Here is a 142,348-nt window from a genome sequence, read left to right on the forward strand (position 1 = left end):
AATCTGTAATGTTTAAATTGAAATACAATAATACAGGTAAATATGATATAGGATCATAAAAAAGATGAGTATTATCAAGACATGAAAAATATTTACACCTCTAACCAAATTATTGTAGAAATTTGACTGAAGTTAAAGTAACCCTACAGTGAGTCGATGCTTTTCAGCCACTACTGGAAAAAAGCTAGGGTTTGCAAATTTCGGTCCACATATTATAAGGATTACAAGTCCCATGAGATTAACTTCTAAAAGTGTCCACTTCTGAAGATGTATTTTTTTAAGTTTCCCAAATCATATAAGCTCCATACTCTGTTTTCTACATCACTTGCAAGTTTCAGTTAAACCGTGTACAAACTATAAACATCCCTGCCAGCACCGTGAAGTCATGTTCCAGAGTATGCCAGCATCCTTGATCCACAAGAATCACCAAATCTTTGTAAGACATGAATATTTGTACCAATTGTCAACCTATACGTTAGATGTCATCCTATTTTATGAGAACCAGGGTCAGTTTTTTAGGAATTCCGCCTTAAAGATGAGATATTTCTATAGACTTACTGGTTATGGGGTGTGCATACTAGCCTCTGCAGTACTGTGCGGCTCACCCATGGAGATGTTTTTCATTAGTTAAGACAAAAACAGCTGACCTGATCCTTTGGCCCCCTCGTGTCTGATTCCTATTGGAGCCGTTACACATTCTGCCTGCTTTGTAATCCATCCCCACTTTGACCTCCCTTTGAAGAAGAAGGTTAGCAAAAATTAAGTTTCTCAGAAGGGATCAACACTGCTGTGTTATTTAAGCAGAGTGGCCTACATATGCTCTGATGTCCCCTGTCTGCAGAGGGCAGTGTTGCACGCAGGCGGTTCAGTGCAGGGGACCCAGACAGCTGCAGATCAGATGTCTCAGCTCTCTAAATTACTGACTGAAGACTTTGTTTTAATGACTCACAAAGCCCAGTTTTTCCCCCCCCCCCCCGTGCTTTTGTTTGTGACTCGTCTAACATTGTGTAAAATGGAGGGTTACAGAGAGCCTGTTTTGGTGCTCACATTTTGTTATTTCTGCCTTTGAAAGTCTCCCTAACACACTATTCCTTGTGTGTGTGAGAGGGTAAGTATGAGTGTTATCATCTGTGCTGTAATCTTAACATCTTAAGGCATTAGGATTTCTCAGCGTTATTATACAGTTGAGGCAGATTTTGGGCATGCGGGCAATTTACTGTCATCAATGCCGGATCAAAGGGTTTTCCCTTCTCAATACAATCTCAACAATGCTTTATTCTGCTCTCCTTATTCCTCCATCTTTCCCTCCTCAGACTTTCAACAGGGCAATTGCATGCTCTCTAATTTTTTCCAGATGTTGAGTACCTCCCATCCTCCTTTTCCCCGCTCCATTCCCTCCATTCTGGGAGCTCACAGGGTCGACCAAAAAGCCTAAAGGTTCTGCCACCCCTCCTTCATTCCCTGCCTGCGTCCTCCCTCCCCAGCCCATTCGCCATCCTGGTCTTCTCAACAGCTAAACATGACCTCAGCAGGTCAAGCGGGACAGACGGGAGCATTCCCAAAGCGGAGAGGCATGCAGTGAAAATGTATTTCCCACATTGCAAGATGTGCTCTTAGCCGAATGTGCACTCGGTTGTTTGAAAGCATGTTATTTTGGCTTTAATTTAGGAATATTTGTTTGTCACAAGTGTGCAACAAGCCCTCCTGTTTCTCTGCATCCCACTCGCTTTTTGTCCGGCCTGTGATGGGAACCAGCTGGGCAGCAGAAGAGAGGAGCAGTGGGAATGTGAAAGGTTGCAGCCATGGGGCCCAGGTGTTCCACTCATTTTTGTCATTTATACACTTTGAGCACACCGAAAATCTGTCCTCTTCATTTACAGACTGTTGCTGAGATCTGTATACAGTGTTTTGTTATACACGCACATTCTCTGCAGAGGGGATAGTTCATATCTCCATCATCCTCTAAGTGCAAAAACACAGTAATTCATCTAAACACACACACACACACACACACACACACACACACACACACACACACACACACACACACACACACACACGCTGTTTATGTGTGCGAGGAGCAGATCTCTGATTCCCAGCTCTTAATGGTCCCAGCAGCTGTTGCTCATGTGAAGTCTCCTCACACAAAATCCCCGCCTCCTCATCTTCTCTTTCTGCTCTTTGCTTGGCTCCTTCCTAGTGTTGCATTTCATATTAAACTTTAAAGGAACCAAAAGAATACACAATGGTTCATGCTAAGAAACATGTGGCTCTTATCTTCACAAGCAAGCAAAAATCCACAAATGAACCCAGACACATCAAATGTGTTATTTGTTTTTCTTTTGATTCCAGAGCTGGTGGAGCATTAATCTAAAGAGCTATTCATCTTAAACCAGTACAGTCCAGAATAACACTGATCACAAAGATAAGCTCCAGATCTGAGCGTATTTCATCCAGTGCCACATTACCAGGACGTGTCTCGTGCGTATTGCTAAGTCATGCCCTGAAGGAGAAAGTGAGACCTTCTGCATTGAGATACAACAAGATGCACATGTTTTCATTTGTGCAACATCCGGCAAATTTCAGGCTCTGTATGAGGATTGCTCTTCCAATTGCAGTGACTCCTGCTGTATTCTGTCTTTTTGTTCAAATATATATGCAAATACGTGAGTTAATAATTTCAGGGATATCTGCTCTTGTAGTGACTCACACACATACATGCACGCACACACACACAAACACTAATGCTAGTAAAGAATCAAGACGTCAACCCTTCTTCAGTGTTAAAAAAAAGTCTTGATTAGCCTGAAGTCACATAGTTGATGAGTGTGACTTCACACAGCTGTGTTTGACACCTTCAGAGAACGTCTTTCAAAGCTTCAGCGCTTTTATAAGGTGTTTATGTTATAACCACTGTTAACTTCAACTGTAACTTCAGATCATCGTCACTATTGTCATTTGACCCACAGAAGACCTGGAATAGAGACATTTTCATAGGTGTGCTCAGGTTTTTCTTACAGTCAGATAGACAGAGAACATGAGTGCAGGCACAAACCAGGCTGACAGGATCAGTGCTGTGCTTTCACTGAACTAGCTTTGATTACTTATAGAGACAGACAGCGAGGCAGCAGACAAGGAAAGAGAATGTCATGATAAAATGATGAGCGGCTTGGAAACGACAACTGAGCGCCGACTAACTGATAAGATACAGATGAGCAGGTGGGTGCATGGGGAGTCATGTGACTGGGAAAGAGAGAAAAGTCTGAGATCTGGAGGGAATTTCGAGAGATGAGGTTTCACTAATATAACAGACACCGAATGTCCAAATGAGTATAAATCTGTTTTATTAATCTACCAAGAAAAATGTTGACTGCTCTTGATCTTGATTGAGATCTTGTCTGCTGTTTGCATTTAAAAAATATGATATTTTGAACTTGATATAATGAGGAAGAAACAATAAAATAAACTGATATTGCTTCCAGACAGACATGAATTTACCACAGTTTCAGCAACATTTCTGCTTCAGCTCATTTAAACATGGATGGATGTGCGTGCATTTCCACACATAATCCTGTCAGGATCTCATTGCAGTTTGATTGGACATTTGGGACGTCCTGAAGGAAAAGAGAGGCGGTGAAAAGATGGACTGATGAAACAAGTCTGCAGCCTTTTTGTATGCAGGCACTGTGGCAGACAGCACAGTACGAAACCTTTTATTTACGCCTGTCTTTGTGCATTTGTATTCTGAAACACTTTTCACCCTCACCGTGCTGTCTCGGGCTCAGATTGGCCTGGCTTTCCTCCTCCTGTGACCCCCTCCTCTTTCTTTCTTCGCACTGTTTGTATTTTCTTCCCTCTCCTATCTCACTCTTTATCTCATTTACACACTGAGCCCTCCGGGGATAAATCCTTCACTCCCACTCTCCTCTGAATGTGGAAACTCGATACTTTCCCTCAAGTTTACTTCTCTCACTATGGTAAAAGCCTGTCTGTGCTGATGAAACTTTAGTGTATTCCTTTCAACTTTGAGACAGTCCAGGCGACTGCCATAAAACAACTGGACTGGTCCCACTGTTTCTGGGGCCAAACCATCTCTCAGTGTCTTTTTTTTTTGTTTTTTCAATGTGTGTGTTCCTCAGAGGAGGACATGGATATCGGGAGGAAGAGCAGGGATGCAGAAATTCATTGGAGAAAAGGCCAGACAGGAAATGACCTCCCAGGGTGAGTGGCTTCCCCAGGGGTTGTATTTTTCTCTGCCTTCCTCTCACTCATAAGACACCCACTCACTCACAGGGCTATAATGTCCGATGACGTCTACGAACAGATATGCATGAGAATGAGGCCGAACCGAGAGTGTTCTCAGTCTGCACGCTGCAGCAGTCATGCATTAGCTCACCACTGGAAACAACTGCATCACCTTTATGATCAGGTTGGTTGGGAAGGCATATTTTTATGTTTTCCTGCATGAATGAGATTTTAGGCTAACTTTGATCGACATCTGTAGTTACAGACTGTTGCAGGTGAGGTTCAATCCAGGTGATCAGAAAAACTGCAAAGTACTTCTGAAGTTCATCAACACTCAATAGGAGTGAATGATGATGACTTTTAGTAACTGTATAATACAAATTAACACCCATAAACATTCAAACTGTAATAATAGAATAGGACAGTATCAGTTTTTTAAGTAGTCTGCATTTTTTGAATACCTCTTGACAAATCTTAGAAAGCTTTTTTTTTTTAACATTCTTTTAGAGCTCAGTGAATCCCCTTCAAATTTTGTTATTTGAATAGATATGCCTTGGCCTTACATTTTTCATTCGTTACACATTCGCTACACAATTTCTGTTACATATATTTCTATTATATTTATTAGTGATTAATTGAATTTCTATCTTTTTCTAATGATTATGAAATTCCAATAATGCTCTCTGGCGCCCCCTCCCAGAGGAGGACGAGCACTGGTGGAAACAGATCCTTGAACGAGGAAACTTGATTTTTGTCACAGTTCACGCTTTCTTATCGCTTTATATCTATCTCTGTACTAATTATAATTAATTTTAACGTAAGGGGAGACATGAGATTATGCAGATGGATTTGAACTCATCTGTTTTCTGTGCAACACAGGGCCGAAAGTTCAGAAACACTACTTCTGTTTTTTTCTGTAGACTTTGTCAATGGATAAGCAATCTACCTGGTGGTTTCCATAAATGTGCAGATGTCTTGGCAGTGGCGCCGCATGCTTTCAGGCCGGTCCAGAACATAAACCTTCATGTACAGTGCAGAGAGAATTCCTCTGTCTGCAGAATTATGCTTCACTCTGCGTTTATTTTTCCCGTTTTTAACTCTGATTTGGCACCTCTCCGCGCCAGACTTAACACACGCTCCACGACCTGAATTCCTCATTTGTAAATGTGAACCATCTGTGATCCCTGCCGCCTCGTGCTGCAAGGAAGGGCGCGCTAATGAGAACTCAGAAGTTGAGATGGAGGCTGCACTGCAAATAATAGATCTATTATTTGCGCAAAGATCTGTCGATTGAATTCTACCACTAAAAATTAGCTTGCAATGGTTGCAGTCTACCTATCCGCAGATTTTTACTTGTGCAATCAATCAATCTTGTGCATTTTGTTAATTTTACATAGATGAAGTGTCACCTCACCCCAAGGATCCATTATTTGCGCAGCGCAATGGAAGACAGTTCAAAGTCCTGGACATATTTAGGTCACGTGAATCAGGGAGTCTGCAGTTTTATTCATCGTGGTTTTACAAAAGATGGATATTAAACGTGACTCCTGGTGTTGTTTTGCATGAACCTTGTAAAGACAGAGTTGTAGATTTCGGAGGCTCCCTGGAGTTTCTGAGTAAAGGAAACCCAACTGTCCAGATCCCAGACCCCTGGTGGCTGCGGGGGTGCGCGCAAAAACTCGGTCAAAGGGTTTCTCAGTTCCCTCCTCCCTCCTTCACTTGAGCTCGTGCGCGCGTGTGTTTGATTACCTGCGCGTACGCGCAGAATTCTGGATCTCGTGCGTCGGGAGCTGCTGCGCACATCTGGTTGTGGCAGGGTCGCAGGGTTGCGTGGGAGGGACTACTTCAGAGCGTGCGTGCGTGCGTGCGTGAGTGGGATCGCGCGCGCCTGCGTGCACGATCACACTCAGCGCCTGAACTCTGTAATTTGCAGCAGATGACCACTTGTGTGGATGTGGGCTTTACCGGGGAGGCGAGCGTTCCTCCAGAGCGCGGTGGACAGATTAACCCGCTCCGTGGAGGATGCCGCTCCGAGATGAAGCCGCGCGCCTGATCGCAGATCGCAGAACTTTCCCGAGAAACGAGTGAATTATGGAAGGATCAATCTCCGGCGTGACGCGGGAGCGCGGCGCCTGCACCTGAGGTACACGAAGCGACGCGCGCTGCGCCGGCCGCGCCGTGGGAATGGATACCAGCAATTTCCTGCTGGGAATATGCATCTTCCTCTTGCCGCTCAGTGGGTTTGCGTCTCCCTCAACGCCGGTGGACTTTTGTCCCGGGCGCTGCGAATGCCAGCACCCACAGCACCTCCTGTGCACCAACCGCGGGTTGCGCACAGTGCCGAAGCCCGGGGCGCGCGTTCCCGAGGACGTGCTCATCCTCAGCCTGGGGGGCAACTTCATCTCTAACATCTCAGCCTTCGACTTCGCACGGTACAGCAATCTCCTCAGATTAAATTTGCAGTTCAACCAAATAGGAGTCATTCATCCAAAAGCGTTTGAGAAGCTCTCAAAGTTGGAGGAGTTGTATTTGGGACATAATCTTTTAACAAGGATACCTGCAGGAACACTGCAGCCTTTGAAGAAATTGACAATTCTGTATGGAAATAACAATGGCATAAAGAAAATTACACCTGGGCTCTTCTCCAACTTGGATAATCTTGTTAAATTGCGTCTGGATGGTAATGAAATAGAAGTTCTGCAGGATTCGGTTTTCAGAAGTTTGACCAATTTACATTATCTTCATCTGGAATCGAACCAACTGCAGCACATCCACAGAAACACTTTTTCTAAACTAACCAACCTGCGCTTTTTAGATCTGTCCCAGAACAAGCAGTCAGCTGTGCGCAATGTGGTCACTTTCTCCCAACTCAAAGCTCTGACGACTCTGCTGCTCTCCGAGAATGAAATCCAGTACATCGGAAGCCACGTCTTCCAAAATCTGAAAAAGCTGTCCAAGCTTTCGCTGAGCAACAACAAAATCTCCCGTCTGGACAGCAGCGCTCTGAAGGGGCTGTCAAGTCTCAGAGAGCTTCTGATTGATGGCAACGAGCTGGAGGAAATCCCCGCTGGTCTCCTGGACCCTCTGGAGCGCATCGAGAAGCTGGACTTCAGCCACAACCAGATTTCCAACGTGGACTCTTTGGCCTTTTCTAGACTCAAACATCTAAAGGTCCTAAAGTTAAAGAATAACTTTCTCACCAGTCTGTCCGGTGACATTTTTGCGCTCAACAACGTGCTTTACGACTTGGATCTCCATGGCAATAACTGGACGTGCGACTGTCGCCTGGAGGAGCTGAAGAGATGGATGACTGCTGCACATTCTCAGGGCAAGTTGTTGACTGTATTCTTGCAATGTCATTACCCAGCAACTCTGAGGGGGAAATATTTGGACTATGTGAACAGCTCCCAGCTGCAGCCCTTTGGGAACTGGACTCACTTGTGTAGGAGTAGAGCTGGGCCTGAGGAAAGCAGGGGAGGGGGGGTGCTAGTAAAGGTAGAGGGCAAAGTGAGGGGAGAGGGGGGGGAAACAGCACATAGTGAAGACGGTCAACAAGAGAAAGAAGAGAGAAAGGTGGATGAAGTAGTCACAACTGAAGGGAACACGAACGGATTAGTGACAAGGAACGAGGGAGCAAGAAAGAAAACAAAAGGAAAGGAAGCGGTGGGAATCCAAGGAGACCAAGGGGGAGCAGAGGTGGCAGGGTCTTCTTCATTTTTTGGCAGAGTAAAACCACCAAAGGAGTCATCCAGTCAAAGGTCACGACCTGTTCCAAAGGCAGCTGGGAAACGCACTAAGGGGAGACGAAGGCCAAATGTTTTTTCCAAAACTGACCCGTCGGCCACCTCCGCACCAAGCAACGCAACGGACATCCGGCTAACCACCGCTCACCCGGCGCAGACAGCGGAAAAGTTTGAGCTTCTCAGGTCGGCCCAGAAAGACCCTCTTCCGGTCGTAACCGATCCTTGTGAGTTCAACCGTCATTTCATCACTAATGTGTCGGTGGACCAGGTGACGTCCGCCACTGCCACGGTTTACTGGACAACCAGGGATCACAGTCGCTACACACCTGGACCCGGGCCGGGCTTTGACGAAGTTCACTACCGGGTTCTGTTTGACAGGTTCGGCACTCCGGACCGCTTTCCTCGCTACGTGTACGCAGGTGGCGCGTCTCGATCCGTGGTCCTGCGGGAGCTCAGCTCGGACGTGACGTACATGGTGTGTGTGGAGGGAGTGGTCGGAGGATCCGTGTGCCAGGTCGCACCCCGGGACCACTGCGTGGGTCTGGTTACTCACCCCGGTGGGGTCAGCCCCGGAGTCACCCTGACCTCTGACCTCCAGGTCGTGACAGTGGCGACGCTGGCGGGGAACGCCGTGCTGCTGCTGGTCGTCGGCGGCGTCTGGCTGGGGAGGAGCGTGAGGAGGAGGCTGCAGAGGAGGAAGTCGGCCGTGCACGTGCGGCACATGTACTCCACCAGACGCCCGTTTCGTCCCGCCGTGCCCACGGCCTCCGTGTCCGCCGACTTCACCACCTACCAGAGCAGTCGACCGGCACGACTCGCGCCGCTGGAGGAAGGGGACCTCATAGAGTTCCCCTGCGATCGCTTCCTGGACAGCAGCACCGCTCGGAGAGACAACGACATGCAGAGATTCTCTGACTAGAACTGCACTAGACTCAAAACAAAACACTGTAAAATAGAAAACATGTGATTTTTGTTTCTTTGCTTTAGCTTTTAGAATGCCACATCATCTCAGTAGCCATGGTGCAGAGCCATCAGCGTGTCGTAGGTGTGTTTGACGTGTCAACAGTTGCAAATAGTATCATTTTTTAGGATTGAAGTGACCAAAGAACAGTCAGGTTCATTGGGGCCTTTTCAGACAGAAGAGGAAGTCCAATCCCTCTGACTTCCCCTTCCTGCTTTGTGCCTTTCCTCTTTCATTTCCTTGCACCTGTGAGTGTTTCTAAATGTGTGATTTGTTCCAAGTGCAGCTTTGTATGCATGGATGATGTGCCACTGATTTCAACTATGGTGCTAATTTTGAATTAACAGACATCATATTGTCTCATTATTGTACAGTATGTATTGATGGCTGCTGGTTGGCAGATTTTTTTTTATTATTATTGTACCACACATTTATCATGTTTTGTACTTTTATAAAAAAACAAAAACAAAAAAACTTTTCATTACACAAAGAAGTAAAATTCCCAACAATGTGACTTATTTGTCATTTGAGTGTTTATGGACACAACCTGTTTCTTCTAAGTAAGTTAGTTTCTTAGGTGAAGCACAGGAAGAGGCTCAGAGAGGGTGGGACTCAAACAACCCAGTGAACTGTAAAGTCATGATCACAAATGAACGGGCATCAGATACATGGATCATATACAGATTATATTATAGCCTGCTAGTATTGTAGTTCAAGTAGAACCCCGCTTGTGCAGGTTCTATCATTAAAAAGAGGATTCACAAATACATTCTGGGATTTACATTAATGCATTTTGTCTTCACACACACTAGTAGAGAATCAGAATGTCAAGATGTCAGACATTAAAAGTCATTTCATTGGCTTCTCAGTGTTTTGCACCACAGCAATGTTTGTTCCAGCTTTCTCCAGAACTCATTTCTTAAGTGTGTGACATTCCCCTTTAATGATATGAATCACTTCATGTTTAAAGCTTCGGAATGCCATTTTATATGTACAGATGATTGTATCCGCTTCTTCAAGAACAGGTCAGGTTTCCAGTTATAATGGCCGGCAGCCACTAACAAAACCGGTCACTAGGTGGCAGACTAGACCACAGTGTAAGTACAGGATTATGCTGAGGACCGTGATATGATTTCTTAAAGCGACCAGTTTCCTCCACCTTCAGAACCAAGTAACAGATTCAACGCCATGGAAACATACAGAAAGGTACCAGAATAAGTGGCTTTATTTAAGCGATATATTTCCAGCGATTGTCAGCATTTTTATAGTACAAAAGTGTTATTTAAATGTGAATTAATTGAAACTGACAGACATTTTATAGTTATCTTGACACTCAAGATACTTTTTTAAAAAATATTTCAAAACTGTTCATTTTAACAATGAACAGTGATGTTTAAAAGGTTTTCCAACACAGCTGTCAATTTTTACTTTTATCTATAATAGACTTGAAATTTTAAATCTTAAAAATAGACATTCCTGCTGCAGATTGATTTCTCCAAAAAGCTACTGTAAAGTTTTACAACAAGCTGCCTGTGCTTCAAAGAAAAGGTGCATCTGCTCATTTAGAAATACAATGTCGAGGCTTTATTTTTCCAAACTAGTGCAAGATAGAGAGCAAACCATCTACTATCCCCATGATGTGTTCAAGGTGAAGCCAGTAGGTTCGGTTGCAGACAAAAGTTTGACTGATGTAAACAGAAACAGGCATTTTCAGTGTGTCGAAGATTCAGTTGTGTCACCCTCACCTTTCTTTAAACAAAGCTTTCAGATGAGGTTATTTTTCTCTTTTAAACCAAAAAGAGACAACAGCATCTCTCAGGGTGTGTTTCTGATTCTCTCTCCAACCAGGGAATCTATGTGTTTGCAGTGGATTCTGATTTTCCCTGTCCTGCTCAGTATTTCATCTATAAACCGAAGGCTATTGTCCTGGGTGGGGGTCATGCTCTGTGTCGCCTGCAGCTGCTGAGGAAGTGGAGATGCTGTTGTGTTGGACAGTCTGCAGATGAGAGCCAGGGTCTGCAGGGGTGGGACTTCCTCCTGGGCTAACCCCTGCAGCTGGACACAGAGACAGCTGTCAATCAGTGTCTGCCAGGTGTGTTCATGAGGTTGTGTTTGCCAGCAGTTGCTTCATTTCTAAACTTGTTCTTTGTAACAGGTAAATGAAAACTCATTACAGTTCAGATTAAATGAAAATATCTCTTTTATTTTAACAAATGAATACTGTACATACAGGTAAAAAGACAACAATAGAAATATACCAATACAACACATGCCAATGTTGCATCCCTTTTTGTTCTCTGAAGTTTAAAATGCATCTGCTTTCATTTCAGCCACAAGGTGCAGTATTTCATTGACGTACTTTCATTAAAGGCCAGTTCCATCTGCAGCTCATCATCAACTTCAGCCTGCTTGGGGAGCAATATGGGCATGGTCTACTTCTTGTTTCCTGCTGGATTTGTGCAAGGCAAAATAGCCAATGCAAGAAGCATTGCATTCCATTGCATTCTAAATACCATCAACCTGTGGTTCATCAAAATAGTGTGGCAGAAGATGGGGTAAACTATTCCTTTAAACGGAGACTTAAGAGTGCAGTACTTTCCCCTCGTTGGCTCTCGTTGTGAGTAAAAGTGCATTGCTAATATTTGGAGGCTGCGACATTAAAAGCAGAGTTCATCTCTTACGTGCCGTTTAGCTCTGTAAGATGCGCTCCCAGGTCCCTGTTTGTGGCGAAGAGTGCTTTGTCATAGCAAGTAAACCTGTGATCGTAGGATATTCCCTGACGTGCACGTATAAGGTATAACGTGTGTGAATTATACCCAGAACGGTGGAGGATGATGATGGTGAATGCCAGACATCTGGAAAAGCAGGTGAGATTTCAGAACTGGGGTGCAGAGTCTCGGGGGTTTTACTCACTGGGGTACCCCTGCGCTTCTCTCTGCCGAGTGGTGACAGGACAGTCCTTGTGAGTGAGGAGAATCTGTTTCAGCTGCCCCACCTCTGACCTTAAAGAAGTCACCTCGTTCTGAGAACACAGAGAAACGCTCAGCATCCGTGATGCACACACACTGTGCAGTGGTGTGTGTGAGTGTAGAGTGAATCCCACCTGTAGCTGCAGATTTGTGTGCGTCAGCTCCTCGGCTTTCTTCTCCAGCGATGACACCCACAGCTTCCTCTTCTGCCGGCAGCGGGTGGCCGCCGCCCGGTTGCGCTCCAGAAACTTCTGCCGCCGTTCGTCGGGGTCCTGCTCCGCTGTCCTTCTGCGACGATTGCCCCCTATTGCCCCCACTCCTCCACCACCGCAGCTCGCCCCCGCCTGCACTGCATGCTGGGAGTGGGGTGGTTGGGATGGGTGCATTTGTTGTGCGACTGGAGACAACTGCACACACAAGAAGACACATTTTTAAATCAAAATGTTTGTTTCTGAATACACTGATTAAAAAAATAAAATAAATCAAGTTATCCTCTGCAGAGGGATTTCACCTGTGATGGAGCAGACAGTGGAGGTGCAGGTGATGACCCCTGGTGCAAATGTGCGGGTGGAGACTGGTGAGCGTGCGGGACATTCCCCGACTGGTGAAGCTGGTGGTTGTTGGGACTTCCCAGGTGCGGTGGTGGAGGAGCTTGGCATCGCTGGTGGTAGGTGAGGGGTGGAGCCGGAAGCTGTGCATGGTGAGGGTGGCTGTGATGGTGGTGGGGGTGGTGGTGATGTGGTTGCTGCTGTAAGGGTGGTGGTGGTGCCTGGTGCCGCTGCGACATCATCTCCATCATGTGACCCATTGGTGTTACGGGGTTGTTGATGTTGATCATCCCTGGGTGGTGCTGCTGGTAGTGGTGGCCCATCGTCTGCTTGGATCTCTGGGTGGAGACAGAAATGATAAAGTAAGAGAGGGGCTTTGTCTATTGGGCATAGCGCATGTTGTTGGATCGTGGGGGGATACTCCAGCAGCCTGATCAACCACATGCAGGCAGAGAGAGAACATGGAAGCTCTGCACAGAAAGGCGAGCAATCCCAGAATCAAACAGGAGATACATCTACGAGAGTACCAACCACTATAACACGGTGCGGAACCACTTTTCAGTATCATCGAAATATTGTAAAATCTCTGACTGAATGGTTAAATAAGCTACAGGAATCATCTTTGACTTTTACCACATTACAGCCTTGATCAGACACAAATGACAGTAACATTATTGAAATAATATAGATTTTTTTTTTCTGTGAGATTATTTAGTTGGATTGTTTCGAACTCACAAGGACAAAACTGTTAGTGTCATGTCTTTAAAAAATAAACCCAGTGGCCATTAGAGCTTCAGTGACTGACTCTCATGAAGACTTGTGAATTTCACCACCATCTATAAATCACATTGCTGCTGTGTGGGATTTCACAGACAATCAACTTCAACTCCCCAGAGAGCTCGAGGTCAAGTGATGCTGATAAAAGTTACATATTTCAGATAGTTTAGTTTCCCGGTGACATCCAGCCATGTGCTCTCTGTACTTCACGCTATTTCTTGAACAGTACTATTGTTTTCCTGTCTGCTCAGTCCCTCCGTATTATTTCTTTGCTAATGTAGTAGAAGTGTCAGTCTGTCATAATTGGCAATCATTTATCACACACATATTTAGTGGGTGTGCCCTATACTGGATACAGAAACACAGTCTAAGTTCATGCGGATCATCCCTGTCAGTTCAGGTCAAACACCTCGGAACAGTTATTCTCTACACACCCCTCAGGATGTACCAAAGATCACAGTGGGGCCCGAGGTTTAGCCTGCTTTAAGGTTGTCAAAGTTAAACCAATGCCATCTCAAATAAAACCATTAAAAGATAATTTCTTGAAACTGGAGCAGGCCTAGGAAATGTCTTTAGTCTGAATAGTCTTACTTTTACGTATGAAAGCAGGATTGTATTTGGCCATACAGATGATTGGAGAATCGGTCTACAGCCATTTATTTGTGGAAGTCTGGGAACCTCCAGAGACAGAGGTTTGGGAATTATTTCCCAATGTGGCAAAATTTAGAATGTTCAACAAACTGAATGTGAAATGTGTGACTTTCCTCCATTGTTACCATAACTCCTCGCCACTCACATCCACCAAGACAACTGTTGATAAGAGGGATACTGTGTTCCAATAAATGCTGCCGTCTGCAGCTTGATACCTTCACACTTTATCATTCCCATGTATCATCTGACTAAACAGACTGTATGAGCTAAATTAAACCTCATCTCACCTTTCTCCCACACTCAGCAGAGGAAAGAGAGAGAGGGAGAGGTCATGTTTGGAGCATGACATCACCCCCCACCTCCTCCTCCCTGGCAATTTTGCTATCTACCCCTGTTACACAATATTTCTTTAAGAGAAGAAGTTGATTTTTTTTCCCCCCCTTCTCTTCCTCGCTCTAGACCATTCAGCTCTGAAAAAAGAGGGAGCGCATTTAGCCTGTGCCAAGGATGAGGTCACTGAGCTGTCTGTGCCAGCTTTACCAGCCCGGCTGCCAGTCAAACACACACACGCACACACACACACACATTGAACAGGATGGGACACGAGTATTTCAGTTCTGTTTACTACATAGAAACACCCTGACACTGAGGCTGGCGATTACATCATGGGTCTCCTTGGCCTGGATGACACACCACTTTGATATTTCTGTCTTGAGGGATCAGTGAATGAAGACACAAAACTGTACATGAAACACTGATCCACTTGTTAAATGTTTACTTTTCCACTTGAGCTGAGTGCGGCGTTACTGTACGACAGAGGCATGTTAATACCCCCACCACGGCTTTAAAGAAGCAGAGCCCCGCTTTACACCTCGGACAGGCAAATGAAAAGCCTTTAAAAATTCCAGATTCCAAACGGGAAGATGTTTCTCTTTGCCTGAATGAGCGTGTGTCTGTCAATCTGATTTTTAGAGCGCTGACATTCGAGACACTTGATCACTCGGCCAACACACTCGCAGAGGATTGTTAATGAGCTAACTCAAGGTTTCAGGGTTAGGGTTGGGTAAGGGTTGACGTTAGTAGTGATGGTTAATGTGAGAGTGTAGAGAATGCATTATGTCACCCAGTATCCTCACAAAGATAGAAGTACGAGTGTGTGTGCGAGAGAGAGAGAGAGAAAGAGAGAGAGAGAGAGAGAGAGAGAGAGAGAGAGAGAGAGAGAGAGTGTGTAAGAAGAAGAGAGGTTGAGATTTGAACCTGGGACCTGAGTGGCTGTGCAATCTGAAACCACTTTTCATTTGCCACTCTATATACAAGCTCCGCTACAAGAAGTCATAACCTATATGTGTGTGTGAGAAAGGGAGCGCAAAGAGAGAGAGAGAGAGCGTGTGAGTGGACGCGGCGCGATTTCACAGTTTTCGCTTCGGAGCTGCTTTTGATAGCACCCATATGTTTAACTATTCATGCTACATGCGCCTGGAAAGAGAAAATGCAAAATTCAAGAGTTCGGAGATTCAGAGCATGTTGACACAAGGCAAATAAAAACAACCAAGAAAGCCAGGGAGAGCCTGGAGATCGTGACTTCCTGTGGTCGTGTGTGTGTGTGTGTGTGTGTGTGTGTGTGTGTGTGTGTGTGTGTGTGTGTGTGTGTGTGTGTGTGTGTGTGTGTGTGTGTGTGTGTGTGTGTGTGTGTTGGAGTTACACTCTGCTTCTTGTCTGTCTTGATCAGAAAGGAATAAGCCAAAGGCACAAGGTGAGGCAGGGTGTGTTTTCAATGTTACACAACTAATATGTCAACTTGCCAGAACTAGCAGCATTATTTAAAAGTAATATTCTTGGTAGGATTGGTAGGAAGTCTTTTACTTTATAATTAAAGAATGAAGTGTAGTGTCACAATACTTTATTGGTCTGTGGGGGAACATAGTGTGTCTTTCAAGGTGACAAAAGTAAAAGAAAGCATAACAATAAAGTAATATAATAGAAATAAACTTTCAGGTTCCTCTTGATCCAAGGACCTCTTGGTCCTGCCTTTATCTTTATGGTAAGAGTATTACAATAGATTTTTTTTTTTTTTTTCCATTTCAAAACCAAATGATGGGCTGCTCTTGCTTTGAAACAAAAGTTTCCAAGTTGAAAATATAAATTAAGTCACAACTCCAGAAAATTAAATCACTTTCGTCACTAAATATTGCATTTCTGAAGTTGGAGCCATTTTTGCTTGTCAGCAAATTCTGATTTTCTTCATCATGTCTCGCCGTTTTCCTCATTTCAGGAAGCACCAGCTGACAGGCTGTTATTCACATTCCATTGCCTCTGAATCCTTTGGGTTGCAGGATGTTGAAACCTATTCCAGCCAATAAGGGGTGAATGTAGGATACACCTGGAATAAACCACCAGCCCATCATAAGGTAAACTCAGAAACACACACACACACAGTTCACTCAGCTTAGAGTCACTTATTAGCTTCAAATTTCTGGACTTTGGGAAGAAAGCCATGCATGCACAGGGCCAATATTCTAACAATAACTCTATGTTTTAATGACTAAACTAAACTAAAGTAAACTAAAGTAAACTGAAATAAACTAAACTAAACTAAACTAAATGTTCTTTATAAATTGCCTCATGTTTGGGGAAAACCACTACTATTTTCTAGAGAGGAGTCAAATAAAAAAAAAACCTGTTAATGAGTCAGCTTCAGGTCTTGGTGAGTGAATCTTATTGGAGAAAGTGGGCTGTTTCTCTTAAAGCACTTCCTACTTCTAGTTTCACATTTACTGTATCAAAAAAGGCTGCTTCTATTACAAAATCAACTAAAAACTCACACATTTATAACCTAAGATACATTAACTATAAACAATAACTAATGATGCATTTCAAATTAAAGAAAAGAACAATGGGATTGATATCAGTTTTAAAGAAAGCACCTGTGTGGGGAAATGTGTGCAAACTCATATTGATTCACACAGGTGAAGTTTAACGTACGAATTCTACTGATCTGATCCACAGCAGTCCTCAACATGGAGCAGGAAGTGTTGTGTACTGGAGTTGGCACACCCATTACACAAGACATCTGCTTCCCTAGCTGAAGAATAAAAATATTGACACAAAAAATAACTCTGCTTGTGACAAAAAGAAAGCATTAGCACGTATGTACATGAAAACGCAACTTTAAAGAGTTCCTCACAAGGTCAGGTCCATCTGGAGTTTGACACTTTTCATTAATTCATCCCTCGAGAGTGAAGTGACTTTTTCTGTCAACCATGAATATTTCCAACCTTGACCACTTTGGCCATTATACCTGCGTCCATAAATCATGATGCATGCGTGTCTGAACGCGTGTGAGCCTGAAGCGTGGCGAAGGCCGGCCCCCCTCACTTACAGTCATGTGCTGAGCAGATGCCCCTTGCATGGCGGGGTCTGGCAGGGTGCCAGGTAGGGAGGCTGGCAGGGGCTGTCTGTGTCTGTTCCGCATGTGGAGGAGGCAGGACAGCGGCCCGGGAACCGGCCTGTGGTCAGCCAGACAGAAAGACAAAGACGGACAAAAAGAGGGTCACGAGCTGAGATTTCAATCATCCGGTTCAAACATTTACAACAGGGTGTTGACCGCAGGTGGAGGAGAGATGACGGTACAGGAGAAATCTGTGTGATGGATTACTTAAACAGTAGGTTTTACAGGTTTTCAGACATAAATGGCTTATGAGGGTTGTCATGCGCGTCAACATTTTAAATATAGACAGGAAAAAGGTCACAGCCGACACTGAAATCCAATATAAGAGTTTGAGCTGTAAAAATATTGCTCAGATAATTTTAGAGAAGTAAACAGAGTAGTGCTTCTTTCTGTTAAATGGATGTACTCGCTGGAATTATGTGCATGGTTTTGAAAAGCCATTAAAAAAATCTACAATTCACAGAATCTGACTGGATTCCACTCAGACTTCATAAATTCTATTGGATCGAGGATCTACAGAGGAAAATAGTCCCATAAAAGGTGTTCACAAAAAGGTGCCATGTTTATTGAGAGAAGATTAGGCTGTAGAACCAGACTGTGGCGCTCGACTTGTTAAATAACAGTAGCACCCAATTTAAATTCCTCCAAGCTCCACTGTTTTGGGACGGAGGGAGAAATCTCAAGAAGGCCGTGTCACAACACTGGCGTTCCTGCCTGACCCCCGCCGACACGGCCGCAAGTGAAGGAGAGACGCTTCCACTGGATGAGATTCACTCTCAAAATGTTATGAAAGCGGCGTAAACACGAGGTTTGAGGAGAAGTAACAACAGATAAACAAAAAGATGTGGAAATAAAGTGACAGCCTGCGAGGGAGGAGACCGGCTCAGGGATCACAGCAGGGGGGGATGCAGAGACCCGGGGTGCCATGTGCTGACCTAACCACCCTGGCTCGCCGCCAGTCGGACGGCGTGGGCCTGTGCTGAGGTCACTAGCCATGATGTCATCAGCGAACGGTCGGAGGGGGGGGGGGGGGCATGCGGCCCGCTACAGCGTACAACGAAACACACACAAAACCAAAACAGCGTTCCCTAACGTAACCACAACAGTTGGAACGGGCCAACAGCCAGATGCTCGGAGACCGGGTCGCTATGGAAACCGGTGGTAAACACCATGGAAAACAGTCAGACACTGGATCCGTGGTTCATTTAGTAACACTTAGTGGGTTTGAACTGACTAACACGGTGTCTAGATTTCGACTGGCATTGATTTATTGTGCTATAATCGACTGTCAGCTCTCCCTCCACCGTCCTGTCACGTCCTGTCTGGCCTGGACAGATGTTCGGAGCTTATTATGTCACGGACTTACTTCTGGTGCTTTGACTCATATAATCAAGTGCAGAGATGTAACAGAGGCTTTGTTTATCCACAGTATCTGTTGCAGGGAGGAGTAACTCATCCGTCACTTGATAGTTGGGAAGAAGGATTTTATATTTGTAAAACTTAGATAAGTCGATTATGAATGTTTCTATTTTTGCTTTTGACAAAAACCTGCCAAAAAATCTTAAAAAAACAGAGAGGGAACAATCCTTTTTGGGATTTCTATGAGGCATTCATGTAAGTTGTGGTCGCAGAACAGAAAAATCAAAGGGAATCTCTGCACAGAAATACCTCAGAATCCAGCTTGAACCACACAAACAAAAATCTATCTGTTCAGATTCACTCAGCTCTTCTTAGGCGGTGGGGTTTGCGGTGGTTTAATTGTATCTGTGGGTCAATCAGTAAATCTTAGGTACCAAGAGAGAATGAAAACACTGAAATAGTCTCTTTTTGAAATGTGTGTGCTTTTGACTGGTCTTTGTTTTTATGTTATTCTTTAATACTTTCTAAGAGTGTTTTAACTATTCAGAAAAAAAACATTAAAAAAAGAAATGTTAAAGGGTTGATACAAAAAATTTCAAGCTAATGTGCTAAAATACGCACACATAACATACAACTGAAATGTCAATCGATATTAATGATGTAAACAATACATACAATTCTACAATGAAATTTGGAGAGAAAACTAAAAAACTAAAGCAAAAATCCACTGAAAAGATTATAGTCATTAAATTGATTCAAATATCTGAACTTGATTAATTTCACTTATTTTTTTCTTTTTAACAAAATGTATTTAGAGGCAGTGAAAATATGAGAAAAACATGGGACTAAGAACATAAGATATAAGCAGTTTCTTTGTTGAATTAACTGTTTTAAAAAAAATAAATTTTAAAACATTTTAAAGAAGAACTTTGGTGTTTTTTTCTCTTTGTTTTTTAGAAATAATTTATAATATATTTACAGTTAGTTGCAAAAAATACATGTTAGTTGTAAATTTGTTTAACATTTTAAGATTAAGGATACTTTATCAATATTATATAATGTTAGCTAATGTTATCATTGTTTGTACAAATGTTTTTCATTTTTTTTTAAAATTGACGTAATAATTGCGTTGGGCATTAATCATTGACAATCGAATTGAAAGGATGAACTCCAAACGGTCCATCACAGGGCCAGAGAAAACACTCCCGCTCTGGGGGAGCATCCAGAGAGATCCTGGATTGAACCGTGGATATTTTGGTCCTGCGGTGAGCGTGCTACCCACCACACCGCTCTGGGTACACACAGAATGACGGATCCTGTTGAGTGAGGGTCTACCGAGTTTCACAAACTCATGGTGGAACTATCAGGAGAAGGAGCGGGAGCAGCTGGTGGGAGCTCGTGGGATGAAAGACAGGAACTCCTCTAATCTGTCTGCTGAACGCGCGATAACCAGGGAGCCATAGAAGCTGTCCAGGCCCTGAGAGACTCCCGTCTGAGTCTTCACAGACACAACAGAGACAGCAGTCGGGTCCCGTGGTGGGTAAAGTGAGTGGGCTTGAGTGGTGGTTATGCGGCGGTTGCTTGTTTCTTTTGATTTGATCCCTCTGTGAATTACCATTTCATTTTTTCCCCCTTCTTCCTCTCAGTTCATTATCATACTGATGAATTATGCAGAGAAATGCCAACAGTATGAGGTATAACACATCCAGAGGAAAGATGAGCGAAAACGAAAAAAAAAAAAAAAAGAATAAGAACATGAAAATGTTGAAAGAACGGACTGATTAGGTGAGATATCGGTGTGTGGGTTACACTACATGTACTCACCCTGAGTGTGTGAGGGCAGAGGGAGCCTGAGTGATGACTGATCCGGGCTGGGAGGAGGACAGCGCTTGCTGGGCGGCCAGGCTGCAGCTTGGGGCCATCATGGGGCCGTGGGTCTGCGGATGACGCAAGGCATGGGTGTGCGGATGGTGCAGGGAGGGCTGCGGCTGCGGGTGCTGAGGCTGAGGCTGAGGCTGAGGCTGGTGCTGGAGCTGGAGCTGGGCTTTGAGCTGGTTCATGCACGATGACCCATTATGAGAAAGCGTCTGTGGGGGGAGACGTGAGAGTAACAAACAGCTGGGACCACTTTGAACTTGCGAGGCAGTAACTTTGCTTTATAGGGACGCATGTGTGTGTGTGTATGCGTGTGTGTGTGTGTGTGTGTGTGTGGCTGTGTGTGTATGTGTTTAGGTGTTTGATGACTGGCTGTTTAATTTACAGGCCTGAATGTGATCGCCTGGTGTGTCTTTCCTGCAGCAGGTCAGATATCTGCAGCTGTCTAATTGGGGCCGGCTGCTTTCATCTGCCTCACAAACAAGTGTCACTCAGAACACAAACCTGACAGACCTCACCGGAAAACCTCAGCTCTCAGACACAAATCTGCATTGTATCGCATTTACACGTGTCTACTCCTAAAAAGTACTTGTATTCGAGTATTTATTTTGGTAACGGCTTCTTGTTTTGAATCATCTCACAAATGTCTGTTCCGGCTTCTCCTTCAGTTCCTAAAACCAGCGTGTTATTGCTTTCACCTCTTTAGATGATGATTCAGATTTGCAGGACAAGAATTTAAGACGTTGATCAAAACAGTTATCCATTCTGAAGCTTCAGAAGTTCAGAAATGTAAAAGTGATTGAGTTAGATCAATATTGAGAAGGAAACATATAGATAAACAAAAAGTTTTTTTAAAAAAACATCTGTTCTAAAGTTATACACCACTGAGTTTTGAACCATTGACACCATATTTAATGATATACACCATGCATTTAACTTAAAAACAGGTTATATTATGTCTGTTTTGAATATGCAAACAATGAATCCATGAAGTCCTTTTCCAAAATAGAGGAATATATAACTGTTCTTCTCAGATATTTTCTTTATTTAGAGGTATTTAAACATATAACACAGGACATATGTATATTTTGGCCTCTGATGCAACAAAATCGATATTCTACAACAAGAAAGAAACAGAAGAAATGTGATTCTGTTCGTTCTAAAACATGTACCTGTTTGTTTTCTTCTTCTTGTGCTTGGAGGAACTCTTCCTCTATCTCCTTAAACAGTCCAACCTCATCACAGTTCTGCAAAAACCTCGTTGGTGTAGGAGTCTGGTCTAAAAGCACAACATTCACACAGATATGGACACAGAGGAGAGGAGATAAGTTAAAAGAATAGCACAAACTCATTGTACTGTTTTCCCACAACCCTCTGCGGCGGCGCTTTCTCAGTCCAGGTAGTGATGCAGAGAGAGGAAACAAGTTTTCTCTCAGCCTTGTTCTGGGTGCCTGATAAACATCAGTCTGCCTCTGGGAGCCGTCTAAACATGTGAGGGGGGTCAAAGGTCAGCCGTGCCTTTTGTTTTGACATGAGATTTCCTGCAGGAGGCGTGACAGGCTGCAGGACCAGGGGGTGCAGAGGAAAGCCTCCTCTGGGCTTAGATCCCATACACATCCAGGCAGACAGCTGTTTCCAGGGTAACAGACATCATGCCAGGGTATTTTGACCGCGACCCCACGCAGCCATTGGACCGCCCTGCTCCAATCAAGACACTTCACTTTGTGAAATCCTGATCATGTGCTGAGCCCTTCAGGTGTCTGTGTTTTTAAAAGATCTTGTCGTGATGTGCATATTCTCAACTTTTTCATTGTTCTGCTCACAAAGCTGCAGAACTTTTGCTTTCAAACTCCAAAGTTCCCTAATTTCATTTGCGTGTTGCACAGAAAACACAATATGAACTCAGGAAAAGCTGCGTACTTCATATAAAAACATCATGTTTTTGCTTTATTATGTACATGCATGCATTGTTTTAATATATGTATATATTCTTATATATGCATTTTTTTCTGTTTAGTGAATTTCAGGTGATATTCCAACTCTGTAAAGCACTTTGGTCAGCCAAGTTTGTTTTTTAAATGTGTTTTATAAATGAACTTTGACTTGACAAATGAATATTGTGAAATTAAAAAAAAAAGCATTCATAAAAGACGTTGCATGCTACACTTCTTATTTTTCGCACCAAAGAAAATCAGAGATGTGAGAATATTTAGAAATATAAATTATCTTGAAAACTATTGCCTCCACAGAACTTTTTCTTGTGGAGTGGATTAGGTCCCAAAAAAATGAGGGAATAACAACAACTTCAAAATTGTTTAAAAGACAGCCAATTGCCAAGTTAAGTTTTTTTATTTACAATTACAATTTATTTATGCGTTTTCTTTACAGCCATGGTGTGGAGTTATGTGTAAGTGATTGTTTTCTTGAAATGCAATTTAAATAAATTCACATTATAACTGAATTGAATCTATTGGAAGAATTTTTAGAAAACTAAAATTGCATTTTTTTTTTTCCTTTTTTATTCTTATTACAATAACCATTAATAATTACAAACTGGATTGATCATTATGTTTGATGCACTTCAGTATATATTGCATTTCCAGTACTTAAATGACACAAAGATCCAAAACTGATGCTCAAAGTCACTGTTCCACTAATTTAATGAACATTTTCAACTTGATTATCTACATTTAAGGGTAAAGATGCTTTCTGTTTACCTCTTCGCACCCTGTCTCCACATTCTGAATCAAAGTGGGTCTTCTGCGATGCTGATTATCTGTGTGTTTGGTCTAATCTGATGGAGTACGTTGTGCAGGCTGCAACGTGAGCGGCTTTATTTCACCGTCCAGACTATCTGAGGGAAGGAAGCCTGTATCCAGGTTATCTGATTTCATACTGAATAACATATCGTCATCATTTTTTCATCAAGCGCTGATCCTGAAAAGGGGTCACCACACACGTGTGCCAGACAGCGGCTGAACTGAGTGACATATAGCAAGTCTAAGTAGTGAGAAAAAAAAAAGAAAAAAGAGAGCCGTGTAGTCATGGGGGGAGATCATAAGGGAAGGCTGCTAATTAAAAGTAAAAGTGTTCACCGAGTGCAAAGGCAGAGGCGGTTGAGGTGATTCCAGCCGGTCTCACCTGTGAAAGCTGTGTCCGTCTTTATGGAGGAGAACTTGAGGGTCATTTCATGCTTGTGTCTGTGGATGATCAGATGCTCCTCTGACTGGAAATGCTGCAGTACACCGGCAGGGTGAGAAAAGCATGAAGAATGCGTGCAGTTCCTTCATTGACTCACCACAACAGTTTGTCTCATGAATTTGAAAAATTAACTTGTAAAAATGAAGATATCCAATGTTTACCTTTCAAGCAATTATTATTGTTATTATGACTACTCTGAGCTCGAGGATACTTTCCATCCTTAAGTACTGAAAGCAGGAACCAACCTGAGAGCAGCCCGGGGCGCCGCACACATAAGGCCTGTCCTGTTTGTCATTCATGTCATACACAAGCCTGCACAAACACAAGAAGGGAGAGCAACATATCAACATCCAGCCTCGTCACACACCGTCTCGCTCCGATCACGGCTCGGATGAGTTCATTCAGAATGCAGCCTGCAGTTCTCCACTTTATCTCTGGATTTACAAAGAGACAGTGCTCTCAGATAAGTCGCGCACTGTGCGACTGTTTATCGGGCCTTTATTGTGGACGCTGCGTGTAATGAGATAGTTGCCACAGATGATGGATGCTTCACCCTGAGACACAACATTGTCTTGAGGAAAATGATCCCTTTGGTGCCAGCGGGAAAGCAACAGTCTTAGTCTATGAGCACATTGCCGTACGCTGCAGGTATTCATTTTCATTAGGACAAATACTGTAATACACACAATCTGTTCCTGCTTTTTTTTCAGCCTTTCATTATTCCTCATTAATGACATGTATAAGCAGCAGAAGAGCATCAAAGTCTTAAAGAAGCCCGATCTGTACTTTTCACCATTATTATGGAGAAAATTACTAAGTGTGGTGTAATTGTATCTGCCTACAATTAGGCTTTCATTAGAGCATCGGAAGATAATACAAATGTGGTGAAAGGATTAATGCTCACCAAGCAATCATTGGATAAAAGTATCAGAGCAAATTCTGCATTGATCACAGTGAGAAACGGGCATGTAGCACTAACCCCCATTTGACCCATTCAGCTAATCTTTAGGGTGTATCAAGCCTCTGATGTGTGTGTGTGTGTGTGTGTGTGTGTGTGTGGGGGGGGGGTAATTATGACTTATTTGAAGTGCTAGCCCTTCATTTTCCTTTGAAAGCCAAGGGGAAACCATTGAACTCCCTGACCTCAGGCATTCCTCTAAGATGTGTGTCTCCAAGCAAGTTTCAGAGAAAGAAAGGCCCACAGGTCAACGGGGTGACCCTTCTCGCCCCGTATGTGCTCGTCACTTGAGAAAAGGAAGTAGACTCGATCGAGAAAGACATTCAGCATCGCAGTATCGTGGGTGGAAGATGACACTTATGAGCAGTATATTCACAGGTACACACTGCCTCTGAAACTTTGAGTTTGCGTGAGCAGGGAGGGCGAGCAGAGTGGGACCTGATGTTATGGGAAAGAGTGAGAACTAAAGAGAGGAGTCAGGAAAGAGAGGGCAAAAGTACATGCTTCCATAAGAAATGGAAAGAGTGGGGGGGGGCAGGGTGATGGAGAGGGGAATGGAAAGGGCAAGTGGCAGAGAGAGAGAGCGAGAGAGAGAGAGAGCGAGAGAGAGAGAGAGAGAAGGACACAATGAATGGAAGAGAGAAGGAATGAGGGTGGGAGCCAGGAGAGGGAGGGCTGTACTTCAGGCTGACTCCTGACAGGTTTGAACCTGCCTCAGCCCCCATTTTCCAACCCCTGGCAAGAAGAGGTGACTTCATAGGTGTGTGTGTGTGTGTGTGTGTGTGTGTGTGTGTGTGTGTGTGTGTGTGTGTGTGTGTGTGTGTGTGTGTGTGTGTGTGTGTGTGTGTGTGTGTGTGTTTGTTACAAAATGAAACCGGTAAGCCGGTGTCCACACATCTCCAATCACATCTGGATAAACAGACAGATATCAACACAGAACATTTATGTCTTATCAGTGAAAAAAACAGAAGGCTTCACACTTTAATGCATCATCGGGGTTCAGGTTACAGCCTGTATGGCCTTTGTGATTGTATCAATACTTGAGATATTTAATAGACTTATTGTTAATTTAATTCCCAGCTGTTTGTTTAATTGTCAGACAGTTTAACCTCTCTGTTTTCCGAGTATAAGATTAGCAGACTCAGCACATTTCCAGCAAAACCTTCTGTCACTCAGTGGTTACATCAATGCGTAATGACGTCACCTCTAATGCACAAATCCAACAACAGACCAGGCAACATGTTGTCATTTTTAAGACGGATTATTGTCTTTGGATCAGATAAGTTATACGTTTTCCCGCCCTCTTTCTCTTTTATTGCTCTACATCGATCAGCACAGGAGCGGGAATGAATGAGATCTTACTCGTCCAACTTTTTATCAGCACTTGTGCTTGTGAACCATTTTCAATATACACCCGCAAGAACTGCGAAATCTCTGTTATACGGAGTTTCTTAAAGTTCTTAGAATATTTCGGATGGATGAATCATGACAGCAGCATCAGATCGCGGAGACATGGAGCTCAGCACAAAATCAAACCATGTTCCAGAAACATGTGTTTCATTTTCTGTCCCTTTTCCGTAAAACAACCTGTCGGAGTCATAAACAAGCCCCGCACAGCTGTATGGAGAGTGCTGTCACACCCCCCTAAATAGACAGGAGCGCTCAGTCCGTCCGCCCGGTGATGAGACTTCACCGGGACACCGAGCCAGAAAAAGTTTCCAGCACCGTTACACACACACAGAAAATACGACAAAAAAAAAGTTAAGACACAAGCTTACAAGTAATTTCGGCACCCTGAACGCGGCGACGGCAAAAGGGAGCCGGGCTGAAAGTTTTGTGAATGAGAGCAAACGCGGAGGCTTACCTACAAGTGTAGCGGGACGAGCGGCGCTCCGCGGAGGAACCACGTTGGACTGGAGCGAGATTACAATACGTTCTATTTACAGAAGCATTACATCACCCCGCCGGTGACGTCACGTGGGATTCCTGAACTTCTAAATCATTGCGGTCCCGTACGGAGGGAGAGGGCTGAGGGGGGCGGGGCTACGGCACCGGCCGGTAGGGGGACGGGACCGGGACTGGACTGGACGGGACGGGACGGGACGGGACGGAGCAGAAAGGCATGGTGATGGTGGATCCGGACTGACAGACGAAACCAAAGCAGACACACACACACACACACACCAGCAGCAACGTGACGAGACACGGGGCAGACGGGGTGGGCGGACGACACCCACTTTTTTTTTTTTTTTCATTGACGGCTCCAAACGGAACGTTCCGGTGGATGTAACGAATTCACTCATCAAAAAAAAAAAAAAAAAAAAAAGTTCCAACCGCAAGTTTCTGCTGTCATATTTATTCGAAAAACGTCCGAGTGGTTAGGGCACTGTTTTTCTCTGAACAGTAAAGTTGCAAAAAAGTTGCTCGGAACTATAAATGCACGTGGGGGAGAGAAAGTAGGTCGCATTTTATTATTTGTCCCACTGATTACATATACGAAAAGTGAACCTTGAAACGGAAATACTGTCATAGGAAGGACTTGTCCCATATGTAGTATTTATAATGAAAGGATATTAGCGGGGTTATCATAATGTCAACAGCAGCAACAACAACAATGGTATATTTTTGCAAGTGGCACTTAGAATATATTAGATTTGTTTGTTTACAAAACCAATACAACATACTACTGGGAATAATCCAGGTAACATTATTATTATTATTATTATTATTATTAGCTTGCAATTTTAATACATAACTATATTATTTCTATCGTACTTCAACTATAACCATTTCAAGAGCTTTATATCAAGAAACATAAACAGCTACCAAAGTACGAATGTAATTATGGGAGTAAAAACCAGGGAAGACAAAAAACAATAAAATGTTATTAAAAACATAAACCAATCAACCAGATTTCTCCAAATTTTCCCAAAATATTTATTTGCTGCATGAAAACTGAAATCTTCATGCTTTGTTCTCTGGAAAAAGAAAATGGGTTTGATCCAGATAAATAACAGGTCTTGGTGGTTTATAGTATATCAGAGGATCAGTAATGCATTCTGGGCCTCAGTCATCCAGAATTTTTTAACCATCAATGCTGCTTTGAAGTCTGTTTTATGAGAACAAAATCCTGAGAACTGAACTGATGTGGATGAGTTTTGTCAGGACTGAAAGAGCTGCCATCAAATGAATACTTTTTTTTTTAGACCAGAAATCACAAAACCATACTTGTTTAATCCCTTTGGGCTTTTCATTGAATGAGAAAACTTGAAAAATTGAACAGTGGGCCTAATAAGAATATCCAACGCAATGGTTGCTTCAGTTGCTCAAATATTGTTCATATTTGTAGTTCTCATGTTCCAGTCTGACACACACACACACACACACACACACACACACACACACACACACACACACACACACACACACACACACACACAGAGTGTACACTTAAGCATACACAAAGAGAACATGCACATACTACACGAAGAAGATGGAGTTCAATAACAGACTCGTCTCGCTTTAACGCATCGGCAAATTCACTACTTCATCATTCCAGCATAGAGTCCTGCAAATATTAGATGAACATTTGTTATAAAGCTCAATTTGGTCAGCATCATAGACTGACGAGAAGTACAAAAATACACAACACGATGACAGACATTGCGTAGCATTACTGTAATCCACAGATTCTTGTGGCCTCGACGTGCAACGCAATGTGAAAAGTGATGATCAAAGTAAGGATCCCTCTTACAGTAGTTACAGTTATATGCGTGTATCATTACTTCTTAGATGTTAAAAGAATCCAGATTCCAGACTAATGTAATTTTATCTTTTCAAATTATCCAGAGTAATGCTGCCTCAAAAGACAAAAATGTCACTGTCTTTAACATGAACTAAGCCACAGAGTAATACCTCTGCCATGTTTGGTCAGGTTTTCCGGTGCTCCAGCTGGTCTGGAGCTGAACTTGGAGCCATGGTTTTGTTGTGGTTGAAGTGTGAACATGGACCAAGCCCCTCTTAGTCATCATCCACCAATGGCCGAAAGTATGCAAATTCTAGGAGGCATGGCAACATGTGGAAACAGGAAGTTGTGATGATGTCATCCTGTTTTGAGCTCTTCTCTCGTGTGGATGTGAATCACTGCGCTGTTTTAAGAGAAGATAAGGGATGTTTTACAGCGCATGTACGTGCCCGAGATGAGTGCACAGTCACACTGAGAAGTGTATGACGGCAGCCAGGAAGTCTCTGGCTGGTGCCCTCGAGGAGAGACAATGCCACGAAGATTACAACTACCTCCATAACTCAGGGGCTCTACTAGCCATTACCATCTGGCATTTTCACCTCGGCGCGACTTTTAACAGCCAGTCTGGGAGTTTTAGAGAGCTGTCTCCTAAGAGCCTGATGTCACACTGTCTTTCAAAATATGGTGTTTCTGGTCAAAGGTTGAGCAAACCTACTGACCTCAATCTCCACATCGTACTCACTTTGATTGCGAAACACATCCGCTCACATGACATGATGAGGTCATGTCAACATACTCGTTTGAATTTAATTAAGAAAACAAATAATATTGACAACACATTTTTTAAAATTGATTTCAGTTTATAAATATAATGTTACAGTTTAAAGCATGTCAACACGCAGCGATATTTTCACATGCAGATTAGTTTAGGTTCATACAAGGGTTGTGTGTGTGTTGCCACCTTGTTCAGATGAAAATGCTGTCTTTGCAATGTATGTATGGGTTAAGATAATACTTCAGGGTTCAGGTGAGGGTTGGTTGAACAGAGGGTTTTGCATAAGAGCTCGGAAGACATCTTCAACCTTTCTGAATTTGAGAGCTACGGTACTTCACATGTGGAGAGTAATATGAAATCCTTCTTGGAAAATTACAGTTCTGTGTGGTTTTGCTGACCTGTTTTTGAAATGTAGGCTATTAATTAGTTCACTCTGGCCTACAAGGTGACGACAGGCCACCCCTGGGTTAAGGAGTGCATTAAATCTGACTATTCATTCATCTTCAATGCCCAGTTCATCCAAGTGACTGAGCCAAAGCAGAGCAACAATCTCTTTTTGCTCACCCCAGTGCCAGGGGTCAATTTACATTGATTAAATAAATGTCATTAGACTGGGGAGAACATGCAAACTGCACATTCCTCCATGAGTGTTCTGTGAGATCAGAGAATACAAACCACGGCCATGTCTGTGTTAATTTGTTTAGTTTGAGCTGCATAACGAGTGCAAACTGTGATCGCATGTTTATCATCACACCTGTTTAGAGAAGCTGCTATTCATAAAATTAAAATCCCATTGTGTGCCACCCACCAACCTCCATTAGGATGAGCTCATACACCGCGGACTCTTCCAGGTCCTTTTCTTGTCTCGCTTAATTTTCGCAACACATGCTAGCACTTCTCATCTGTGTAATGCTGCTGGGGAGCTGCGTCATGATCGCAGTTCTGATACACCATGTGTGTGTAATGGGTGTGTTTATGTGTGTTTCTTCATGTTTTTGGTGTAAGAGAGAACATCTGTGTCGAGCTGATGAAGTCACTGAACCTCCATAGTGTACATGTGTGAACGGCCCACGATGTCATGAGGTTTGCTCGAGAGTATTTTCTCATGATAGTTGTTGCAGCAGCAAATCATTCAGTGTTTTGTGTGTTATGTACGGTATTTTGACTCACGTGGATGGAAAGCTGTTGGAAAAAGAAAAAGTGCGCTCCCAGGGTCTTAAGTCTGTTTGCTGAAGTCTCTGGCCGGTGGTTTATGACAGACCATTTTAACGCTCGATTAACAGGTCCAACACAGGCCAGCCGGCCCTGGTTAGCCAACCTCAGTGATTTAAGGACATTCTCCTCTCTCTGGGAGCCTCAGACATACACATAGCGACATAGTTCTCCCTTCACCACTGAGCCATTATTGGCTAACATTAATCAATGCATTTTATAGACGTAATAGATTCTGTGGTCAGTGGTTTATGAAGGATTTCTTTCAATTATATATTGGTGCACAGCTTTGTCTCGAGTCTAATTTAAAGCCATAGCAAGCTGAGGTGCTGATTTAAAACAATAAACTGCTTTTCGCAACCATGTGGCAGCTGCCTAACCCCCTCCCCGAAAAAATTTGGAGGACTTCATTTTAAAGATGAAATCGTGATTAAAAAAATGAAATGAGTCAAACTTATAACTGTTAAGAATTTCATTAAAAGACAATTTCGGAGCTCTTATGATGTGGAACATTACCACCTACTGTAAGACAAAGCCTGTGAAGCATGAAAGTCAGGGGGATGTAATGTAGGTCAAACTCTGTGAGAGTGCCCATCCTTCCACACTTTGAAAATTCCTTATCTCTACAGAGCCATTACATTGCAACAATGTAATCTACACTGAGAAAACTAAATCACAGTATTTTGTTTCCATATGCATATGAAAGAAAAACATGATCATGTAAGGCAGGGACATTCAAAGAGTGGGAATATGATTCCGTTTAAAAAATTCCCATGATGCACATTAACTGACACTATTCAGGATTTTTTTCAAATAAAATATATAATTGTTAATGGCTATTTTGATCTATATAAGAAAAGGTGAGTCATGTCATGCTGCTTATGTGCTATTGGTTATCTGGTAAGTTCTTATATATCATCTGCAACTATCATTAATGTTACACTTATGGGTTTGTACCAAGTCTTATTTTAGAGAATGTGTTAGTCTTCATTGCAGTTTAAATGAAATGTAGCTCGTAAATTCTGTTTCCATAAAATACTTACTAGTTTTACTACCCGCATATTTGCATTTCTGATTTTTGCATTCTTTTACACTTAAAGGAAAATTTTAGTAAGAGGTAACCTGCAGAACCAGGCTCAGATGTGACGACTTTCTTCAGAACCAGACCTAAAGGTGGAGAATTTCTGCAGAACCAGGCTCAGATGTGGAGACTTTCTTCAGAACCAGACTTAGGTGGAGACTTTCTCCAGAACTAGATTTAAAGGCGAAGAATTTCTGCAGAACCAGGCTCAGATGTGGAGACTTTCTTCAGAACCAGACTTAGGTGGAGACTTTCTCCAGAACTAGATTTAAAGGCGAAGAATTTCTGCAGAACCAGGCTCAGATGTGGTGAAGTTCTGCAAAACTGCACTCAGGGGTTAGACTTTCTCTAGAACCGGACTTAAAGGTGGAGCCTTTCTGCAGAACCAGGCTCGGATATGGAGAATTTCTGCAGAACCAGACTGGGGCAGAGACATTTTGCAGAAGCAGGCAAAAGAGGTCAAGATTTTCTGCAGAACCAGTTTCAGACACGGACATTTTCTGCAGAACCAGACTTAGGTGAAGACTTTCTCCAGAACCAGACTTAAAGGTGAAAATTTTCTGCAGAACCAGACTCAGAGTTGGAGAAATACAATCTTTATAAAATGTATTATTTTTTTTAACATAAGGACTTTGCACAACATTCTATTTCATTTTTAATCTGAAACGTAATAACACTTGTGCTATAATGCTTCATGTTACAGAGGAGAGCAGCGGATCAAAGAGCCTCTTCCCGGTGGGTGTCCAGCCCTGAAGCCCCCCCCCGGTTCGGTCCCGGTGGGTTCGGATCCCAACAGGTGGGCAGGTCGTGACGTGGGCCGCCCCCCTCGCTTCCCCTCCCCCTCCCCCCTCCGTCACGCCTGCCTCCCAGCTGCGTCCGCCGCTGTCCTGTCTGGCCGCCCCCGGTGTCTGCTCCGCGCTCTGCCCCTGCTCCCACCCCGGACCCGAAGCCTCTCGCCTCCTCGTCCACCGCCCCGGCTCCCGGACCTCCCTGCCCCGGTTCTTTCCTCCCCCCTCCTCCGCATCCCCTCTCTCCCGGTGAATGCACCAGCGCCGCCAACATGACGGGCATCGCCGCCGCTTCTTTCTTCTCCAATTCCTGCAGGTTCGGCGGCTGCGGTCTCCAGTTCGAGACTCTGGCCGAGCTCATCGTCCACATCGAGGACAATCACATCGGTGAGTGTGGCCGGAGGGGGAGTCGGGGCTAGGCGGCTAGCTGACGGTAGCTAACCCCCCCCCCCCCCCCCTCCCTCCTCCTCTAGCTAGCTAGCTAACAGCGGGTCGGCTCGGCGGTGCGTTCCGCTATTCCTGCCACAGCTGCCCCGGCGTGCGGCTCATCCCGCCGCTAAAACCGGGATTATCACGAGTCGACGCCTCTCTTCTTGGCGTTTCGAGCCCGCCCCGTCTTGGTTTGCATGACAGTCGCCTCTGCAGCCGCCCGAGGGCCGCGCAGGTCTCCTAGGTGTTACTAGCATCCCGGGCAGCCAGCGGTTCCCCGGCTAACGCTGCTGGAGAGTCTGTTTACATTTCCCAGGCCTGATGCAGCGCAGCCGCCGCTTCTGCATCCACGCATCTCCCCCCCTCCCTGCTCCTCTGACGCCTCATCCGCATAAGCAAGCCTCTGCAGACACCAAGTGGCACAATTAGAATGTCTTCCACAAACTTGAACCTGTTGCATCGTTTATGACACTTTAATTGCATCCATGCATGTGTGAATACTTAATAAATCCATGCAGTTCTCAAAATGTGCATAGACGCAAGTTTATACTAATGCACTGTGTTAATATTACTGCAGTGTGTGTGGACCTTTATTTTTCAAAGGGGACTCAGGTTCTGTTTTATTACACTTTAATAATTTATTAATTAACTTGAATACTTTAAAGGCAGTATAGTCTTTTTTTTTCTTATAATGGAGAGTTAGTATCTGGATGTAATCTGTACCCTTCAGTGTGATGCATGATATCTGACTTTCTTGCCAAATGCAAAATAATGTAGTCTGATTCATTCGATAACGTGAGACACTCCAGCAGTCGTGACCGATGGGGTCTAATCATTATTTGTGGCGTGTATCCATCCTCGTGAGGCTGTTTGGAGGGTGTTCAGAGGGGGTAAAATGGATGCTTCATTGAGCCAGTCTCCATGGCAACTGGCAGTCTCTGACAGGGTTGGGGGCAGTATGTTGGCGGAGTTATTGCACACCTGCTGTCTTGCTAACAAAGAGTGCGGCAGTGCGGCCAGCTGTGGTGAGGGCATCTGACACAATGTTACATCACATGAGGGACAGCAGTCAAGGGAAGGTGGGTTTTTTTATGATAAAGATGAGGGAGTGGAGCAGGGCGGCATTGACAAGTTTATACTTGACACACATGCTTCATGGATCTACCTATGGAATGGTTGGACCATCCACTACTCTATATTTTGTAATCTGTAAACATATTAGTGATTAAACCATGATGCAGGGATTTATGCTGCTTTCTCAATCTCCCAAGCCAAGCATCACAGACACTAATTTATGCCCCATGTGGCTTGTACCTTGACCTTTCACCCCAGATGTCAGCAGAGCAGAATGGGGCGTTTACCAGCCGGAGCCTTTGGATTAATGAGTTGCCCCTCTGCTCGCCTAATACCCCTGCTGGTCGTCAGCGAAGTCAAGATCACATGCAGTCTAATCGATAGTGCCTGCAGATCAGTTACTACAGGGATTAGTGTGACAGATGGGAGGGATTGAGGTGAGAGTCGGGCAGAAGAGGAGGAGCGCTTTAGGCTTTGATTCCCCCTTTAGATTTTGAAGTCATGCAGTGGTGTGTGATCAATAATCAATCCAACGATGAGCTCGCTTGATCCTTCAGTCTTCTCCACTAGAGCTGTCAGATTAGCTGTGCAAGGCAGCCATGTGCCTTCCAGATGCAGAATACAAATCCAGCGGTAACTCTCCATCAGTTCATCTGAAGGTGAAAGAAAGCTTGTGCTCAGTGATGTAATATGTGGTAAAACTGAGTCAGTGGGAATCAATGACTGGGTTTGACAGTCTGTGAAGGCCCTCACATTAAATTCTTGCTGTAGACTATGCTGCCCTCTTGTGGCAGGGCATCTTATGTGCTAACTTGCCCCACAAAAAATGCCCTTCAATTTATTCTCCTGCCTGTAATTCACACCCGCGTTTAATACCGCTATCTCCGCACGCATCCTATTTGGACTCTTGCCTTTACTGACACAAAACACAATAACCAGATGAGCCCGGCCCGATGCTTCCGTGAGAAAACGACGAAACATGTGGGTCTCGAGCGCTGACCTCATCCTCGAAGAGAGGGTAGCAGCCTTCCAGTGACATACCCGCACTGTTTAGATCACAGCTGAATGCAGGAGCAAACGGGTTAGCGTTTCGTGTCGGGCTGTTGTGCGACGGGGTCTAGGTAAGGTCCAAGGAATGCAGTGATGTCAGGCGCCTCTGCCTGTGTGCACGGCAGCGACCTGGTGTGTTTTTACCTGTGCATGCACATACCTGCCTCTGTCCCCGGCAACAACAAGCCACTGAGGAAGGGGGGGGGGGGGGGGGGGGGGGGGGGCTCAGATAGAGATTATGAGTGAAGTTTGAAAGAGAAGCTTGAGAAAGCAAAATATGGGAGGGAGCAAAGGGGGGGAAATCCCAAACATGTCAGCTTTGTTTGGAAAGAATTAACTTGGATTTCATCCAGATGGATGTGGTTTTATTCCCGGGATCAAAGGTTGAGGAGTCGTCACGGCAACACCGTGTTGTAAAAAATAAAGATCTGCTAAAGCATGACGATAATTATTCTGCTGTAGCTTATAAAGATGCTATAATCACAGTCAGGAGTGGCACATTTAGACAGTGTTGCTGTAGCTTTCATGCTCTCTTCGCAGTTTGCATTTTTTGAAAATGATTGTTAGGAAAACGATTGCTGAGTTGGGGGCAGCTGACCTGAGATAACATTTAATATTCCAAACATTTATTCATGCATTATCTGAGTTTGAATAAGAAATATGCATCTTTGATGCACAAATTGCACCGTCACTACCAAAGAGCCGAATTGTGATCAAGCACTAGAATTATCATCAACTGATCAATATGCATACATTTTATGTTTTACCTTGAAATAAATACAGCAATATTTCTCATGGTCCCAGCTACCAGATTGTTTCTCATACCATCACCACCTCCGAAATGATCTGTCAGGGCGTCGCAGAGCAATTACTGGACCGGCATCCCAAACTGGACGCTGCATAGATCCCAATACACAGACACACAGTCGCACACACTGCCTCTCGGAAGTCGCAGGGCCCGAGCGCCCCGCCAAGCACTTGGAAGCGTAATTACAGAGAAGTTTGCCTTTACCCCAGTTGTATCCCCCCCCACCGCCCGCGCTCCTCCTCCTCTCTTCTCCCTCTCATCCGGCTGCCTGCTGCTCAAGAAACACGTTAAAATGCTCTCTGTGGCTTAATTAGCGGGCTGCAAAACAAGCCATGCATTCTTGGCCTGGTTTCAACACATAGACACGTAAAGAAACACATACACAGACCCCTCACACACGTGTGTGTTCAGCAGGGGGCAGCAGTGTGCCGCTGATGAGGGATGGCTGTGTTTCACGTAATGAGTCAAGTAGCTGTTGATTGTGTGCAGGATTGTTAATTATTACGGATGTTTTTTCGCAGACTCCAGAGGCACCGAATTGCTTCAGGCTTGCGGAACATGCGTCCCGAAGCGGGGACGCTCCTAAAAGCACAGTAGCCTGCTAAAACCACGCAGTATAAATCCAAAATAAGATAGAAATAGTTTGCCGTGCGTGCGCGTGCAGGCCCTTTTTTTCCTGGTCAGCAGCGTGTGTAGCTTCCTGTCTTGCTAGGTGAGCGGAAGCCGTAAAAGCAGCGAACATTTACTGCGGCTCTCGCTCGCTGCACCTGGCTGGCCGCACTCCTGCTAACACCCCTCCCCCTCCATTACACACACACACACACGCACACACTTACCTCATCCACAATCCTCTGCTTCTTGCACATCACAAGTTAATAACTTCCATTTTTTTTTTCCTGCCCGTTTTTTTTTTTTTTGCCATTCAGCCATTAAACTACCCTCAGCTGGTTTGTTTTCTCCACACTTGGCTGACTTGGGAGCTGATTTTGGTGCACAGACCACTGCAAGCTCGCACTTTGTAGATTTTTTTAAAATCTGACTCTAATGATTGGACGTTACTCAGGTCTCTGCAGCTTGAAAGAGGTGAGGAGGTCTTCTATCGTACAGTGAGAGGAGTTCATGTACTGCCACCATCACATTCATGCTACTGCAGGTAGTTTAAAGTGATATAAAAGAAAAGAAGTGCAGCTACTAATAATCGGCGTCGTACCCAATTTTCTGAAATCCACCTCGTTCAGTCTAGCGGGTAATCAACCGGTAAGTCTGCAGGAGTCTTCAGGCATGAGTGAGCGGTTAATTTTCCTGAGGGGCCACAGCAGACAGCAGGACTACAGTACAGGGCTGAGCCGCAACTGAAACTCAGCTTCGCTCAATATTTATCCTTATCGATGAACAGGGTTTGATAAGCTACTCTTCCTACTTATAAAGGGTCAAGTTATTTCTTTTTTTTCTGCATGTTTTGTTTGGAAACAAGCCCAAATGTTGTAATTGTTACAACTCAGTAATATAATAAGGAGGCGTTTCTCTGACAGCAGGACTCGCCACACTCTTCAAAAATGCAGACAAATATTTCTGGAAAGTTTTAAATCAGTTACAGAGGTAACAATGTACATGGTTTCACGTCAGTGTAGACCCAGCTCACGTTCCCCTCAGTGGGTTAACATTCCAACACCTGGTGAATTCTGCTTCACGATGATACACTGGTAATGCTTCTTCTCAGTGAGAGCACAATACAGTCGTAAAAAATAGGCTCGAACAAAAGTTTGTGCACATAAAACTGTTCCAACTGACAGTGTGAGCATTTTAAAATACATAATTCTAATGCTGCTTTTGTTTCAGGCACTGTCAGAAATGATCAGTTATGTGATTTATCTCGATTTATTGACGCCGAGTAGAATTTGTGTTTTTTAAAAGGGGCAGACGAGGCGTCGACACTATTTTGCCACCGGGGCTGAAATGTTCGTTGTCCATGCCTCTCAACAAGTCAGGGGTTGAAATGTGGCCACGTCTTGTCAGAACCGTGTGTTTGTGCGTGTTTGTGCTCACCAGGCGCTCTGGACTCTACATCAGAGCAGCAGGTCGGATTATTAAGGCTTTGTTGTAAAAAGACTTCCAAAGACCACCTCTGTGGACCACCTCACATGTGTGAGTTTGTGTGTGAGCCTGTGTTTGCAGATGCACACTCAGGCTGTCTCTTCCTTCCCATTAGGTTGAGGCTTTTGAATAAAGTGCTTTGAAAGTCACATGTGAATGGCGGCGCTTTCTGCTGCAGCAGAGGGTACTGCCAGTTGTTTTCTTATTTGCTGTTTTCCCTCGGTGCTTCTGCGCACTGTGGGAAGTCTGCATTCTTTTTTAATTACGAGGTGTGAAAGCCTGAAAACCAAAGAGAAGGCCAACTCACACACGCACACACACACACACACATACACACACTGAGTCTGTAGTTAATTGTTGCTCAGAAATGAGAAATGATCCAACTCTTAGATCGTAGTACATCCTTCAGTCATCACATATGCCGCTGCAGTCATGTTGACGTGTTCACACGCTCATACAGACACAGGCGTCTCGATTCCCCTCAGACATTCCCCTCTGATCGCTCCCCCCGTTGAACACTTGGTGGCACTGGTAGTCCACAGATGCGCCCCACCCGCAGTGTTTTCATGCACACTTGCTCCTGTTTTCCAGGGGGGCGGGAGGTGGGACTTTGAAGTTAACGCCGTTTCCCTCGGGCAGTGGAAGTTGCCTACTGTAGTGTTACTGACTTAGCAAGTCAACTGGAAAAAGCGCGTGTGCGCGCTCTGACTAACACACTGCGCACATTCATCACAGCCTCCATGTTGCTCCCTCGCTCCTGGACTAATTTCGCTTTCGCCACATTCGCAGACTCCGACGGCGATGATTAAGCAGCCCTGGGTCAGTTTGGGAAGGAAAGGAATCAGTTGTAAATCAGAGGGCGCTCGATGCCGGCCCCATAACGTGCCACTTATGAAAGCATCTGAGCTGTATCTGCAAGACGATACATATCGTAAAGTAACACAGAGAGCCCAGTGTGAGAAACACCCAGCAATATGTCAAGGCCGTCTGGCAAGAAGAAAAACAGCCATGAGTCTTAGTATGAGTCAGCTGCATACTGAGGGCATTCACACAGCGTCTTCCCGTGAGTCGTCTGAATGTCTCTCGCTCTCTCTCTCTCTCTCTCTCTCCCTCTCTCAGACACAGATCCGCGGGTCTTGGAGAAGCAGGAGCAACAGCAGCCCACTTATCTGGCCCTAAGCTACATCAACAGGTACACACACACACACACACACACACACACACGCACACACACGCACACACACACTCACACACAAAGTGAAAAGTGTCAAAGTGCCTGTCCATAGAGGGCAGCATTGTTCCATCTGTGAAGGAATGCATGTTTGTGTGTGTGTGTGTGTGTGTGTGTGTGTGTGTGTGTGTGTGTGTGTGTGTGTGTGTGTGTGTGTGTGTGTGGCTTGCGGAGAGCATCCCAAATGACTGATGTCTTCCCATCGACACAGCAGTGACTCATCTGCAGACCAGCACACAAAACCGCACAAGGCAGTCGCGGCTCCCGACTCCCCGCGCTGCGGACGGTGCAGCCAGAGGCGGCGTCCGCAGGATTACAACACGAGAGTGTTTTCTGTGCGGTGAACCGACGTGTCAAATCGCACTCCATGTGTCATTAAATCACTACATTGAAAAAAAGATAACGATGAAACGGAGAGGGGAAGAAAGATGGAGGTTTGTTTTGTGTGACGGTCGTTCACGTGGCGAGGCTGTAAAATGTCAAGTGTATTTTGTATACAACATGTTATGATGGCGTATTTATGGGAAGCGTTTCTTCAGCGGTTCATTTAAGGATTTTAATGCCTGCTGAAGTTATTCTGAATGTCTACAAAACAGCTACAACAATCATGAGAGATAAATTCCACACAATCGCAAGTAACAAATTATTTTATGAAGTAGAAAACCTAAACATTTTGTCTCACTCATGAAGTATGTGTCTGTTCAGCTGCTGCCCTTATTTATAGGTATCGCCACAGCAAGTCATCACAACCTGCGTCGTAGACTTGGCAGGTTTCTGTGCTCCTGTCACAACCGGGATTTGAAGCCACGTCGTCCACATTCAGGGTCAAGACTTAACCCAATGCGTCATGCCAAATACATTTTTAAAACATCCCTTTTGTTTTCAGTGATCCTGTCATAAGGTGCGGAAGCTGCAGAAGATTTATTGATAAAGTAAACTACATGCAGGTGTGGATCAGTGAATCCGTTTGGAATTAAAGGGAAGCCGAGGAACAAAAACACCGAAAATGCGTTTGAATTCTGGGATTACTCCTCCACGCCTGACCCTTCTGATCCAATTAAAACCTATCAGACATTGAGTGACCACAGCTCTCGCACGGCGGCAGGTTCATGACGGACGCAGCACGCCGGGAGCAGGAGACCATGAAGAAGAAGGCCACACCCAAGCTGTCCCTGTCCATCACAGGCGGAGTGTCCAGGAACAGCACGGCCACGCCTCCCCGCCACACCAGCGGTAACCTGACGCCTCCCGTCACGCCCCCCATCACCCCTTCCTCCTCATTCCGCAGCAGCACACCTACAGGTATGACAGGTGTGTGTGTGTGCATGTGTGTGTGTGTTGAAACATGCGTTTTAAAACGATGGATTGTATAAACATGTAGAGGAAACAAAGGTGTTGAATGTGACTGATGCTGATTAACCCCGCTGGCCATACTGGGGGGCGGGGGGGGGGGCTTACAGTTGTGATTGCACCATCATGAGCCCCGAGGAGCAAATGAAGATATTTGTAACTCAAATGGTATGCAGGTCATTTCATAGCAGGAGTTTGCAGCACAAAGCGGAAACATGACTTGAAAATACCTGCAACTGTGGCAAGAAACCACAAGTTTGGATACACACACACACACACACACACACACACACCAGTTCCTGAAATAGTTGTTAAAACTTTAGGAAAATGTGCTGCAAGAGTGTAACATGGGCGACTTAAACTAAAGCAGTATTGAGTGTGGATGTGTGTGTGTGTGTGTGTGTGTGTGTTGTGTTCGGTGGCTCCTGCAGTGAGCAGGCCAGTCAACACTCTGCTAATTACATAGCAGCTGTCACGCTGTGTGTTCGCATGGGGCCGTGTGCTGCACAGCCCAGAAGCAGATGTCCAATTCCAGCCCAAATGGTTCCAAACGTAGTGTTAGGTCTGAGCTGACACACCAACACGGCGACGCGCGCACACACACACACACACACACACACACACACACACACACACACACACACACACACACACACACACATACAGACACACGTGCACACATGCATGCACATTCTCTTTCAACATGTGCCAGGGTGCCATCCATTTCCTCATGCTGAGGTGCAGCATTTCCTGTGAGATGGTGGGGGGTCAGTGGGCCTTCGTGTGTGTGTGTGTGTGTGTGTGTGTGCGTGTGTGTGCGTGCTTGGAAGTTTTAGTTATGTGGTATGTGGGTGAGTGTGCACGAGAATGCAAGTGGAAAATGTTCTGCTCTGAGTAAAGCACTTTTTCCAGGCTGAGCAATGGGGATCACTCCCCCTTAATGATCTCTTTCTCAGTTCCAATCCCCACATTTTGACTCACGGGATCACACACACACACAAACACACATACACACACGTACACCACTTGTGTTTTTGTCTGCTTCCAGTGACGTGGGCTGCTAATTCATGTTAAAAAAAGAGAGTCAGAATCCTGAGAAAAGTATAAATAACGGAGTCACATATCATTTGCTGTTTGTTAAATTCCCAAGGCATGACGTCCTTTTTGGTATATCCTCATCAATATTTCATCCGCAGTGACAAGTGTATGTTTTGTTCTGTGTGGTGCCATCTTGCCTTCAGGCAGTGAGTATGATGAGGAGGAGGTAGACTACGAGGAGTCGGACAGCGATGAGTCGTGGACCACAGAAAGCGCCATCAGCTCCGAGTCCATCCTGAGCTCGATGTGCATGAACGGCGGAGAGGAGAAGCCGTTCGCCTGCCCCGTCCCCGGGTGCAAAAAGAGATACAAGGTAAGGACACACCGGGGGACGGAAAGGTCACTTCCAGTCAATGCAGCCAAAGGACATGAGGCTTCATTTCGGATGAAGCCCACACTGGAGCGTTTGTTTGGGTATCACATGTTTGGACATTTTGTTTATAAAAAAAGTCCTTTTGTAAACCCTAAATGTCGTGATTAGAAGCAGAGATAAATATATCATAGTGCATTCGCTCTGGTTGATTTTTATCTCAGCCAGTAACAAAGGTCTTATTCAGATAATCTGTGAGTGGACAATGTGGGAATATTACACTTACTGATACAGTGGAGGCCCAGGGTGGAAAACTACATGAAGTGTTTGATGGTTTATTGAACACTGACACCAAAACTCTCGCTGTGGCTGCTCTGACAGGTTTGGTAACATTCGAATGTGTCAACAAAGTGACGCAATGTTACCAAGCACTTAAGAAAAACTCCATATTTTGGCACATTGGTGACATTTCACTCAAAAATACGACTCTTTAGGGGATACAGTTACTGTCTGGCTGCATTCAGGACATGTAGCTTGTGAATTTCTTGGATCTCTTGCATTAAAGAGGCATAGAATCACTGCATATGAATTTCTGCAACAATGCCATGGTGCGACACACACACAGACACACACACACAACGTGAACAAAAGTGGCCATTATAACCCGTCTCCTCTCGCCCGTCTCCACACCCCCTCCATTCCCTCCTCCCCCCCCGCCAGAATGTGAATGGTATCAAATACCACGCCAAGAACGGCCACCGCACCCAGATCCGCGTGAGGAAACCCTTCAAGTGTCGCTGCGGCAAGAGCTACAAGACCTCCCAGGGCCTGAGACACCACACCATCAACTTCCACCCGCCCGTCTCCACCGAGATCCTGCGTAAGATTCAGGGCTGACCACCCAATCGCCAGTCAGCGACCCCAAACACAGCCCCGATCCGCGTTTTCCTTCCTATCCCACACACACTAAAGGATCATGTGCATGCTTTAAGTTTTTTTTTGTTTTTTTTTGGGTCATCTATTTGTTTGCGTTATGCTTATTATTATTTTTTTTTTCTATCCATATTATATCACTTGTATTTTTTTTGAAAAAAAGTTATCTTTGTAGTATTTTATTGATGTAAATTTGCACATTCGTATATGCTATCACTTATTTTTTTTCCTCTTTTGTTTGACTCACATAAGGTGCTAACTGTAAAAAAAAAAAACAACAGAAAGAAAAGACAAAAAAACAAACAAGAAATAAGAGCGAAGAAGCGGAAGAAAATGAAACGAGAAACAGAAAGTGCGACCAAGCCCTGCCTTTTTTTTTTTTTTTTTTTTGTTTCTTCGTTTTTGTTCCTTCTCATGATGTGAGCAGGATGGAGTTGACTTGCGGCGTTGATGTAAGCTCATGCGATGATACACTCCCTTTGGCCGCAGAGTCCGGCGGAGCTTAGATCTGTGCCTCTACGGTCACTTCAGGGGCTTTTACATGCATAAGTTATACTTTAAATAGATATATTGATATATAAACCATAGACAGATATGTATGTGTATATAAAAATATATAAAAGTATTCATAAGCATATACATGAATAGTTACACTTTATTTTCAAGCTTTATTTTATATATTTTTGTCAGTGTTTTAGATCTAGCGTGTTCTTCTTTTGCGTATCGGTGAGCGTTGCGTTCATTCCTCGACTGCTGCGGCGGGCAGTTCTGTCACCTCAGAGGTCAAAGGTGGAACAGCTGGCTGGGTTTCTGGCTCACAGTCAAGTTTTTTTTTTTTTTTTTTTCCTGAAGTCGTGGGAACGATTACTCCTTTAAGTCTGACACACTCTGAATCGGTGGCGAGCCAGGCCGTCGAGAAACATTTCCTCCCAGCAGAGATCCACCCGCGTCCGTCGCTGTTTCCCTCATTCCGAGTGCCAGAGCTGCAATCCGCGGGCTTAACCGGGAAAATCGGTTAAGCCTCATGCTGTATTCCATTTGCCAAGACCTTATCTTTTTTTTTTTTTTTTTGTTCTTCTTTCTTTTTTTTCCTTCCTCCATGATAGTTGCCAACAGCTCTCCACTGCCAAACATTGACCATACCATGTGCCTGATGGGGGGTAGGGAGGGGGAGGGGGAGGGAGGTGGGACAACCCTGGAGGTCGCCAAAACGTGCGGCGGTGATTTTTCTCTCGTTTATGGCGCCTCCAAAGTGTGTAGATGAGTGTGTGTGTGTGTATGTGTGTGTGTGTGTTTTCACATTAGCAGAGTGTTCTCACACGTCGGGGCGAGAGTGATAATGTGTGGAAGGAGAGGGTTTGAAAGAGATTACCATCTGCAACATGTCCTTTGTGTGTGCGTGTGTGTGTGTGTTGTAGACAGCATTCCAGTTCATTGTACGTACGGATGTGTGTGTGTGCGTGCGTGTAATTTCAGCAGTGTCCAAATCATCAGCCTAGAGAGTATTACTGTAGTGTGTGTGTTTCAGTGCTGGGATGTGTCATGTTGTGTGTGCGCCAGGCTGCCGGTTCAGCTCCCGGGGAGCGGGGCCAGCGGGCCGGGTCGCATCACGTAGTGTGTTACAAGAGGCCAACCTGTTGCCCCCGAGTGGGATTCTGTCATTTATTTTTTACAAGAGTTGAGCGAGTCGGCGCGCCGCCGCCAACTCGTCACGACGTTCGGTTGATTCGCCTCATCGTTCAGTCAAAGTTCATCTCCCATCTGAAGCTTGGAGCATGGGCTGTTTTTAAAACGTTTCTGTTATTTCATGGGTAGAGCAACCTCTGACATGCACACACCCTCCTGTCCTCCCAGTTGGACGCCACGGGGTTGGTATAGCAAAGGGAATTTTTCTTTTTTTTTTTTTTCTTTTTAAACCAAGTCAGATTCCAGAAAATATAGTGAACGCCGCACACAAACTGCATTGCCTTCATCCAATGTGCTGCTCAGCAAACAAGCACAAACGTGGCTCCAAAGCCACGCGCGTCTGTTCCGAAGCATTTTTTTCAACCAAGATTTGTGAAATCTTGGCACCATTTGAGGAGAGGGTCTGTGACCGACTGGAGGGTCACAGAACCGGGTCCGTCTTTTCACGGCGGGATAGTTTGAGCTATTTCCAAGGGGCCAGTTGCAGTATTACACATGTGGGAGGGGAGGAGTGGAGGATGTGTGCTAAACAAAGGGCAGGGGTGGGGTGGGGGGGGTTCAGTATACCATGTACAGTGAATGTATTGTAACGTGAGTCTGTCGTCAAGTGCTTTTAAATTATATTTTCATATGTAACGTGGAGACCGATGTTTCCTTTTTGTACGGGGGTACAACAGGTTCTGAGCAGAATGACTTGTAAATGATGTCAAACTGTCTTTCTATATAAAAAAAAAAAAAAAAGTAAGCTGCTTAAGTGTAAACAGGAAATGACTGAAAAAAAACAGCAAAATAAAGTGGAAAAACCTTGCAGCTGGTGGACGGAGTCGTTTCTTCTCTTATTGTGGCAAATGAAGGACAGTAATACAGTAAGGTGCATTTAGACAAGCTGAATTTATTCATAAAGATCTTTGCAGAACACATTGAAACCACCATCCGGGCATTCTCACATGGGAGGGGCTGCGTCGGACACGTGACGTTACGTACAGGTTTGCCTTGAGATTGCTGTGCATGTGCAGTTTCTAAAGCCTGAACACAACACTGTCCGGGAAATACATCGTAATGACTGAAAATAGACAAGCATGATGGCTAACAGACCGAAGCACAAAGCGATGTTTAGAGTTTTTTCATTTATTATTATTATTATTTTTTAAATTTCTTCACACTTCTACCTGTAAAACACAAAAGTACGGAACAATAAAAGTGTCTGAAACGCCATGTCCTGCAGCTCCTCGGGACCAACCTAAGAGCAGAAAAGTGCACGCCAGGAAGTAAAACGCCATTGGTCCGTCCTTCTCTCATCATCTTTGAAACAAAGGGAGGTAACAGGATTGGGGTGGCAGGCTCACGAGAGGAAACGCACAGGTTTCTCCACGACTTTATACTTATTTTTCATTTATGTACAGTACATTCAGAATAAAGCCTTATTTAGTGCAGATACATGAAAACATAGTGCCGGTTTTTTTGTTTTGACCATTTTCTCAAAACACTGTCATACACACACACGCACACACACACACACACACACACACACGCACAGCAGGATGGGGTGAGCTCTCCAACCGAGCTGCTCTTCAGATATATGTACACACTCAGAGACCCGCAGAGATCCCACATATTCAGCTCTCACTCTGTAATAACACTGACAAATCATTTCCTTTCTTACCAAGCTTAAAAAGATGACGGAGTGAATTTGTAGTTCAGGGTCCTTAAAGAATGAGGTTCTTGAAGTACCTTGAACACAACAGAACCATTGAGAAGTGAAAATATTTAGATATTACAACGTCTTCTTGTCACAGTTTTTAACACTGGGCCACAGTTCACTCTGGAAGTCGGAAGAAATGTGGGCTTTGAACACAGAATATACGCATGCACGTCAAGTGGTGCTTTGTCTGTTGAAACAATTAAAAAAAAGAAAGAAAAAAAAAAAAAAGACTGATAGAGAAACAAACTGTGGCACTAATCAATCATTCGCTGTATCAACTTAAAATCCACTCAAACCGGAACAGCTTGGTATCACAATTCTGCCGTCTTTCTGAAAGTCAACTACATTCTTTCAAAACGCCGCAAGAAAGTGCTGATGATTGTATTTTAACGAGACGACGGAACGTAACCCTGATTGAAATGAACGGATAGCTGACGACTCACTTTTTTTTTTTTTTTTTTTTTTTTTTACCCAAGCGACGCGTCGAGGTCCCGCCCCCCCGTCCCTTCAGTCCACCTGCTCGAAGTTGAGCACGTGGCCGTCGAAGTGCGTGAGGACGTGCCGCTCGAAGAGCTGCTGCTGGCAGTTGAGGGGGAACTGCTCGGAGCACACCGGGCACACCTTCCAGTGGCTCTCCACGTGCTGCTCGAAGCTGCGCTGCTCGAAGTGGGGCGGGAAGATCACCTCGCACAGGGGACAGCGCTTGTGGACGTCGCCGCTGGGGACGAGAAGGGAAAGCCGTGTGTTTGTGCCCGTCCGGGTTATCGTGCAGGAACAGGAATTCCGGTTATAAAAGCAGTGGCGCAACCGGGCTTCTCTCTGGAGGCGAATGAGGAGTGGCTCGAATGCTCAACGGGCCAAACCTCAATGTTTTAGTTGCTCAACTGAAGAAAGGCAGCATTAATTAATGCTTCCCATCATTACTGGCATCGACGCTGCTCTTCCTGTAATCTGACAAGTGTCCAAGACAGACAAGTAACAAAGCATCACAAGCAATCATTGGTGTTTTATCGTTGTGGTTGCCAAAAAAGATCAACATCAAATACTTTCAAGACAAGATCTAACTGGATGTCTTGAAATTGAGATTATTAAATCGACATTTATATATTTTCATTAATGTTTCATCCACATGAGATCAATCCGTCTAATCATTCAGTCAATCTAAAGCACTTCTTCCAACTCAGGGCAAAGACAGCAGGTTAGACCCTGGACTCGTTCCAGTCACATTGACCGGTTTAAAGTCACCAATTAGCCTCTGAAGCACGTTTTCGATCTATCGGAGGAAGTCAGAGCACCTGGAGAAATTCCATGTATTCACAGGTAAAACAACATGCAAACTCTAAACACTGATCAAAACTCTTACATCTGGGAAATATTCTCCATTTATATCTGGTAAAGATTACTTTTTAACCTGTGATCTCTTGGTTTTTGGACTTTTGTACTCAGTTGTCTAATTCATAATTACTAGGAAATGTAAATCAGAATGACATGCAGACGCCAGCCTGCTCTGTGGTGTACAAACGTTTTCTGATGTAGAGAAGGATTTCACGGCGTGTTGCCTGTTTTTCGCCTGCTTCGATTCTCGTACGGTCGGAACTCCTCTCGGAGAGGACGTGCGTTACCTGGAGTCGAAGCAGAAGCTGCCTCGGGATTCAGCGCGTCTGTTGGACTGATGGTCACAGGGTTTCTGAGCCCCTTCGCCCGCCTTTCACATGCAAACACATGAACAGTGGTGAAATGTTATTTCCATGTAATCCAAAAAAACAGTGTCAAAGCTGCAGTGATGCCTCAGAAGTGGATGTATGAACCTTTTCTGAGGTAAGTGATAAATACACAAAAACTTGCAGTATTTTTGCACGGCTTTATCCCAGACGACCACAGATCGGGTCTAGAAGCCTCTGATTTCTGTTCCCTTCGCTGTGCAAAAAGCTCCCCTAATTACTCTCTCCTGGCTCTTGTTAGCTTCGTCTCTCCTGAGCACTGAAGGAGTGACGTTAATTAGAGATTTATGCAAATGAGTCCAACGCTTTGTCTTTTAAAGGCAAAGCGGTATTTTCCTTTACAGGGGAAGAAGGAGCACTCCAGAGACACAGACAGAGATAATCCTGGCAGGAATTCACTGGCCGCAAAGCACAAAGCCGGCGCTGGCAAAAAAAAAAAAAAAAAAGCTACGGCTGGGATCACAATTAGTATATCAAGCATTTTACTGTAACGCATCCAGACATCCTGCGATGCCGAGGTCAAATTATTCCTGCCGTCAATTATGGCTCTTTTATCCTCGTGACACATAAAGATGAATTATTCATGTATGAAATAATTATTTCATTCATTTATTGGACGTCGAACTTTACTCAGAAAAGTGTTGTATTATTGAGTAATAGATGTGATTTGACTGTGTTTTCTGGTTTCCGGGCTGCGTGTGAGCGACTGAACCTGCCTCACTTACATTCTGGGGCTCCTCTGGCGAGTGCTCCAGGCTCTCCGGGGGGCTTGTGCTCCGGGACGGCTGGATGCAGACCACCTCTTGATCCCAGCCCGGCGCTCCCGGACCCGGGCTGGGCGGCGTGATGGGAGGCGCGCACGGCGGGGCGCAGGGAGGAGGAGGGGCCTCGGGCGGAGGGCGGGGCATGTGCTCGGGAGACAGAGCCACATCCACATGATCTGCAACGTGTTCGGGTCGGATTAACGGGAAAATGAAACGAAAGCACGTCCAGGAAGAGTTTGGGGGTTTTCTTTCCCTCCCACCTCTCGCGGTGTCCGTGGAGTAGGGGTTGCCGTACTGCAGCTCGGCGGGCCTCTGCGGCACCAGCGGTGGAGGGGAGGGGTCCTGGGGGTAGGGGAGGGGGTAGCGGAGCAGCATGGGCTGCCTGACCTCCGCACCCTGAACCGCCACCTCCTGCGCTCTCTGTCTGGACAGGTACCGCTGCAGCTCCTGGAGAGGAGGACACACGCAGACAGGCGGTGGTGGAGGCGCATTTCTCTTCTAATTTCACTCTTAAATTAAATACGGAGAATCAATAACCTATGAAAGACATCCGTCTCAGTTTTATAAGTGATTTAATCAACACTTCCATCGCACATTTCCACTGTTGGAACCAGAAAAGACTTCCAGCTCAGAGTTAAGTTTCCCTTTACACTGTTTCTGCCCTTTGTGATTATATCTGAAGCAAGAGCATTAGTACCCTACTCATTACTGTAATGGGTGTCAGACTCTGGCTCCCTGTGCTCTGGCTCTGCTGATAGAGGCGCTGGCCCTCTCCCGGCTCTGCAGCTCCTTCCTTCCTCTCCCCATATCCTCCCTGACCTCCTCTCTTGATGACTTCATTAGCGCGCTGCTATCAGGTTTAACATTTAAACCAGGGTTGGGAAGGTGAAACAGACACGTCGCGTGGCATTTGCACTGTCTAATGGCGCTGTAGCAGCGGGCGGAGGAAGCAAGTATGGATGTATTAATTAGTGGGGGGAGTGGGGAGAGTCGGGCGAGGGAGAAAAGGCTACAAAAAGAGTTCACACGCTGCACAGGAACGTATAATTAGAAGCAATGGTGCTGCTGCGGACTTCAGTTCAGGACGAGGAAATTTTTAAAAAACTTATTTTGCCTGTCGAAAAAATCCATTGTCTGTGTATTTATAGGAAATAACAATGAAATAAAGTTCTAAAAAGCAGCGTCGGTGCTACTTTACCTCCTGTAAATGCTCTTTGTCTCTGAGAGCCTGAGCCAGGTTGCGTTTGAGCTCGGTCACCTCGCTGGCTCGCTCGGCCATCTGCACCTGAAGACAAGGATAACAAAGCAGCATTGATTAAGAACCACAAAATGGCTGAGCACCTGCAATATGCAGCATTTTAACCAAATATGACAAGCATAATGTCACAAACTTTTACTCTTTTCTATCCTGGAGTTCTGCTGTTGGCGAATTCTTCAGATTGTGGTTGTTAAATCTTGTAGTGTAAACTGTGTTAATATGCTCTTTTCTCTCTTTATAATCCAGTATATCCATACTAATACTTCCTCCAAAATTGGATGCGATATGGAATTCTATGTGGCTATAATCAACGCAGTTGTCGGTTAATATATATTGATCCTCAGTTCTTTTTTCATTTTTCTCAGAATTGAAGAAACAGACATTTTGTTTCGTGCCACTGATAAGAGCGTCTTCACAAAGGTGAAGTGACTTGATCCGCTTTCCCCTCGCGCAGCGTCATACGTACGTCCGTCACTGTAAAAAGACGAAAGTGAAGCAGGGAAAGGAGGACGGCGCTGAGGGGGAGCTGGGAGCGGAGCAGGGGAGGGTGATAAATCTCCGGCCGTGTAGCAGAAGTGACCCTGTGGGATAGTTTACATGGCCGGCTGCCTGCTCCTCTCTGATTTCAGCCCATTTCAAAGACTCCAAATCCTCTCCTCTCCTCTCCCATGGTTTCCTCTCTCTGCTTCATGTCTACCTGTCTGTCCCGATTTTTCTGCTCTTAAATCCCTTCTTCTTCCTCCCCTCCCTCGTCCCCTTTCATCTCCTGGCTCCCTCTCTCTCTCCACCCTTGGCCGGTAAATTTACGGCGCGGCGTCACAGGGTTAAGTTCAGGTGAATGGGAGTCTGCGAGCAGTGCGTTTCCGTGCTCCCTCTCCCTCCCTCCCTCGCTCGCTCTCCATCCTCCGGGTGGCTGGTGTAAACAGCCGTAAAGCATCGCGCTGCGCGGCTGCCTCTCTCGCGGGTCTCCGGGGCCGTTAAGAGCAGCCGGCGGCCCCCGGGACGCTCGCCTCGGACGCTATCAAAGTCGACGGAGGGCCGTATTTACAGCGCCGATAAACACGCGCTTCACTCGTGGGGATTAAATGTCGGTCGGTGGCTTGGCGGACGTTCGCACGCAAAACGCAAGAGCTCTACTGAATCACGCACGCATACCACACACACACACACACTCTGTTAATGGATGGTTATGATCTGATATCAGATCACCTTTTCCACTCAGTACAATGAAATATGACAACGGAAGGAAAATAACGCATCACTCTCATCTCATTTCGTCCAAGTTAGACTCGGGGGGCCTTTCTGTATGGAGTTTACATGTTCTTCTCCAGTTTACTAACACAGCCCAACAGCATAAACTGTCCGTGTGTGTGTGTGTGTGTGTGTGTGTGTGTGTGTGTGTGTGTGTGTGTGTGTGTGTGTGTGTCTAAAACCAATACTATAAACAGATAGATGAATGGAAGTTTCCAGGTTTCTAAGCTGATTTGACTCTACTAAATAAGCTTTATTTCACCTCTAATGATTTCATACAAATGACAGATTGCTCCGTGCGAAGGTCAGCGCTCGGCAGAGACGGAGGTGACTTTCACCTGACCTCGAAGTGAAGTAAACCCCCCCAAGAGGAGCTGCGTTCCCCTGAGACATCAGAACACCTGCAGCATGTGAGAACTGAGGGGAGCTGCATCCCCTCAGATGACATCCTTCCACCTAATGTGAAATATGCAGAAAGCTCCACCGTCAATATTTCTTTCATTATTGGCCTGTTCTTGAAGGATTTATGCGTGAGTTTTTTTTTGATTGATTGATTGACACTTGAAACCCATCTTCTGACATCTCATAGTCACACCAATCAGGGGTTTCTTTCCACGCATGCACCAAGAAAACCATGCAAACTCCATAAAGAAAGGCCTCCAAACCCAATCGGGACTCAAACTGTGGCCATCCTTGCTAACCTGTGGAGTCTGATACTGTGGTTCACTTCGACAGAAGGCGTTGTGATTGCATGTGAGCACAACATGTGCTCCAAATGATCCAAATGAAATGTAAATGAGGATTAGAATCTGATGCTCCACGCCTGGACGATGAGGACGAGCCCTGGCTTGTGGGTTTGTTCCACTGCTGTCGGCGGGAGTTTGAACGACGGCGTTCGCCTTACTCTGAATCGCTCCTCCTCGCTGGCCAGCCGCTGTTTGAGCGTCTCGTTGATGGCGCACTGCTCCCTCCACTTCTCCTCCATCATGGCCAGCTCCTCCTCCACCGAGCGAGACTGCTCCATCTCGGCCTCCTCCGCACTCCTCCCCTCCAGCTCCTCCACGCTGTCGCTCTCCTCCTCCTCTTCCTCCTCCTCCTCCTCCTCCTCTTCCTCCGCAGCCGCCGCCTTTGCCGTGCTTTCCGCCCGGTTGTTCCCGTCAGCGCTCTGCCCCTCGTTCTCCACCTCCACCCAGCTCGCCATCCTCAGGCTCTCCTCCTGCAGGCTCTCCCTCTTCTCCTCTTTTTCATCCCCTTTTCCATCCTTTGGTTTCACCTCCACTTCAGCTCCCTCCATCTGCACTTTCTCCCTCTGCTCTTCCTCCTTCTCTGTATTGGTTCGTGCATCGGCGTAGGTGGGCTCCTTGTTACTAAATTCTGGAGTGATTGTCATTTCTGTGGCTTGCTGTAGGACTGCAGCGGCTATATTTCCTGTAAAATAAAAGATAAGAAAGAAAAATGAATGAAAGCCAATGGGATTATGGTGGATTATGTATTATGGGATTTTGCTTTTTAAACTCCACATTTTTAAAAACATTTATCGATCTGGCTTATTTTTTTTAATGTAGACACTCTTTCATACTTGAATTGCTCTAATTACACTTCAATATAATGTTGCATATTACCATAAATACTAAAAAAAAGTCATCAGGAGAAGGGAAAAAAATACTAATTTCTAATTTCTATCTCACTTTCTTTCACTTTTAATCTGCACTAATTATCATATCTCATTGATATCTACAGTCAACCGACGCTGATCTTCCACATTTCTGCAGAATGACTGATGTCTATTGTTTATTGTTTCTGATCATGCGTCGCCTTTGCTGGAGTGCTTCGTTGGACATTTCTAGGTAATGCACTGTAACTGGTTTTACAAGAAATACCAACTGAGTAGAGAGATAAAAGCGATGTGTCCAGTCCAGAAATAATGAGTCACAGCTCTGACAGTCGCGTCACGTAACTGCGAGCAGATGAAATAATCTCTGTAAATAAAGAAACATGAACCTCCACAACTGCTTACAAGATGGTGTGTTCATGAATGTATTCTGAACTGTTCGTGGTCGAGCTCACAGGATTCAATTACTGTCACATCTTGTGCTACAAACCGTCAAAGGCTTCCAGCATTTACCTGCTGTTGGCGACTCTGGGCTCGGGGTTAGAGGTTCCTGCGTCGTCTCTGTGGATGCGTTTCTCTTTGGCTCCTGCAAAAAAAAACACAAAAAAAAACACAACAAACCTCCTCAAACCAACGTTTTGACCGACGGCGACCGTGCGGCGGTCGGCTGTAGCTGCTGCACTCACCCCCTGCGACTCCGATGTGTTCAGTTTGGCCACCTGCCTGCGGAGGCGCTGACACTCCCGGTACTTCTCCTTGTAGTGCTCGGCCGCCATGTGGAGGCGCAGCTTCAGCTCCTCCACTTCCCGCTGCAGCTCGGCCTCGGCCTCCGACACCACCATCATGCTGGGCGTCACATCTCCGCCCGTCCCGACGCCCTGCCACAGCAGAATCTCACCTCAGTTAGCGGTAACTGCTCATTAATCTCCTGACCAGGGCCATATAATCATCAAAAACATGATTGTTCAATACCTTCTTATCAGACTGCCTCTTTTTCTCTTCTTATAAAGCTGTTAAATGTTCTGAAGGTGCTTCCTTATTCTTCATCCAGTAGAAAATGCAAACGCAGCTTCACTGGGTGTCTCCTCCACAACTTCAAGGTGTGTTGCAACCAATAATGTAATAAAGCCGATAACATAATAACTCGCCAATGATGTAATAAAAATAGTAAAAGACTTTTTACGACCATAATTGAGAGAGCTGTATAACATACCTGTCTTCAATAAGCACAAAACCTGCAATAAAATGCTTTTATTTCCAAGAAACGGAGTCTTACTTAAGCATATTACATTACTGGCTGCAGTTATTACCGTATATTTTCAAGGGTTTTTTTTTTCAAATGCTTCTTCTAAGTTCATTGTTAAATGTTATGATGATCAAGCAGCCTATTAACTACTGGCCAGTTATTACAGCAATGGCTCTATTATATTTAAAATGTTCATAATTACACACCACCAGCAAGTATTTTATTACATGATTACATTATTCTGGAGATATTAGCAAAATCTGGTAAATAAAAATAAACCCAGTGCATTGAAGTCTTTAAAATGTAAAATAAGAATAATTTCATTATTAATTCTGATATAACTGACGTCACTTTGCAGATGTCTAAATTGATGGAGCCCGTCTCTGAGAGGGAGTCGGACACTGACCACCTCCTTGTGCGCGGTGCTCCTCATGCGGTCCAGCTGGCTCTCCATGCGCTGGCACTCCGCCTGAGCGTCGGCCAGGCTGGCCCGGAGCTTGTCGGCCTCCAGGCGGGCGCGGTACAGCTCCGTCATGGTGTGGTCGCGGGAGCTGGCCGAGTCCCGCAGCTCGGAGGCGAGCAGCGAGGCCTGCTGCCGGGACGCCTGGAGCTGCTCCTCCGCCTGACGGAGCTGCTCGCGCACCCGAGCCAGCTCCGCCTGGACACGACACACACACACACACACAGAGAAAGTTTTTAGATGACTGATTTGTAGCGAAACAGCTTTTCTTTGCGGATGAATCTTCCGACGTTGCCACCTTGTCGGATTTGTGCGCCAGCAGCTCCTTCTCCAGACTGTCTCTCTGCGCCACGCAGCCCCGGAGCCGCTCCAGCTCCTCCTGGAACTGAGCGATGGTCACCTCCCGGTTCAGCTCCACCGCCTTCAGCATCTGAAGCTCCGCACTCAGTTTGGTGTTTTCCAGCTCCGTGCTGCGCAGGTGAGCCTGTGCCGCACGTGAAAAGAGACTCCCAACGTTTCACAGCAGCACTCAGGATTCTCGCGATCGTCGATGTTAGAGATGTTTTTCCTTTACCTTGTACAGATCTCGCTCGTCCTTCTCGTTCTTCAGCTGGCTCTCCAGACTGTCCCTCTCCGCCGTCAGCTTCTTCAAACGATCACGCAGACTGGAACAATAAATTGTGATAACTTTGTGTTGTTTTAGTGCAAATCTCTGAGAAAGCAAAGAATTAAATATGACACAGCACAGAAATCCATGAGAGGGCATCAGGAAGTGTTTTCTGTCTGCCACTTCAGGGCTTTTTAATGATCAGATGATGAGAACAACTATTTTTCCACCTGATGTGCAACCGTGTAATTTTATCAAAAAATATTGTTTTAACTCAGTGCTTTCCTTTCTTTTTTAATTATCTATGTCTGGTTATGCTTTGATGAGAGTATCATCCCTTTTATCCAAAAAAATGTGTGAAGCGATGTTCCAACAAGATTACAATTTATTTTTATGAATGAATAATGTGACTGTGACATATATTCCACACTGGATCAACTGCGGTTTTAACAGGTGAATTCCATTCATCTGTCCTCTTTATCACTACATCTGAGCTGGCCGATCCCAGCTAATTATGAGTTATGAGGTTACACCCAGTTTGCTGAAGGGCAAACAGGGCTCACGTTCACATCTACGGGAAACGAGTTAACCTCAAATCGCGTGTCTTTGGCCTCAGAGCACCTGGATGGAAAAATCAATCCACTCAACAGGGAGAACATGTAAACTCTCCGCATCTCACCAGTCCAGCTCCGTCTCTTTCTGCAGGCCTCTCTGGGTGACTCCCAGCAGGTCCTCCTCCAGCTGCCGGACCCGGTCCGTGGCCTCCGTCAGCCGCCTCCTCACTTCCTCCCGCTCCTCCGACAGGCCCTGGGACGAGCGCAGCAGCTCCTGCGGGACGGAGAGGCAGCTGCGGATCAGCGCGACAGGCCCCCGCGACCCGCTCAGTCGCTCAGACAAATTTACGCAAATCCTCCCTGATTGGAAACAGATGACGATCACTGTTGTGGGAATGGACCGTCATGTGATTTGTACTGTCTATTTTATTTTATGGCTTCCTCTTCATGTTTTCACCCCCCCTCAACTAATAATTTCTGCAAATGCGCATTTGCACACAACGCAATGTGTTAACTTTTTAAACATTTCAAGCGCATTGTGTGTGCGTGTCTTTTTTTTAATCCTTCTAGTATACCTTTAGTGCAGCTGTGACTTGTGAATTTCCCCCTCGGGGGAATTTGTGAAGTGTTATCACCCACAAATCACCAGCTACAAATTATGACTCGTGTGAACCTTTAGAGGGCTGTAAAACAAACATTCAGTCAAAAGTCTAATAAATAATATGAATATTCAGATATTCCCCACACACACGCCACAGGCCTGAGCGCTACTGCTGCCCTGCCTCGAGAGGAAATACCTGGAGCGACTCGCTTCTCATAACCAGTGAAGCAGTTTCAATCATCATATTGTCTCTGAGAGGAGAGCATACCTTTACACACACCCTCCTGTCTAATTGGAGCAAAACACAAACATATTATTTTCCTCTATCACACGAGTAGAGGCGGAGGGAAAGAAACAGATGGAACAGAAGAACATGTAAAGCAAAAAAAGAAAAAAAATCCGTCAATCCAACACGGAGCGCACATGAATTCTCGGGGCCGTCTCCCTCTGGGCTTGGCTCGGCGGAGATTACTGTATGATTTTTACGGCTGGCGTTGGGGAAAGCACTTTGGCAGTGCATAAAGACCTTATAAAAAGTGTAGTCGTAAAATTAGCAGCCGCAAAATATGTACTTATGTTTTTCATGTCGAACTCAAAGGATATTTTCATCACAGTGAGACGAGCTCGAACACCTACTGTACAGACTTTCGCCAGAGACACACGGTCGCACGAGTCGTATATCTACAGACGGACCGGCCTGCTGAACGGAAATGCAGCACGGCGGATGTGTGTGCGTGCGCGCGCGTGTGTGTGTGAGAGCTACCCCTTAATTTATGGCAACTTTGTCCTTCATGAAAAAGTAAAAAAGGGGCAGCAGACTAACTCAAAGCAGCCTTTTCACAATGCGAAGATACGCCAGAGGTGTGCACTAGGGGGCGATAAGAGACTGGAAGAAAAGCCTCTCCTCCCATTCAGCCTCTTTCTGTTGACTACTTTCAGACACTGGTGCCAAGCTCCTGCTTATCATGAGTAACTCATAAACTGCTAAAATGTGAAAAGTGACTCATTCTTGGGAGGGTGGGAGAAAGAAAGAGACGAAGTTGATGAAACACGTGCAGACGTTTCCTGTATCACGATGAAATGTTTTGCATTTGAATTTGAAATGATAAATCATTTTCTTATCACGCCAGAAAGGGAAGTTGAGAGAGAGAGAGAGAGAGAGAGAGAGGAAGAGAGAGAGAGAGAGAGAGAGAGAGAGAGAGAGAGAGAGAGGGAGAGAAAATAGTCAGTGAGAAAGCAGTGGCCACTGAATCGCGTGACTGAGTGGTGTTTGTCCCTGAGGCTGGGCAGGGCGCTTTTTTCAGACAGGCGGTTTTGTGGACTACCCTCCTCTCATTCCACACACAGACTAAAAGGATTTGCAAGCGGGTGGCATAATGAGTGTGTTTGTGTTTGTGTGTGTGTGTGTGTGTGTGTGTGTGTGTGTGTGTGTGTGTGTGTGTGTGTGTGTGTGTGTGTGTGTGCGCTCGTGCACACACACACACACACACACACACACACACACACACACACACACACACACTACAGGGGCCCTGTGGTATAGAACCTGAATGTGAGTGTGACAGTGGAGGAAGGGGGAGGTCAGTTTGTACATGTGTACAAGTTTGTGTGTGTGTGTGTGTGTGTGTGTGTGTGTGTGTGTGTGTGTGTGTGTGTGTGTGTTTGACGTCATGTTTGTTCACTGCGGTCGCGATGGCATCGTCCCTGACGCCAGATGCCCAAGAAAAAACTGTGTCCCAATTCCGTTCTGGCCCACTGAGTCAGGTCGTTAAAAGACGGGAGAGAAAGACTGGTGTGCAATTCCACATACATAAATCCGCACACACATACACACACATACACACACTAACACACACATTTAGGCTGCAGCCATTTGTGTGTCTCGCAAGAACGCGGCGCGGGATTATTCATAAAGACCTTTGAAGCTGTGAGGCCTATGATCACTGGTGAGGAACTGGCTCCATGCACATGTGCAAACAGCCGCCATCCATCCATGTGCACGCTTAAATACACACACACACACACACACACAGAACCTGGCATACCTTGATTGCAGCATTCTTACAGCTGCAGGACTGAATTGCCCCCAGTATCTATCGCTCCTATCAGCGCCGTGTACAGTCTGTGCAGACGGGAGCCTGATATCTCCTTCCCGCATCTGGCGCTCGCTCCGCCCGTCCCTCTAACCTGGTTATGCGTCCGCAGGAGGCAGCACGTCTCCCGCTCCTGCTCCCTCTCCCTGGCCAGGCGCTTCTGCTCCTCCTGCAGCTGCTGCTTCTCCTCCTGCAGGAGGCGCATGGCCTTCAGGAGCTCCCTGCGCTCCTGCTGCGCCTCCTCCACACGCTTACCAGGCGAATCAGGGGGGAAAAAAAGAGGCGAAAATGAACCTGCGATTCTAAATATGATGTAACGTGTATGATGTGCGGGATTGTTTTCGTAACTACTTCACGCTGATCAGGAAAGCGAGGGCCTTCTCTCCTGTACCTCGAGCAGGCCGGTCTTGGTCGTGACGACCAGGATATCGGAGTTGCTGTCGTCCTCGGTGACAGTGAGCAGCTCCTCGGTGGGCGTGGCCGACCTGAACTGGAACGGCGTGCTGGCTCCCCGAATGTCACCCGCGTGAGTTACGTAACAGAACTGGTAGAACTCTCCGTCGGATTTTGGAACATAATAACCTATCGAGCAGAGATAGGCAAGGACACATTAAATTCTTCTTTTATTACCTGTTCACACCTATACATTCTTTCACTCATGATTAAATCCTCCAACATTCTCAAGTAGGTCAGCATACGTTGCTTCAGCTGTGACTACATCTATAATAACTCAGAAAATGACTTCATAATACATCTATTCAACTACAATGCTTCAAAGAGGAGTAAAAAAAAATTCCTTTTTACGCGACACAAAAGCAAGCACTTTTATGAGATTGAGTTTAGTCATACGACACACTTCAGTGTCATACCTGCAATCAATTAGTATCCAAACAAGCAATTGTGTGGTTTTAATTGGAAATATCTCATCAGATCTTAAACAACACAATCAGCCCAACGCAGGACTGGCGATTGGTGTCTGTATCCAAAAGCCAAGGCTGGAAACCAATACCGCAACCATGTTTTGGTGATTATAGGGAAAAAATTCAGCCTGTGGAACAAGCCAAAAATTATTTTTACTTGAGGAAATAAAGGCAAAGTACAGGTCGCACAGTGGCATGGTGGTCAGCACTCCTGCTTGATAGTGAGAACGTACTGATTTTGAGTCCAGGTTGGGTTTGGGGGCATTTCTGTTTTCCCACAGTCCAAAAACAAACATCTGACTCGACTCAGGGTCTAGGCTGGGATCCACTGTCCCAACGTCCTAAGTTGGATGACGTTAAATAAAAGATGTCCGCATATCTTTTCTCTAATAAGAAACTACACTGACATATTTAAGATTTGGGGGTTTTTTTCCCCAGTGTAGTTTCAACCAGTTGGTAGTTCCACTCCGGCGTCTAACCACTGTGGGACTCCTGATGGGGAAGCGAGTCGAGGATATCCAGCAGCCAGCGGGTTTTACTGACTCCTGACATACCACAGCACACTCTCATATTTTCACTGTGTAATATCTGACCGTTCCAGGCCCAGTAAAACCAGTTTGCAGGCCCTCGTGCATGTGTGTGCATGTGTGTGGTTTGAGAGGTGCTCGGGTCCCAGGCCTCCGTTTGCGGTTGTGTTCCCTTATTAAATAAAAGTGCTGGTTTTTATATGCGCCGTAAAATGGAGGAGTTACTGTGGAATACCCCGGGTCTGTATGGCGGTTTACATAGTGCGTGTGGGTGAGGGAGTGAGTGAGTGTGTGTGTGTTAAGTGTGTGTACCTTGAAACACCACAGTCCTGTGCACGGTGCTTCCTGGTTCATAGTTTTCAGGCATGGGCGACCAGAGGAAGGTGTAATAATCCCGGGCTGTGCTCCAACCCACCTGAGGAGACACAAAATAATACAAAAAAAAGAAAAGAAAAAAGAAAAAAGAAATCAGCTCATAAAAAAAAAAAACAAGTGATCTCATCCAGTTTAATATATTCTCTTCATTACAAGACAGCATTTTAACACTTGTCTAACATCGTGTTTTCTAGAAGATATAATTGATTTTAAAAAAAGATTTCATCCAACGTTCGAGGCAAGTATGGAAACATTTAAAACCCTGGCCCCCTCGTCCCTCCACACACCTCCTCGTTTCACTCCTTCCTATTAGTTCCTGCCCCTTTTGGACCCACAAAAAAAAAGAGGGGCAGTGGAGGTGTGAGAACGGGGCGGGGGGACATGGGCGTGCACATGCGCAGACCCGTGAGGCGGCAGGAAAGCGGAAAAGGAGTGAAAAATCAGGGTGGACGGGGAGGCGGAGGGGGGGAAGGTGAAAATTTTACACAAAATGGCAAGGGAAACGTAATTCCCTGGATTTCATGTGTTGTTAGGTGACAGATGATGAAAGGGCGTTGGGAACATCATAACTCAGGTCCTGCGCCGTAAATCTGTCATGTGCCGCCGCGCACTCTCTCCGGTTTGGCTTGGCTGCTGGCTCGCTCACGAACACGCCAACACACACACACACACACCTCGTTTCAACTCACATGTGCGATACATGTTTGTTGGATTACATAACTGCTCTTCAGCTGGGGATAACTCAACCACCTGTGGAACTCTGGGACATCTCTACCGTCTAAATACATTTTTTTTTACAAATGGAGAAAGTCAGATCAGGTTCTTTCTGGAACAGCTGCAACACAGCAGTGGCAAAAAAAAAAAAATACAATTTAGGAAGCTGGATGATTATGCAAGACAGGAAATTATAGGATTCACTAAAGACTGGGAGTGCTTAATTGCTTTTGTGAAGTTTTTACAAAGCTAGAAATTAAATAATGACAAGTCGGTAAGTGTTTCAGTGTAGACATGAAAGAAGATCTCCAGATGAACATCAATTTTAAAAAAAAAGCCTTTGAAGTGAAACAAGATAATAACTGACAGACAGCTTCAGATAATTCAACCAGGCTCCTGAAGACAGTTGTCAAACTTTCAGGGTGAATGTTGTTGTTGTCTTTTACATAATTGTGGTGCGTGCTCCATCAACAGATCACACGCGACACGATGCTGTTTTGAACAAATGGTAATTGTCAGTGTGGATATCAGAGCCAGGGACATTCCTCCCAGCTCCGTGCCAAATCTCAGCGAGAGAGGCTCGGCCCAGCGGTGGGCTCCAGCCAAGCTTGCCTGTGTGGTCACGTGTATTTGCTCAAGTAAGAGGAGACATAAATAATTTCGCTAATTGCAGAGTGAAGGTGACTGACATTTGTTCTGGTATGGTGCGGCATTCCAGCACAGGAGTGATGTTATAAAATAATCACAGGCACGGCAGCCATCAATCACCCGGCCAAGGTGTGAGGGAACAGCTCGATGACATGTTAATTATACACTCACACAACGGGTTTCTCCCAGCCGACCCAGCAAACATGCCACAACTGAAAACCTTCGCGGGGCTTTTCGGGACCTGTGTGTGTGTGTGTGTGTGTCAGCGTGTGTGTGTCTGTGTGTGTGCCTAACAGCAATCTAAGCCAAACTATCAATGGACAAACAAAGGAAGACAGATCTGTTAAACATTTCTGATGCGCGCTCTCACTGCAGAAAAATTTACATGTTTGATTTGTGAGAAACACTGTCAGTGTTTACTGTGAGTGTGTGTGTGTGTGTGTGTGTGTGTGTGTGTGTGTGTGTGTGTGTGTGTGTACAATGCATCTGAGTGGAAACGACCTGGTTTAGCCCGGATGTGAGCTATGGTTCTGTAAATATTTTCAGCCACTAGGGGGTGTCTGTACACAGCTCAAACGATCAGTGCCTGCCTGTGCCATCTGAGGAATCCACATGGAAGCCAGTTTCTTTTTCTTTCTTTCTAGTGGCGCGCGCGCACACACACACATTAGAGGTAAAAGGATGGAAATGCTTTCGCCTCCATTCATCTCAGTTATCAAGCTCTCAAGACTAATCACTGATTTGGAAAATTAGATGTCTTTCTCTTCTGTGAATAAAGTAGATAATCACTTTAACTACCGACTTCCCGATGCTGCAATTACCCACAAGAAGATCACATCAGGAAAACACTAATCCGTTTATGAGTGTGACACCAAATTGCTATTGAAAAAGTAAAAACATGGGATAACACTAAAGGTACAGACAGTCAAGCCTCCTTAAAAACACAACTCATACAGTAATCAATTAAGTTCTTAAAGATCACATATGTATAAACTGTCTGTGCACAGTGGTGCAGTGGTAAGCACTCTAACCTGACAGAAAAAAATCTCACAGACTCGAGCCTGTCTGGAGGCCTTTCTCTGTGGAGTTTGCATGTTTTCCATGTGTATTCCTGTTTTATGTATAAAACACTTCCCTCCAGTTGTCCAGAAGGATGTGCTTTAGGCTAATTGGTGACTCTAAAGAGTGTGTGATTGTCTGCGTGATGGCCATCTTTAAATTCTGCCATCTATAAAATGTGAATTCCTCCAGAGGATCCATCCAGAAACATGGATTGCAAACCTCACTGAAGCTTAAACCGTGAGCTTTGAGAGAAAGGTACATACTGGAGCTCGGACTATCCGTATCATGCTGCTCACATGTGTTAATTGCATTATAATCTCCCTCCAGAACAACAATAAAGGTTTTATTCCCTTGTTTGTTTTCTCTCGTGCATTAATTTTAGTGGATGTGGGAGAATCCAAACTTATTTCCAAGCAAAGCTCTTGAAGGTCAATGAGAAGTTCATCAGCTCTGCTCCAAATTCTAGAAGCTCTCCTGCTATGATTCTATTTGATAGGTGCAAATACAACTTCAGAGCAGACAAAGCTCAGCACTGCATTGCAGACAGTCTACTACCAGCTTTCAACCATGATTTTAACATCAGTAATTGCTGAAATCATTTGTCTCAAGGGACAAAAGTTCAATTGCAGTCCAAACTTCTTATTCAGTGTGACCTTGCATAGAGCAATATAAACTCCCTCACAACAGTGAATATAGACAAATAAAACTGTCACACACTATAAACATATCGTCCTGTTAATATGTAAACCATAGTAGAGGATAAGGATCTAATTGTTTTATCGCTTTTGCCAGGCGCTGATTGGAATCATTCTTGTAACACCGAGTTTACACTCATGATGAGAAGATTTTCCACTATTAACTGGCATCTATGCGAACACACAAAGAGACAGACTTGTGCGTCAAAAGGATTAAGCGGTCTTCTTGTTCCCCGACATGAAGTGCTAACCATCAAACAGGTTTCATTTGCATGAATTACCACGATTAAATTTTCCGATGGGTTTTTATTTTTCCAAATAAACCCACCGTCTTTATTCTTTCTTAAGTGATCCGGCGGATTTGAAGTCGGCTCCTAAACAACAGTAAAATGTTTGTCCTGCCACTTTTATGAGACATTAAGTTTCCTAGTTCACATTTCCTGCTAATTACGTGTGAGATTTGATGTTCTTGATAAAAGAACGGCGCAGAAGCAGAGACACCGAGCAGGAAGAAGAGAAGAGACTGATGGAAAAGAGAGTCAGTGGCCTCCATGTGAAGTGGGGGGAAAAGATCACCTCATAAGAATCAGGGTGGTTCATAAAGAGCACCAAATGTTTGCACGCCACCCCCTACTGCAGCCAGCCCACCATGTACACTCCTTCCTCTCCGTGCATGCAGAGCAGCCACACCAAAGCTTGTGGTGAGTTTTTAAGCGTGTAGCGAAGAGCTCAGACATTAGCGTCACGGCGGATGCACGCGCTAATGTGGCAAGTACAAACCTATGTCCAATTAATAAAAGGCTAACACCTAATCCATGTCACAGACACTTGGCTAATAGGCAGAAAACGGTTTTAATCTCCAACCGTATCTCTCCAACACAAATGATTCAGATTAGAATAAAAGTCTAGCATATAATTGATTGTGGCTTGACTGTGTTTGAAGCACGGTCTCAGTAAGAACAGCTGCAGAGAGTGTGTGTGTGTGTGTGTGTATGTGAGATCTACCTTGAAAATGCCCACCCAGTCTTTTGGGTGGGGAGCAATGTAAGGGGTCAGAGTGTAACGACACTCCAAGGGCGCCTGGGGTAGGAAACTCTTTCCCACATTCTGGAAGATGACATGGGCAAAGTTGGACGTTTCCATGATGCTGACGCTGCTGCCCGGCGATGAGTCCACCACCTGGAACGATGACATTGTCTCCTGCTGGTCACTTCATTTGTCTGGGAGGGAAAACAGAAAGAACAGAGGGTGAGAAATGTGTGTATCCATTTGGAATATAATCACTCTGAGGTAGTGGTATTTACAAGGAACGAGTATAGCAAACCTTTGTACACACTCAGCGGAACACAGTCAATATCAGACAGAAAAAAAAATAAGAGCAGCATCAAAATAATTACTAATTTATTTGACCTTTATTTTCCCAGATAAGTCGGTTGAGAACTGGTTCTCACTTTCAAAAATGACTCCTAATTAAAGGATGAGAAGATCTTAAAGTCATAAGGTTGAATCATACACAAAGTGGCAGTCAGTCATGTTCATGTGCTTCACAGCTTCCATGTAGTGAACTGAAAAACATGAAACCTTTCATCCACCACTTTGGCTGTAAGTAAACTCCTTTCAACACAGCCAAGATCGATAAAACCATTAATCAATCATTTGAAGACTTGTAAATGTACAAACACATTGCTCTGCAAAAGAAAGCATTGAGAGGTGTTGATTTTTTTCCTGTCAAAACCACAGTGTGATTAGGAGAGAAAAACAAACAAGAAGATTAAATGTTAATAGGCTGAAAATACTTTAAGCCCGAGGACAGATCATCAGATTTAGCTTGTTGATAGTGTTTTTGTGTCTAAAACAAACTGAACTCGTAAAAATCCTGTCTGAGAAACAGATAAATTATTGAAACTGGAGTAAAGCTTTTTTAAAAGTGAGACTATGTAAAGGACACCATTATACCAGAGCCCGACTCTGTTCAAACCACACCCAGACTCTTTAGAACATACCTCGACTTTGAACTCAGGTAACCCAGATCACCTACGGTAGACTTGATTTCTTCAATCTATAAAGAACAACTTTTACCCTTGAAACTGCACCTCAGTTGTTAGAACTAAATTGAGATCCTTCAAAAGAAACACAGACTATCTCTAATGCATGGTAACTCTTTAAATTGCACTCAGATTTTTCAGGACCTTGCCTGATCGTTAAAAGAAAAACAAGTGTCTTCTTTCAAAAGTAGACAGAAAACTAAAACTGGACTGTTACACCTGAATTCATCAAACAACAGCAGATTTTTTTTTCAGTTTTAAAGCAAACACCTCAGTTCTTAGCCCTTTAATATCATCTTGAATTATTCAAATGAGGACCAGACTCTAAATTTTAGCTGACCTCACCATACTAATACAAATGAGTGTGACTTCTGAATATAAAACCACTAAAACAAATAAATTAAATAAAAATAAAATAAAGAAACTTGCTGACGAGTCAGTTTATGGGTGTGGAAGCTACAATGCAACCATTTGCCAAGGCACCTCCCAACAACTGTGACTCAGTAGCTTAAGGCAAGGCAGCTGACATTTACCAGCTATGTCAGGGCTTTTGTCAGCCTGGCTGAATGAAAAGGCAGCAGGTATGAGTGGATGTTACAAATTGTAAGCTCAGTTACACTACTTATTGCAGTCACATGAAAAGTGCAGATATTCTTGAGCATCCAGTTTTAAACACAATCGGGACGCGATCCATTAAGTGAAACGAGATAGACATGCTGTGTTACAGTTGTTTGGCATGTAATGGTAATTTGTCAGGATCAGGGTTCATCACAAGACTATCCTGAGCTCTGCAGAATACAAAGCCCGCTGCATTGCAGAATGAAGGTTAGATTTCAGGTCGTTGTTACAACTGAGACTTGGGATTTACAGTGGCTTTTTAAAAAAATGACTCACATTGGCATTGTTTATAATATTCAGGTTTCTCTGAATGTGTGTGCAGCTGTATGCCATTTCACTAATAATGTGAAAAGCGAGGTTTACATACGCAGCATATAATCACTGCAATTTGAATGTGCCATAAAGCAACAATAACTCATTGAGCACTGCTTATCCTCGTGACCCAGCCCTGAGATAGATGAACGTGAAAAACACCAAGTCATAACTGATGCTCGACTCAGCGAACACAGCTAACACACACAGTCATTACACTGACCCACTGCGATCACCATCTGGAAACGGGTAACAGGTAAGACACCCGTCTGCTGAGCGACACGAGCTCAGTTAGCGCGAGCTTAATCTTATTTAAATCTGGCTAAGGAGCTAACATTAGCTCGTGAACAGGCTCTGTCGTGTCATGTCACTAGCTAGCTAAACATGATCCTGGTCAGACAAAACGACAAAACAACACACGCAGGCGTTACTCCGGTCTGAGAATCAAAGTGTACCCTTTGCATTTGATTCCCGCTTGTAAACAGGCCGATGTTTTTGCTACTGTCCCCGTTGTTGTCAAAGCTGTGGCGATGCTGTGTCTCTTCCTGATGGACTTCCGGGATGCTGAGCAGCTCCAGTGATGCTGCAGATGCACACGGGAGGAAGCATCACTTCACCTACTGAAATCACTTTAAAAATAAAATTAAAAAAACATTTAAAAATATTCTCTCTTTTTTAATGTTGTATCTTTTAAGATGAAAAGTGTGTTTTGGTAATTTAAAATTATTTAAAAAAAAATCACGACAGCGTGGGCTTAAAGGGCACTGACAAGTAAAATAGGTATCGGATGTCCCGCCTTTACTTCTTTCTGATTGGCTGTTTGAGTTCATCTGCTTCTGCGATTGGTGAAAAATGCCATCAATCAGCGAAGTTCCGCGTAGCTTTCCTGGTGTGACAGCTGTCACTGTACGCCGAGGTCAAGGGGAAAGAAGCATGGCTGCGCTCTTCAGAGGCTCTGCAAATTTATTGCTAAGGTGGAATAAGCATGTCGACTTTGCCTTCGGTAACGTATTGGCTCATGCTGCCAGCTTCCTCTTTGCTGTCTTTCCCGTGTGCGGCTGTGTGTTGAGAGATGAAGTCAAGCGGAGAAGCCCCTGCAGGAGCGCGTTAGCTAGCTCGTTAGCCCTCTGGAGAAAGTATGAATCCCCCGTGTAGGTTAAGTTCAATCTGGACACGCAGCAGGTGGCCTGCATTGTCTGCGTAATGAACATTGCACACTGAAATGTCAAGCCAACAGCCAATTTTAAACACGAGGTCCCGGCATAGACTTCTCCGTGGCTTTGATTGTTAAGCACAACACTACAATTCGCTTTACACTTTTATTAGCATAATGCATCTCACAGCTACATTTTCCTCAAGCACCAGTCATCAAAAAACGTATTTTTATTGTTATATGGCATGCATAATAGCTGTAAAATCAGTAATGATGTAATTGACTTGAATCTTGCATCCTGTGCCAGATAATATTGAAATGCATCCGGTCATATTAATTAAAAACATGCGACACACATTTGTATTCGATACAAAACGATTGTAATAAATGTCAAATACAAAAACAAACAAGTTGCCATCAACATTCACTGCAAAAACAACCATCTGAGAGAAGTAAGCCTAACCCTGTTTCCAGATTTTGGTATTTAATCAAATGAAATGTCCTTCAAGAGTATACATTTGTCTTGATTATTGTTAGAGGTGTCATTCACTTTAAAAATGTAGTTTTGTTTAACTGACAGTCATGTTAAGGGACTAAAGTACACTCGAAAGCATGTTCACTTGGAGGAGAAAGCAATGTAATTGTTCCTTTTTATTTACTTTGTTATACAAGATCCTTGCTAGATTTAATATCATTGTGTCATACATGTATTTAGTATTAGATAATGCATCATGATTAAAGTGATAGTTGTTATCTTATGTGATGCACTTAATAAATTTGGAGAAGACAAAGTTGAACACAACACTTGGTATTTTGACTCCTTTATCCAACCCTAATCCTATTGTTTTGGTCTGGTTGGTATTTTGCCAGAGTTTGTACTTTCTTTAGCATCTCTTGATCTGACTTTACCTTAGATGAACCAGAAGTGTTTAATATCCAGGAGAGACTTCCTAAAAGCTAGTAGTTGGTTGATCACAGTGCTACACAGATTGTTGTTGTCATTGATTGGAAGTAATGCATTTTTTGTGATGGATTTCATTGTCTTCTTACAATTGGTTTAATTTATTATTGAAACTTACTGTCATATGGAAGTTTGCTACCTCCCCACTGACTGCAGTAAGTATCAGGATTACTTGATCACAAAGGAAACTACCATGGGCCCCCCTGGTGCTAAATAGGCATCTGGTTGCCTACAAGAACTTGATTTCAAAATGTGAGATATTCACCTTAAAAAGTGATAATTTGTCCAAATTTTTAACAGGTGGGAATTTTAACCAAATTTCACAAATGTACATTCTACAAATTTGTGATGATCATAAATGACTTTTCTTTCAAATGTCATAACAGTTTGAAGGAAACATCATGTTAAGTTTCAATATATTGATCATTTATTAATTGAAACTCTGCAAACTTTTTTGCATGATAACTATTTACCTTCTCCGAAGGTGAGCCACACAATTCTTAAATATTCATATGGCTTGTAACATGTCGCGTTCTTTATTCCTTGATGTACTTGAAGTAGCTCTCAGTTTCAGAAAAAAGGTGAAATCCCTTTCAGCTTTAACCAATTCAGAGGATATTTTAGGATGGACATCAATAAATTGAACCATCTGTCAACAAAAATATGTTGCTAATGATTTTACTTTCTTTCCTCTATCAGTGTCATCGCGATCAATGGCCTCTAAGACGCCAGTGGGTTTTATTGGTCTGGGAAACATGGGCACACCCATGGCCAAAAACCTGTTAAGAAATGGCTACCCCGTAATTGCCACTGATGTCTTTCCGGAGTCGTGCAAGGAGCTACAGGACACAGGTGCCCAGGTAACAGACTGTCAGAAATACCTTGCGTGTTCACATTTTACCCTCATTTGGCAGTGCCAAAGATTTTTGCAACTCATCACAACTGATTTATGATCAAATGGCACCTCAGCCACCAGATGGGCATAAACGGAAGTTATGATTCTTGCAGTTAATGACGATATTTTCTTTGTGTGAATCATGTGTTCGGTGTTCAGGTAGTAGACTCCCCGGCAGAGGTGGCGGAAAAAGCTGACCGCATCATTACGATGTTACCCTCTAGTCCCAACGTCATCGAGGTCTACACCGGCCCAAACGGCATTCTCAAGTAAGCAGACAATTCAGTTGCTGCATTTTATAATTTCATGTGAATAAACAAGTGTCACAAAAAATGTCTGTCCACATGGCTTTAATGTTTGGATTATTACCCTCTTCAGGAAGGTGAAGAAAGGAACGTTGCTGATCGACTCTTCCACGATTGATCCTGCTGTCTCTAAAGAAATGGCAGTCGCTGCAGAGAAGATGGGAGCTGTGTTCATGGATGCTCCAGTCTCAGGAGGTATTGAATTAACTAAGTCATTAATACGCATTGCTGCTCTGCGGTCTCTGTTTTTCTTTTCTCTTGTCTGTGTTTCATATTAACTTGTGATCATTATGCACTAATTTAGCTGTTTTTGTTTCTCATTATGAGGCACCCTGAAAATGCTTTAATATCAGTCAGGTTGTCATCATCCACCTTCTAGTAATTTTATGCATGTGAAGGGTTGGGTGGTGCTGGAGCACACCCCAGCCGAGGTGAAGACGGAGTATACACACTGGACAGGTCACCAGTCCATTACTGAGCAAACAGAGACAGACAGTCAACACACACACTCACATTCACACCCTGGACAATTTAGAGCCTCCAGTTAACCTCACATGCATGTCTTTTGACTGTGGGATTAAACTTAAATACTGAGAGACATCCCAGGCATGCACAATAACCTCCTCCCCTCAGCCAGACTCAAACCAGGGTTTTTTTCTATCAGTGATGCAGGAGCACTAACCACTACACTGCCGCACGGTCTCAGAGACATTGCTTGACCTCAACATCTGAACTTGAGTGTGAGGTACTGTTAGCTGTTTGTGAAGGGAACGTTTTATAAATGTCACGTCTTTGTTAAATTATGAGTTTTAAGACATTGTCACAATGCAAGTATTTATTAGATACACTGTAAAGTATCAGCGACGGTATTGAAAGCAAAATTTGACAGCTAGTTTGTTCACTCAGGACCAGCAGCCTTTAATATTCGGACTCTGACCCCGCAGCCTCAGTTCTGAGCTGTCTAACTCTTTTGTATATCTAAACTCCTGGACCTTTTGGGTCAGTGGTCAGACATGGGTTATAATTACTGCACGGGCGAGCCAGTAGGTGCCCTCTTGATGCTTTTATTGCTGCTTTTGACTGGGGGTCTTCAAGGCGAGGGTAAGGTTTTAAGTCCTCATTATGTCGGCGCTGTCTGCCTGTGACGGCTCCTTGACAGAGCACAGGATCACCAGCGGTCCTTAATGGGCTGAGCCGCGGCGGAGAATCTCGTGTCAGGGCTTTTCATGTTGATGGAGCCGTAATGGCGGGTATCCCATGTTAGTGCCTTTCATGTCAGATAAAGAGTCATAAAGAAGAGAGAAACCGCCCTCACATGGAGAGCAGGAGAGGAGAGGAGAAGAGCGGAGATAAGACATGAAGGAGATACATCGCAGTAAAACTGTCCGTCTCTCTCGCTCTCACTGTCGTTTCTCTTTCTCTGTCTCACACACTGTCTTCAATTCAGTTATGCATTGAAAGTTTTCACGTGCTGTCACGATGCTGGGTTCGACTGATCAGGGTGTGTTTGTTTTCTATTGTGCAGTGTTGAGTTCAAGTCACAATGCTCCATGTCTCTCCTGCATTAGGCCTTACAAACACAGACTTGGCCTATTTTGTCATGTTTACCAGCTGGCGTCTGCAGAACAGACCGACTGCAGTCAGCGAGATCAGAGGCTTAAGCCTGTTACTCTCCTTTAACGCATACACTGTTTACATACTACAGACAGTGCTCGCTTTGTGTGTGCGGTCCTCTGTGAACGTTCTTCCTCTCCTGTCTCTTAACTAAGCCTCTTTTACTAGCCTAAGATGACCAATGATTTACCTGCTACCTTTGGTCTCTGCAGACACTCTTCTTTCACATGCAAACATGCCGCCTGCACTGCTCACAAAGTGGCACTTTAATATGTTGAATCAGACAGCTGGTTTTAACTCAGAGTATTCTATACATATAATTATTCATAATTTAATTATTGCTTTACCAATTTGAAACGTTTTCATTTGAATCACCACTTTGAACACTTCAAACTTGTTCACTTTTGATGATTTGGTCCTGATAACGCCCAAACAGTCTGTCGGAGACAGGACAAGACACAATGTGCGACAACTCAGTGGGAAAACTTCAGAGCTCTGTATATTTAACCCTTAAAAGCCCATCAGTACCCCAGAGCTCCGGGTGGGAGAAGAAGTCACATGCTCCGTTCCAGCCAGGAGATGGCACCCTACCCAAACTGGGTACTGTCATACTCATGAGCTCTGTGTGTTGGTGTTTTTTGTGCTAGAGACAAGTGTGAATGACATCTATTCATCTGGAGGAACACTGCCAGTCCTACTCGGATTCACTCTCATCTTGAAACTCTACAAACAAGCACTATACAGTGTGAAACATAAGTGCAATTTTATGTTGTTGGTTCAAAAACACATTCACCATAGTCAGTCTTCAGGTATCTGTGATGTTTTAGATACGGTATGGTGTCGTGATGTCCAATTAGAAGTGATTTAGATCTGTGGGAATGACAAAAACTCAATGCAAAGACTTGCTGTGACTCTTCCACTCCTGCCAGCGCAGCTGGTTCTCCTTGTGGCTTCAGTATCTGTTTTTATTTTGAATGTAGAATTTTGTCTGATATAAAATGAATGCCTTTGTGTGCCGTGTGAGGCGGCGTGTTTTACACAGAAATGTGTGCTTGTATGTTGCGTGCGTCACTCGAGGTTTGGCAGGCGACCGTGGGATCTGACTTGCAAAGTTGTAACCCACGTCAAAAAGAGCAATCAAAAAAAAAAAAAAAAAAACCTTTCACTTTCTTCTCATGGGCATCCTGCTGGCCTCCGCTCTTACACACTGACCAGCGCCTTGGCTCTGCCCCTGCGTGAGCCAGCTGTGTCCTGGCACACACACTCGTCCATCCACACGTTGTGTTCTTTAAACAACGTTTCTCCTTTTCCTAAACACTTTCTTCCATAGACATAGTTATATTAACTCAGACACGGGTTCCTCAGGCATGCTAACGGTCGCCTGTGCGCACACACACACACACACACACACTCCTACACTCCTACCACTGTCTGGTGTCGTTAAAAACGTCCGCATGCAAGGTTGACCCACAACAAAACGCGCTCTGATGTCACAGGCTCGGGGTGTTGGCACAGCTATGGCAAAAATAGGAGGTCTGGCTAACAAGCGACGGGGTCGTTAGCAGTAATTACCCAGAATGCCTGTGTTTGTGTCTGTGTGCCCATGGTGGGCTGCCACATTGCTAACGGACGGTGGCTTTAAAAAGGCCCCTAAAAACCTTTCATTGCGCTTTTTCCCAGTGCTGGGAAAGTCGGCTATCGGTGGAAACGAGAGCAAGCGGGAGCCGAGCCGTTGCGGGACCGGAGGCATCCGGGCTAATGTTGCTTGTTTGTGAGATCTTGTAATCCCCAGCAAACTGCCTATTTAGCCGAAGTCTCAACACCACTCTAATCATATCCATCCCACATCAACTCTCTCCAAAGTTTGCAGTGTGTCATTTGCCGACGGTTTGGACGTCATCTCACGGCGTGCAGGGGCTCGTTCATGCCACGGCTGGCACCGGTTTGTTTGTCAGTCAACCTGGCCAATCCACTTTTCTGCTGACTGATAAAGACTATTTCCAACAGCAAACCAACAAAATCTGGGCCATCTTACAAATAAGATGTGGTGTTAAAATACTGACTCAAATAGCAAAATATGGCAAAATAGATGCGTTTCTAAGCAAGTCTTACCAATCCTACTTAGATTTATCTGAATGCCACAGATTCAAAAGCATGCAGGCAGCCTATAGGGATACTTTAGAAGATGAGCCTGAACGCAGTTACTGAAGACTCTCTGACACTGAGTTAAGGAATCAGATGGGACAGGCTGAGGGTGGAGCTGTCGCAGTCTGTCATGGCTGGCCAATACTGGAGAGCGTCACTCACCCAAAGACTAGATTAGCATAACAAGCCTCTCACTGACGGGTCCTGGTGACATTGGGGCGGGGGTGGGGGGGGAATAAAGTGACCGAACACGGACGGAGATGATGGAGGGGTGATCATGATGGGGGAGTTGTAGCCCATGCTCCATATGGAGGTAGAGCCACAGCAGCTGGGGGACTGGTTTGCAAAACTCTGCCCCTATGTCAGCTGGTGTGTGTTGTGTGTGCGTGCGTGTGTGTGTGTGTGTGTCTAAATAGTCAGCTGGTGTATGAGTCACGCAGAAAGCCTCTGTCTATCATATGTAGCCTAAACATCGCATTGCATGTCAGTCATCTAAAAGTGAATTAGGCTGTTATCCGTCCAGCTCTGTGTGTGTGTGAGTGTGTGCATGTGTGTGTGTGTGTGTGTCCCTGCCTGCTAACAACCTAATTGGGGATCATTATTAACTTGCTCTGTCCTAGATGAGTCTCGTTGGGCCAGAGAAAGGATTGATTGTGGCTCTCTGCTGCTCCCTCCACTCTCTGTCACTTAGCATTGACCAGCCGCTCCCCAATACTATAGTGCAGTTGCTGATGATGATGATCATGATGATGATGAGAGCTGACCTGGTGGTCAATGAACAGGTATTGCAAACCAAATAATTAAGGATGCAGTATAATTTATATGCAAAGAAAGTTTGTTGTAGCTGAATTAAACTTCCTTCTTTGTGTTTTGTTTTTTTTTTCCCCCTCCATGTTTTAAACTCTCTCCAGTAGTGCGTTCGCTCAGCGTTCTCATGGAGTGTATGTGTGCAGGGGTCGGTTCTCGTGACTCTGGACTTGTTAAGTACAGCCGATAAAGACTCTGTTTTTAACATATAAGCAGAGCATTAGCGGAGTTGGCATCAAAAGTGTTGAACGTGCTGATTTTTCACTCCGATGTGCGCGAGCCCTTTCGGTTAACTCACACTCTTGTCCTGTTTCAGTGATCCACTTGATATCCGTTGAGTTTTTTTTTACGGGCCCTGTTTAGAGTTTAATTTGTTTGAGAAAAAGATCTGCCCTTGGGTGTAATTATAATGGTGGACCACATGAGGCTGCGTTGTTGGCCTGTAAACATCCTACCCCCACTGGCTCGCTCTCCTTGCAGTCAACTCCCATTGACTCAAGGCTGTTGCACTATTAAGTGTGAAGGCTCTTTTCACTCTGAATTATAGATGACTGCAACTGAACCAAAACAACCTTGCATGTGCATATAGTTAAAACTTAAAGTAGCAAACAGTACAGTGAATTGGCAGTGCCGGGGTTTGTTTCCACCAACTGCTTTTGGACCTGGAGGTATGATTTTAAACCTACTTAATCCTTAAATCTCATTGGATTTTGCTGAAATAGCCATAATACATTATCATTTGAGGAAGTATGTGTTTTGAGCTCAAGGTGTTATTTTGCTCCAAGTGTTTTTCCGTGTAATCTTTTCAGGGGGAAAGCAAAGTACTCAAATGCGTCATTCATTACCAAACTTGGGGAACATCCCCCGTTGTGTGTGCACGTGTGGATGCGTGCCTGTGACTGTTTGTGTAGCCTCATATTCACAAATGTAGTTTCATTTAAACCCACCGCCAATAAAAAAAAAAAAAAAAAAAAAAAAAAAGTGGCTACTGGTTTACATGTGGCTCGTAACTCCGGAGATACGGCCTCAGAAGCTCCAACTGACGTCTTATTGGCGACCAGCTCGGGGAACTGCACCTGTCTCTCATGCACACACACACACACACAGATACTGCATGCACACACACATCCTGACTCACTTTGTACATGCAAGCACCACTTCAAAAACAGCTCCGTTTTAAGAGGTTAGATGGCTGTCATGAATCGCCTCGGTTGGTTCTTCTGCGCGCAATGAAAGAAGTGCTAATGAACTAAGTGTTCATTACAAACAGGCCAGACCAGAGTTTTTCTTCTCTGATCTTCCTGTGCCCTCACACAACCAGTTTCAGGCTCTCGTGTTCACGGCTAACGCCTGTTGCTGAGGCCTGCTGTTCGGCATCTGTCCCAATAGGGCTCGACTCCGAGCTTATTAACTTGAATTTTATTAATGGAGTTTAGAAGAAGGAGATGTCTGTATTTGATGTCTTTATTTGAGGGAAACTTACTTGTGAAGGCCACACACGATTTGCCTCAAACGCACGGTCTGTGTGGTGACTTTACTGTGAGAGACATTTTCATTGTCCTCCTTTCGTACGTACATGTTTCAGAATTAACCGAACTCGCCCAACAAGCTTAGTTTTAGATGTATTTCTGAGAAAAAACCGTGTAATCCCACTACTCCTTCAACCAAATTCCTTAAAAGTAAAAAAAAAATTAGCTTCAGATAAAGGTTGCTGTTTCTCATGACCACTGTTTTCAAAAGATCACCTGTTCATTATGAAATTGGCACATTTTTCTTCATTTCATCAAATCTTTCAGAAAGATCTGGCGTGTTATTGTTTATGTTCGTATGTCTTCTACTGGTTTGTCCAACTGAGGATTGCATGGGTGTTGGATGAAAACGGGGCACACTCCAGACACGCCCCCATGGTAAACATGGAGAAACGAACGATCACACACTCATCAATTAACCTCAAACATGTTTTTGGACTGTGGGAGGAAGTTCAGAGTCTATGAATGAAATCCACACATACACAGGAACAACATACAAATTCCTAAACTCAACCAGCCTCAAACTAGGGACTGCTGGAGGTCAAGTGTGCTAACCACTACTCCACTGTACCAGCTCTTCATATTTAGCAGTCTGGCTCAATTTGTTCTGTATTATTATATGTTAATGCCTGTAATAAACAACTTTTTTCTAGTGCCTGTTTAGTTTTCTCAACCCTTCTGTACTCTGTCTCCACCATGCATATTCTATCATAGGTGTCCCCAACCCCACACACGCACACGCACACGCACACACCTTGTCTCCACCCCCTAGGGGGCGTTGTGTAGTTGTGCAGTGCTAACGATCCAGGACTGTCACTCCCGCTGGGATGGATGAGCCGGCGTACCCGGCGCTCAGGAAGCCTCATTAGGATTCCTCTTTAATCCGTCTCTGACAGGACCGGCCCGAGACCGGGACGTCCCTTCACATAGACACACACACACACACACACACACACTGTGTGATACACAATGGAAGTGTACACACCACACACACACACACACACATATAGTCTCAGGATAGCGCGTCACACTCATGCACAGTGAACAGACCCTCTGATACCCACACACTCACACACTGTTATGCTAATGATGTTATGCTTCTCCCAACAAGGATCTTCCATCATCCTGGTGTCAGTCCTTATAGAAATCCACTACAGATCATAAGAGCTTATTATGGGTGATTAGTTAATTTGAGGGAGGGATGCTGGGAGGTAGAAAGAGAGAGATCGTTTTCCTACCGCTGTCATCTCTACATCTCTCTCCACTTCTCTCTACCTCCCTCTTTTTCGCAGACTCTTGCCTCGCTTATTTCTTCTCTCCTTAGCAAGATATATTGATCAGCACGTCGACTGTGTTATCAATAATATCCTCTTAAGTCGTCTGCAAACAGCGATCTCCGCTAATGAACCAGCTCAGTTGTCACACAGCTGTGTGTGTGTGTGTGTGTGTGAGTGCATGTGTGTTAAACTGAAACTTAAGAATTGCAAATCTGAACTTTTATTCACACATTAGTGTTAATATTTTTTTAATTACAAGGTCTATGAGTTTCCCGCTGTGGACGGTCATGGCGTCCCTTTTTTAACAATGTCACGTTTTTCTGATGATGACGAAAAACTCAACCAGATCAAAAGGGCTAAAGCCGAATGGAAAATGTGGACATGGCGTAAGAAGGGAATAAATCCACGGTGTCTGTGAACCATATGTGTGTATGATTGGTGTGTGTGGCAGCCTTATGCTGAGCGCATGTTAGATGTGGGCCATAGGCAGCTGCTGCAGCGCGGGCTTCATTATGTGGCCCTAATGACCTGCTGACAGCTCATCACTGACGTACACACAAGACACACGTGCAGTGCAGTGGCATCATCATATATTTGACAACAGCATTGCCAATTAAAGAAGAGGGAGCGAGAAGAGATGTATTTTTATGTTTGTTTTTTTTTCTCATGTGTCGCAGGCCATGTAAATACACAGCAAATCCCATAACTACCCTCCCATGTCCTCTCTGCTGCAGTGAAGTCTGATACTGTGATTTCAGCTGTTTTGCGCCCACTAATTCCCTTTTAATTATTAACACAGACATTATGAGGCTCTCACTATTAAGAGGCCTTTCATTAGAGCTGAATGTTCCCCTGAAGAGGGATTCGAACACTGAATGTCCTCGCTCCACTTTACTTTTTCTTTTACTTCTCTTCTCACAGAGTTCATCTGTCAAGCATGTTCAGAAATGTTTTTCATCTCTCTTTTTCTTTGTTTTATACTTTGTCTCTGTGTTGATGTATTTGTGCCCCCCCCCCCCCCCCCCCCCCCCCCCCCCAATTCCCTGTACATCAGAGACATGGGCCTCCTGGATTCAACTTCCTCTGAAAGGGGATTGTTCCTCCAATAAATGCCCCGTGGACCGGGTGGGGGGGGTGGAGGGGGTGCAAGGTTGCCTCCTACAACATGGCACGCTCCTTAAGCCATCAGGCATGGGGAGGGACGCCTAATTGAACATGATAAAGTGTAAAGTTAATTACCCCTCACGCCTGTCACTGATACCCACCCGGGGGTGGGGGGGGGGGCTGGCCTCAGGCACAGCTGTTGGTGTGCATGTGAAGGGGTAGGGGTGACAAGACAAAAGGCAAGGGTTCCCAGGAGGGTTACACAGTGGATGATGGCAACAATCGGCTTTTAAAGATACCTCTGTCCCTCCGGTGCGCCGCTACTTAACACGTCTGTCCCTCTGTGAGCTGCGCATACACATGCACACGCATAACAGCACCCAACTGACCTTTTAGATGGAGATAATAGAAGGGAAAACAGTGAAGTGGTTGATATACTTAGTGTTTTGTGTGCCAAACTCAAACGTTTTAGTTTGATACCACCATTTCATGATTGTAAAGGGTTTAATCTTATTAATAAACTAATTTAAGGTAATATTTTTCATTGCTCTGCATTGTTATCAGATAATGTTGTACCGAGTGTGCGGTCACCTCCTCAGTCTGGACTATGGTGTGTTTAGGTGTCGGTGCTGCCAGCTTGGCCAAACTGACCTTCATGGTGGGCGGGGTGGAGGAGGAATACCACGCCGCACAGGAGCTGCTCACCTGCATGGGAGCCAACGTCGTCTACTGCGGACAGGTCGGCACCGGGCAGGTAAGGCCTGACGCACGAACACAAACGCACATTCGGGCACTGTTGGCATCACGCCGATCGCACTTACACACCAGCAGTGCTGCAGTAGTTCCAGAAAGTTGGTCAAACAAGAACATAATATCTTGCAAAACAAGTGTGTCAGCATGTGCTTTCTTATGAAATCCCTCCAGGCCGCCAAAATCTGCAACAACATGCTGCTGGCCATAGGAATGATCGGTACTGCAGAGACCATGAACCTCGGCATCAGGTATGTCTTCTAATGCTGCTCACACCAAGCCTTTCACTTAATACTGGATAAGCAGGAGACTGAGTGACAACAATCTCCGTGTGAGTGTGTGGTGATAGATAAATAGATATGAAATATATCTCTATTACTTTCTGTTTGGAAAGGAAAGATGAAAAACAGGCTCATTACATCCATTTATGTGGATTTTTATAGCTTTGTGGGGTAGAGAAGTTCTATATTTCCCTACATGATAATTTCTCTTTATTCAAATTAATTTAATGTATGTTTATCATAACAAATGCTTGAATACCTTGAACTCAGCGGTGGCATATTTTGAGAGAAACGCATTTTAGCAGCGCATTTCTTCATCTATGAAATTCCCCTTAGATATAGCCGTCACTATAAAAGCAATGACTATACCAGTGCTTTGGTTGTAACTGCAATTTACTACTTTAGTAGAGGTTTGGAAGTGTGTGTGCTTGTGCGTGTATGTGTGTGTGTGTGTGTAGTTTATGGAAGTGCAAAGGGGTCAGCTCTTCCCCAAGTCAGAGCCGCCTCTGGTGGAGCAAGATGGATGAGTGGGTGGAGCCACAGCCTCTGATTTACATCTGCTGATTGAGCTCTCACCAGTATCCTGCCACACCCCTGCCACTGAACACCACCTAGAAATCCCATCATTCATCATGCCTCGTCCCGGCACAAAGCCTCCTTGGCCATGAAGCCGAGGTTGATGGGATATGAAGTCTTATGAATTAAACCAAATCAGTGTCTCATGGTCAGGATTTAGCTCAGGATTTTGACTCTTTGATGCCGGATAGGTTTGACAAAGCCCCTAATCGTATCCCTAAAATATGCTACCTTAAGCGACATTTTTCATTTCTTTTTTTTTTAAACGTTAGAGATGAGGAAAGTGAACGTTGTGTGTACTTTGCTCACATTAGCTGATAAATCGGTTGTCCATAAGATGAAGGAATATGTTCTCTGCTTCATTTATGTGTATCCCCCGTCAATAATAGACCGTTTCCTCTGTTCATAGTCCTACTATTTTATGGGTTTTACTATGTAAAATGGTGGCGCGTGCATGTACATGAATTGCTCTTTGCACAGTGCAGCTGTGTTAGTGCGACTGATTTATCTGTGCTGAGACAGAGGAGGAAAATTGGCATGAGCAGTCGCACCATAAATCCCCTCACTAGGTCTCTGAAATATGGAGGCATTAAGGGAGCAACACAGATTTACACATTGCCACACTGTCTCTGAATCGCGCGCGTGCACGCAGATTCAGATTTACATCCAGATCTGGTGAAGACAGCAGTTTTCCACACGAACCACAACTTCTTACAGCGCAGATCATTAGAATGTAATGCTGTGGAAATAGTCGAATACTAAGAACAATATCCTTTCATCTTGAATGTGAGTTATTGGTAGATCCTGGCAAAACTGACCTGTTTTCTGACTGGATTGTGTGAGCATGCGCGTGTGTGTATGTGTGTGTGTGTGTGTGTGTTCCTGTGTTTCCCCCTCGTCTTACCAGCAAATCTCTGGGGCTTTATTAGAAGGCTTGACAAAGACTGTCATCGTTTAGAGAGAGTCCACACCCGTAAATCTCCCATGCTGCATTGCGGCCCAACCTCTTATGCAGAGAGGACACTCTCCGAGGCGCATGTGTGCTGGCACACACACACACACACACACACACACACACACCAACACACTCCGACACATTGGAGACTGGGCACTCAGAGCCAATTTACAGAAATACAACAAAAACATTTTATCATGCTGGACTTGGGACTGATCGAGCTGCCCTTTCTTTGTGCGTGCGTGCGTGCGTGTGTGCGCGTTCCCTTACCTGTACAAATAGGCAGACACGCAAACACACGCTGACACACACACACTTCTGTTCGTGGAGCTAATTTGTTGCTCTCAGATGTAAGCTCGGGCCGTCTCCAACAGAGCGTAACGTTCTCTTAGTGCAAGGAATGGCCACGCATGACAATTATGAGTACACACACACACACACACACACACACACACACACACAGATTCCCAAGCCCTGGCGCACACCCGCTTTTTCTGCGTTGCTGTCTTTCCCCTCGCTTTAAGCTTTACTTTCCATCCATATGCTTTACATCTCATTTCATTATTTTTTTTTTTTTCTCGAATCCATTCGTCTCTTCTGTGCCTGATGTAATTTCTATGTGCGGCCAACCAATTGGTGAAAGAGAGGAATAAGACACAGCAGAGAGTAGAGCGGAGTGGTGTAAAAGAGCAGCGTCTGTTTTAATGATGTGCATGAAGATGAAAAGAAAAGGGGAGAGAGAGCGAGAGCGAGAGACCGACCGCTGGCCCAGGAAGGTACATGGCGCTTCTGCAGCTCATAGTTTACCTTGTGCACCTATGTAGCTGCGCCCATTCATGCATACAAACATGCTGTCACAAGTAAGGACGCATGTTTGCTCTTTTGTTCCTTTAATGAGAAAAACGACAGGCGAATCAAAATGTGGAACAAGACACCAGCCTTTTGTGCTGAGAGACAGAAATAGGTTCGCCACAACACACATCTCTCCTCGTCTCTCCATAGTTCAAATGAATTGTGAGCATATGTTCCGTTGGAGATTAAACTTGGGTGATAAACACGCTTGTTGCCTCTATAAATGTGATGGTAAATGCTTGTGTGTGTATATGTGCTCGTTAGCTCTTTAATGAAATAATAAATGGGGACCGGGTTGGGCTTCCTCTCTTGTGGCATCAGATGAGGACGAGAAGCTAATCGTAATGAAACAGACAGTTAATATCAGCGCTGCAAATGAACCCCACCTGCCAGAGCTCCCGGCACATAAACACATAAACACCCTCCCTCCTCATTTCCATCTGCAGCACCGTCTCCCTGGTTTTTTTTTTTTTTTTTTTTTTTTTTTTTAATCTGCGGCAGCATCTCACAGCAACGCGCTCTTCTCGCCGTTAGCGTCTGTTTATCCATGTCAATCTTGTTACGGCGTGACATGTCCTCTTCTCCACGCAAATTACCGCAGGCGAGGAACAACACCACTGCGTCGGCTAATAACCACAGTTTAGTGTGTGTGTGAGGGGCTTTCTGCGTGTGTGTGTGTGTGTGTGTGTGTGTGTGTGTGTGTGTGTGTGTGATGGGAGCAAGAGGGGAACTTCATTGATTTATCGTTAACAGAGGACAACAGCTCCCCGTCAGCGTCTCTGGTCGCTATAACAAACGATCTGCGCGCTCGGACGCGCTTTATTGTAGCACAGCCAGTAACCTTTTCAGCTGCTGACCCAGAACACAGGGAGGGGCTGACCGTGTGTGCGTATGTGTGTGTGTGTGTGTGTGTATGTGTGTCTGGTGAGCTTGGCGGAGTGGGGGGGGGGCTGTGTGCGATGTCAAACATGTCCCCAAGAGTCCTCAGACAGGGAGGTGTCAGCACTGACGGCGAGGGGGAGGAAGAGCAGAGGAGAAGCAGGATGGCGAGGCATCGCTACAGACATAAACTAAAAAGCCATCATGAGCGAGACTGCCGTTTAAAAACACACATGCAGAGTCACTTATGCCACATTTCCAAAACTGCTTTCAAAAAAAAAAAAAAAGGGAGCCTGAGAGGACACATAAGAGATGAAGGAAAGGGAAAAGAGGGAGGGAGAGTCACAGAGAGAGTGTAAATGCAATTCCTATTCTTAATTAGTTAGTAGACAGCTAATAAAACTGAGGCAGTAATGGCAGAATGAGAGCCAGGTGGAGAGAGAGAGGGAGGGAGGCTGCTGGCCTTAAGGACCTATGATGGTTTAATAGTCATATTGAGAGCAGAATAGAGTTACGGGGCTGTAAGTAACTGTAAACTAAGGCAGCCAGGACTTGATGTGGTCAGCTTTACACTGGCTTTAAAACCATTAATATACAAAAGCTGTGCTACACAGGCGCATAGACTGGCCGACACAGACGCCGTAGTTACGCCCTCCCCGCTGTAATGGTTGGCACTTGGTTTCGCTCTTTGCTTCTGTCTGTCTGCGCTCTGTCTCTTTCTCTGCCTCGTTAGCTTTCTTCCACCGATCATAGCCTGGAGATTTGTCCTCCTGCATATGGAAGCAGGGCTTGCTACAAAATGGGGCAGCAGACTCAAAAGTGTGCCTCCTGCATGTGACAGCGAGGTTTATGGCTCCCCTGCGCTGCCTAACTACTTTTCCTACTCCTCCTCCACTTTCTTGAAAGAGGGGTGATGAAGGATAGACGTGGTGGTAAACATCAATACTGCATTAGCCAGCATTACAAAGCTTTCAGCCATTAACACTGAGGAATGGTCACAGCCGGGCACAAGGTTCAACGGGGGTCACCACAATCAGCCGTCGGCCCCACTCCCATCTTTCTCCACATTTCTTTTTTTTTTTTTGAGGAGGGGGGAATGATCATTATAATTGATGTGCCTGTTCTTCCCATTTCTGTCTGTTGTACTTCATCTCTACTCTCACACAATGTCCACTACAGTTTAAACCTTTGCCATCTTTTTTACCTTTCACCTCACCAGCTCAGACTAAAAGTGGGCATCCACTTTTAGTCTGTGTCAGACGCCTCTCCACCGCTGTCTCACCCTGTACTGTGCATTGTGGCCGCTGCTACCAGCGACAGCTACTAATAACCAACGGAAAATCAGCAGGAACTTATGTGACAATCAAAGCAGCACCAGCGCTCCACCCAAACAATACTCTGCAGATTCTTAAGCAGTAAAATTCAGGACCACAACCACATTCTGTCTACTTCCATACCAAGCTTTTTTTCCCCTCCACATAAATGCTACTGGAGCTCAGTTTGTGGTCAACTTCATTCATTCATTTATTATTATTTATTTAAGGCACTGGTGGCTTACGTGGCTAACATGCAGGTTGATGCTATCCTTGCTTTCGATTTATGTTGTAGCAGCTGTCACTGCTCATTCAGTGGAGATCAACACTGTGTGGTCAGTCTTAGCTTTGTGCCAAAGTTTTTAAATTCCACATGGTGTAGCAGCAAATAAGCATCAATGCTCTAAAACTGATAACATGTTGTTTCCAACTCGTTTCCAGATTGGGTTTGGACCCGAAGCTCCTGGCCAAAATCCTCAACATGTCCTCAGGTCGTTGCTGGTCCAGCGACACATACAACCCTGTCCCTGGAGTGATGGAGGGAGTCCCTTCGGCCAACAACTACCAGGGCGGCTTCGGCACCACACTGATGGCTAAGGTACCCAACCTGCTCGCTCCCAATTGGTGTCACTGCGTTGGTCCGAATGCAAGACGTTCTTCCTAGAAACGGATTTGAAAACGTGGGCTCGTCTTGTATTTGGTGTTGAATATTCAGCTCCCGGTTTTCATGCCGAGTTTTGCATAACAATAGTGAACGCAGCCCACGAAGCCGCGACTGAGCTGCTGAAACATCAGGTGTGTGTGTGTAATGACGAGTGGCTCGATGGCCGTACCAGAGGGGACGACGAGCCAGATGCTCGACGCTGCCGTCAACAAGCCATTCAAAGATTCGAACGTGGTGCATTGCGAGTGGTTTTTGATGGAGGCACTATATGAAGAGCAGGTGAACAAAAGGCTGAATACTCTGTAGACCAACAGCGAGCAGCTTCTATCATTGAGAGATTCAGTCTCACCACCAAAAGGCCAATATGTGACCAAGAGCTCAAGAGAATTTTAGTATCTAATTTAATTTAAAAAAAAAAGAAAAGGCCTGATTGTATGGTTCTAATTTTAATCAATAATCATACGTTTGACATTGAATGAATCTCAGTAATTTGGACTAATTGCAATTCAAATTTACTTCAGATGTGCTAAAAAAAAATTTTTTTTTTAAAAACATCACCCTGCAATTATTATATTTTTGGAACTTGGATTGCAGGCGGCCACTTGTCTGTGTCTACTACAGATGGTACATTTAATTCCATGTTTTTTTATTATTTTAGAAAATAAAGTGTGTGTCTTCATTCAAACCAAATCTGGTCAGCAGAACCTCTTTCCAGATATGAGTCTTATTATCAGGGTTTTCCCAGATTCAGAAAGACCAGTACTGTTTTTATTGCAAAACATGCTTCTATTTTGAGGCTTTTTTTTTACCAAATTATTTTTAGATGGTTAGCTTGTTCTATCTAATTTTTTTCCCATTTTTTTTTTTCAATTTGTGTTAAAATGAAACAGGGAAAAGCCACACATGCATTCCTTTGAAGATTCCTGTGATGTTCATCCTTAATCGCTTGTCCGATCAGTCATTCATAAAAACCGTTTCCATTAAAATTTCTGGTGACCATCTACATGCTTATCTCTTAGTCTTTCCTTTTTAATGTCTTTTTCTTTATATACTGAGTCCTCTTTATTTCCCACTGTTCTTTCACTTCAATGTCAGCAGCTCTGCTCTCTTTTCCTTCAGTCTCTGACAAATTGTCACTGATTCACTTGATTTTATTGTCGATGCATTAGGTCTGTTGTGAGGGTCATTCTATCTCTTCATCACCAGTTGAATCAATTTTCCATTAATACCCTCTCAGTAGGTGATGTGCATCAAATGATCAGTCCATTTACTCATCTCACAGGCTGAAATGAAAAATATAGTCCCTTTCATCAACTGTTTATGTTAAAAAAAAAAAAAAAAAAAAAAAACATGAATCCTAAAACTGACTCCATCTCCTATTTCTGCTCTCTTGTCTTGTCAAGGATCTCGGCTTGGCACAAAACACCGCCACCAACACCAAGACGCCCGTCCCCCTGGGCTCCCTCGCTCACCAGATCTACCGAGTCATGTGCTCCCGCGGATACGCTAACAAGGATTTCTCATCCGTCTTTCAGTTCCTGCGCGAGGAGGAAGGACAGTGAACAGAGGGGGAGCACAGCTGACTGTGCTGTTGCTACACACACATACACACACACACACACACACACGAACAACACACCCCAGTGCCCCTTATCCCGCTATGCTCAGGAGAGACTAAGGCCTTGCCCTCAGGCACAGATCCGTGGTCCAATTACCATACTGTATGTCGACACATGTCCCCTCGTTGCATTAGCTGAATCATATTTTCCATTCACGGCCTCCCGTCACATGGAGGAAATGCTAAAACCGACCTTAGATCAGTATCTAGAGACAAAGCAGCTCTCTTTCCACTCTGTACTGAGAGGCAATGGAGACGAGACAGGATGAGGCACTGCTGGTGTAAAAGTAACAATGCAAATAAGTGTTGAACAGGATGATTGATGAGTAATAATTGCATGAACGTTAAAGCTTAAAGTAAGGTTGTTTTTTTTTTTGCTGGAATTGTGCTATTTGCCTGTTACCTAAATGACCTGAGGTTGTCTGTGTGCAATGACAGAGGCCAGATGGAAAAAAACAAACAAAAAAAAAAGAATAAGGATTCATGATGGACATTTACTTGAAGAGAGTGCAAGAGAGTCCACAGGTTGAACTTTGGCTGATTCCCACATTCACAACACAACAGAGGTTACCAATGACGTTCAAGGCTCAAAGTTTACTTATGTTCCGTTTTCTGCTTTTAGTTAGAAGATGGTGTCACTCAGTCACTGAAGTGTCTTCCAAACAGCATCATTACACTACTCAGTTTTTTTTGTTTGTTTTTTTTTTTTTTGTTTTATCACGAGAACACACCACCGTTACAGAAGTCTGGGTTATTTGCTTCTTACATACATTAACCTCTTTACTAGCTGGATCAACCACTTCTGATCTGATATGCTGTGAAATAATCTCAGATTATTTTTCGCGACGTGCGACGTGCTGGGCCGTTTTGATACCGTTACAGATTCTACTCGATCTTACCTCAGTTCACTACTGTCTACATCTGCTTGATGAGCCACAGGAGTATTATTTTGTGACCAATACTGTTGAAATTTTATACTGTTCACAACAAATTGTTCTCGCTGTCTAGCACTTTCTTTTGTCCGTTATGTCCTCACGTATTTTCTCCGCTCTGTGCGACCCTGTATTTCTGCATACGACATCCGTGTGGAGTGTCCGTGAGGATCGGTTCCTCCCTGCTCTGAGAAAATGTACATAATGTATATTTCATATTGTTGTGTAGTAATGAAGAGGGATCTAAATGGACTGTCACTTTTTTTTCTTTTTTTTTTTTAGTAAAATACATAAATAGTGTCTACAGTTTGTCATTGCTCTGTGAAACAGATCTTCAGTCAGGCTGTAACCTAAAATAAAAGATGTTCTGTGGATTTACTTTTGTAATGTGATGTTTCATTGCTGCAGATGTAACACATGTTGAAAGTGGATGTCGGAATACAGTAGTTCAAGCTTCTTTTTTTTTTTCTTCTTTTTTTTTTTGCTCTTTAAATTGGAATTTATACACTACAAACAGATCGGAAATATATGTAAATTTTGACCACATTTAAAAAAAAAAAAATATTTATAGATAGATTTTGATTCAAACAATTCCAGTGTGAAAAATAGAAAATGCATAAACATACAAGAAAACACAGAAAGGCTAAAAGTAGTTGGTGGAAGTGAAAAATAATTAATCTCCTCTCAGTTTTTTTTATTTGATAATTAATCTTTTTCTTACAACAAGTCAAGTTTTTGTTTTGCCAAGTTTCAGCAAATCACCCAACCAAACTTCAAATCAAACTCACGTCCTCCTGTATGGATATTTTGCCCATGTTTAATTTGGTTAATCTTATACTTTATTTATTTTTAAAACATTTCCACACAGATACACACAAACTCATCCTTACATTATGTTTCTTGATCTGATTGTATGAATTCACTGTGGTAAATACAAAGTTTTGATTTAATTCGCTGGTTCCATCCAGTTAGTTGTTTATTTATTTCAATGAACAGAGATCTGATCTGAATGGAAACTTAACCAGAGTACGGTCGCAATGACAATGCTGACTCAGCTATGTTGTACAAACTGTGAGCAAACACGTTACAGAAATATGAAATCATGTCAATGATTAAAAACTCTGCTGCACAAAAGGTCACAGAATCGTCAAACTCAGAATTATTGTTTGAGAAACATGAACGTCTCTGTGGCCTTTTGTATCGATTCATCTCTGATGTTTCAGTAGATCAGCCAAAAGCTGTAGGTGCCGTGGAGAAACCGGAAACTCATCACATCACCAGAACTCATCCGTCTCATTTCTCACGGTAGCTCATCCAGCAGTTTTTAAAATATTTGATCATTCACCTAATGAAGTGATGAACCAACTAATTCTGCTTTCTCACTGCTTCAGAGAATAAATATTTTCTTTCCTACATATTTTCTTAATCTGTTCTATATGTTTAGTTAATGAAATTATTTGCTGCACACCAGTAGGATTTCTCTGTGTGGGCACAGTGAGGGCTGCAGCTTCTCTCCACTACTGAAAGACATTATTTTTGGGTTAAGAGCGACTCTAAATCAGACATGGCTAACAGGAGACTCACGCTGCCTTTGTCTGCATCCCTCTCAGGACATGACACAATTTCCTAAAATCATGAAATGAATGATTCTCCAAGCGACTGCACGGGGAAGGTAGTTTTAACCACATTTGAACCAGATATCAGTTTTATTCTTTTGTCACTGCCTTTCCATCCATTCATCTTCTACACTGCATTTCCCTTGAAAATGAAATGTGACCTGCTTTGAAGACAGTTAATTTCATTAAAATGTAACGTTGTGTTTCAAATGTTTGGTCACAGGTTAAACTCTGGTACTGAAGGTGATTGTTTTGGTGCTGATCCTGTAATGAACTGGCTAAATGTCCAGTTTAAGTGACACATTGATTGAACTTTTTCTCTTGGTCTTCTCCAGCTTGATGCCAGCACACTGTGGTCTTCTTGTTCCATCTTTCAGAGACGATTACAGCAGACTTCTGCATTTGGAAGTCCTCAACAAAAGCCGTCCTTGCCCTCGCTGGGTTGTTGTTCCATTGTTCCTTCAAACCTCTTCAGCAGGCACTCATATAATGCTTAATGCCAGTCGGGGAGAAACAGCAGCACTAATCTCAGAATGATGCCCTTATTTCCATCATTACCATGAAATGAGAGGGAAAAAACAAATGTGGTTTTGTTTTATTTCTCGCTCTCCTTTTTTTTTCTGAGGGCTGGTGTTTCTTCGGCATTTTATGGAGCTGCTGTTGTCTAAGTGGCAGCCGCAGTTGTAGCAGACTGTGGCGAGCCGTTGGTGGCAGGAGTTGTGTTGTGGGCTTGTGACTCACTCTGTTATTGTTCTTTGGGAAGCTATGCACTTGCCTCAGCAGTATGTTTTGAAGATTATCTGATTGCAATAGAGTGGAAGTGCTTCCAGGTTTGAAAGGCGACGTTATCAACAGATCTCTTCAAAAGCAATATTGACTTTTCGGCTGATGTCATTTGTCAGCTGAAGCAGGATATGGCATCTTTGCCTTCCCAGACAATAGAGTCTGGTCTTCCTGAGGTCTCCCCAAAGCAGAGCTACGCCTCAGGCTCGGTCTCCTGAATTAGGCAGCGTAGCTGATTCATATTTGGGTGTTTTAATTTGCCTGTGTTTTATAGCAAGCTGCTGAGCCGGCGGTTTCCTCATTAAAGGACACATGAAAGCAGGCTGTAAAGGAGCCGTGGTGAGACCGGCCTGCGCTGACGTCTGAAGGGGATGCGAGCGACCGAGGACCAACCTAGCCCCGAGCCAGCCGGTCTGAGCCGGAGGGCCTCACCCTACCAGCCAGGCAGCCAGCGGTGGGACACCAGACGCACCACATTGACTGAGTCCACACAGAGATACCGTGCCAGTCTCATGTGTCAGCAAAAGTTCAAGTGTTTCCTGCATGACTTCTGTTTGCGTTATTGGATTTGCCCTTTCAGTTTAGACGGCGGTGAACAGAGTGCCGCGGCAGAGTAATTGTTTCTTTATCAAGCTCCCTGCAACCTGTTCATGATCACATTTGCTCATACTGGGAAGCCTTCCTGCTTCTCAAACTTTGTAGTTAATTCCCCACCTGGTTAAGCCCCCCCCCCCCTCCCCGCCATTTAGAGAATAAAACAGCCTTACCTCTGAGACTTGCCGCTGTGATAAATACCTGAGGCAACAGCGTTCATTATTTCCCCATTATGGCTGCTGGTGGATCCTCTCGGCTGTTTAACGACTTGCTCTTTAAGGAAGTAAGAGTGGTGGGGTCACAGGGCAGGGAGGTGGGGGGAGTGAGGCTCCTCTCGGCACCCCGTGATTCATATCAAACGTACGTTAAGTGGCATGTGGCTAAATTAGTGGCCAAGTCTAGCAGGTATTATAGCTAGCCCAGTGGTGTGTAACGAGCCACTGTCTCGCTGTGTCGTAATGTGGCCTTGATATCTTTTACATGAACCCACCAATAATATTCAAGCCACTTAGCCCAAGCTCATATCCACACCCACGGCGTCTGCACATCAGCACAACACCCACACGTCTTCTTCCTGTTTTGTAGACATCGTTCCCCCATCCTGAGTCACTGACTCTGCTTAGGTTCATTAGTGAAGATAATTCCATCTCAGACAGCGGGTCAGCACATAACGTGTCATGTCGACAGCGAGGCGTATAACAACAGCTAATTATGACCATGAAGTCCTCGTTAGAATTTATGCGGGGGGGGGGGGGGGGGGGGGGGGGGGGGGGGGGGGGGGGGGGGGGGGGGGGGGGGGGGGGGGGCAAAGAGTTGTTATGAGACGTGGAGGCACTACCTGGGTAAAAGGTTGCATTTTCACAATATCAGTAAACATGTGGGTGAAAGTGGGAATCATAAAATCGGCCCCTGTCTGTCGTGTCTCGCAGGCTTGTTTACGATGGCTCTCCCCGTACTGCCATTGTAACTTTCTATGAGCCGGTGTTGTGAAAGAGGCTGTAGACTTGTATGAGATCTTTGAAGAACTGTTTCGGCCTCCCTTAAGCTTTATTTGTTCATACTCTGCCCTGGCTTTGCTTTTTCCCGTCCTTTTGTACAGTATGCTCCCTCTTTCACATTACCCCCCACACACACAATGTCACCTGTGAGTAACGACAGCGTGCACGTACTATTCATCACGCTGTACTGCTCATGCTCAGTAGCTCTTCATTAAATTAATTACTCTCATTGGAAGAGTGATCATCAGCCCCGTCAAAATCCATCACCTTGGTTCCCACAAAGGCCCAGGCCCAGTAAATAATCGCTGGTGTCGGAAAAAGGACTCCGGCGCTACAGCTCTCGTCCGACCCACCGCGGTGGGCCTTAAATACCCAAGGGGGGTACAGCTCCCACTGAGCTGCATTCATCTCTGCCACAAACTGGGGAGAAAGTAGCCGTAATCCCTTATCCGAGAATGGGTGGTTCTGCTTCCGGTCTACAGTGGGTATATCAGAAGTTTGGGCAAAAGTAAAGTTAAAGCAGTCTGATCCAGGTTCAACAATCACAGAAAGTAACACTTGTATTCATGTATTAGGACTTTAAGAAGTGGGATCATTTCCAGTGCCCTGTGACCCTGAACTGGTATAAAACGGTTGAGACTGATCGATTTAGGGACTTAAGGCTGGATTAATATAATCAAAAATCTCTGCAGGCTCTCAGGTACAAACTAGATAATCAATAGCAATCAAACCACATCACAAGTAGCTCACATTCAGCACCAGTATGAATGTAAAATCTAGAGCTGAAATGAGTTATTATAGGTAAATCCATCCAACCAGACTACATAACCAACTTAGTGTAATGGGGAGCCTGGGGCCATACAGGTTTCTTTATCCACATTAAGGCTGATCCCAGCTGACTGGGGTAGACCATGGACAGGCTACTAATCCAACAAAGGGCAAGCAATGGGAGATAGACAGCCACAAACACTCAGACTCACACCTGCAGATGATTTTGAGCTGCTAATTAACCTTCAGTGCATGTTTTTGGGCCGTGACAGGAAGCTGAAGTACCTGGTGAAAGCCCACATGCATACAAAAGCAGACTCAAATTGGGATATTCTCACTGTGAGATGAAAGTGCTGACCACTGTGTGTGACCTCTATGTAAATCAAATGCAGAAATGAAAGCTGCATACAGCTTTTAAAATAAAGCTGAAAATATTTTTTTCTCATTTGTTTTATATAAATATATATAAAAAAAAATCCATAAGCTTTATGACCGATAGTAGTTTTTCTGAGCGCTGCAACTTTGTGATGGCCTCATCTTGCTTCGTTTAAAGCTCTCTTCATGCTCAATTGGCCTGATACCTCATTCTCATCTCTTGCTAATTGAACAGAGAAGAACGATGGAGAGAGAGGCAGAGCGAGAGAGGAGAGCCGAGGAGGAGGTACTGATGTGATCGAGGACGAGCGAGGGGAGAGAAAAGCGAGCGGTGGTGTAGCATGCAAGGCCCCATTGATTAGGTGGTGAGCGGTGCAATGTTTCTCTCCTGACACTTACACGCATTAAAGCTACATAAACACCCATAATTGGTTCGTTTAGGGCAGAGTGGAGGGAAAGGACTCGCACAAACACAGCCGTCATGGTCTGTATGTGCGCGAGGGGCACGGGGAGAAAAGAGGAGCAAAATTAGGTGCTCATAAAAAAGACGTCACGGCCGTGCAGCGTGGTTGGAATGAGTTGGAGAAGATGCCTGTGAACACTTCGGTGTGTTGTGCATGTGTCCCATAAGTCCCAGTGCTGTACTAAGCAGGAATGATAAAACCATCCTCGGAGACATGGATTGACAATAACACTTCAGGGGGATTCAGGGAGAATAAGAAATGGGAGGGACGCTGGTGACTGTGACAAATTAGTTCTCAAATATTGGGGCAGCCGATTGGCTGCAGCCATCAGGAGGAAGGGACACGGTTGGCTGGCTGAGCTGATAGATCGGCATCATGTCACTCTATTAAGAGAAGATGCAAGTTTGGGGCTTTTCAATTCCGTGATAGCTGCTGAGGACTGTTCACCTTCATCGAATGGGATTTTGCAGAGTATGTGCATGTTCATCTGTGAAGGCCTCAATGCACCGAAATACACTCTAAAACGCAAGCAAAATTATACCAGAAAAATCAGAGACGCACGTCTTGTATCACTGGTGTCTGTGAATGTAATGCAGTGTGTGTGTGTGTATGTGAGAGAGAGGCAATATCAGGGTGTTCTCTGCATCCTGAAGCAAAGCATCCATCAGGTCATAAGACCCACTGACAGGGTGTAACTGGCACCCTCCTACTGCCCACCCCAGAGAACCATGTCAGTGCCTGAGTGGAGTGCTCCCTGGACGTGGAATGATGGGATTCCTCTGCCTGGGCTGTCATCTCTAATCCAACTCTCTCACCCACACAGCTGAATCTTCATCTCTCATCTGGAGCACTTGCACACACACACACACACACACACACACACACACACACACACACACACACACACACACACACACACACACACACACACTGTAAACTTCCTCCACCTCAACACCACAAATAAATTTGCATTCACTGCCAATTCGGTTGCTGTATCAACATCGCTAAATCTACATATCGTTGACGTGTCCAGGTGCTAAGTCACCATTATGTCTCCCTCCAACAAACACACACATGCATGCACGGACACATTCGGGCAGGCAGGTCACAGAGGCCCCAGAGCACTGGACTGTGCTAAGCAGGTAAATATAGCGAGGACAGGCTTTATTAGAATAGAAAAGGCTCTGTTACTGTCAGGGGTAAGCATAACCAATTGAGATGTATTCTTGGCTCTCTGTCCAGTCCAACAGTCATTCTCAGCTATTCTAAAAAACCATCGACACCTCTGGGTTGCATCTTTTCCTGTGTCACTCCCAAAAGAGGGATTTTTGGCTGATAATACTGGTCCTTGCAGTTTTATTTCGGTCATTTTACTCAGTATTACACAAATGGGGGAGGTCTAGGTGTGCGCACCATTCTATAATTTACAACAAATTGTCTGAGTTCATAAAAAAATCTAAAGAAGTGTGTGTCACGTCCCTCTAATGTAACTGCTCAGTAGATTACCGCACTGCCTCCCAATCAATACGCTCAGGGGTGAAAAACAGGACTGATGTTCCATCACAAGTCACCTCTGCATCAACCCTGCACACACTAAAAAGGCACACCGTTTACAAGCACACTCACTATGAGGTCAAAACCCAGTGAATTGACGAAAAGAGGGGAAAAAATGGGAAGAAAACAGAAGATGATGAGGGAGTTGTTGAGCTCAGATTGTGTAATCTTTCTGGCCCTGTCGTTCCCTAACGGAGCCTCTCTCGGAAGGAACCATCCATCCTTGATCCTCTAAAGCTCATTGATCCTATCAACATCCAGTGTAAGGACCCTCCACCCCCCCTGCGCCGCTTCACACTCACTCTCTGAGTGCGATCAATATCGATTATTATCCTTAAACTGTCCATTTTTGAGTGTGTGCCTCAAAGATATACTATTCTCATAAAGGGCTGTGAAGGTTTGAAGCCGCCATCATCTTTTTCTGGGCCTTTCATTTTAGAGTTTGAGCAGTGGAAATAAAAAATCATGTAGATAGGCAAGATAAATTAAGTCTATTTGTTTATAAAGATGAGATTTTAATCTTTGTCATTTCTCTTAGCATTGCTTCTGGAAGGACAGGAACTAAAATGTTTCACACCTTCCCTCTGAAGATAAATGTCAGGAACTGTTCATTGCTCCATTCTGTCCATTTTTATTCCTCTCTCCCACCCCATATCTTTGACTCCATCCAGTCAATCATGCCTCTCAGATAGCCCCATGATCACAATCGACACTCAAATGATGGAAGTGAATAAAACTCATTACTGACAGTCAGTGTGAGTCATTGCCGAGCATTAAAAGTTGCGTCTGGCCTGCAGCGGTCCATCCCTCAGGCATGTTTTATGATGGGAGACCTGGTCGTGTTCCCATCGCCTTTCCACACCAATCTCCATCAATTGCCTACACCTCCAGAAAGCTCAGCCTCCTCCATACTGATTGCACCTTCTGCTGTCAGACATGTGACTGCTTTCATCCTGGTGGTGGGAGTTTTTCTGGCTGTGGGGTTCAGGCTAGTGCGTGGTGTCACAGAGGGATTGGTGTCTGGGGTTTCATATGTGGTTGCTATAATAAAACAAACGAGCTACTACTTTTTATGTACTTTTTTTTATGAATTGCCACTCTGGAAAGTGGGACCAATTATTTCTCACTATACAAAAGTAATGCTTGGACAAAAGACACCCCTGGATAGCCCCTTATACAGTTTCTAATGCATGAAACCTTTGGATTGTTGCTGTATCCATCTACCGACCTGCCTAACCAAACTGATACACCTGGGACAGGTCACCATTTCTTCACAGGGCAAACACAAGCACACTCATACCTGAAAGCTTTTTCCAAATCACCAATTTAATGCCAAACACATTTTTTGATCTATTTCGAGGTTGGAGGGGCGTGTCTGGTGAAAAATACAGGCATAAACAAAGTGAACAGGCAAATACTGCATAAAAAGGACCCAGAATCGAACTGGGGACGTTTCTGCTGTGGGGGAAAAATGCTAACCACTGCCCCACTGTACACTCTCTCTGCTAACCACATCCTAAACAAGTCTTTACCCTGTGTAAACTCAGTCATAGCAGTGAGTCATCCATCGGAGGCCTCCTATCCTCATAAACCAGCGCTGAGAGAGAACAGTGTTTACAGAAACACAGGAGCGGCCCACCTCTGATCTGCCCTGCGATAGAGGGGGGAAAAAAAGACAGAAGACAAGGACACAGAGGGAAAAACGGAGGAAAGGAGACGCCAGAGGTTACATGATTGCAGAACAAACTCATAAAAGTTCCATTAACCCGTGAGGAGTTAAAGAGGTCCTGTTTTCATCCAGCAGACAGCCGTCACAAACAGTGCATCACCATAAACCTCCTGGTCCTTCCTTACCTCCGTCTTCCTCTTCATCTCTGCAGCCCCTGCTCACACAGTCCTGTCTTCTCCATATTTACTTCCTTTCCCCGCCGATTTGTCTTGTTTTTAAATATTTTCCCTTCATTGTTTCTTTTCTCTGCACAGTCAACCAGAGCAGACTTTAGAAAGACAAATCTATAAAAAGAGGATTCCCCCTTGCCTTTCCGCCTCCCTTCCTCCCACCCAGCCAACCAAAAAGAAGGCTCTCTTGTTATGTTTCCCCCTCTCCCCACTTAATCTAGGTTCCTGGTCTGTGAGTCACAACCTGAAGACGCCACCGGTCTGTCTGTCAGCGTCAGTCAGTCTTATTAAAACCAGCCATTCATGTGTATTCACAGGCTGCTGCCATTGTGAACCGACTGCTAGGAAACTCCAATGTTTTACAAGTGTCACTTGAATATTTGATCATCCCCAGCTTTCGTTGAACTGTATTTTTCTCTTTGAATCAATATTTAGCATGTACACAGAGAGTAGTAATAGGAACTCCATAGTAATCTAAGAATTTGCTGTTTAAAGTTTGACTTAAAGATTATGTTCTTTCAGGTAATGCTCAATGTGCCATTACCACAGGAGCAGATGAGTTGCATTAACTCTACAGAACAGTGTACAAGGAAGATGACACAAATCAAGTTAAAAACAAATCAGATTATTTTTTCGTTCACACTTCTTATTTCATTTAAAGCGTGCAATGAATGAAAAATAATAAAGTTTATACTTGACAGATAAGTGCATTTGTATTGTGTTGCTTTTCACACGCAGCACGTGTCATGAACAAACTACAATCCTTGTTTTTGTTGAACTGCATCTCAGAAAACTCAGAAAAACACTAAAGCTGTTCAACAGTAAAACTAACAGCCAACATTGGGTTTTAATTCCACTTTTTGCATTAGACATTGGTTTATGAGCTGGAAGAGTATTTGTGGCAACTCTCGCCCACTGCAGATGTAATATGAATATTGTACTAGGACCAAAAAATTACACATCTCTCATGTTAACTCACTGAGAAGAATGAAGGTTGCTAAAATTCACTTTATGTGGGAAAAGTATTGATCAGTGTTGTGCAGTCAGATCTGCAGAGGTAGCACTGCTGGCCCTGTCAGAATGAGTTTTTTTCTCTCTCTCCAGAATTAAAAGGTCTTTTTGGAATGTGTCTGGAGTCAGTTACTTGTTCAGTTTGTAACTTTGTCCAGAAACGAATTCTTGTGTTTTGTGGAGCTCAAATGTTCTGTAAACACATATCAGCTCCTCCTGCAGTAGATTCATAGCTATTCTTGACGCTGTTTTGCAGCATTGAGTGACTGTATCATCAGCCAATCACATATTGATGCGCTATCGACAGACCGCAAGACAGTCGGATGAGCTTCACTGATTGGCTCATGGGCAGCTACGTCATGACGTTGACGCACCGGCTGTCATGGCGGCTGATTTAACGGAAGGACTTGCTGATACAGTTGTGGACCTGCTTCTGTGCCTTTTTCAAGTCCAAGTTTGCAGAAAAGACAAAGTTGAAATTTTAAGCAGATGGATGCGCTAACAACAAGACTTTGACAACAAGACTTTGACAACAAGACTTTGTGCGCATTTTATAAAGGACCTCAAACAGCGATTCATCAGGAAGGACGCAGGATGAAGTTCATCTGCAAGTGATGGGTGAGTGCTAGGTTTTGTTTTGGTGTTTTTTTAATACTCTCTCTGGATCAGATCGGTCTTGCTGCTTGACTAATATATGCGTTTGGTGCTGCTTTTGCGTCAAAAACGCTCTCTGTTGCTGCTGTGCTGCTGCTGCTGCTGCTGTTGTTGTTGTTGATGATGATGATGATGATGATGATGGCGATGTGTCATATGCATTGTAAAGTGGGAGTGACCTAAGGGAAGGTGATCTGATGGTGTCTTCATGCCTTGTGGTTTGTGGTACTTGCTCATGTTGGCATAAGTATTGTTAAGTACTAAAGTGTTGTTGCATCGTGGAGGCCTTGACAGTGGCATTGATTTAGGAATGTGTATGTAATGTAGGGCATATGTACAATACTTTTTTTTAGGGGGGGTTATTATTGCTGGCCCTCACTGCATCCTATTGGTATTGATCATGGTTAATTTAGACTATCCTGTTATTACAGATATTATAAGGTATTCTTATAAATATTCTTACAAAGTTATTGTGACCCATCCTCATACCCTTTGCAACTAATCAGAATGGCAATTCTGTTCTGTGGTAGAGGGTTTACCTGTATGGAGTGCATGCTTAATTCCTGAAGATTAAGGAAAACTCTTCTGTGAAGATATTTTGAACATTGCATACAGACATGGCTGGCCCCACCTCCAGGCTGTCAATCACTGGGGTTTTATAGCTTTGGGGAGGTCTGCTCTCAGCCAAATAGTGTGAGTGTTCTTTGAAACCATCCATTAAAGCACTAAGCACAGGCTCTTAGCTCTTCTTCTGATACCCTCACTATCTGGTTCTAACATCTTGCCTTGCACGTTTTTCCCATGGTGTAACTTTACCTCCCAAACTTAGCTCAAAACAACACACGCATAGCTCCTTTTCCAGCTTACGCATGTAAATCAAAAAACGTGTTTATGAACTGCTCTACTGAGAGAAAACTATTTTTCCTACTACCAGTCACTTAGTGTGCTAATACGCCTAACAAGCAAAGGGAACAAGAACAAATTCACACATAATTATTGAAATTGGCCACTGAGTTCATGTAGATTCTTAAACTAATGACCTCTGTGTAAAAGCTGGGCTCTATTAAACCAGCAGTGATGACTGTTGTGAGATCAAAGCTCGAAGCTTTATAACTTTAGATTTAGATGGTATGTTAAATCAGGGATTAGCTGTTTAAATGTTTTGTATTTTTTTGCTTCTGAAATATCTTCTGTCATTTTTGTGTAAGACCCATTGCTTAGCTCTCTTGAAAACAAACAGAATAAGATTACAAGATCAGATCTTGTTATTTGTCTAATTTTAAAGATATTACATGAAACCTTTCAACACTATTTTACCTTATTTGCATTTAATTTTAATACCATCCCCTAATTCACAGTGAGTGTACTTTCAAAGATTTGTTTTTTATTTTATATTCATTGATTAAATTATTGTTACTTTGCTATAATTTTCTATACTTACTATTTTAATCCTGACAGAATCTGGAGACAATAATGGCCTTAATCATTGTTTGACCCACATTGTTCCCATCAACTCTCACTGATACCAAACATCTGATTAAAAAAAAAAACATACTGTTTTAATTCAGATTATGACAGAGTTAATTTGGCTAAAAGCCATTCTTTTTCAGAGACAGACCTGCACTGAACTGGTTTGAATTTACAGGAATTACTTTTAATCCAGTAATTTAAAGAATCACTGGATTAAGCGTTCATGTCACATCTCACGATGTTGTGTAATGTGTATTTCTAAATAGACTATGACTTAAACACATGTATGTCTAATTGGCCTAAATAATTCAATGCATATCTGTGTGATTTTTGGCGAAGCGGAGGCTGCTGGACATGTCTTCTACATCTTCCATTCATCCATCTTCCATACTGAAGCTTGTCTTCACTCATCACAGATGTAGAGAGTGTGTAGTGGTTGGTCTCATAGTGAGACATGCATGGATTCAAGTGTGGGCCCTCCTGAGAGGAGTTTGCATGTTGTCCCTGAGGGATTTCTCAGTCATACATATGCATTAGAGGACAGAGTGCCCAGAGCAATCCAGCATATGTGCAAGGAGAACGTCCAAGCTCCACAGTCGTGGCCTGGACTTGAACCCATGTTGATCACTTCGTCTTATTGGAGGTCTATTCAGTGAATGTGCTGAACTTTGCTTAGGTAGCTTAGATATCCCAAATATTTAACTTGTTTGTGTGAAATAGTTGAATTTTAGACACGAGTTTCACAAACATAGATACTGAAAATTCAAGGATGACAAAATAATGAGTCCTTAAATCAAATACTCCATATCCATTTAAAAATCATTTAAATCAGAACATGATGCTCTTTTTCACAACGTCACAGTTGTAAAATAAACCTTGTTGCCCAGCTGTGAAAGCAGATATTTGTAAAGTGGATCTCGTGCAACTCAGAGCAGGATGCATAATCACATCGTAAAAGAATGATGCAGGGAGGGTTTTAACAAGCTGAACCACACAGCCTCTATTAATTTCTTCTGTTATTCGAGTCTTTATTAAAAGGCAATTACATCTGATCCTTGATCCAGCAGCGCTTCCAATATGTAACCTTTTCAACTTCATTAAATGTCATCGAATCCCGGGCATTGGTCAGCAGCAGCGAGAGGTCAGCACGACTCAGCACTTCATGCTGAAATGCATGTTGGGGGGATGTGCATCTTTGGAGTCGGGAGGACGGAGCACAGGGAGGTGGAGGAGCGGCTGGAAGGGGAAGCCCAGGCTCCCCGGCGCCCCAGGAGAGAACCAGTAGGTAGGGTGTGACGGTCATGGGATGGGAGCATAATAAGGATACATCACTGCAGCAATGAGGTACTCGATCACAGGCACACACACCAACAGGCACACAGACACACACGCACACACACGGCTCAATACCTGCTGTGCACACACATCACCAGTGGCCAACACAGACATCATACTGGCGATGAACTCGCTCTGATTAGGCAGAGAATATCACATGAGCCTCAATTTCACATTCCCCCTGTAAAGGACAAAATGCGGCCTTTTGAATTGAAGCAAGCCCAGTGTGAGTGTGGGAACAGATTTTTTTTTTTCTTATACTTGGATTACACTGCAGTGCGTTTGATTCGCTGGGAAAGAGAAGGAACAACTTTTCCTGTCGCCTTCAGCCACTGTTGGTGCCGAGCAGTAAAGCAGCCAGCCTGCTGTAAAATAAAGCGAGGTGTGGAGAGAATTGGACCGATCTGCAAAGCCATTGGCTGTCGAGAGGGTCGTAAAATAATAACACTCTGTCGTAAAACAAAGTGCTTATTAAATCATTTTAAACAATATCACACAATGTGGTGCGCCGTGTGAGCCGTTCCACAAAACAAAAAAAGATCTCACGGGGAAAGCAGCTGGACAATCAAATGAAATTTAACAGGTTGATCATCATCGCAACACTGAGTAAGACTTTTCAGAGACCTTGGCGGCTGGGCTGCTACTAGCACTATCAATAAAGTGACACTCGGCCATTATGTGGCCATTACTCGGACTCTAAGTGACAAGTGTACATCACTGAAGCAGTGGAGTAGATCCCTCCTAAACCAGGAGCGTTTCCACTCACATGCAAACAGTGCATGGCAGTTTGAATAGAAATTCATGTGGTCATACCTGTGAATAATTTAAGGTTCTTTCATAAAAAGCATGCATATTGAAGTGTGAACACATCATGCATCATACATACATTTCTCTTGGAATAACAAACTGAATTTTAACCTCTGAAAATACATTTTATTGTGGATCGAGGACCGTCAATCTTTCATTAGAACTATACAAGTAATGGTAGGATTTAAACTTCTGACACAAATAATTTAGTGTACATTTATCTTATGATGAAGTGATGAAACACCATCGCTCTTCATCATCATATGCTTATTTGAATAATAATGTTTTGGCTCTTCTGGCAAAATAATTCTCAAAATCTGGCCTGTACTGTGTTACAGCAGTTCATTATATTTTTCAGTTCAGGCATTCATGTCATGATGAAAATGTGTACTACTAAATATGATGCATATTACACAAATACCTAGATATTTTTAATCATATCTGTAAAGTTCCATCTTTTCCTTGACAGAGACTAAAGCTAATAGTGAAAAGGGAACCTTATGTTGCTTCAAACTTTTATTTGAGAAAGCTAATTAATAGAGCATGAATAACAATGTAGACATAAAGAAAACAAATATGTTATCTATTTTTACCTCCATATACATCTTTTCATTGCTTAAAATTTGATCCAGAAATCTTTTTTTCTAAGAGAGCCCTTTTTTTTTTTTTTAACTTTCCAACCACTGCCACCAAAATTAGTATCAGTTTGCATGTGTACAAATTAGTAGAGTCCTGTGGTTTCATGGCTGGTGGGTTTTAGTGAAGCGATGACATCACTGTCAAACAGCCTTTCCATTTTCTGCTCAATCAGTGCAGAGGAAGAGCCTCCATCCTAATAAAGCGCTTCTTTTATAGCTGAATGAGGCTGGGTTGTCTGTACAGTGAGTTATAAGCAGGGCACCAATTGTGGGGGGTGGGGGGGGGGCAGTGTATGCTTCCCTGTGGGGGGAGAGAGGAGACTCATTTCCTGTCATAAGGGAGTTTAAAACAAACAAATATTTATTACAAATAGATTTTCAGTACAAATGTAATTACAGTAAATTCAGTTTATATATTAATCATCTTTTGGGAAACATTTGTGACATTTGCAGGCTTATGTATAAGAGCCTAGTGATTCTACTAAGTAAAAGCCTCTAACTACTACTCCCCAATAATACATATGTATTAATTCTTATGGATTTAAAAGAGAAAATCTTTCACTGGGACATTTCCTTAAAGACTTAATGTCACCCCTGATCTTCTGGACACTTTCATTCTTGATTCTTGCTGGCAGCCCTGCTTTACTTAGATTTCAAAATCGAGTCATTTGATGTGTTTTGTCTGGTCAGCAGATGGAGTAGCTTTGATCATTATACATTTTGATACTCCTGGAATTAAAGATCATTCAGGAGATTGTTTTTTAATCAGGAAAAAACATCAAAACTGAGAAAAAGAAAGATGCTAGTTTCACACCCAGTGAACATTTCAGTACACTTCGCCTAGCTTGTTCGACTCATGGTGACTGTTGTTGTGAACAGATGATGTTGCTTATCCTCCCTTTCCAAGAAATCCTACCAGTAATCAACAATCAGCTGGTTCAACTCCAAACAGTACTTGCTTGTGAGCATATTTTAAAAAAGAAAAAAAAAGCACCAGTTATTTAGACCCACTGAGATAATCGTATTTAGAGAGAACATGTGCAAAATGAAAGGAAACCTGAGTCTTTATCACCTTCTAATACAGACACATTCAGCACAGATGCTCTTCAGCATTAAACTGAACAATGTTTCCAAATTGAAATTATTTTAAAAATGTGACTTCTAAATGACAGACTCCTGGGTATTCTTTAAATCCGTTTTCAAAGTTCTCCGTATGCCCTCTACGTCTGCTCTTGCTCTGAGACGTCTGCTGGTCCAGGATCCAGAAACACTAATGATGCTGGGACGGATCAGAAGAAAACCCCTTCCAAATAAGGCTCCTTCTGTAAGACGTAGTTCTGGTTCACTGCCATCAAACCGGCAGCTGTTTCATCAACAACTCTCTACATGCCTAAAACCTCTGTTTTCAGTCTGATCAGTGTTTATTTGGTTGAAGAATTTGCCATTTTGCTTGAAACCAGCTTCGTCTTTTCTACATGCCAGATTCACAAATGGATGGATATGGTTAAAAACTACATTTGGATCTCCACCCTGTTTAGTGTGCTTGCTGTATGCTTCAGTGATACATGTGTAGTGCCCTATGGAAACAAGTGTCTCCTTTCAGCAGCTGCTTGTCCAGCCTGGAGTCAGAAGTGTAAACACTGAAGATGTCTACTTTCCTCAGATCTTCTCTCAGAGATATCAGTGTGTTTACTCAAAAGGGAACACGGCATTCAAAGGAGATCGAATAATGGTGCAGCTCTGTTTTTATTTCTTACATTTACCAATTAGTGTGTGAGGTCAGAGAAGACCTCATGCAGTGGCCCCACGTCTGTGGATTTATTATGATCATTTTCAAAAGGGGAAAAATAAAGCTGCATGGGTCACAGGTTTTGTCTTGTCAGACTGATTATGGTCAGCAACAATATCTCTGCTAACCAGGGTGTTTTAATATTCCTGTTCTTGATGAGTTTGGCTCATGAAAGAATTTCTGCCTGCCATTCAGAAAATAAACGCTGCATTGTAATTTCAGTACCTGCTTACAAGCAGAAGCTTAATGCAAATCATGGATCCGACTGAGGAGCCTGATTAAAAAAAAGTCCTTTGGCATCATCACACAATTTAAATTCAACAAAAAATCTAAACTCTTTTATTTGGGTTGTAAGGCTTGATTGTAAGATTTCAGTGTCTTCCATATTTCTGAAAAAAACTATTTGCCACCTTTTGTGTTTGTATAGATTCTTGTTTATATTTCATCTGCATTTGCCAACTAATACACCAGCTCATAGTTGAAGTACAGAGCTCCAGCAGTTTGAAGAGGGAAGATAAGCTATCCTAATTTAAACATATCCAAAGAAGAATTTTTCATGCCAACACACGTTAATTCAGTATTTAAGGAAATCACAGACCTGCTGAAAAGCTCTATGGACAAACCTTTACCAAGGAAAAAAAAACGTCAGATGTTAAATTGCCATGTGGTTCTTATACTCGTGCATGTCAAAAAATACTCTTTTTTACATTATTTTCTATGGAATTTCCATCTAACTTACACCTGACTTGAGACATTTTCATAAGTGTGCAATGAATGATCTCAGTGCACAAATGGACATGAATGTATGTTTGTGTTTCATTTTTTATAATCAGCTCCATCTTTTCATCAGTATTCACTATAAATATATTCCACTGCAATTTGTTGGATCCGTCATGTTAACAAAAACCCATCCACCCCTTTCTAAAACAGGATTTTATTGGGTAACGCTGGAGTTGTTCTCTTTTTTTTTTCTTTCAGCTTGTGTAAGTGCTCAGGCAGACGCGTATCGAAACATTTTAGGCACAACTGGATTTCAGCAACTAACGATAGGGGTTTAAGAGGATCTTTTCATTGCCTGGTTCCATCCTGCCCTGTTTTTCTTGCTCTTCCATGTCACATAAGCATGCAGCAGCCGGCCCATTTTCTTGCTGCATATAGCTGTCTCCGGTGCACCGTAAATAATGTTGATAAAGACGCCGCCGAAAACGACTTTCACGCGTCCCTCGATTGATTTAACGTGACCTCCGTTTCCAAATGATATTGGAAGCCTATTTAAACAGATGAAGGCTTAAATTGTCTTGCTTGTATGCGCATTAATCTCCCATTCATCATCATTACTGCGTGATTGGTCCGTCCACGCCTCCGCCAGCCTCTTACGCTACGACAAGGGTCTGTAAATTAGGATGTAATCCAATTTAAACAGCAGTCGCGGCGCGCGCTGATCCATTTTTTTTCTCTCTCCTACATTTGCCGTCGGTGGACAGCTGCACTGCACCGCCCATATCAAAACGCTTTGTGCTGGATGTGGGAGCCGGGAGGACCCGAGCCAATTCTCACTAATAGGATCTTATAAGGCTGATGTAATTGCTGTTATGTGCGCAATCTACGGGCCCATCATATCTTGAAGCTCAGTCATACGCAATTTTCTCGCGATTAAATGGCATGTTGTTGATGCTGGATTAGGCCACTGAGGATTCGGGCCGTGCAGTTTTATGCAGTGAGGAGAGATTGGGATCCATATGCATGGCTGAGTAAATGTGGCTGTAATTTGCCTCACTTTAATGTGTCATTCTGGCACAGTGTGGCGCGGGTTTAGAAGATGATTGTATAGTGCTGCAGCTCCCGTGTAACCGATCGGAAATCAGCTCCAAGTTTTCCAGCCTGTTAAAATAAGAAGAAAAAAAAATAACCCGCCGCACCACACCTCCACACCTTTTTGAATATTCACCCAGCCTCGCGCGTTCATCTTTATTTTATGGTACGAGTTTATTGCGCTGAAACCAGAAGCGCTTTCCTGCATGACCTGTGTCTCTATCAGGCTTAAAGACACCGGCTGAGAGTTTACATAAATCTGCCTTGTGGTTTTGCCCCGACCCAGGAGGCTTAAACGGCGTATTATTCCAAACATATGCATTTTAATCAGCTCGGTCACACTTACAAGAACTCCAGTTAATAAGGCCATCAATCAAGCGCGCGTGCTGTGGGAGGGGGAAGGGGGGGGGGGGGTCTCGGCGCTGCATGTTTGGAGGGTGCAGGACTGTCTGATTAGCACCATTTTATTTAATTTTAAAAAGCACCAGACGATTTAAACTATTGGGTTTGTTTTTGGTCTGTGCAAGGTGTTTGATTATTTTACGTTTTCTTAATGCAAAAGAATCAACATTTATGTATTTGAAGAGAATTCGTTTTGAATAAAAGGTAGAGGATGGGAATTCGTCCTAAAATTGAGCCATGCTTGAAAATGCAGTTTCGCTAGAGTATGGCTGGGATTACGCATTTGGCCAGTTTTGAAGGCCCTAAACTGAATGACCAGACATTTCTCCACACACCCCAAGACATAACTTCTGATCTGCGACGTAAAAAAAAAAACTCCCTTCTAAAAGGTTATCTGTGCCGTCCCTCTGTGGGACGCAGCACCTCGCCAATCCTATTACGCGCAAGAAACTCTTTTAATTTGCGCAGCCCGGGTCAAACGCGGCCAATTAAGATCCCCCTGATTGCTGGCGGTCCTTTTCTGAATGATCGATCTCTTTGCATTTCCAATATCTTCAAGACAAGTAATTCTGCCGCGTCTATTAAGTGGATCGCAGAGGGAAAAAAAAATATGAGTGGCGTTAACCGAGCCCGGGGACCACTTAGCTGTCACGGTCAATCTAGCGGTCCCATCAGGAAATATGGGGGCACACTCTGGTGTTTTGACAGCGACCACTTGAGAACAAAATTAGTGTTATTATTGCAGCGGGGGTGGGCTGCTGCTGGGAGGATCGAGAGTGTATTGAAGATCTTTAACAGCTCAGCCTGCCAGACGTAACGAAATCAACCCGACTGAACAGGATCTAAAAGGGAACGAAACTTTGTTTGGATCTGTTTTTATTCTTTTTGCAGTGAATTAAAGTAACATTTAAATCTCACGAGTCTTCTTTCACAAACACTTCATTCCTTCCGTTTATTCCTTAACAGTATTTATTGCAAACTAGACAATAATAATGTCTTAAACATAAAACGAAATGCAACAATAAAGTAAATAAAATAAGAAATTAAACCAGTCTTTTGTTTGTCCTCCTTTTTTCCCCGGAATGCTTCTAATCTTGTGCTGGAAAAAAATGAAATAAATACAAAACAAAAACAGGGATTTTAAATAGGCCAATTTGCATAATTTGATCACATTATAATCAGATATTATACCTATTTCTTATGTCGTTATGGGGAAAAAGCAGAGGAGTGCTTGATGGACTTTGAAATGCTCAGACTTTTTTTTTTTATCTTCTTCGTTTTTGATTGTCCTCTCCTCTCAATCCTCTTCTGGGTCCTTCCTCTGCTCCCCTCCCTCCCCTTTCCAAACCCGCGCGAGCTGTTGTAATCCGTTCCCTTGGCGCCTTGTTACCTTTTTTTTTTTTTTTTTTTTGCCAGCAACGATCCCTTCCTGGTATTATCATTAATTCAACACTCAAAATTCACCGGGTCGTACATATACATCACTTACTAATTTTACGAGCATCTGCACATTTGGGCCCGGGTCCGCCGCCGTGGGCCCCGGCGTGGAGAGCTGTGCGTAATGAGACGGCCGCAGTCTGTTAACAAATCCCCTTGTTAAAAAAAGAGAGATGGAAAGCATCATTCTCTTCCTACTAACAATACGAGTGTAGGCCGATTCGTGAAGAGACTAAAAAAAAAAAAAAAAGATAAAAACATTAAACGCCATCCATCAAGGAGATTTAAACGTTTCTATCGTCACCCCCCAGCCTACTCGCACACATCAAATGAATCTTCTTCTAAAAAAAAAAAAAAAAAAAAAAAAAAAAAAAAATCTAGTCTGGTTTTGTGTCCATGCAGTCATATTTCAGTCCTCTGTCCTGGCCCCGCATCGGCAGCCTCTTATTTCAGCGATGGGATTTCTTGTTGTGCGTCGCGTTTGGCTGAAGAACTGTAGAACTCGTAGCTTTTCTACTGACTACATCTTCATGCGGCTTCAGTTCTCATCGTATTATATGTTAGGGTTAAAAAGCTTATGGCAAAGGTTTCTATAGCAGAGGCGTTTTATCTGGTCAGAGGCACTTCTTCCCTCTGGTCTAATGTCACAGATGAGGATTTGCTGAGCACCGAGGGCGTGAAAGTGACGAAAGCGTCAGTCCTGCTTGTTGGGGAGCACGTGAAGTCCGAGCCGGATGGCCTGCTGGTCTGGCTGGAGTGGCAGGCCAGGCAGGAGCAGGGACTCCCCCCGGGGCCCAGGCCGTGAGTGGGGCCGGGGTACAGGGAGGGGTGCCTGAAGGCGCACAGGAGCTCCGGCCTCTGGTAAGGGTGAGACAACATCCGGAAACTGTCAAGGGAGCGCAGGGGGTTGGAGAAAGGGGTGGCGGCGGGAGCCGAGCCGGCCCCGACGCCCAGGTGGGAGTAGTAGGGGAGCGGCAGGTGGGATGGGAAGGGGTAGGGCAGGTTCCCGGTGGCCGCCGCGTGGCTCATCATGTAGGTGTAGAAGGCGGGGTCGGCGGGGTGAGGCCATGTCATGGCCAGGCGCTGGCGTTTGTCTTTCATCCTGCGGTTCTGGAACCACACCTGGAGACGGAGACACACCGGGTCAAACATTAACCTCAGTCCTGCGATCTGCAGCCACACAGCAGGAGAGCACGCCCAAATCTGGGTTTGGATTCATATAATAATTTTAGCTGAGTTATTCTTGTTCCAGTAGAAACAAATATATTTAAAAAATTAAAATCGCAATAAAAAGTATCATATTGGATCTACTTTATTATTCCACCACCTTTCCAAATAATTTCTTTTGATAATAATGGATTCACAGTAAATTTGCTTTGCAGCGCAGTGATTTCCCAAACCGTCGCTCGCTGAATATGATGTTCCGTTTATCCCCAGAGGCCTGTGATTCTGTCCCGCTCATCTCAGATAACATCTTACTTTGATGGTGGTTTCGGGGAGATTTAGGGCGGCCGCCAGCTCGCATCTCCGCGGCCTGGACACGTAGTTCTCCCGGTAAAACTCCTTCTCCAGCCGGGCGATCTGCTCCCGGGTGAAGGCCGTCCGGTACCGACGGATCTGGTCCGCCGAGTAGGACAGAGAGCCCTGACCCGGGACCGTCCGACCCGGGTCAGCACCGGGATCACCGGGGTGACTCGGAGAATCCCCATTTCGACCTGAATGAACAAAAATAATCCATCAGGTTGACAGCATTTGGATCGACACATATTTGCACAATTAATATGGGCGTAAAGAAAGCGTCATAATTTATTTCGTTAAGCATTCCGTGAGATATTATGATTTTATTCATAGTTTTTCACGGAAATAGCTGTTTTCTTGTGTTATTTTAACAGCAGGGCTTTTCTTGTAGGGGCCTTTCTCTTGTATAGAATAGAATACATGCAGTACAATACAATACAATACAATAGAAAATTCTTTATTAATCCCAGAGGGAATTTGTTTCAACTGACAGCTCAGTCTTCAGTGCATTAATTCTCTGCTGCCCTTTAAAAAATGATCATTTCTGTCATAATAGCACAGTGAATGCATTGAAATGATGCACATTATAATTCTGATTCACTGATAATTACGGTGCACTATTGTCATTCTTTTACTTGCAATTCTACTCCAGACAAAAGCATTTAAAAATCGTAATTATTTCTGTGTAATGTCAAAGGAAAATTGATCCATCTTACAATGTTTGTCTTCTTCCTCTGCATATCAGAATAGACTGCAAGAGTCACCAGATTCTTCTTCTTTCTGTTTTTTTCCTCCCTCATTTTTCTCATGTTTTTTTTTAATAGAAATATTCGATCTAGTCATGCAGCAAACATGGAGACATGCAGATTTGGTGAAGCACACTTGTCAAAGCCTGATGAAAATGCCTGATTGGAGTGTGGGTGTCACCTCAGTGGCACACTGCAGTCATCCTGTATTTATCCTGCTGCTGAGCTCCAGATGCACCTTATTGAAAATACACGTTTTCATAGATTTTTGGAGTGATTCTTTTTGTGACATTTTTGACTGACACGTTTCTGCATTTGCCATTCAATCAACTTCATTCAAAACAAGCGTTCAATGTCAGAGAAAAACCTGCGTGCATCTCCTGGAGACACCCTCACCTTTAGATGTCGGGTAGTCCATGCTCTCAGGCGTGCAGCTGACATCAATTTCCTCATAGAAGTCCGACTCTGTGTCCGAGCTGCTGCCGTCTTTGTGAGGATGGTCAGCCCGCTGCCTGTCTCCGGAGGAAGACGTGCCCACGGGTCTCACGTCGGCGCACATACTCCTCCGTGCGCCTTCCTCCGCCAGCAGCTCGCTCCGGTCCCGGGAGTAGGGCGCAGCGCCGGGGCTCAGGCAGCTCCTGTGCTTCCCCTGCGGCTCCCGCACGGGGCTCCCGATGCCTTCCGACAGATTGGAGCCGTTCTTGGCGTGCTGACCTCCCTCCGCCAGCATCACCATCTCCTCTCTGCTTTCCATCGCGGGCGCGACTTAAAAAACCCTCGACTTCGCGGGAGAGTGCGAGCCGTCAAAACCAATGCGATGATTCTCAGGTTGGAGGGTGTGTGTGTGTGTGTGTGTGTGTTTGTGTATGTGTGTGTGTCTGTGTGTGTGTGTGTGTGTGTGTGTGAGCGCGTATGTGTGTGTGTGTGTCTTGGAGATGGCGGTGGAGGTGGGTGGGAGATTGTGTCCAGATGAGTAGGAGAGGCTTCTGGAAAAAGAGGGGATTGAATCCGGTCTGACCCTGACAGAAGACCGCTCCGGAGTGCGGAGAGGGAGCTCTGGGAGGGATCACCATTTACCCTCTCTCTCTCTTTCTCCAGAGCTGTCATTCTTAATAGGCCAGTCGTCATGATGGTCCCCCCCTGATGACGACACGCATTGATTGGATGTATGGGTAAACAGAAGGAGATGGAGGTGGGGGGTGTCAGAGGGCAAAACAAGAGCCGGCATCCACCCATTCACACTGTCTCTTTATGGTTCTGTCTGCCATGAAGTATGTTTTCATTATCATTCCATTCTTTCTGAATTGCAATGCTTTGGTAAATAATTCAAAATTCACATGGAATGATAACGTCAACATAAGGATCCAACTAATGTCAGTTTCAACAGTTTGTTGTGTTTTTTAATGAGTGTGATCTTTACATTTTGTTATAATTACTAATACTCTGCTAAATGTCTTGTTTGCGTCTCAGCCCTTTGCTCTGTTTCTCCCTCTCTTCCATCTCCTCTCCCCATCTCAAGTGGAGTCAAGTAAAGTCTTTAAAGGTCAAGTCTTGTGGTCAAAGTTGAGATAAGGGTCCATCTCACCGGATTAACTCAGCTTTGGACCAAAACAACCTGGTCTGGTCCTCAAGTCATCTCTGGTGCCCGGATTAGTTTTAAAAGCAGCGTACACACAAGCCTATATGTATGATATATGTTCAGAGGGGGGAAAAAAGGTTAGTTGTGTATTTCAATTGCTCTCTTCCGGGTTCACAGCAGTGAATCATGTGATCCACGTTTTCATTTGACACGTGTCGACTTCCTGACAAAGTGAGCTGGACATTTAAATAACAATCAATCTGTAATGTCATGGAATCACTGACTGAATGATGAAAAAAATAATAACTTTAATTTTCAGTGTGTGTGGAGTTGGATATCAGCACATTTTAGGCTCCATGCCTCATCAAAGAAAGCTTCATTTTTTGCTCCTCCGTGAACAAACCTGATGTTTATTCCAGGCATCTCCAGCATTTTTATCACGGTCTTCATTAAACTGAAGCATGCAGTACAAAATATGTCCACTGGATCATTTTGGGGCTTCGTGTATCTTCAAGGTGAAGTTCTTTTCCATCACTCTGACAATAATAAAGCCGTTTTCTAAATTATCCTGCAGCTTTGACCCCCAAGACAAGTTTGAATATTTTAGAAAATCGGGTGCGTCTCAGAATAGGTGTTGCTGTATTTTGTGTACTGGAAAAAAATAATCTTTTTGAAAACATTCGACCCTTGTCTCTTCATTTGGGGAACGGACAGGTAACCACTCGTGAACCTGACCTCATCCTGAAGGAGCGGCGTTTTTAATCGGATTTCTAATCGGCCGCTGCGCATCATGCACGATGCTGGGAGATGCAGCTGAGAGAGGCTGCCTGTCACATGGGCTCACACAGGGAGGGAGAGGAGAGTGGCGGACGGCGGGGCTCCTGCAGCCTCCGCTGTCCTTGTGCGCCCTCGCCTGTCCGAAAAAGGGAAAAGGCCTGGAGCGGCAGCCGCCCCCTCCCCCAGCCCAGCCCGGCGGCGCACAGGGAGTGAGGGAAATTCTTTTGGCTTTCTACCGCGACTCTTTCATCTGGTTTGCAAATGCAACAAAAAAAGAGAAGAGGTGATCTCTCGCGCTCTCGCTCTCTCTCTCCCTCTCACACACACTTATCTGGCTCTCTCTTTCACTCTTTCTTGGATAACTTCATGGCATAATAGACATGATTAACACTGACTCCAATATACAGCAACAATCCTTTAAAAAATAGCACAATCAAATGTAAAATACTGTTTAAGGCAAAACTGTAACTATGTTGAAGAGAAAGGTTGACAGCGGTGACTTGTTGTGCCTCTACAGGTGAAATCTGTTGAATGGAGGTCATTGCTTTAAATAGTTTATGGCAACGTTGTGGAAATTGTGCAGATAAACGGTACACAACCCTGCCTTTGTCTTCTGCAACATCATAACATTCACATTAGTTAATTTCCCTCAATTTAAAGCTTCAAGAAGACTGTCTCATACAGTTTTCAGGGTCATCGTCTCTCTCACCAACCAGTGAGACTTACTGAATTGGATTTAAGATCATTATTATGGAGTATTAGTCGCAGTGACTGAACGGGAGTATCGACACGCAGCGGATGTGAGTTGAACACCAGTCTGCAAATTGTTAACCACAAAGTAACAGAGGGACGTCTCAGTCCAACCATAAATGTCTTATTGAGTCCGAGAGGGAGAGACAACAGGAATTTGTTTTGATTTCGGTTCTTTGTTGCACAGAAGCGAAAGATAGTCCTCTTTTATAGCTGGTATTTCATATCCAATGTGCGTCATTACTTAAATGAAGGTCTCCACTGCCTAAACGTCCTATCTCTTCCTCAATAGATTTTAATTGATGCCGTTTTATACTTTGTGTAGAAATATATTCCTAAAAGTGACACTTTAGGTCACATCGAGATTCTACGCTGAGAAATCCCCAACAATTACAGGAGAAGAATTCTGTTTCCTGCTTTGAACTTAAGAATGAGTTATCATGCAATTTTAAGCACATCACCCAAAGATGGCAAAGATCCCATTTGCCTGGCTGTTTGGAAAGCTTATGCAATGGGTCGTGGCCAGGGCAGATGGGATCTTGTGATCTCCCTGAGATAACGCTCAAGATCGCTTTGCGCAACCGTGACCTTGCGCGTTTACAGTAGTGTCATTTATATTGTGTGTGTTTTAGATAGTGAAGGCCACCGGATGGGTTTGGAGAATGTGCTGATTCTTAATAGCATGATGAAATCACTCCGCATTCGATCACTTTTCCTCATTTATTTACCATGCACTGCTTTGCAATCCCTGCTCCCCTTTTAACTGCAAAAGCGCAAAAATGGATTGCACCGCGGCCCTGCTTCGGTTTTGCAGGGGAAGATCAAAGAGGGGGAGCGCCCCCCGCGGTAGACACTGCAGAATGCGCCCCCCAGTTTTACTAGCCAGCCCAACTTGAACTTGACCATGGAGCCTGCGCAGTGTGCATGTAATCCAATCCACGGCCCTAGAGGTGTGGATCTGCCAGAATGTTTGCTTTTAGCTGAAAAAAAAACTCAAGAGTAGCGCCTGATAGAGCTGAGCGCGATGGTGCACGTTAGGTTTGGAGGCGGCTGAAGCACGCGGCGTTTCACGCAAGGAAACCTGCACGCGGGAGAGAATAAAATGCAAGCCTCTCCTTCGTTATGGTGGCCCCTCCCGTCTCCGTTGCTTCAACTTGGCCTTGAAACAGGATGACGCAGCTACCAGAGAGTTAACTCGTTGACCTTGGAGCGAAACGAGTCCTGATGACTGTACAGCTGGAAATCTCTGCGCTGTAAGACCCTCTTTTATCGCTCTACCCAGGTCCATCCTGCAAACCATGTTGCACCAAGGGCTTATCAGGCCCGCATTACCCAATTAAATAGGAGAACATTATGGGGGAATGGCAGTAGCAACACACCAGGTGCAAAGCCCTAACGTTCCAAGAGCGTGTGTGCCATTCCTCAGACTGCTCTGCGTCCCCGCATCTCTGGGAAAGGTGATATTTACAAGTCTGACTGGTTGCAAAGAGGCTCTCTCTTTTTTTCTTCTTCACTATTTTTAGAGAGTGTTGCTGTCATCAGTTCCGCTGTAAAGCTCTGTCCCACTATTTCCTTTGTGTCTGAGGACGCTTTCAGCGGAGAGCTGCTACCAGCCTGGAATAAATTCAGATTTCGGTTCATATTTATTTTTGAGAGGCGATTTGAAAGAGTTGTACTGTGTGACTGCAAACAATTGGTCTTATTTACATCATTTCAAAGTATTTGTGAGTACAAGTAGTCCCGACAACAAAGGGATATTAGAAGTCCAGCTCTTCCCATCTTCCTGGTGAATTTCTAAGTAATTGCAGCTTTGTTAACCAACAAAACATTTTGAAGGAAATGTCGATCAAAAAAATGTTCGTTTCGAGTTTCTTTTTGCGTCGATTATAGGTGTAATTTTTGCGTTCACAAACTGAGGTTGCGTTTATTTGTTCTTGCAAAGTTCTGCGATGTAAATATGAAAATGTGGGATTTTGTTAATTCTGAACTTTTTTTTGTGCAACGAATCCCGTTAAAAACAAATTCATTTTAATTCACCCTGATGACTCTCCACGTGTTTATTTGGAAATAATTTTTTAACCCTGTTTTAACTGAATCAAGCGATGCAAATTTACTTTCGTACAATATATTAATAATATACAACTTTCTGGTCTGTGTTTGAGTTAAAAATGAGCTTCTGAATTCGTTATAAAATTATCAAACTTTAAATCTTCGTTGTTTGTTTGTTGATCTTATAAAATAATGCTAAATTGAAGCCCATTGACCATCTGAATTTACATATAAGGAGATTCAAAGGATGAATAATTATTCCATTAATTTTTCTCGCATTGGAAAAAAAAACACTACTGAAAAGTAACAGGTGTAAACTTTTGAACACCAACGCGATATTTTATTTGACTCTCAGCAAGGTTTTGGATTCTTCACTCTGTTTTAAAGTTTCTTGTCCGGCCTGCAGGAGCTGGACGACGAAAAATATTCAGTTTTAGCGGCCCTGTTATAACAAAGCAGGTTGCAAAGAGCCAAGAACTAGGACTTAAAAACGAATAATAATAATAATTATTATTATTAGAATTAAAAATAGTTTCCTCAATAATTTCACCTACACATGGACAACACGTTTTACGCACACAAAAACGATAATTTAATTAGAAATCCGACAACTTCCTTGGTGTTGAAGCTGATGTCCCGTACCATCAAAAACTAATATAGACGTTGAGCTGGCTGAACATTCAGTGAAAGAAGTGCAGACCTTTGTATTTCCTGAGGTTCCTCTTTGCCAATAAATGATTTCACGCACACCTTCCAGGTCATAGCTGTTGGAGAGTGTTCGCAACTCCAGCCGTATAAACTGAAAAGGGCTGAAAGTGTCAGTCAGAAAGCACACGTGAAGTTTTGCACCTTTTGCAGTGCAGTTTTCCACTTAAATGCAGACTAATGCATGCGCCCCCCCCCCCCCCCCACCCACCCACCCCCACCCACTTCTCTTCTTCTTTGCCAGTGCCCGTGCGTCCGAAAATAAAGTGGGTCAACGGCTCCTGTTAGTTTTTATGCAATACTTCATAATCGCACCGCAGGCCACCGTCCAGAAAAATATGAAAAAGCCAAGTGTGTGACCGCCCTGTGGTTCCCTGCTTTGACCACAGAAACATATTGGCTGTTATGTTTTGACAGCTTTTTGACAGCAATCGACTTTAAACGCGTGTCATCAACAAGCCCTACATTTGACTGCGCGCTCTGAGTAGGTCGTTTGATTCTGAAATGGATGTTTTAGAGGATACACATTTACAGCTGGGCATAACTTTATATAGACCTTCCCCCGCTTTATGCAGACTGCAGGCGTAGAGGCCGCGGAATAAATGCGCTCTTTCTTCTTCTGGCTGCGTAATTTGGATGCCAGAGCAAACAAGGGGTTGAGCCTTGATAATGACCTCAGAGAAAACCCTCCAAAGCCGGGCTGCCAAGTCTCAGAGTCGAGTCTAGGGCTCTTCCTGGGTTGTTTTAGATGGGACACGGATCCACACTCAAACGGGGAAGTTCAGTTTACTTCAGTGTATAGCTGTGTCACTCGCGCGTAAAAACACACCAGCCACCTCGTTTCCCCTTGCTGTCTCACGTAAGGCCATGCGTACACACTTCAAGGGTAAACAAACAGACGCTTCAACTGAAGGTTTCTCGTGCACGTTGATACATGAATTCCCATGGTGCATTGTTCGTGCTGCTGGACGAGTGCCCCCCCACCCCCACCCCCCACCCTGCAGACCTCGTCCATTGTACTTTCAGACGTCTCGTGTCTGGACTGACCACATGTGCGTGCCGGCGGCCACCTTGGTTAACAGTAATAGAGAATGAAAGCACTGGACATGCGTAAAACAGATACCAAAGAAAAGTCTTTCTGTGGCATTCCAATAACCGAATGCCGAAAAGATGGGTGCAATATGGGCAGACATTATTTATAACTTGGCATATAAAGTGACATCTAAATCCAGTGATAAAGTTAACGATTAATGTAACCGTGTTTATTTTGAATCTTGATTTATCGTCGTCGTCGAAAACGCCAACAGGCAGAGGAAAGCAGGCTGGGCCTTGTACCGTGACTCACCGTTGCTGCTGCTTGATGCTGCTGAGTGATTTCATTACTTAGCTTTCTTGTGTCATATCTTCAAGACAAAATGGGACTACTGCGCATAGTTTGTAATAAATCACTTCACGTTTTGCCTGGCCTCAGATATTCAGGTTCACAGTGCATTACCACACCGGACTGAATTGTAAACTACAGAAATCGTGAAGTGATTTCACTAATGGATTTCATTTTTTTTTTTTTTTTACAACTGAACAAATAAAACAATCAGCATAGAGTAATGGAAATGATTCAGATTTGTATATCAGAAAATAGTAGCAGATTACATTTTGCATTTATTGTTTAATTATGATAAAAATAGAAGTAGTTTTTTTGAACGTGTTTAGTGACGCACCACATGATGCTCTATCCTGTAATCGATCTCCCATTCAGACGGTCATCGACCACCTGCAGAATACGTTAAAACTCCAAAATGCCCTATTCGTGAAAGCTACCTCTCTTTTCCATGATATTCAGCAGACATTAAGCACCTCCCCCGATGACAAAACATCAAGGACTTCACCATTTTTCTCGCTGCAACACGCACCAGCTTTCTGTGTGGGTTCCTTTAAGTCGCCGTCTCAGTCCATCGGTGTGTGTGTGTGTGTGTGCTAGCGCAAATGTGTCAAAACTCATCATGGAAATGACGTTTCTCTCTGTATTTAAAATGATTTGCATCCCATTGCGCGAGCGATTTATTTGGATCTGAAGCTTATTTTGTCTTGAGAGTTAGAGTTTAATTGATCATATTCGACATATCAAATGAAATCCAGAAATCTTATGCGTTCTCCAGATTACACACATAAACAGAAAAAAAAAGGAAACCAATCCCAGGCTCTCGCGATCAGGGTGTCCATGAAATGGGGGGAGCCTTTTTAGTAGAGTATTTGTTTATTCGTGTCAGAACAGCCACAGTTGGACCAAAACCCTTTGCTTGGATTTTCGAAGTCGGCGAACAAATCCAGCGAAAGCTCCAGCAAGTCCATATCCCTCAGCACAGAATAGACGAGGTGCCACTGGTCGTAAACACAAACCAGCAGGCCAGACACACACACATACACGCACACACACACATACACAATCACGTCCCCTCTTTGCAGAGCAACATTATGTTCGCACATATCTGTTAAAAACATCGCCGAAAGTTGTCAAAAACGGCAACATTAGTCTTTTTTTTTTTTATTATTATTATTTCCAGACTGATTCAATAATAACCATCCATCCAAAGAGAAGCGGGCACAGGCTAGTTTGGGAGAGTAAACGCTGGAGAAAACAAAATGATAGTAAAAGTTAATGTCCTCCAATAGCTTTCATTGGGACAGGAATTCTCACCCCTCTTCCGCTCTTTTCAAGCGCTCAGACGGTCCCTTCAAAGCCTGAATAGTCCGACAGGCTGGACGGCGAGACAGCAACTTTCAACTTGACCTTGGCCTCCAGCCGCGTCTACCTCCTATGCATAACACACACACACACACCGCCAAGTGGGGAGCTGCTTTCTGTCCTTACATACTGTAAACACGTCGGAAATCGAGCGTCTGGATTATTCACTGAAAACAGTGTTGGATCAGTGTTTTCACTTTTATTTTTTTCCTTTTATTGATATAAAAAAAATTTAGCCTTTTGTGTCTTTATGCTTAAAAATATGCTCCTGCTTTATTAAAATTCCTAGACGCACATGTGGTATTGTACTTCTACGTGCAATTATGATGATACGCAGAAAGCACGCGGACACGTATGGCGCACTGCACGACGCAGTCGTGCATCAGCGGGCGACACGAATGTGTTTAATACGTTGTGGATCTTATGCAATGCTGCAATACTACAAGCCTAAGCGTAACGATTTACGTTTAAATGCCTGGATTCACCTTTTGATAGGGATTGTGTGATAATATCCAATACCTATGGGGATACAGACAGACAAAGACTGGTCAGTGTGCGTGCGTAAAGGCCATAAGACTTATAAGACATATGCATATGAATCATATCGACCTTTCTGAGACGTCACTGTTTGTTTTACTATGCTTATCGCTTTACTGTAAACGACTCTTACATGTATTTTGTATTAAAATGAACAATTTCATTTCAACATTACACACATATTTGAAATTTGAAACACAGCAACCTGTTTAAATACAACAAACTAATCCAACATGCACCTTACTGTTTAAAATGATAGTCTAACATCTATTTTATTTAAAGCAGAAATGACAAAAGCGAAATCTCTTGATAGGTAGGTCACCTTACTTCGCCGCATTTTTCTCCATTTAATTATCTGCTCGTGTTTACCGTCCCCTTTGCATAGGCTGGTCACGTGACCGCTTCTGGGCCAATAACAGCGCAACCTCCGCGCTCTGGAGCGCGTCAGAGTGGCTTTACTCCCTGAGAACCAGTATCTCCTTTTTTCAGTCTCAGGGCTTTTTAAAAAAGGGCCAGAAGCTTCAATGTTGGATGCCGTGCTATGACAACGTCACTGCTCCTCCGTCCGCGCTGGGTCGACCCGTCGGTGATGTTCCTCTACGACAACGGCGGCGGTTCCGATGAAGTGAGCAAGAACATGGAGGGATTTGCTGGTGGCAACTTTGCTGCGAACCAGTGCAGGAATCTGATGGCGCACCCCGCGTCCCTGGCACCGAGCTCGGCTTACTCGTCAAGCGACGTGCCCACCTCCGGCATGGGCGAGCCGGTGAAGCAGTGCAGCCCGTGCTCCGCGGCTCAGAATTCATCCAGCGCGTCCCTGCCATATGGGTACTTCGGCTATCCAAGCAGAATGTCGCATCACAGCAGCATAAAGTCCTGCGGGACGCAGCCCCCATCCGCATATGGGGAGAAATACATGGACACGTCCGCCTCGGGCGACGACTTCACCTCTCGGGCAAAGGAATTCGCTTTTTATCCAACTTACCCCTCGGGCCCGTATCAACCTGTTCCCAGCTACCTGGATGTCCCCGTGGTGCCAACTATAAGCGCGCCGTCAGAGGCTCGGCACGAGTCCCTGCTGCCCATGGAGAGCTACCAGCCGTGGACTCTCGCTCCCAACGGATGGAACGGTCAGGTTTACTGCGCCAAGGAGCAGCCTCAGCCTGGGCACATGTGGGTGTCCTCCATACCAGGTAGGCTACATCCCCCTCAACACACACTTTTTACGCGCGACTTTACGCAGCAAAAGAAATTACTGTACAAAGTGTGAGCTGCAGCAAATGGAAATGTTAAGTATGAATATTACTGAATAATATAGGAAAAAATGTTTGCTTTAAATTACAAAGCCAGTCTATGCAATGCCTTTATGTGAGTGTTTTGTAGAGAAAATACTAAAGTCGCTCGGAATTGTTTTTATGTCTACTTTTTGAAGGGTTTTGTTTTCCCCACAGTAAGCCTTGAAATATGTAATTTCTGAAGAGGGAGAGAGAATGCACCTCATAATTAAATAGCTTTTGAATTATAATCATCGGAATGGAAATTTTATTCTGAGAGTGACTTTCACACTGAACCACATGTTGAGGAGCAGCTTGTGACAGCTCGTTTTGCCTGTTTTCCCCTCAGACGCAGTGTCTCATGCCGGAGGAGACTCCGGCTCTTATCGACGTGGAAGAAAGAAGCGCGTGCCATACACCAAGGTGCAACTGAAGGAACTCGAGCGCGAGTACGCGGCTAATAAATTTATCACAAAGGACAAAAGGAGGAGGATATCTGCCCAGACTAACCTGTCTGAGAGGCAGGTCACGATATGGTTCCAAAACAGACGCGTAAAGGAGAAGAAAATTGTCAACAAACTGAAAACCATCAGCTAGTTTTTTGGTGTTTTGATTTTTTTTTTTTTTTAACTATGGACGCAATCTGTGGGAGATAAACTGCTACACGCACATCTATATACACACACCAACACTCACGCGTTTGGACACATGGATTGGGACAACCAACTCTTTCCTGACTGAACATGATTCATATGTAGGCAAATGACTTCCCGGAGCTCCTGAAATGAATTTCTGGAGCCTGTGAATGCCGAACCCCTCATTTCCTGCCAATTGTGGTTTTAATATTATTTAGGGACTGAAGTAAAGAAAAAAAAAAAGAAAAGAGAAGAGAGACAGAGGATAAAATCTATAGCAGCAGTGTGTGTGATTGCTATTGTTTTTTGGTTTTTTTTCCTTATTCTTTTGGCAAAGCTCACTCTCTAATCAGGAAAACTGACCTCGGGTGACAGAGATGTGCGCCACCGAACTACACCTTTATCTCCAGCTTTATGAGAGCGATAAATGGAAGATTCGCAAGGAAGTGACTGTGTTATGGATTTGGACCTTGGGAATGTTAAATATTAATCAGTCCCGGCTTGATTTTGAAACCTACTCACATGCTTAGCTTGTATGAAGTTTAGTGTTATCATATGAATCCGTGCTCTCATCCTTATCCAGTCCGTGGTGCAATTCTTACTATAATGCTTAGATAATCGTCCGGGATAAATGTGTTCATATAAATAGCTTTTATAATGTGTGCGCATTAATGTGGTTGTATATAAGTATAAGAGTAAATTCCGGCATGACATCCAGGCTGTGTTTGAGTCCAATATGTCGGTCTTATAAGTCTGCTCCAGTCAGATGTGGATTTGGTTGAATTTTATTCAAGTTAGTGACTGTTTTTTTAATTGTCTTTTAGTGGCCCAGTTATGTCACGTTACAAATAATGCATGATATAATCAAGTAACAGGCGACTTAACCCATTTCATCCTCTGTGCGGAGCAACTCATCCACTTTTGCGACACATTAATTTCAACTTATGCCTTAAATTTCCCTGATTTTTGTCAAATATTATACATACCATTTAGGCAGTTATTAGTGTATAGTAATTCCATTTAGAGATTCAAACACCATGATGGTGTTGTGGACTGTTGTGGCCCTCGAAAAAGTGGAAACGTCCCAGTCAGACGAGGCCTTTGAAGAAATGTAGGCCGACATCGCCATCTAGTGACTACTTTACGCAAAGTTTGCAAAGGTCAAAATAGACTTAAAGGCCCTATAATGATAATCAGAATAATAAAAGTGATAATAATGGTAATAATATAATATAATATAAGCATTAACAAAATTAGTACATAATCACAACACGTGAAACATTTTTCGTGATTGCTTGACTGAAATAATTGAAGAACGAATCGTTTTTAGGCTGTGCTGTGTCAAAATTTAAGAATACATCAATATCTTCCCCGATAACTAAAAATTATTACATTGTCTAGAATATTTCTATTATTTGTGATTTTTAATCGTTGCAGTTTTCATTCCCTGCTTTTTATATTATGCGAGCAAACACTGTTTATTTCTGTGCGTAACAAACAATTGTTGGTACATATCCACACGGTGTAGTGCAAACAGCTGAAAAGTACCGCAATAACGCTATTGATAAATGGATTTGTGAAGGCTCTCAATGATGACTTTAAATGTATATTTAATTTATGTTTTTTTTAATGATTTTACTCAAAATCCGAACGCTGTTTTCGAGAGCGTCGTTTATTTACGCATTTTTTCTCGTACACAGTACTGGAGTGACAGATCGACATTGCGAAGTGAAAATTATTCTAAACTGATAGATAAATAAAACCCACTCAACTTACATTTTTGTTAAATGGATCAGAAAACAGGGTAAGTTTATTTTATTTCAATTGACATATTTACGTATGTCGTCGTTGGACAAAACAACGTAATTCAATTGTCAAAACGTTAAATTCACACATCACGGATTATATGCATTTTTTTTATTGTTTGGAAATTATGAAGAACACCTGCGTAAGAAATGATCAAATTTAATTTGTGTCAGAGTTGTGACTCAGTCGTCATTCGCTGCGTTTTCTGATGCATTTAAAGCAACGACCTGCACAAAACGTGTCACGTAGTGATATTAAAAATGACATCAATTCTCAGGTGGATTTAATATTTAATTCGGGATATTCTTCTTGGAGTTCAGTCTCCGGATGTACTTTAAATACGACCCCCTTTCTGTTCAGCACACTCTCTTACACTTACTCACTATAGTGAGCAACCTTCGGCAGCGCGTCAGCCCCTCTTTGCGCTGACATGTCAGCAGATTGCTGTGCGTCAAAACGCACCTGCGACCAAGAAGCCCCGCTTTTGTCGGTATAGCTGCTTGCGTGGTTTCGTCTCGGTGGCAGTCAAATGTCAGAGCTGAAACCCATCCTTCCAAATTCACAGGGACAGCTCACATAGCTGAACTCTTAACCTGCACGACCGGTCATTGGTATATATGTATATATATATATGTATATGGATTTATGGAGAGAGAGACGATTTGTACGTAGTTTAAGTCGATAACATCCACGGTTTTTAATACTTAATGTGGGTTGTCTTTTAAACAGTCCGAGCAGCTTGTGTAGTTTAGAATGCTGTGAATAGTATTTTCATTGTTGCTGTTATTATCATCATTATCATTTTTAAGTGCCATTAGCCACAAATCTATAACAACTAACTTGATTGGTGTAAAGTAGCCTCTTTGTGTTCCTTGTTTTTAAATGTTATCCTTTCAATTTCAATCTAAATTCCTTTAGATGTCGGTTATGTCTTATTTCATTCAGGTTTGAAAAACAATCCATAGAAACAAAAAAGATAAATCAAAAATGTTGTTCAATATGCCCACTAAAAGGCGGATTGTGTATTTTCATCAGTTGAGATCAGTTGATATAACTCATGATGCACACATGTCCAAATTATTGGTGAGGTCCCTAACTGTCTGATTTGGTATTTACTGGGACACACACGTGTTTAACAACGGGTTCAAAGACATGGGGGGGGGGTTGTCTGACTGCTTGGCGCATCTCCAACTCCTAAAGGAGGAGGAGGGGTGAGGAGGCGGAAGAGACGGAGCTTCAGAGCGGAAGTTTACTCTGGTCGTGGCATCTGAGGTGACGCTGATTGGCTGTGAGGACACACATCAGTTTTTTATTGGCTTAGTGGAAACCAAAACAATCCAGTAAATCCCGCCTCCAGCCTGGGCATGGCGGACAGTCCACAGCGATCGGCAGCACGCGCCGCCTCTTCCTCTGTCGATGCCATGTTTTGATTGGTCAGGAAAAAAAAACAGTGGAGGCGGGACCGCAGGCCGGCGGATTCAAGGGTTGAGTTTTGCTGCCACACTAAGGAAAATTGTGAATTACACATGAGATTTTAGTGCAGCGAAGGTTCAATGCCCTGTTATCAATCATTTAAGAGTCCAAGTGGAAGTTCATGCTTCTTTTATATGTACTTTATAGTGAGTGAATTAAAAAAGCTGAAGTTAAACAGGACAATCCGTTTAGACAGTCATCACTGACAATGTGAGACAAACAAAACGGTTGTTTGCAAGAAACTTCCCTCTGAATTGACACCATCAGACTAATGTGGCGAAGTTAAAAGACAGAAGCAGAAATTGTATTGACAAAAACGACAGTGCGCCTCCAATATCTGTTTTTTTTCTCCCGAGCAGATTGTGTCATTGACTGGAGGGATTGCTCCATAAGAATATAATCCAGTGTAGGACGTTTCATATATCTCCCCCTCGACCTGTCAGACGTGGCTGAGCACAGACAGGGCCAACACCAGCCATTGCTCTTTACATTGACCTTCGCGGTGTCTGTGCGTAATTGAGGCGAGGCCTGCAACCTTCAGCCAGTCTGCAGCATGGCTCTGGTCAAGCTTGAGCGCGCGACTTTGGAGGATAATCTCATAACACACCACAAAGATCTCAGCAGACATAAGCTTCCCCAAGACCGTGACAGCGGTCAAATAGAAGCACTTGACCGAGCTTATGTGAGAACCTCATCCATGTCCCAGCCGTGCGCCTTCTGCAGGCTACGCATTGTTTTCTGCCCTCGTGTTAGATCATGCCAGTTTATTTGATATAGAAGTAGGAATTAGTTTATTCACGCAGGTCGTAGTGCGTCCACTAAGCACACAGTGAGCGAACCGGGAAGACAATACGAACAGTATTTTCGTCTAATGCGCATAAGAACAGCAATATTTCCCTTCAAAATGAGCTCAAACACATCAACGAAAAATATATAGAAGATGCCTGTTTTCCATAGATTACATTTGAATTGAGGGATCCATCCGGGGATTTTATTTGTGTTGAAATGTTTTAGAAAATACATGAACGGCGGGTTGCTTTCTTTCACCCTTTACGCATTGTATTTGCGCTTTGTATTCCGGATTTAGCGGTGGGATTACATTCGATTGGCTTTATAAAGAAGGCTACAGGAGAAACGCGTCTTTCAGGAATGTTTGATTGTCACAAATATTTATAATAATGTTCCTGACTCGTGAGATTTACGCTGTTTACGTTGTGAATATAGGGTGCGTAAACACAACACGCGAGTTTAGCGGTAGGTTTAAGGCTTAATTTTTTTTTAAAAAATCCTGGATTTCGTTGTGTTTGAATTGAATAAACCTGTTTATGACAGCTCAGAATATATTTGTTTCAAAAAGCAGACTGTGTTTCAGATTCCACATCAAATTAAACTTTAGAAAAAAAAAATCATGAAAAAGATCTTTGCAGGTACAAATAAATAGCATTGTTCATTGTTCTTGTTAACCTTGCAATTTATCGTCAAAACACACACACAAGTTTTTTGACTAAATTATTATCCAGGAGTTAATTCGTAAAGAAAGATTTGAATACATTAAGATAAAAATTAAGTATTTTTAAAATGCTGACCTGAGAGCGTAATCAATCCAAGATGTTATAGACACCTGATTCAATACTTTACGCAAACCAATCCGTTCAGATTGTGAATTTTTCCTGTTGAATTTAGAACTTTGGATTGAAATGTATTATTCCAAATGTGCTTGTATCCAACAAATCGACAAGCCGCCGAACCTGCACGGAAACTCAAAGCAGATTCTTCTGACACAAAAGAGTATTCTACAGTAATCTGTGACGTTATTTTTTCAAATGAAGATTAAACCTATCACAACACCAAATAATCTCCCAATAAATTCCTCATCTTTTCACTTTGCGTCAGGTGATTGCGCCTTTATTCCCCCCCCAGAAATCCAGTTTATGTCCTTTTGTCCGCGTCGCCTTGTTTCCCGGGATACCCTGCGTAGGCTGATCCAGCTTTGTGATTCTCCTGGTTGTGGAGAGGATCTCCCGTTGACCGTGGAGTTGGTCACTCTGCCTGCGTGGCCCTTGTGTGGTCCGCTTGGCCCCTCTTTTCGTCGCCATCGCTGTCGGCCCACATTTCTATCACCTGTGGATAAATCAACAGTTGTTTTGTTTTGCTGAATTCGGTTCACACTTGATGTACCTTTGTTCATTTATTTCTAAATAACGCAAGTTTCGGGTTTCAGACTAATGGTTTTATAATCCCCCGCAAATAACATAACAGCGGCTGAGCCAAGACCATGTGCAATTCAAGTTCAAAAACACTTTACTAGTTATCCATTTTGCATTTTCTAAGTCAACGCGGGGAATAACTTACAATTAGAATTCAAAAGATGCTGTATTTGAAAATGAAATATGACATAATCAGTAATTATCTGATCCTTTTGGGTTGCTTTGCTTATATTCGAAGCAAACCCATGACAGAACCTTCATGTAATGTTTCAAGTTAGATTTTTTTTTTAAGGTAAGATGCGCAAGAATGATGCCGTATTGTCACAACTGTGAGCATATTTCTGTCACACGCCGTGCGCATTATTTCAAAGGCAGCATTTTCATTTTAGACAGATTCTAAAGGCGCATTGAGGCGCAGGTGTGGTGGCTGATTTTTCCGCCATCAAATGAAAACAAAAACAGCCTGTAGTAAACCTCTGGGCTTTTTATTCCACTTGAAGACTGAAACTACAGGAGGCTTCTTTGCAAGAGGCTGAATGCTCCTATTTAGTCCCTTTTACAGCCCAAAGGGCTACCTGACGCGGCGTTAAACTGTACTCTCAGTTCCTCCCCAGACTTGATTGTTTACTTGTTGTCTGACCAGCTTTTATGGCACGAGAATTGGGCCATCGACACGTTGCATTCTCAGCTTGACAAAACTAAGCTTTCTTCAAGTCTAAATCAAGGGCTGCTGAAGGTGTCGGGAGACGAGCTTAACGTTTATGTGCTTATTTCGTTTTGCATAGAAACTCAATCCAGTGTGTGGGTATATCTCTGCGCGTGTTTGGTTTCTGGACAACAAATTAGACTTTAACTGCGAGGAAGAAAAAACATCAACTGTCTAATTTCAGAGGCAAATCTTCTCTGCAGTATTTTTCTTTGAAAAAAATAGATTGGAGCTGTTTATGAATTTTACTTTAAAATTAACAATTTTAAGTGCATTTTATGTTTTCATATCGATATCAATGCAGGTTATGATGATAAGACCTCCGTAGATGCATCACTAGTGTGTTTTTTTTAAATTCGTTTAATAATTTCTGTATGATTAAACAAAAAAAAAAAAAAAAAAAACCATGAAGGCCTACATATGTCATGATAGTCCTACACTGCAACGGTGAAGTTCATTTCACTTTACCTTTGCTGGTGGTTAAAGGCTCACATTATCAACCCATCTTGCAACCTAAAGCCTGCGTAAAGGCAAGAGCAATTAAAGGAACTCCATCCGGGGCACGGAGGGTCCTTTGCTCTCTGGAAGAGACCCTCTCCCTCCCCCGAACTTGAAGTCGACCGTACAGACAAAGCTTTGGCTTTGAGATCTTTTACGCGGCGCCGGGCTGCAGTTTAGGAAACAAAAAAAAAAAAAAACAACACAAGACGAATCTCCACGCCTTCTGTAGAAAGGACTTACTTTAAAACAACGCACCTGATATAAAACCGACTTTAAAATTTTCTGTTTTTTTTAGGTTAACTTATTTAATGAAACGTTTTCCTTTAAGAGAAAGGCCTGCATATTGCAACAAAGTGTCCCTTACCTGTGTATTGACTCATTTTTAGATTGTTGAAGATCCTCAGCTGCTGACTCTCACTCCGTGTAGGTGGCGACTTCCTATCATGCATGGCCAGTTTTGTGGTGTCTGTCTGGCCAGGGGAAAAGCGCACTAGAATACTATAGTAGCTATAAAAACGGAGGTCTGTGCAGAGCTGGCTTTAGTTTTCCTGGGCATCCTGTCCTCAATTACAGCTTAAAAGCTTCAGCACAACTCGTAGAATTTGTCTGGATTGTCTGAGAGGCGGAGCGTGGTGTCGCAAAAACACTGGAGTACTTTCTGTCTTTGCTATTTATCCAAATAAGGAGCCCGAATGCAAAATAGTTTATTTCACAAATACATTCTTTCTCCTGATTTGGTACAACTCGTGGAGCCTCAGCCGGTTCTCCCAAAGCTTTAGTATGTGTGACATTTCAAGGTTGTGTTTCACATGTGCCACCAAGAGCCCCTTCAATCCCCATACATGCTGCTCGGGCTGTGGGGCCAGACCAGCCGCGGCGGTCTTAATCCGAGCTCAGGTCTCTCATTCACAGCACATTAGAGTCAGGTTGCAGCCTCTCCAAAACAAGCTCCACGGTGGCCTCTGAGCGGAGATCCGGGGAATTTGCGCTTGGGCATGTTTACTAAATCAAATAACAGAAATGCATTTCATAATACTCCACAGAATGTGTTGTCTTGGTTTACTTTAGCTTCTTTAAACCACAAATATCTACATTTTGGATTGTATATTCGCGGCCTCACTGTTATATTTACTTTCAGGACTGAAAAATACCGAGGTAGAAATATTGGTAAGAGGATATTTTAAAATGGGGTTACCTCTTTGCTTAGACTCTGCAAAACAATGCTCGTTTGTAAGCGCTACTTTCTCCCTGATTTGGGTTTATTTGTTTAAAGAGATTATGCAAATGTGTTTGTACAATTATAAAAATTGGGCGAATTGTGTATCTATTATTATTCATTGTAACATAAAGGTGTCTTGTAAATTTCTGGAAGCTCGCTCTGCAGCAAAGCTCAGTGAAACACCGTGCGTAAAAGTGGAGCGGACAACAATGTTGCAACTATTCCAGCAGTGAATACGAAAAATCCTAAACAGATTAAAATAAAAACACACAATAGTAGTGTGAGGGAAAAATTGAGAAATGTACATTTATAAATAAACACTAAACCTTGACTACTGAAGCAGACTGTTTAATAATCGTATGCGTAAGAATTTAACTACCATTTCGTGCGTAATTTCCTTAGCAAGCTTGAGGTATTTTCTAAAAAGGCATCTTTGAGTTTCCATTGTTACTGTGAAACATATTACAACATTTAACGTATTTTAATGTTTAAAAATGGCCTGCCATCCCAACATGAGTATTTCAGAGACGGCGTGGCTTTGTTAGCGCGTGGCTTTAAACGCAACCAAAACACCGAAGTTGCGTTTGACTTTTATATTGAAGCGAAGGGCTTCTTTCAGCCGTATCCTATTTGTTTTGTCAAAATTTCAGAATGGTCTTATAAACTACGAGGTGTGGCCAGTTGAAACATTAGCCGCTACTTTGAACATGACCCTGATAACCAAATGCCCACTGAGCCAAATGCTATGCTGTAAAACCACCAAACGATGATGACTAAGCATTTCTAAACCAGACTTAGAGATAAGCCGGTCTCCTTCCTCTAATTTAGGTTTATGTTAGGTGTTCACCGTAAACTTCTTTAGTATCATGTCAGGCGGATTAATGCGGAATTATTTTGTTCTGCTTGATATTAGATGACTTGATGTTAAAAGAAGAGTCAAACTGGAAAAAAAACATGCAAAAAACTAAAAGTATGCAAATGTTTGTACACTAAGAATATAAAAGCGCACAAATGTTTTTTCCCTAATTTATTTTACATAATTATCGTCTCATTTGACAGTTATTACAATTTCTCTTCTATCAATTTTGATGCGTGTTAAAGAAATTAGTTTTAAGTCGACATGGCGATAAACTATCAATGTCAAGCTTAGGACACATAGTCATGTCTCTTACACCCTACACACTCTTTCTGTCGCGCGCGCGCACACCACACTCTCACACACACACATACCAGGGTAGTGAAACACGCGAGTACACACACACACACCACACACACACACACACACACACACACACACACCACACACACCAAATCTGTCAATTTCTAGCGCGTGGTCACGTGACCTCCTCTCTGTGGAGTGGATGGAGATGGCTCTCCACGTCAGCCTACTCCCAAATTTCTGCTTAGCGAACCTGCTTCAAAGAGGCAGGAGGCACGGCGCTTCAGAGCCTGTTCAGGGCGGCTATAGAAGAATCCGAGCCCAACATAGAGTTAGAGGAGGGCGGACGACGATGATGGATTTTGACGAAAGGGTCCCCGTCGGATCGAACATGTATTACCCAGTTGTACTTATTACGTGTCGGCGGGGGCTGATTTCTCCGGTCTTCCCTCGTTTTGTCCCAGACCCCTCCACCCCCCCATGACATACTCCTACTCCTCCAACCTGCCGCAGGTCCAGCCCGTCAGAGAGGTGACGTTCAGGACTACGCGGCCATTGACGCGTCCGGTAAATGGCCGCACCGGGGGAACTTGCCTCAGTGTTATCCAGCGCGGAGGACATGGTGCACCGGGACTGTCTGTCGGCGCAGACCGCCGTCGTAGGGGACGTGTTTGGCAAAAGCAGCCCCGCGGCTGCCGCCGCCGCATACCACCATCACCACCACCACCACACGGGCGCCGGCTCCGCCGCCACCAATTTCTACGGGAACGTGGGCAGGAACGGCGTGCTGCCGCAGGCTTTCGACCGTTCTACGAGACGGCGTACGGGAACGCGTCGGAGAGCTCCTCCGCGAACGGCTACTCAGGGGAAAAAGCGGCGAGCAAGCCCCGAGCTCCGCGCCGGAGGACGCGCCGTCTTGCCGGGACACCGAGGCGAAGGAGCCGCGGGAGGAGACGAGCAGCCCCGAATTATCTTCCGGCAACAATGAGGAGAAATCCAACAGCGCAGTACGTATTAAGTCAGCGCCTCGGTTATGAGAGAAAGTTTGCAATGTTGCGCGCTGCTGTTAAAAATTTATATGCTGTTTTATAAGCATATAAGGTTTATAGAGGGCCTGTAGACCCCCCCTCCCCAAACCCCCAACAAAACTTTGTTATAAACTGCAGGATCACGTGTTTGGAATTGAAATTGGCCGTGAGAGACATGAGGCCGGTGATTTTTCTCTAACACTCATTGACGTCTCCGGAAAGTACCCAGTTATGATTGTGGATTCCTCCACAGTCAAACGTTGATTCCACTGATTCTTAAACGTGCTTGTTTCAGGGATTTCTCTGCATTAAAAGAGTCCTTCCATAGAGGGTGGTGCCTCTGGGTTAAGGTTTAGCACACAGGGTTCCTGCGTTAAAGCGATCATGGACTTTATGTTTCCACTTGTACTTTTCCCCTGTATGTGTTATATAAAAAATAACAAAACATTATTTTCTTGTCTTTTTGAGCCGTATGTTTTCGTTTCTCATGATTGTTAGTTACTTATGTTTTAAAGAGAAACTCAAAGGTCAAAGCCCAAGTGTATTGTCTAATCAGTCAGAAGTGGTCTGGTAATCTTTCCACTGTAATTAATATCAGCATATGTGACACTTGAAATGTTCAAATGGGAAATATGTTACTATATTCATGTAAAGGAAATCCGCTCAAGTGGCAATATCCAGAGCATATAAATCTCTTTTACCAAAGTCATGGCGGCTTTAAAATGTTTATTTTCCTGTAACCGGTGTGTTTTTCTGTGTCTGTGAATTGCAGGTGGACAAAGGACGCGCAAGAAACGATGCCCTTATTCCAAATATCAGATAAGAGAACTTGAGAGGGAATTTTTCTTCAGTGTGTACATAAATAAGGAGAAACGGCTGCAACTGTCTCGGATGCTCAACCTGACCGACCGGCAAGTGAAGATCTGGTTTCAGAACCGCCGCATGAAGGAGAAGAAACTGAACAGAGACAGATTACAATATTACACGTCTAATCCTCTGCTTTAGGGGTCGGAACAGCTCCCGTCAACTGCTCCAGCGGTCCTCTGCTGTAGGACTGGCTACGTTTACAGACTGACTCTCCGGCTGCTGCTCCCCCAGTGTACATTGTGTACCACAATGGTGCGACAGCAACAGCAACAACAACAACAACAACAACAACACGGCTCAGTGGTTAATTTCAAGTTCGAGGACATCAGTATCCTGTCATATGAAAAAAAAAAAACCTTAAAAGTGAGCTTGAACTAAGTCGATGAGGTTCGATGTCGCCAGTTTGGCGGAAAATTAAGGAAAAGAAATGTCCTCGCCAAGACTTTTACGCGTGCGAAGGCCCATGTTCATATTGTGACTCACAGACGCCTTGTTTATTTTCTTCACACACGGGCAAAAAAAAAAAAAAAAAAAGAAAAAAAGGGAAAAAAGATGCAGTCAATAATTGACTGATTTGGTGTATTTTGTAATCAAAAGATTTATCTGACTTTATTTTTTGTCGTTGAAATCAGTACAGTCGTGGGGAAATACAGACTGATGAGGATTACGTGACTTTTAACGGGGTAACGGAGTCTATGGTGTGACCAAATAATGAATCCTAATCGATGAGGATTATGTGTTTCTGTTTTTTTTTTGTGTGCTTATTTATTTCGTAGCCACTCGTTTACTATCTCCTGTAATGCCACGGCTACTCAAGTCAAAGTCCATTATCACCCAGGCTTTTGGTATTCCATGCAGAGTTCGAGCTGACCTCAAAATGAGCCTCTGTCGTCTTTGCCGCTGCCTGCAGAATGAGGGCTGGATATTTATATTTTGCGTATCTTTCGATGCCCAAATATAGTTTTGATTTTATTTTTTATTTTTCCTTTTGGAGACTATCAGTCGAATATTGACAATGCAGGCCAAACCAGAGAGATAAGCTTGTCCACTGGATCTGTGTGGAGTTGCACTGAGGTACACGCCCAGCATATTCACACAGGTCGCCTATATCCATGCAGCGACCCTCGGTAGTTTGATATTAATAAATTTGTTTTCACGATTCACAGTCCTTGGGTACTTGCAGTCTGAAAACATTTTTGAAAAAAAAAATACTCATGAGCGTGCTGTCAGGGCAAGGCTGGTCAGGGTCATTGCATTGAATCAATTGCTTGGTATGTCCAAACTATTGTGTATTATACTATATTTCCAAATAAAAAAAAGAAAAACAACAAAGTGGAAGTACTGAAAAAAAAACAACTTGTGCGTTGTCATTGTTTTGTTTTTCCCCCCCAAAGCGCTTTCATTTCCCTGAATTCCGATCGAATACTGAAACCAAATTACGCAGATGCGATATATTACTCAAGCAAGATCATTTTCAACATTAAACTTGGAGTAGATGTGTCACAATAACATGCCTGGGGGCCTTATTAAATAACCAAAAAAAAAAAAGTAGGCTGAGATAAACTGATTGCACATGCACTTATATTAATATTAAATCGTCCAAACTCACAGGCAGACCTTGGACCTGCTTGTTGACGTGTGTTTTTCCAAATGAAGTCACTAAATAAATTAGAGGTTGGCAATTTCTTTTAAAACGTGTAACAAATGAGCTTGGTATAATTGAATATAAAGAGATAGAAATACTGCACAAACAAACACGGAAACAGGCCATTTAAAAGCGCAAGGGTAGAAGCTACTCATTTTATTTTATTATTATTGCTCTGGTAAAATGTTGCAATAAACAAGTATCCAATCTCACAATAGTTTGAAACGTATGAGGTATTCAAACACTTAAATTAGGAAAACCTGTAATTATTGCGCATATACAGACCCACCTATGTCTCTCCCTGTAACTCTTGCTTGTTGCCAAACATTAAGCACAGCAGTATGTGCACTTTGTTTCCTAATCATTTCTCCTCAAGCATTCCTCTCTCTCTCTCTCTCTCTCTCTCTCTCTCTGCGTGTTAACTGTCATTTCGCTGATTGGCTTTGGAAGCACTCCTCCAGCAAGCGCTCTCCTTCGGCGAGGGTCGCCATATTTGCTGTTGTTATCACCGTGTTTATGGGGGCTAGCCGCAGCGCATTGGCGTTCATATATGACAGTCAAAAGGGCCATAAACGCAGGGAGAGAGGCTGAAGTTTATGGTTGCTCCTCTCTGCCATAGTCCGGCCTTGCCTCGCGCATCCTTTACTGCGCGCTGGAATTCCGTCCCTAATTACGGGACATCCTCCCCGTTGCCGCAGCAACGCGGCCATAAAAGCTGTCTGAGAGTCTGGAGCATTTGTACAATTGGAGTGCAGTGCAATAAACCGTCTGAGACCCAAGGTTATTAACTGTGTTACCAAGGAGGCGACAGCGACGGTAGGGAGAGGACGGATAGGAAAAGTCTCGGCTCGCGGGCTGCGCGGACTTCATTCGGGAGTGTTCTCCCTCCGTGTGGTTTTATCCACCCCGAGTGTGCTTAAAGGGATAGGCTGCACTCCGGACTTTGACTCTCTCGCCACCGGGCGGCGCTATTGGGACCAATGTCATGGCCTTGGATCTGTTGGTCGCCAGGCTCACCTCACATGCAAGCAGGTAAAAGTTGTAAACAAAGCCTGGAGGTCGAATAGTTTTCTCAGAAAGGGGGGGAGAAACGTTCCCATATTCATGTTTCGGATTCTTTCTTTGCATGCAAGACTTGACACATTGAGATCAGGGCCGATTTGGGTCGAGCTTTTACATTTCTGACTAGTGCCTACTGAGCCGTGCCGTAGAGAAAAGTCTTTCTGGAGGCCCTAATAAGGCAACACATCTGTGCCAAGTCTTCATGCTGCATGTGCTATTCATTTTGCTGAGCTACAGCTTTTTAATGGGTCAAGTATAGCATAGCCTGCTTGTACCTGGAGAGATCTGCAGCCCCTTCCAGTTCCACCACAAATGTTTTGGATTTGGGAAAGATCCCTGCTTTAATTATGAATATACGCGACACACTTGGTATCCTAACGACAGCAAGCAGTGGATGGAAAACAAATGATTTCATTTCTCAAATTGCTCGCGTGTTAAAGCAGCTCATCTTATGTCACTGCAGCTGGGAGGCTGCTGGGTCTTTGTCTCCCTCCTCTTCAAAGAAGCCGCTTAAAAAATTGACGAGGTCTCCAAAAAAAAAGAAAAAAAAAAGCCAAATGAATCCCAGTTCGTGCCAAAGCTGTGACTGAAAAGGTCGATTTCAGTGTGATAGAGCAGCGATCGCGTCTCCCTTTCCTTCCTGTCCCAGACACACAGATACACTCCGAGGATATTCTGTGTCAGTCGGAGTAAAAGCGAGTGGCTATTCTGGACCTTAACGCGTGTGGACCGAGCCCTTTTTCTCCTTTGTCTCTCGTGAAAAATAAACGCTTCCGCTGGATGTAATAAAACGCCGCATTATTGTTCATAACTGCACTCGGGACGAACATGATACGACTCAAACGGCCTCTTCGGCCACGATTATATGGGCCTGATCAAAGCCAGTGGTCAGAGTAAACTGTTTTCAGGATATAATAGCCGGGCAGCTGTGAAAATGAAGATTTAATAGGTACAATTAATAACTGTAACACAAAGATATCGATAGGCCCTCGTGCCGGTACAACATCGCGGAGTGCGCAAAGCAAAACAGTTTAATCCCGGGCACACATAATTAATTGATGTATTTAGTTTCCTTACGGGCTCATATGTCCCACAAGAAACAAGCCACAGTGGGGGGGGGGGAAGCGCACAAGCTTAGTTTATCTGTATTTAGAGGTTTAACATTATCTTGAATTATTTTCTGTTTGGGTTACACGTAACTAAACAGGAGCAAATCCCCGGCGCACGGCCTGTGCGCTTTAATACGAATATACCAGGACCGCTTTCTGCAAAATGGAATTACATATTTTACTCGTGTAATAGGCTATTGTTTTATATTCATGCGCACATAAATAATCTTCAGGCAACTTAAGTAGTCTAAAATATGCACGTTATGACCAGCAGCGATTGACAAATGTCCACCTTCAACGCGGTAAAAGTCTAAGCCAGTGTGCATAAATGAGCTGTCAATGGTCGAGTTGGAAAACCTAAATGGGCTCAATTTATGAATTTCTCCCAGATTTCCCCATTTCAGTACAACAGGCTGCAAACAAACCCGGGGGGCTTGCGCCCACCTGGGTCTGGTAATGGCAAAGCTGGCCAAGATTAACTTCAACCTGGAGAGAGAGCAATAGAGTGCACATGGCCAAGGACACGACGAGATGGAAGGAGAGTTTTATTGTGGCCCTTATTGCCCCAAATTGGACCGACAGGATGACTTGTATGCGGAAGCTTTATGTCTGCTTTACTGGGGGACTGTTGCCCCAAAACACTGTGATCAATAGTCTGACAGATTAACAAATTAAAATTAGTAGTCGAAGCCAAGTTAGGATTTTTTGGTGTTCATAAAACAGTCAGACAAAAACCACAACTCAACTTCATTTATTTTTTATTTATTTATTAATTGTTTTAATCTTTCAATAAAAAGACACCCACATTTAACATTGCGCGTCGTGCGTAATGACTGGATGTGAACATATTATACACAGGTATTGGAATATAATCTTACCTGGTAACAAATTATAAAATTAAGATTAAAAATGAAATGATAATATGCTGTTTATGTTCAAAATATCTTTTTAAAAACGAGTTAATGTTTTGGTGTGGGGCGTTAAAGGCGCGTTCGTATTTCTTTCACTGTGATTAAGAGAAACATTACAACAGGATCCAAGTGTTAATTCTTTAGACGTTTCGGCATGCCCTGTTACTATGGATTTCAAAAATGTAATGTTAGAACATGTCAGCCCTTTTACGTTTGCTTCTTTATTGTTATTTTTTTAATCGTTTTTTTCATACTTGAGGTTTCAGTCAGGAAGGGAAATTTCCTTTCTTATATTTACGCACGTGGTAAATTTAGCGGAATTCAGCAGAATGTTCATATTTAAATATAAATTAAAACTCTGAGCTCAAAACACGATCTTATTTGATACAATATAGTAATTCAGAACGAGACAGTTTTGCATAAACTTGACATTAGCCTTTTCACAGACTCCCTCCTTTGCATAAAATATATGGAAAAAACAGTGTGTTTGATGTTACTCTGTCTGCAGCAGCCATTATTCTGACTTTTACTTTCAGAGCCTCACAACTAATTCTGCCATCGAGCTTAAAAAAACACTTTATATATAAATAGCGGCTTTTTTGCCAAGTCTTTTTTGCCAAAGGCGAATTCTTTCTACAGTTAAAAAAAGACTTTATTACCTTAAATTCCCCTGGCTTTTTTTTTTTCCTTTTCTTTTATGTCTTGTCTATGTTGGTAGATTGCAGCAGCACTATACTTCTAAACCTCACGTGAGACCCTTCTCCTGAATACACCTTACTATTTTAGGGCATTTGTGAGGGAAATTAGTTGATTTCATTCCACACCTTGCACGTTCACCACCATGATTTGAACTACTATCATTTCAGGAAGCTTGGCTCTAATAAATCTGACGCTTCTTCCTGTGTTGAGATTTGTGGTAACATACGATTTGCATAGGAAAGAGGAAGTGTTTGGTGCTACAGTGATACAGTTTCGGGTGCGTCTTTACAGAATGTAATAAAGAACTGTAATCTTCAAAACATGGTAATGTATATTAAAACTTCGGATCGCGTTCAACCTCGCCCCTTTTTAATACTAGGTGGTGCATTAAGGCGAGGTGAGGGAACACACTGATTGCTGCGCTGTCTTCTGTCTCTGCCTCAGCTCCATGATGAATATCGTCCCGACTTCTACGTAGCCTGGAAGTGGGAGGGACTGCCCGTCTTCCAGCATTTCCATTGGTTTTACAGTGCGCTCGGCGGAGAGAGGGGGGGGGGCGCCTCTAATCATATCCAGCATGTTTTGCACAAGAAATGTCAGCCAGAAAGGGCTATCTTCTCCCTTCGCCAAAATACACCACAATAATGTCATGTTCCGACAGCCCGTCAGGAAATGCGTTTTTAGTGGATTCTCTGATCAGTGGCCGCAGCGAGAGTGGCGGAGGTCACTACACTGGGAGCGCGGTGTGCGTGCCTCACAGCACCGCCACAGAAGTGCCTTATGGACTACACAACTATGGATACTTCCCAGGTATGAGTAAGCGGAGCGAGATGGGTCCCCAGAACATGGTGTCCGCCTCAGGCGCGTACATGTCCAGCATGGAAATGTGGATGGACGCGCAAAGGTCGTGCCGAATGGACCAAGAGCACCCGGTAGGTCCCCAGGTCTCGCCCTGTTCCTTCCCGCAAAATATTAAAGAAGAGAGCACCTACTGCCTGTACGAGCAGCCGAAGTGTCCCAAAGCCTCTACCGCCGAAGATCTCACATATTCAAGGTTAACTACAGCCGGCCTAGGGTCGAGTTCTTGTACAGTTACGGATGGCGGCGGCGGGGGCTCAGTGCCTGTGCCGGGCTACTTCCGCTTGTCTCAGACGCACGCACATTCTCATAAACTTTACAACACCAACGGCCCCCAGTCGAACCCTTCCCATTCTCATTTTGGCCTACACCCCACTGCTCCTGCTCGCTTCCACACGCCACAAATCTCGACTTCTGCTCCAGCCACGGCACAGGAAGGGAGGAACACCGAGGAGCCTGTGTCCTCGGGAAACGCAGACCAGCAGCCTCACGTTGCATCGGGGACTGAGGAAACACGCGACTCCTCGGATGGAGAAGCCTCTTCAGCAGACGAAGCCGAGGAGAATGACAAAGAGAGACCAACAAAGGGCAATAAAGGTAGTCACCTTCCATCTTAGGCGTGGTGCAGCTCTTTTATTTTGTTTACCTGCAGGTAAACTGACAGTCTTGTAATGGCACCTGCCAAGTTTCATTTTACTGGCTGTGTTGCAGTGACAATCCAAGGCACAGGTCTGTAGATAATTCATTTGTAGATTTTTTTTTTCAAATGCAATGTGGCAAGGTCAATTTGCGATCAAATATGCATATGTGCACGTGAATTGGCACAGATTTACAATGCGTAAAATCCCTTAATTAGCAAGAAATAAGGATTTTGTAGGAATGCGAATTTTGTGTATATCCAAGCCTAATTTTTTAATACAAATGTGATGGCTAATTAAAAAAGGAAAAAAAATATAATGAAATGTGCATTTAAATCTGATCCTGTGTTCTTTTGACCGCTGCGTAAATGGCGTATAGGCCTGCGTATATAAGAGGAGGCCTGTATGTTTTCTCGTGCCACGTTGTTTATAATACTCATTTTAAGAGCTGAAATATTACTTCCATCTCCCCATCTTTTTTTAACATGAAATATTTCCTCTGATATTAAATTACCGTTCACAGGCTTTGGGACTCTACTTAAGATGCCATACTTTACGCACAAAGCGCACACACACATAGTCACACATAACACACTCCCGTAAACAATAGGACACATATTCATAATCATTTTATTGTATATGCTGAATTGTGTATGAAATACTACACTGTCTCCATACATATCAATTTTAATTGTTTGTCTAAACCAAACTATTCCATTGAAAACATGTTTGCGGAATTGCATCAGTTTTATTGATTTTGTCAGTGATTTTCTCCTTACCTTAAAGGTTGATCATGGGAGTAGTAATTGTTGATAAATACCATCTTATAGTTCACCTGATTTACTCATAGCTTTTCGATTGATACATGGCGTAAATGTTAATTGGGAGAATTGACATCCAAGGGTTTGTGTGTGAGCTAATTCTGAACGTGAACTCTCGTAGATGTTGTCTCTCTTTCTCCTTTTCTGCCCCTCTCTCTCTCTCTCTCTCTCTCATACATCATGATTCCTCATACAGCCCATCTATCTACCTTTTCTCCTTAGGAGACGCGAAGGGCGAAAACACTGTCAACTGGCTAACAGCAAAAAGCGGCCGAAAGAAACGCTGCCCGTACACCAAGCACCAGACGCTCGAGCTGGAGAAGGAGTTCCTATTCAACATGTACCTGACCCGTGAGCGCCGCCTAGAGATCAGTAAAAGCGTCCACCTGACGGACAGACAGGTTAAGATCTGGTTCCAGAACCGCAGGATGAAACTGAAGAAAATGACGCGTGAGAACCGGATCCGGGAGCTCACCTCCAACTACGGATTTTCGTGATGAACGAGGTGATCACACTGAATCAGTTAAGAAAAAAAAAAAAAAAAGTGAAATCTGACATCCATCTTTCCACACCCACCCTCCCTCCTCCTCACCACTGTCCACATAATGACTCGGTTCACTGTGGGGGGGCATCTTCCTCTAATTTCCACACACGCTTAATGTCGATGTGTCGTCCTCTGTGAGCCGCCGGGAAGAGAGAGGGGTTGAGATTTGGATGCGTTTGGTTCGATTTGATTGTTTTTCTGTGTTTTTTTTTTTTTTTTTGTACTGTTGATCCGTTAATGTCACCTCTGTCGTGTGGTAGTGTCGTCAGTGGAGTAAAAGCGGTGCAGTACACACACACCACACACACCACACACACACACACACACCACACCACACACACACACACACACACGTGTGTCAATGGCAGGTGGCTTAAACGTCTATTTTTGCCCTGTTGCTGAAAATCAGCTTTTTAAATCTAATTCACGAAAACTCATATGAATTTATTACATTTTAATTGGAATTGCATGGTTAACTTGTTTTTTTTTCCTATTTTCTTCATTTTTTTTGCAAAATTAAGCCCAATTACGATGCCTTTATGTCACCAAGGGAAAGATAGCTTCCCCCTTGACGACTAGTTATGTAGTTTCCCATGATATAGGTTGAATCTGTGTATGATATAAATGTATAAACTGAATCTTTATCCACGTTGATGACGTTTACGCGCAAACAGTGTGCAAAGTGAAGGAGGAATGTTTTTATTGTATATTTCCATGTACAGATGACATTGTGTGTTTTTTTTTCTTTTTTCTTTTTTTTTTTTTTTTGTGTAATGCCTAATAAATTATCAGCTCGCACCGTGGAGTAGCTGCTTGTGTTTTGTACTGTGGCTTGTGTTTTTAGCCTCACTGCACACAGAAAAAGAGCAGATTTCTGTCTAAGTTCCAAAAAAAGTTCCCAAAATAATTTGGATTCCTAATGCGGGGGTTCAACTTGCTCTTCTGTGTTGGAGCTGAAATAGAAATGTTGGCAGTGCTAACGTACCGGCCGTCGGAAATAATTAAGATATTAGGCTATAAGCCGCCTAGCTTCATGCACCAGCCGGCTATTGTAGAGTTTTATGACTGGCTGGTATATGAGCTTTCTCCCTCTCCTCGAAGAGCAGCTTCAGTCGAGAGAGAGCCTTTCGGACGGAGAGGAGGCCCGGCTCACAGCTACAAATCTCTACTGTACACTCATTTTGTGGACAAAACAATGATTTCTGCTTCAGCCTGGACGGACTGGGAATAACATTTCGAGGCTCGGGTAAGTCTATTCACGTGTTTGTTCCTTATTGCGCCTTGTTGCAGCGACCTCGCCTTATTGTGTACAATTCAGTTGCACTTTCCCCCTAAAACGGACAGGGTTTTTTTGGGGGGGTGGGAGTGGGGGGGGGACACATGACGGAAGCGACGACCATGGTGCATTAGGAATTGGCTGATAGTGTTTCGCTTGAGGCCCGGATCGACTGTCGAGTGGTTTAGGTAGTTTCATGTTGTTGGGGTGTATTCTAACTCTGCAACACGAAACGTCTTAATTGCCACAGTTACACACAGCGAAGCCAAACGGGAAAGCGAGGTGATTAACGTGCACGCGATCAGACGTGTTTGAGATCGTGGAGAGGTGTGCTTAAAGCGCGCTATTACAAAGCCCTGCTGCTCACCGACCGGGGAGGGGTGGCTGCCTGGTGTGTATAATCTGAACCTGTCTCCTGTGGGGTTTTTATCCCTTCCTGTCCCCGGACTCCTACCTTGTTGATAAATGACTCCGGAGGAGCACGTGTGCGGAATATCAACGTGATCAAAGCGGGGCCTGCAGTATGCGTCGTGGACTTGGGGATTAAGGGTAAAGCCGTGAGTGTTTTCCGTGAGTAGTAGTGACGCAGACACGCCAGACAGGCCTCGGTTACGACCACTGGCAGTGGAGGGGAAGGGGAAGGTGAATGGGCAACAGCGACCTCCGTGGGCAATGAGACCGGATGCTTCCGCTGCGCAATAGTGCTCAGACAAAAGGAGTTGGAAGGGCTTTATGGCGATATTTAGATCCGCCAGACAGGCTGTTATCTGCAGGAGCAAAAGAAGTGAATAGCCCCTGCGGTAAACCGGGTGAAAAAAACACCCTGATTTAAGGTTTACAGCCTGGGAGCCATTGGCATAGTGGCGTCTTTTCCTGCTCTGGAGGTGTTTGTCTATTCTAACTTTTAGTGCACAAATAGGCGCACAGCCGTTTCTTTCCCCCCTCAGGCTTGTTTGATGTCTGTTGACCAAATAATATGCAAGTACCGGCGAAGTGAAGCTCGCAACTCGCACGCACATTATGGACATTTTGTGCCTCTTCTCTCGCTCTCTCCCCCCTCTCTTTTTTTAAATGCAGCAGTATGGAGAATCTGTGCGCATTAGATTGCCTGTGGCCTTGTGGGGGTGGTTGGCCAAGCTCCCCGTTATTTGCTGGTAATAAATAAAAGCCGCAGTGTAATGTGCGTAAACTCAAGGTTGCTGCTTTAAAATCTGCAAAGTAGAGTTTAGATTTAGGACATAATGGGGGTTACTTCACTTCTGGATTAGAGTTATAATGTTCTTTCTTAAATATATTGAATCACATA

At 44.0% G+C, this 142,348-nt stretch overlaps 9 protein-coding genes across 15 annotated transcripts; 6 read left to right on the plus strand and 3 right to left on the minus strand.

Moving 5' to 3' along the window:
• Nucleotides 1-6,259: 6,259 nt before the first annotated feature.
• tril (TLR4 interactor with leucine-rich repeats) lies at nt 6,260-9,351 on the plus strand. Its single transcript, XM_030082277.1, has one exon. It carries the CDS (start codon nt 6,430-6,432, stop codon nt 8,905-8,907), a length of 2,478 nt encoding a protein of 825 aa, XP_029938137.1. The 5' UTR covers nt 6,260-6,429; the 3' UTR covers nt 8,908-9,351.
• Nucleotides 9,352-10,778: 1,427 nt separating this feature from the next.
• Nucleotides 10,779-26,666, minus strand: LOC115380966 (cyclic AMP-responsive element-binding protein 5-like). 4 transcript variants are annotated; one of them, XM_030082302.1, is made up of 10 exons: nt 26,600-26,666; nt 24,023-24,089; nt 23,718-23,811; nt 21,749-21,855; nt 20,526-20,788; nt 17,274-17,400; nt 12,430-12,804; nt 12,053-12,325; nt 11,863-11,971; nt 10,779-11,004 (listed from the first exon to the last, which is right to left on the minus strand). In XM_030082302.1, exons 2-10 carry the CDS (start codon nt 24,074-24,076, stop codon nt 10,868-10,870), a joined length of 1,539 nt encoding a protein of 512 aa, XP_029938162.1. In that variant the 5' UTR covers nt 24,077-24,089; nt 26,600-26,666; the 3' UTR covers nt 10,779-10,867. The 4 variants fall into 4 exon arrangements, with proteins under 4 accessions (XP_029938162.1, XP_029938163.1, XP_029938164.1 ...); XM_030082303.1 differs by lacking the exon at nt 26,600-26,666 and adding an exon at nt 26,514-26,587; XM_030082304.1 differs by lacking the exon at nt 26,600-26,666 and having other exon boundaries at nt 23,939-24,059.
• A 5,744-nt stretch (nt 26,667-32,410) lies between these two features.
• Nucleotides 32,411-42,988, plus strand: jazf1a (JAZF zinc finger 1a). Its single transcript, XM_030082363.1, has 5 exons — nt 32,411-32,723; nt 38,911-38,983; nt 40,128-40,324; nt 41,614-41,783; nt 42,501-42,988. Exons 1-5 carry the CDS (start codon nt 32,609-32,611, stop codon nt 42,675-42,677), a joined length of 732 nt encoding a protein of 243 aa, XP_029938223.1. The 5' UTR covers nt 32,411-32,608; the 3' UTR covers nt 42,678-42,988.
• A 2,283-nt stretch (nt 42,989-45,271) lies between these two features.
• Nucleotides 45,272-66,772, minus strand: tax1bp1a (Tax1 (human T-cell leukemia virus type I) binding protein 1a). The gene is made up of 17 exons (XM_030082265.1): nt 66,640-66,772; nt 64,215-64,429; nt 60,028-60,130; nt 58,660-58,850; nt 58,363-58,518; nt 55,700-55,848; nt 54,988-55,078; nt 54,712-54,897; nt 54,360-54,611; nt 53,394-53,585; nt 53,221-53,293; nt 52,000-52,523; nt 49,785-49,871; nt 48,847-49,033; nt 48,548-48,762; nt 47,724-47,806; nt 45,272-46,819 (listed from the first exon to the last, which is right to left on the minus strand). The coding sequence occupies exons 2-17, from the start codon at nt 64,401-64,403 to the stop codon at nt 46,609-46,611; spliced, it is 2,889 nt and encodes a 962-aa protein (XP_029938125.1). The 5' UTR covers nt 64,404-64,429; nt 66,640-66,772; the 3' UTR covers nt 45,272-46,608.
• Nucleotides 66,773-67,095: 323 nt separating this feature from the next.
• Nucleotides 67,096-93,305, plus strand: hibadha (3-hydroxyisobutyrate dehydrogenase a). 2 transcript variants are annotated; one of them, XM_030082336.1, is made up of 9 exons: nt 67,096-67,187; nt 68,998-69,158; nt 69,353-69,462; nt 69,572-69,693; nt 78,595-78,728; nt 78,899-78,975; nt 84,022-84,178; nt 85,648-85,848; nt 93,250-93,305. In XM_030082336.1, exons 1-8 carry the CDS (start codon nt 67,118-67,120, stop codon nt 85,804-85,806), a joined length of 990 nt encoding a protein of 329 aa, XP_029938196.1. In that variant the 5' UTR covers nt 67,096-67,117; the 3' UTR covers nt 85,807-85,848; nt 93,250-93,305. The 2 variants fall into 2 exon arrangements, with proteins under 2 accessions (XP_029938196.1, XP_029938195.1); XM_030082335.1 differs by lacking the exon at nt 93,250-93,305 and having other exon boundaries at nt 85,648-86,407.
• Nucleotides 93,306-107,806: 14,501 nt separating this feature from the next.
• Nucleotides 107,807-110,233, minus strand: evx1 (even-skipped homeobox 1). Of its 3 annotated transcripts, XM_030082329.1 has the most exons (4): nt 110,179-110,233; nt 109,861-110,142; nt 108,680-108,915; nt 107,807-108,322 (listed from the first exon to the last, which is right to left on the minus strand). In XM_030082329.1, the coding sequence occupies exons 1-4, from the start codon at nt 110,216-110,218 to the stop codon at nt 107,807-107,809; spliced, it is 1,074 nt and encodes a 357-aa protein (XP_029938189.1). In that variant the 5' UTR covers nt 110,219-110,233. The 3 variants fall into 3 exon arrangements, with proteins under 3 accessions (XP_029938189.1, XP_029938190.1, XP_029938191.1); XM_030082330.1 differs by having other exon boundaries at nt 109,861-110,218; XM_030082331.1 differs by having other exon boundaries at nt 108,680-108,817; nt 109,853-110,218.
• Nucleotides 110,234-119,145: 8,912 nt separating this feature from the next.
• Nucleotides 119,146-120,475, plus strand: hoxa13a (homeobox A13a). The gene is made up of 2 exons (XM_030082341.1): nt 119,146-119,797; nt 120,228-120,475. Exons 1-2 carry the CDS (start codon nt 119,146-119,148, stop codon nt 120,473-120,475), a joined length of 900 nt encoding a protein of 299 aa, XP_029938201.1.
• A 9,461-nt stretch (nt 120,476-129,936) lies between these two features.
• hoxa11a (homeobox A11a) lies at nt 129,937-131,617 on the plus strand. Its single transcript, XM_030082343.1, is given in 8 exon segments — nt 129,937-129,979; nt 129,982-130,122; nt 130,125-130,190; nt 130,193-130,387; nt 130,390-130,467; nt 130,470-130,591; nt 130,928; nt 131,385-131,617. Coding segments are annotated over 8 exon segments (879 nt in total).
• Nucleotides 131,618-137,498: 5,881 nt separating this feature from the next.
• On the plus strand, nt 137,499-139,719 carry LOC115380980 (homeobox protein Hox-A10). The gene is made up of 2 exons (XM_030082333.1): nt 137,499-138,360; nt 139,445-139,719. Exons 1-2 carry the CDS (start codon nt 137,499-137,501, stop codon nt 139,717-139,719), a joined length of 1,137 nt encoding a protein of 378 aa, XP_029938193.1.
• Nucleotides 139,720-142,348: the final 2,629 nt, after the last annotated feature.

The sequence above is a fragment of the Salarias fasciatus genome, chromosome 22 (assembly GCF_902148845.1).
Source record: "Salarias fasciatus chromosome 22, fSalaFa1.1, whole genome shotgun sequence".
Taxonomy (NCBI): domain Eukaryota; kingdom Metazoa; phylum Chordata; class Actinopteri; order Blenniiformes; family Blenniidae; genus Salarias; species Salarias fasciatus.

What these genes read in the sequence shown, in the direction of transcription:
- tril (XM_030082277.1), top strand. Translation starts at nt 6,430, where the DNA reads ATGGATACCAGCAATTTCCTGCTGGGAATATGCATCTTCCTCTTGCCG.
- tax1bp1a (XM_030082265.1), bottom strand. Translation starts at nt 64,403, where the DNA reads ATGTCATCGTTCCAGGTGGTGGACTCATCGCCGGGCAGCAGCGTCAGC. An exon ending in CCAAGACCGGCCTGCTCGAG is followed by an intron (nt 58,519 to 58,659) that starts GTACAGGAGAGA and finishes TCGCCTGGTAAG; the next exon opens with CGTGTGGAGGAGGCGCAGCA. An exon ending in GCACCGCGCACAAGGAGGTG is followed by an intron (nt 53,586 to 54,359) that starts GTCAGTGTCCGA and finishes CTGCTGTGGCAG; the next exon opens with GGCGTCGGGACGGGCGGAGA.
- hibadha (XM_030082336.1), top strand. Translation starts at nt 67,118, where the DNA reads ATGGCTGCGCTCTTCAGAGGCTCTGCAAATTTATTGCTAAGGTGGAAT. An exon ending in GGATGCTCCAGTCTCAGGAG is followed by an intron (nt 69,694 to 78,594) that starts GTATTGAATTAA and finishes TGGTGTGTTTAG; the next exon opens with GTGTCGGTGCTGCCAGCTTG. An exon ending in ACCATGAACCTCGGCATCAG is followed by an intron (nt 78,976 to 84,021) that starts GTATGTCTTCTA and finishes ACTCGTTTCCAG; the next exon opens with ATTGGGTTTGGACCCGAAGC.
- evx1 (XM_030082330.1), bottom strand. Translation starts at nt 110,218, where the DNA reads ATGGAAAGCAGAGAGGAGATGGTGATGCTGGCGGAGGGAGGTCAGCAC. An exon ending in GGACTACCCGACATCTAAAG is followed by an intron (nt 108,916 to 109,860) that starts GTGAGGGTGTCT and finishes TTGTTCATTCAG; the next exon opens with GTCGAAATGGGGATTCTCCG. An exon ending in TCCCCGAAACCACCATCAAA is followed by an intron (nt 108,323 to 108,679) that starts GTAAGATGTTAT and finishes CTCCGTCTCCAG; the next exon opens with GTGTGGTTCCAGAACCGCAG.
- LOC115380980 (XM_030082333.1), top strand. Translation starts at nt 137,499, where the DNA reads ATGTCAGCCAGAAAGGGCTATCTTCTCCCTTCGCCAAAATACACCACA. An exon ending in ACCAACAAAGGGCAATAAAG is followed by an intron (nt 138,361 to 139,444) that starts GTAGTCACCTTC and finishes TTTTCTCCTTAG; the next exon opens with GAGACGCGAAGGGCGAAAAC.
- jazf1a (XM_030082363.1), top strand. Translation starts at nt 32,609, where the DNA reads ATGACGGGCATCGCCGCCGCTTCTTTCTTCTCCAATTCCTGCAGGTTC. An exon ending in CATCGAGGACAATCACATCG is followed by an intron (nt 32,724 to 38,910) that starts GTGAGTGTGGCC and finishes TCCCTCTCTCAG; the next exon opens with ACACAGATCCGCGGGTCTTG. An exon ending in CCGCAGCAGCACACCTACAG is followed by an intron (nt 40,325 to 41,613) that starts GTATGACAGGTG and finishes TCTTGCCTTCAG; the next exon opens with GCAGTGAGTATGATGAGGAG.
- hoxa13a (XM_030082341.1), top strand. Translation starts at nt 119,146, where the DNA reads ATGACAACGTCACTGCTCCTCCGTCCGCGCTGGGTCGACCCGTCGGTG. An exon ending in GTGGGTGTCCTCCATACCAG is followed by an intron (nt 119,798 to 120,227) that starts GTAGGCTACATC and finishes TTTTCCCCTCAG; the next exon opens with ACGCAGTGTCTCATGCCGGA.
- LOC115380966 (XM_030082302.1), bottom strand. Translation starts at nt 24,076, where the DNA reads ATGAATGACAAACAGGACAGGCCTTATGTGTGCGGCGCCCCGGGCTGC. An exon ending in TCTGCCCTCACACACTCAGG is followed by an intron (nt 17,401 to 20,525) that starts GTGAGTACATGT and finishes GGCTGACCACAG; the next exon opens with GCCGGTTCCCGGGCCGCTGT. An exon ending in ACACAAATCTGCAGCTACAG is followed by an intron (nt 11,972 to 12,052) that starts GTGGGATTCACT and finishes CTGTGTTCTCAG; the next exon opens with AACGAGGTGACTTCTTTAAG.